At 34.8% G+C, this 120,745-nt stretch overlaps 12 protein-coding genes, 2 long non-coding RNA genes, 1 other non-coding gene and 2 pseudogenes across 17 annotated transcripts; 13 read left to right on the top strand and 4 right to left on the bottom strand.

The window, feature by feature from the left end:
- Positions 1-14,326: 14,326 nt before the first annotated feature.
- On the bottom strand, positions 14,327-15,788 carry LOC108807272 (uncharacterized). The gene has a single exon (XM_018579539.2). The coding sequence runs from the start codon at positions 15,631-15,633 to the stop codon at positions 14,428-14,430; it is 1,206 nt and encodes a 401-aa protein (XP_018435041.1). The 5' UTR covers positions 15,634-15,788; the 3' UTR covers positions 14,327-14,427.
- Positions 15,789-24,561: 8,773 nt separating this feature from the next.
- LOC108808483 (uncharacterized) lies at positions 24,562-25,420 on the top strand. The gene is made up of 2 exons (XM_018580618.2): positions 24,562-25,019; positions 25,098-25,420. The coding sequence occupies exons 1-2, from the start codon at positions 24,590-24,592 to the stop codon at positions 25,181-25,183; spliced, it is 516 nt and encodes a 171-aa protein (XP_018436120.1). The 5' UTR covers positions 24,562-24,589; the 3' UTR covers positions 25,184-25,420.
- A 5,312-nt stretch (positions 25,421-30,732) lies between these two features.
- On the top strand, positions 30,733-31,656 carry LOC108811524 (uncharacterized). The gene is made up of 3 exons (XR_001943328.2): positions 30,733-30,996; positions 31,349-31,423; positions 31,491-31,656. It is a non-coding gene; the product is annotated as an uncharacterized LOC108811524 (long non-coding RNA).
- A 120-nt stretch (positions 31,657-31,776) lies between these two features.
- On the bottom strand, positions 31,777-39,016 carry LOC108811523 (uncharacterized). Of its 2 annotated transcripts, none has more exons than XM_018583578.2 (8): positions 38,859-39,016; positions 34,880-38,760; positions 34,607-34,797; positions 34,409-34,526; positions 33,788-33,980; positions 33,469-33,687; positions 32,731-33,380; positions 31,777-32,646 (listed from the first exon to the last, which is right to left on the bottom strand). In XM_018583578.2, exons 2-8 carry the CDS (start codon positions 38,726-38,728, stop codon positions 32,071-32,073), a joined length of 5,796 nt encoding a protein of 1,931 aa, XP_018439080.1. In that variant the 5' UTR covers positions 38,729-38,760; positions 38,859-39,016; the 3' UTR covers positions 31,777-32,070. The 2 variants fall into 2 exon arrangements, with proteins under 2 accessions (XP_018439080.1, XP_018439081.1); XM_018583579.2 differs by having other exon boundaries at positions 34,880-38,763; positions 38,859-39,015.
- A 3,297-nt stretch (positions 39,017-42,313) lies between these two features.
- Positions 42,314-43,616, top strand: LOC108808480 (putative F-box protein At1g57580). Its single transcript, XM_056988140.1, has one exon. The coding sequence runs from the start codon at positions 42,349-42,351 to the stop codon at positions 43,549-43,551; it is 1,203 nt and encodes a 400-aa protein (XP_056844120.1). The 5' UTR covers positions 42,314-42,348; the 3' UTR covers positions 43,552-43,616.
- A 2,005-nt stretch (positions 43,617-45,621) lies between these two features.
- Positions 45,622-46,942, top strand: LOC108808479 (putative F-box protein At1g57580). The gene has a single exon (XM_018580615.2). It carries the CDS (start codon positions 45,674-45,676, stop codon positions 46,862-46,864), a length of 1,191 nt encoding a protein of 396 aa, XP_018436117.1. The 5' UTR covers positions 45,622-45,673; the 3' UTR covers positions 46,865-46,942.
- Positions 46,943-47,529: 587 nt separating this feature from the next.
- LOC108808478 (protein JINGUBANG-like) lies at positions 47,530-49,097 on the top strand. The gene has a single exon (XM_018580614.2). The coding sequence runs from the start codon at positions 47,592-47,594 to the stop codon at positions 48,987-48,989; it is 1,398 nt and encodes a 465-aa protein (XP_018436116.1). The 5' UTR covers positions 47,530-47,591; the 3' UTR covers positions 48,990-49,097.
- Positions 49,098-52,576: 3,479 nt separating this feature from the next.
- Positions 52,577-57,224, top strand: LOC108808477 (GDSL esterase/lipase At3g50400-like; annotated as a pseudogene).
- Positions 53,776-53,847, top strand: TRNAD-GUC (transfer RNA aspartic acid (anticodon GUC)). Its single transcript has one exon. It is a non-coding gene; the product is annotated as a tRNA-Asp (tRNA).
- Positions 57,225-62,396: 5,172 nt separating the features above from the next.
- On the top strand, positions 62,397-63,562 carry LOC108807200 (dof zinc finger protein DOF3.4-like). Its single transcript, XM_018579454.2, has one exon. The coding sequence runs from the start codon at positions 62,571-62,573 to the stop codon at positions 63,297-63,299; it is 729 nt and encodes a 242-aa protein (XP_018434956.1). The 5' UTR covers positions 62,397-62,570; the 3' UTR covers positions 63,300-63,562.
- A 1,731-nt stretch (positions 63,563-65,293) lies between these two features.
- On the top strand, positions 65,294-66,318 carry LOC108809606 (RPW8-like protein 3). The gene is made up of 2 exons (XM_018581749.2): positions 65,294-65,694; positions 65,800-66,318. Exons 1-2 carry the CDS (start codon positions 65,399-65,401, stop codon positions 66,140-66,142), a joined length of 639 nt encoding a protein of 212 aa, XP_018437251.1. The 5' UTR covers positions 65,294-65,398; the 3' UTR covers positions 66,143-66,318.
- Positions 66,319-70,117: 3,799 nt separating this feature from the next.
- Positions 70,118-71,099, top strand: LOC108809971 (RPW8-like protein 3; annotated as a pseudogene).
- A 6,163-nt stretch (positions 71,100-77,262) lies between these two features.
- Positions 77,263-78,234, top strand: LOC108810490 (RPW8-like protein 3). Its single transcript, XM_018582600.2, is given in 3 exon segments — positions 77,263-77,578; positions 77,581-77,728; positions 77,828-78,234. Coding segments are annotated over 3 exon segments (630 nt in total). The 5' UTR covers positions 77,263-77,433; the 3' UTR covers positions 78,165-78,234.
- Positions 78,235-91,454: 13,220 nt separating this feature from the next.
- Positions 91,455-94,991, top strand: LOC108813128 (CDPK-related kinase 5). Of its 2 annotated transcripts, XM_018585590.2 has the most exons (11): positions 91,457-92,283; positions 92,376-92,506; positions 92,577-92,618; positions 92,697-92,805; positions 92,888-92,966; positions 93,042-93,338; positions 93,426-93,538; positions 93,989-94,096; positions 94,184-94,246; positions 94,325-94,492; positions 94,592-94,991. In XM_018585590.2, the coding sequence occupies exons 1-11, from the start codon at positions 91,726-91,728 to the stop codon at positions 94,727-94,729; spliced, it is 1,806 nt and encodes a 601-aa protein (XP_018441092.1). In that variant the 5' UTR covers positions 91,457-91,725; the 3' UTR covers positions 94,730-94,991. The 2 variants fall into 2 exon arrangements, with proteins under 2 accessions (XP_018441091.1, XP_018441092.1); XM_018585589.2 differs by having other exon boundaries at positions 91,455-92,283; positions 92,888-93,338.
- A 1,497-nt stretch (positions 94,992-96,488) lies between these two features.
- On the bottom strand, positions 96,489-100,332 carry LOC108806809 (uncharacterized). The gene is made up of 5 exons (XM_018579002.2): positions 99,984-100,332; positions 98,919-99,190; positions 98,019-98,112; positions 97,816-97,927; positions 96,489-96,878 (listed from the first exon to the last, which is right to left on the bottom strand). Exons 1-5 carry the CDS (start codon positions 100,123-100,125, stop codon positions 96,674-96,676), a joined length of 825 nt encoding a protein of 274 aa, XP_018434504.1. The 5' UTR covers positions 100,126-100,332; the 3' UTR covers positions 96,489-96,673.
- An 8,395-nt stretch (positions 100,333-108,727) lies between these two features.
- On the bottom strand, positions 108,728-109,638 carry LOC108809560 (uncharacterized). The gene has a single exon (XM_018581698.2). It carries the CDS (start codon positions 109,556-109,558, stop codon positions 108,863-108,865), a length of 696 nt encoding a protein of 231 aa, XP_018437200.1. The 5' UTR covers positions 109,559-109,638; the 3' UTR covers positions 108,728-108,862.
- A 5,752-nt stretch (positions 109,639-115,390) lies between these two features.
- LOC130496273 (uncharacterized) lies at positions 115,391-116,425 on the top strand. The gene is made up of 3 exons (XR_008935385.1): positions 115,391-115,909; positions 115,999-116,063; positions 116,150-116,425. It is a non-coding gene; the product is annotated as an uncharacterized LOC130496273 (long non-coding RNA).
- Positions 116,426-120,745: the final 4,320 nt, after the last annotated feature.

Here is a 120,745-nt window from a genome sequence, read left to right as displayed (position 1 = left end):
ATTTTTCACAATTATAATTTGTTTTTGTTTTTGAAAATAATGCATTTTTCGATCTCTCAAAATTATACTACTTACTTTGAAAGTTTGAACTATAATGAGAAAGAGAGTAGTCTTTTCCCACTTTTTTTTATCTAAACTTCTTGCTATTTATTATGTTTTGTTTATAATCCACTTGAAATATGTCAGAAACGATTGATCAAATGCATTTGTTTCGCCAGAATCTGCTCATGCGACTTTTAATACATTGAATTCAATATTTCTGACCTTGTCGTATAATTTGCATCCAATAATCTGAGTGAAATTTTTGAGATGCATTGTCTTGTTACTTCGTATTGATGCTATCACTTACAAACAGCTGAACAAGACGTGAAAATGATCAAATCATCACAATGCATATAGTATACGCCTTGTTATATAGGAGTATATATAATGCAAGAATGTTGTCTATAATGGACTTGATGTTATAATCGAATCTCAGTTGGCATATGGCACGCTTATCAAGACTGATCGCACAGGACTTATTGCGAACGTTAAATTCTTTTTCCTTTTTTAAATCTAAAAGAAAAATATGTACGTGATCACTTTTGTTGACAAAAGAAAAAGATAAGAAAGGTATATTAGTAAATCCTGTTGGAAGCACTTCAATACGAAATCTAATAGATGACTTTCTTTATAAAGGTACAAGTCCAAAAGATATCCAAACCTCACGATCTTCACTCAAGATTATTGCATCGCTATATTTTAGTCAAAATCACAAAGCAATTCATGTCCAAATTAGTTACAAAAAAAAAAAATTCATGTACAAATATAAAATAGCTTCTTTTTTTTTTGTTTCAAAACTATAAAATAGTTTCTTTGATGTCACATTTGATACATCATATAGAATATGTGAAGGTTGAATATTATTGATAATGATGATTACAATATATACTAGAGTGCAATGAGTAAGTATGGAAAGTCATAAACAGAGGATCCTAAAATGTATATGTACGATATCTTCTCTATATGCCCCCGCAAGATGGAGGGAGATGTGTCACTCCAATCTTGTTACAAGCTGTGATGAACGCAGGTCTCGACAATGGTTTGGTTAAGGCATCAGCTAGCTGATCTTTGGAGGAAACATGAGCAACCCGCAATGATCCTGACTGAACTTGTCCTCTTATGAAGTGATAGTCCAAAGCTAAATGCTTCATGCGAGAGTGAAAGACTGGATTGGAACTTAAGTACGTTGCACCCACATTATCACAATAGATGACTGGTGCTGTAGGCAAAGTAATCTTCAGGTCAGTCAATATGTTGCAGATCCAACGAACCTCTGATGCAGCATTCGCCACCGCTCTGTATTCAGCTTCCGTAGAGGAACGAGCAACACTATTCTGCTTCTTTGTTGACCATGAGATGGGTTGTTTACCAAGATAGATTACATAAGCATTCGTGGAAACATAGTCGTCAACATCTCCTGTCCAGTCTGCATCGGAGAATGCATGAAGAACCAGAGGATTATGAGGCTGCAGTAGAACTCCATGGGTAGTAGTACCAACAAGATAGCGAAGTACTCGCTTGGCAGCATTCCAATGATCCTCCGACGGTCTATGCATAAACTGTGATAGTCTGTTGACCGCAAAGGCAATGTCCGGACGCGTGAAAGAGAGATATTGAAGACTGCCCACCACCATCCTGTACTCTGTTGGATTCTGAAGAGGTGTACCCGATTTTAACGAAAGCTTGGGCACAGTTTGCATAGGAGTAGCGACAGACTTGGCTTCAAGCATGTTAGTCTTGGCTAGGAGATCAAGAATATACTTGCGTTGCATAAGATGAAGACCATGCTTAGTGCGAGTTACTTCAATGCCAAGAAAGTAGCTAACCTCACCCTGATCCTTTAGAGAAAATTGAGAGCCCAACGCTTCTATCACTCCAGAAATTGCAGCAGGATTATTACCCGTGACAAGAATGTCATCAACATACACTAAGACATAGATGAGAGTAGTGCCACTGAAGAATACAAACAAAGAAGCATCTGCAAAGCTATTTTCAAAACCAGTGTGAATAAGAAAATTCTTCAGTGCCATATACCATGCTCTTGGAGCCTGTTTAAGGCCATAGATAGCCTTCTTCAATCGACACACATGATGAGGATGATCACGATCTACAAAACCAGGAGGCTGTTCCATGAAAACCTCCTCTTCCAAGGGACCATGAAGGAACGCTTGATTGACATCAAGTTGCCTAACTGGCCATGAGTTTGTAACCGCTTGACCGAGCACCAACCGGATTGTAACTGCCTTGATCATAGGACTAAAAGTTTCCTTATAATCAAGTCCATACTGCTGATGATTTCCTTTAGCAACTAACCTTGATTTTCTTTTATCCAGTTTCCCAGTTGGAAGTAGCTTGTTCTTGTAAATCCAGCGACAGCCTATAACATTTTGAGTCGGCGACGGAGGTACAAGATCCCAAGTGTCCTTCTCCATCTGACCTGTGATTTCTTCAGACATAGAATTACGCCAATATTCATCACGCATAGCTTCTCTGAAAGACATTGGTTCAGGCGTAATAAGAGCCTTATGAATAGCACTGAGGTTGAACTTTTTAGTGGGTTTTGAGATCTGATTTTTAGCTCTAGTTCTCATTTGATGGGTGTTTTGCGGTAGTTGTGCTACAGGAGCAATATCAGGGACTGGTGGACTTGGAACATGCCCAGTAGGGCTTTGGGTGGTAGTAGTTTGGACATTGGTTGAGCCAGTGGGGCTTTGTGGTGACTGTGTTGCAGGATATGGGTTTGTTGGTTGGCCAGTGGGGCTGAGAGAAGGAGAAGAAGGAGTAGAAGCAGTAGAGATAGAAGGAGAGTGTAAAGGAGAAGACAATACCTGAGATGGGGCTGGAGATGGAGCAGACGTGTGTGAGGACGAAGCCAAGTGAGGACCTGAGCTTGAGGGCGCAGTAGGCGAAACCAGAGGAACTGTAACAAATGGAGGCTCCATTGTTTGATGAACCTCTGCAGTTGTAGAAGAACCAGACTTGACAGCAGAAGCTACCAATGTTGGGAACGGGTAAGTATACTCATCAAACTGAACATGTCTCGACGTATACACTCTGCCGGTTGTAGGATCCAAACATAAGTATGCGCTCTGAGTAAGAGAGTAGCCCATGAACACACAAGGTTTAGACCTGTCTTCTAGTTTGTGAGCAGTATACGGCCTAAGCCACGGAAAACAGAGACAGCCAAAACTCCTAAGCTTCTGATAATTCGGAATCCCTCCAAGTAACTTCTGATAAGGTGATTGATTGGCCAGCACCGGAGTAGGGAGACGATTGATCAGGTATACTGCAGTAGCAAACGCAAACGTCCAGTACTCTTTTGGAATCGATGCAGCGGAGAGAAGTGAAAGACCAGTTTCAACGACGTGACGATGCTTACGTTCAGAAAGGCCGTTGTGCTCTGGAGTGTGCGGAGGCGAGGTAAGATGTGAGATACCGTGCTCCTGAAGGTAACTCCGTAGCGCGATGTACTCTCCTCCGTTATCGGAGTACAACGAGCCGATCTTCTGTTGAAAATGATTCTCCACAAGTGGTTTAAACGCCATGAAAATTTCTTTAACTTGTGATTTCTTTTGCATAGGATACAGCCAGGTATATCTACTGAAGTGATCCACAAATATGACATAGTATTTGCTGTTATCTTTGGCAAGAATCGGGGACGACCAGACATCCGAGAAAACATAGTGAAGGGGACGATAAGAGGTGATATAGGTTTGATGAAAAGGCATTTTGTGACTCTTATTGATGTGACAATCAGAACAAAACAAAGGATTCTGAGGTGTCGAAGACATAGAGGTAACATGTAAAGAGTTTTTAGAAATAATAGATTGCAACAGAGGAGTAGATGGATGGCCTAGACGAGAGTGCCACAAAGCCAGAGTCGTCCTTGTTCTGGTTGAAGCGGAGAAGACTTGAGCTTTCTCTGCATTGATAGGCCATTCATACAGTTCACCCCTGGTTCTGCCTTGAAGAAGAGGCGCCCCCGTGCTCAGGTCCTTCACCTGAAATGATGCCGGGAAGAATTCAACAGAAACTTGATTAGTGTTGCATAATCTATAAACTGATATCAAGTTCTTTTGAATATCCGGGACACATAAGATCTTATCAAGCGCTATGTTACGAGTTTTAGAGGGCAAAAGAGTGAAACCAGTATGCGATATGGTCAGGGGAGATCCATCACCGATGAGGACATCATCACCTCCTTGGTAAGGTTGATGCAGAGCAAGGTTACGAAGATCATTGGTCATATGGTGTGTCGCACCACTGTCGAGCAACCAGTTGTTAGCTGTGTATGGCGAGACCGCTGCTGCATTGGCTCGAGGTTGCCATGGAGCTGTTGGAGTCGCCGGAAAGGGAGACACTTGCTGCTGCATCGCTTGGAGTTGTGGACAGCGTCGAGCGCTATGACCTTGAGTGTTGCAGATTTGGCAACGACCAAGATATGGACGTGGCTGACGGTTACCAGAGCGATTGTATTGCTTCTGGTTACTATCATTCCAGTTGCTGTGTTGCTTCTGGTTATTGTCATTCCAGTTGCTGTGTTGTTTGGAACCATAACGCTGGTTCTGGTGCTGTTGACGCGATGAGTTGTTGTTGTTGTTATACGCAACATTGGCAGATACAGGTAGATGAGGTGCAGGAGCAGCAGCAAGAAGCTTGAGTTCATGATTGAGTAATCGCTCATGAAGCTCAGTCAAGGAAGGTGGCGTATCCCGACCTTCAACTTGATCGACAATGGACTTGTACTCCTCAGGAAGCCCTTCTAGAATGAACTCAATCTGATCTTCAATCTCCAGAGGCTTACCAAGGATAGCCAACTGATCAAAGCGGGTAGTGAACCCTTGAAAATACTCATCAACAGTGCTAGTACCTTTCGTCAGAACCTTAATCTGATTACGCAGTTGTTTGAAGTGAGCTCTGCTCGGCTTGGCGTACGTAGAGGCTAGGATCTCCCAGATCTGAGCAGAAGATGTGGCTCGCGACACCATAGGCTGAACAGGAGGAGAGATAGCTCCAAGCAAAGCACTAAATATGAGCTTATCTTGTCTCTTCCAAATGGCGAACTCGGGATTAACTGCAAACTCTTCATTAACAGACACAGTTGCAGATGGGATGACAGAGGATCCATCAAGAAAGCCTCCTAAATCATAGCCATCAATGAGAGCATGAATCTGAAGACTCCACATAAGATAGTTTGTGGAAGTGAGCTTAGGGACATTGGATGTGTTGATATTGAACAACGGTTTTGTGGGTGTTTGGATGACTTCAGTAGCATTTGTGTTTGAGATATTACCAGTGGCCATTGCAGGCGGCGGTAGAGAGCAAAAGAAAAGAGAAAACTTGATAGAAAAAAAAAAGAAAAATTAGGGTATCGTGTGCTCTGATATCATATAGAATGTGAAGGTTGAATATTATTGATAATGATGATTACAATATATACTAGAGTGCAATGAGCAAGTATGGAAAGTCATAAACAGAGGATCCTAAAATGTATATGTACGATATCTTCTCTATACATCAAACAATTACTTTTGTGTTCTTTGTTAATTGAATTAACGTTTAGTATTTTTCCTATCATTAGACCAAAATAGACCGACACATTGAGTTGCTTCGGACTTGGTTTTAACCTCTTATGTTGACACTGAAACATGTAAAGAAACGTAGAAAACCAATTAACGATGACGTTTCGCTGCAGTCACTTTTCAATCAAGAAACCAGCTTTGAAAGTAACAAATATAGATGCTATTCTCCCCTTTCTCACCTTTTTACTTCCACAAAGTTATTGTAAGAATTAAACACACCGGATCTTAAATTCTTAACTAAGATTCGAAGTCTTGTTCGTACTTTTTTTCTGTCTTTTGAGGACTTTAATTATACACAAGGTGGATACAGATGCCATACCACCAGGTCCACTACTGAATTTTTTCTACTACAGATTTTCTATAATACCCCCCCCCTTTTTTGCCCACACACTCTTAGACAATCTCTAATAGTTTATTTAATTTTTAGAATTGGATTTTTCTCCGATGGTTCTATATTTTGGAGTGAAAGATAAAATGATGAACAAAACTTAAATGAGTTGATTTATTTATAGAATAAATATATTTTTACTTTATTATAGAGTGAAAGAGTATCATTAAAACATTTTTATTCTAAATTATATTTCTACATCAAGGTGATGTTCTTTTTTTTTTTTTTGTCAAACCATCAAGGTGATGTTCATAAGCAAACAATTAGACGTGTAAAAGAAGAAACTAAATTACCGTGTTAAGATAAAGACTATATAGTTCTCGCTTTTATAGTCGGATCGATGTAATTTTCAAAGATATTGTCGTCGTATTATTTTGTTGAGTATGGGCACTGTCTGAATATAACAAATATTGAGATCTTCCAATCAAATAGCATATAACTCTAAATTTTCTAATAATTAAATAACATTAATATTGGGGTAGGTTGCCTCCTAAGGCAAGGTAGTGATACAGCTGTGTTCATGTCCTAAGCATCATATATTCCCGTTGCTCCTTATTAACACCACAACGTAGTATAACACCTAGTACTATTCTAATTAAATCACATTTTCGAAACTAAATTAAGATAGTCTGTAGTTAAAATGTTTATAGTTAAAATGAATAGTAGTACTAGTTGTAGACTAGATATTTTATTATTGCCAATAGACAAATTATAAGTAATATACACAAGCAATCGCGCAAAGGTTCCAGCTTCAAACATTACCACTGATAATTTCTGATCTTTATAATCTACAGTATATCTATTTATATTCGATCATTACAATAATTTTGACAATAGCTTTTACAGTATTATTATAGCACATCTTATATATTAGCACATCTTAAATTTCTTGAACAAATGCTCTGTATTCTCCTGACAATATTTTTTATATTCTTCATTTACTTATTATTATATTGTTCATATGGAAAAATATATGTGAATTAACTTACTTTCCTCGCATTATCTTTTCATCAGTGCGCTAAAATTATGTCCCTTCAATCTCTTTTTAGGATCCTTTTTGTAGATCTAACTCTCAGGACAATGTAACTTAATTTTTATAGTAGGAGAATCAAACTTGAAATATGTTTGCATCCAGAACCCATTTACTACCACTAGACCACAAGATCATGTTCTCTCTTTTTAAGATAAATCATCATGTTCTGTATGACATGATTAATTCGTTCATGCAGCCTACTTTAGTTATTGCAACTAGTACTATATCAATGTTAATGTATCGATTTCACTACTTAAGATCTGACTGGTTGAAAAGTAGTGATTGTGGTTACGAGAATTTGCAGGATATCAAATCTTATATTAGTTAATGTGATCAGTTGAATATAGACACATTTTAATATGTCAACGGGTTTACCGATTTAGTTGTATCACTAGAGTTATTACTGGTTTGATTGTATCACTAGAGTTATGAAATAGTGAGAATTGAATGTTTGTTATGTATATATAATTTTAATTGTTATTATAGAGAGGTCAAAAGACATAATTACAATTAATAAAAATCTTAATCGATATTTAATTTGATCCACAATTTCTGTAATATTCCACATAGAATAAAAGGTATTTCTATAGCGTATTTATCTTTTAATAGAAACTAGAGCTTGACATGTACGCTCGTATGAGTTTGGTTTTGACATTTTTATAAATTGTTTAGTTACATTGTAAATATATAAGTTATTTAGATATTTTTAGGTTCATACAAATTTAAATCGAACATTGTCCCAAATTTTTTAATGCACGAACATAGTTTAATTTTAAAATCTAAAAACATGATACTCGTAAAAATCAATCTGTAACGTATATATGAATGCCTATGTGTAACTGATTATGTAAACAAATAAAATAATTTTGTTAACCGGTTTGAATTCTTGTCACTAATAGAGTAATTTTATTTAAAGATGTAAAATTATTATGGTTAATACGTAAAATAAATATTGAATTATTATGGTAAATATAATTAATGAAGTAGTTTGTAAGAGTGAAAATGAATGTACTCGTTAGAATTAGTTGAAAAAGAATGTAAATCTGTAAAAAATTATCTAAAGTTAGGTAAGTATTATTCTGTACTTCAGTTTTAATAGAATAGATTGATAAACGTGTTTCAGTTCGAATTCAGTTTTTTTTTTTTGGCAGAACAGATCAAGATCAAGCCGGATAGATTCGACCTGCTTCGTAGCACTAGTGGCTAGAAATAGAAGAAAGTTATAGTATTTGATTACTCAACTAAATCAAACAAAGAAATGTTAAACCAAAAAAAAACAAAGAAATGAACAAAGAAAAATCTCACATAAAGCAGACGAAGTCAAAACCTATAAGACGTGAGCCTCCGGAATCAAGAGACATACGAACTAAAACAATTTTAGTTCACGAAAGAATTCAGCCAAACAAACAAAGTAAAGCTAAGGCAATAGACATGCTGAATAAGGAAATACTGCAATTAGTTCTCAAAAAAAAGAAAAAAAAAAATTCAGCCAAACAAATAGATGATGTTATATATTTTCCGACAGAAAAATTAACCAATTTGTGCCGAGTGAAAACATTATGGGATGGAGACGAGAGATCACACACTCTTATTTTATTTATTTTCTTGTCTTTTGTAGGTTTTTGGGTATCTGGTACATTCTTTGACTCTTGTTTTTTTATCACCCATCCATGTCCCTTGTGCTATATTAAATGCAGATTTACATTTGGGTGCACCTCACAAGACATGATAAAGATATAATTTATAGGATAATATATTGATTTTATTATTGAATATATATATATATATATACCAAACATCATAAATTAATAAATTTTGCCAATCTCAAATTAGACTAGTATAAAAATAACATAATTTAATAAAATAATAAGATAATAATTATTTTTAAACCTTTATATAAACATATAGTTCCAATATAAACATAAATAATTAATTACCATATATACAATTTATATAAATATAAACAAGATATTGTATAGTTTATTTTTCACAATGATTTATTTTTAATTTTTTCTTATTCCAAATGCATTAATATTATTTTGTCATTTTACATTTAAAATATATTTACATATACATTACATATTTTTATACACCAATAATTGAATAAAAAATAGTTTTTTATATATTTCTATACTATAAAATCTAATAGTCTTATTTTATATGAAACCATACTTTAAGTATATAAATCTAAAAAGAAAAATTTCTGTAAATTAATAATTATATAAATCAATATCATAGTCTTGAAATTATTAATTTATAGATTTTCTGATATATATCTCGATGATTTGAAATGTTCATGCAATATAGATTTTATACATGAAAGTCATGTATGAAATTTCAAATGTGACGTAAAATTTGTTGTAAAAAGTTCTTTGTTTTTTTTGATTAATCTAGCGGTATCTCGGACCTATGAAAATGTCCAGACTAATCTCCAAAAAAAAGTGTAACCTACAGATAAACCTTCTTTCCAGATATGTAAATGGTTTTAAAGCATGTATTCATATCCGTGTGATGTCTATAAATCATGAATTAATTCCTTCTAACATGGTTCAAACTCCCAATTTAGATGTAGGAAGGAACCCATCCTTACATTTGGGTCATGATGTTCAAAACAAGTTCTTTCATTTTTTGCCAGTAACTGATTTGTAATGTTGCTAATTCTTAAGTAATTGTAAGCAACGTAAATTAAACAAAAAAAAAAACCATCAATACCATTGATCTTATAGATGTGGAAAATCGATTTGATCCATAAAATATGTCAAACGATTGCTTTACATATAAATATTCAAAACTAGTGAAGCCCGGTTAGAAGATGGACGGACGTGCACATTACATACCAAGTTAAAAGGGTCAAGGATGAAATGGGCTTTAAAGTTTATGTGACCCATTCAGAATACAATCATAATAGGATAATACATGCTTATTGCGATAGGGTGAAGGGTTAATTTATATGAAAATTATTTTAAAATATTGTAAATGAAAATAAGATTTATATTTTTAATCAAATTAACTTTTTTGGCACTTAAACAATTTTTTTAACTTTTTTGTTAAACATAATTTGTTTACTGATGAGCTGATCTCATTTTTAAAAATATTTTAGGTCAAAATTACTTATCACATAAGAACCTAACGTTTAGATCGAAGAATCTCAGACCTACTATTTGGTTACAATAAAACTATATCAGTTTGGTTTTATATCATGATTTAGAAATTTAAAATTTAATTATGATTATAAGAAGTTTACGTTCACGTGTCAATCCTATCTATCTTCAATATTTTTTTCTTTTTATATCATTTTTTTTCATTTTAGTTATTGCTCAATATAAATATTGATTCTAAAATTTATTTTCATTTGTTATTTTTTTTGGCCTGAGATTTAAAGATGTTTAGATTTAAAATTATTAAGAGATACATACTTAAGTTAAGATATGCGTCTTGTGTAGAATAAATACTTTATATTTATTATTTATTTTATGTTTTTCTGCTTATTTTGAAATAATAAAATAATAACTATATATTAAATAACTAAGAAATCAATTACTATTATATAATAAATTGGCATGCACATATAAATCAAGTATCATTCTTGTTTGTTCGCAATAATTTTAGGGTAAATATATCAAAACAATCAATCTTATCTATGTATATGATGTATAATTAAATTTAAATGATATTAACATATATATATATATATATATATATATAAAATATACTTCATATGGATAATTATTAAATGAGGTTTCTACTTATTTTTTTTATGATTATTTGCATATTTGTGTAACAAAATTTTATACCTACGAATTGTTTTTAATGTGGAATGTTTAGTGATTTCAATAATTTATAATCATTTAAAAAAACAGTGAAGATTTCAAAATTAAAATATTAAATTTTCAATATATGTTCAATGCAAATATAAAAATACAAGTACGTATTTTCATATGATATATAGTTTAATTTAAATGATATGAAATATATATATATATATATATATATATATTCCGAGGAACACAAACCCTATAATCAAATCTTTAAATCCTATTCCGAGGAATATGATTTCCTCGGTATTTCATCAGAAAACAAATTTGTGTTTTTCAGAATTTCTTCGGAAATTTTTCGGAATATTCCGAGGAACTCATTTTCCGTCAGAACGTCCGTCAGAATTACGCTTTTTCTTGTAGTGTTTATTATATGATTAATGTAATTGTGTAATTTATTTTTAATAATAAAGAATTAACAAAATATTATAAAGTATACAAATTTTTAGCAAAACTCCCTCTTTTTCTTTTTGTAAGATGTACAAATTAAAAAAATATTTTTAATGAAACTACTTGTTCATAACAAAAAAGTAAGTAAAAGTACTTACTATTTGCTATTCTGAACAAATAAGACAAAAAATACATCTTGACTTTAAAATTTTAATCAATTATTTTAATAATTTTGCATAGAAAGTTTCAAAACATCAAAAAATTGAAACAAAATTATTTTCTAAAACATCATAAAAAAATGAATAGGTATTTATTATTTAAATCATTAATTATCATATATATATATATATATATATATATATATAATAGACATGGAATAAGGAAAAGCCATCCACGTCACATGTTTATTGATCATATTTGGAATGAGCAGTCTATTACATATGTCCGAAATAGTACATGATTCTGACCACACCCACAACTCCTAATACTAACATTACACCAATTTCAATCCTTAAATACTAAACCCTAAAATCTAATCATTAAATTTAAACCCAAATATAAACTATAATATATATATTTATAATATGTTTTTGTTTAAAATCTGATAATAATATATAATACTATGTAATATTATACTATACTATATAAAATGGAAAGTAGAATAGGTTTGTAAATTAAATTTATTGTGTAGATATGGTTAACAAAATGATAAAATTGAGTTTGTGAATCATTTGTCTCGGTGTTTTTTTTTTTAAAGGCTTTCATATTAAAGACAAAGGAAACATAGAGTTTACAGAGGGAGATCACATCAGCATACTAAAACCGAAATAAAGCAAGGGAATTTAAAGAGAAAGAAGGGAGAAGGTCACAATGGTGTTGTAGACCATGGAAGTGATTTGAACAAAGCACAGCAGTAGAGATGCTGCACTTTCTATATCGCCGACCAGAATGCCACCAAACAAGAGCCAAGATCAGATCCACAGTTACACATAGCTGAAGATTTATCCTTTGCCTGCTTAATGACATCGCGAGATAACATCCAATAAGATTTTGTAAGACCATTATGGTATCGAGCATTGCGCTCTTGCCATAATGCCTATATAGACCCATGCCACAGCTGAAGCACAACAGCAAGTTGGACTTTGTTCAAGGTAGCAGAATCAAGCCATCGAAGAATAGTTTCCCACTGAAACGGAGGGTTACTGAAACCAAGCACCCCAATCGCAGCTTTCCAAACTAGAGAGGAGTAAGGGCAGACAAAGAACAAATGATCCCTCGACTCCGGGTTAGTTCCACATAGCAAACAGCAATTCTCCAAATCGAGACCCCAAGAGGTCAAACGGTCCTTAGTTGGATTACGGTTGAGAGTGAACAACCAAGAAGTAATCCTATATTTAGGAATAATTGCTTTATTCCATATGAATCTTGCCCAAGAAACCGAAGGCTTAGTCAGACGAATAGAATTCCAGACATCCTTAGTAGAGAATTTAGAGCAAACTCGGTCTCCAACTTTCCAGATAGCAGCGTCTGATCCAGGAGCAGGAGAGAATGAAGTGAGATAAACATGTAGATTAAGTTGTCTCTCAGACCTGGCCGGTCTTAAGTTCCAAACATAACCCTGAGTAATAGAAGAAACCAGAGAATCCAGCGGAATTCCCAAATCTATAGGTCCCGAAGGGCCTAAATAGTCAATCAAGACGCCAAATCAAGACGCCATAAGGGGTCCAAGGATCGAACCAGAAATAAGTCTCACCTCCTTCTCGCACTAGGATGCTAAGAAACGATAAAGCTTTATGACGAAGCTTTAATAGCCTGTCTCGGTGTGGTTAACGAATAAACCAATATCGGCAAAACTTCCTGTCATTAACCAAGAGAGTTGTTGCAGACAGGCTTCTGCTAGGGAAAACTACTCCAAAAATAATACTGATGGTCATGCGAAGGATCAAATATGAGAAATTAACAATTCACTTTTTACATAGTTACTAAAATAGGTTATTTTCAAAAACTATGTGTATTTTCTAAGCGCTACAATTTATTTGTGAGGAGTTAATATTATTAATATTTTTTGAATAAAAGATTATTATATAAAAGACAGACGACGCATAATATAGAAGGGCAATAAGCTATAGAGTGAATTATTAAACTTTTGAGCATCATACGTTGCAATTTCCAAAAGAACAATAATGAAACCAGAAATGTTAGAAATATACAAAGATTATTATTTGGAAAAATAATGATTGCAGCAACAGTCCTTTACTGGTAAAAGTTAGTTAGGATCACTGATCACAACGTACGCAAGCAAAGCATTTTAATTCCTCAGTGTACCTAGCTGTAAACTGTCTGATACATCTCATCCAACCTTAATTATTTTCTGGATTATTAAGTGTTTGGTATAGTACACATCTTTATATTTTGGCTCGAGTTCCTTAATAATATCTCAAATAATGGTCCAAACTAATTCAATTACATTATTTTGTTCTCTATTATTGTTTTCTTTAACACGATCGATTGTTTTCTAATCCTTTTCATATTCACATAAAACCAGATATAATTCAGAATCAAGTGCATAAACTTGAAACCAAATCCTCGAACTTAAAGATGAAACAACAATAATAATAAAATTCTATTTTTTTAGTGAAAAATAACAAAAATAATACTAGTAATAATGGTACGTTGTATTTATCGTTCAAGGTTAAGTAATCATTTCATAGTTTTTGGCTACGTCGTTCGATATCGTACAAAGGTAGGGTTAGAAAAGACAGCGTTGCGTTAAGAAAAACGACGTCGGCGTTGCCTTTGTTCGCGGGAAAGTCGTCACACGTGCGCGTTGGTGCTTCTTTTTAAAGATTTTGGAGATATTCCACAAATGAACCTCACCTCAAAAGAATTGATCTAAAAGCTCCACGTAAAATAAGTTATCTCTTTTTAGCCCCTACTTCCAAAGCAAAATGACAATTAATTTTAAGAATCCCTGTATTGTAATGTACACATTCAAGATATATTTATTACACTATTCGGCGTATTTTAAGAACCATGATTTTCTCTTTTTGCTTACTAACAAAATATAGGGTAAATGTATGACTGCAAATACTATTTAAAACCTTTTGAAAACTTTTAAAAACTACAGTATTACGGTATTTTTGATCTAAGAAAAATAAATTTCGTCGGGGAGTATTATCATGACCGAGAAACCGACTCGGCAAGTTTCCCTATTCTTTTAACGACCTCAGGAGACAGTTTCTTCACCGGTTTCCTCTCTTTCTCCGGTCGAAAATCAAAACCCAATGCGTCCGACACTTCCTCGGAGCTCCAACCAGCTTTACGGAGCGACTCCGAGAACCGACCCGCTTTCAGAAGCAAAGCATCTAAAACCGCTTGATTATCCAAAATCACCATTTCATCCTCAAAGAACCCAGATGCCGACACGTGGACGATATCATCTACGTCGGATTCGCTCCACCCGCCTCCTCTTAAAACCGACCCGATCCGGTTAACGTATTCGTCCACCCATTTCGGCGGCTCGGATCTCGGTAAGTCTAGGTATCTCTCCGGCGACGAAGAGTGTGACGACGACATCGAAGAAGCCGAGTTTCTCCTGCGACGATCCACCGCCGCGTCACTCCAAAACTCAACCCATCTCGGTGCACCCGACCCGCGAACCCGACCCGAGTCCAAACTCATTCTAGAGAAATTCGACGAGGAGGAAGACCCGGCGGTTATCTCGCTAACAGAACGCTGCTTAGTGAGAACAACCGGAGACAAACCGGATCCTCTGAAGACAGACTCACGCTCGAAGAAATCGGATAGATCCGACCCGCAACAAAAAATCCGGGTCTCGTCGATGTAGAAAACCGGGTTACCCGCTAAAGACGGTTTACAAGGAATAAAGCAGTGATCGAAGATGGGAATCATCAAAGGAGCTCTCTTGAGAGCGTTTCTCGCGACCCGCAAGGCCTTTTCCGGGTCAGACGGTCTCGGGCCCCAAGACTTGCTCCAGAGACTGTTCCTCGCGATCTGAAACGACACGGCGGCGACGGGAAGATCGATCATGGCTCGGAGATGGAGACGGGCTCCGGGAGAACGCCAGTCCGGGAAACCGGCTCCGACGGGTAAGCCGGCGGCGAGAACGGCGCGGAGATCCGGCGGGAAAGAGAACGAGAACTCGGCTTCGGCTCTGGCGAACTCTGCGTCGGTTAGACCCGGTTGGACGTGGATCCTCGAAGTGTGTAAGTGTGAGATGACTTGGTGGGCGAGAGACGAGAAAGATACGAGGCTGTTCCTCACCGTTGGAGTCGTTGGTGCGGAGGCGCGAGCTGAGAGACGACGGAGACCCGCCGCGTGAGCTGGCCGGAGACCGGTCATTCTCCGATCGACGTCGACCATTTTGGAAAAGAACAAAATTTTGTGGAGTGGGGAGTTTTATGGAAAGAAGTGAGCTTTATGAGTTATGGGGTTTCAGATGTGTCTGTCTGAAGGCAAACTGAAAAAGCTGAGAGACGAGAGAGAAAGAGAGAGAGGCTTTGTTTGCCAAAGTAAGGAGCTTCGTGTTATGTATTTATAGCAAGTTTTATTGGTGGGTCTTACGAGTTGTCCTTTCTATGAGTATTTATTTTTGGTTTGATTTAGTATTTTATAAAAATATTAAAATAATTCGAATCTCTAATGACTTCATCGACTAGTTAATTTGATGGTTTTTTTTTTTCTCTCTGGATAATATTAATAAAAGGCACAGGGCTCATAAACAATACAAAACCCAACAGGGCAACCCACTAAAAATCCTTTGGGCTAAAATGTACCAAAAAAGAACCCAACCAAAAGCCCATTACAGCAAACCGGGCTACTCCAGAAACACATGACGAGGCCCAATTAACCCTGCGGCCCAGCGGCCCACACCAAACAAACTGGATAGTTCGCATCGCCGCCGACACTACCCTCTGTCAATCTCTTTTCGCCGGATCTCCGATACATCGGATCCTCCACGACTACATAGCTCGTCTATGGCGCTCTGTCTTCACGCCGGCGAGGTCACCGTTACCAACGCGACCATCACCAACTCTGTACCACCGGACACCCGAGACAGAGCAACCTAGATCCTCCGCTATCCAACTCTTGAACTCGTCGTCGCCAGAGAACGACATCTTCAGCCGAAAGCTCTTCCTCAACGGCCCACAAACTCAACCCAAGAAACACACCGCACCTAATAACCTTCGATTTAAAACAAAAAAAACCCGAAAATTTAGGGTTCCATAACAGAAACAAGGAGCCAAGGAGCTTTGAGCGCCTCCTCCCTCCGTACACCAGAGGCCGGCGAAGAAGGATCTTCAGCCAAGGAGCTTTGAGTTAATTTGATGGTTAAAGTCAAGAATTTTTATCTTCGTTGAGATTCTTTAATTGTCTAAATCAGCATCAGATACCTTCCTGATTGGTTTACAGTTTTGTTGAGCTCTCTTTCATGGCTCTGATTTTCTTGGAAACACGTGGGACCCATGCGTAAATTATGGAAATAAAAACCAGATTATAACATTGATCACAGTATTTAAAATTTGCTAATAAATATTTCCTTGTTTTCGAGTAATCAACTGTTTTAAAACTTGATTGAGAATAAATGCCTAATTGAAATATGCTTAAAACGTCTTGATGGTTTCCTTGATAATATCTCAGGTAGACAAATGACTATCGGTCCGGTTTATAGTAGACCTCGATGGGTTTGATTAGAGGTGTGTTTGGGATTTAGAAGCATTGATTGTAGTTGTAGATAACAGAGATTGAAAACTGATTAGACGTACGCCAATATCATACCCACTCCGCCACGCTGCATCAAATCATGCTCCTCGCTTCATTAGGGACACCATCGATATTGATCACTGTATTTTTTTTATTTGGATTTATCCACTTAATCATAATTTTTGCAGTGGATATAACAGTAAACAGTTTGGGAAAAAGTAGCATATTAATCCCACAAACACTACCAATATATGTAGAATATTTCTAACGTATTGTGCTATTTTTACTTCTAAAATAAAAAAACTTATAATATAAGTAAAAGAAATTCTAAGTATTATTTTATAACAGTTATTTTTAAATACAGAGTAAAATATAAAGAAATACTATTTCTTTCTCTATACATAGTAATTTCTATTTTAGAGAAAGAAAATAGAGATCAATTAGAGTGATTTTAATTCTAAGTACTATTATAAATCCAAGTATAAATATGAATTAAAAATTCTCTTATAGTAAAATGGATTAGAGCGTTTTGTTTCTTTCTACATTTTTCTCCATTTAAAGTCCAAAGAAAGAAACCAGTACACATGCCTATGCATGAAAGTCCACCGCTTGTATTTTTATAATTTTTTTTTTTGTAACTGAGGCTTTCGTATTTTTATAATTTTTGCTAAAACTTTTTACTTATCTACCTATATAGTTGTGGTTCAATTTAATGCGATGCTGAATCTATGACCGCTGAAGCATAATCTTTGGGTGGTAAGCAATAAAAACGGTCACGCGATTCTAGGCCACGCTACTCGGGAGTCTCACATGCCGATACCAATATGGCATGGATTCTTTAAAAATGGTTCGTGGGGTGTATCGCAAAAGCATAAATTTAAAATAATAGTCTTAAAGTAGTACAATTTTCAACAGGTTTATTTAAATGCGTGGACATAATTTAAAATTACACCATGTATAAACACACTAGTTTGTGTTTTCATTTTCTAACGTCGTCGAAGCTGCCTAGTAGTAATGTAGTGTAGTAATTAAAGCATTAATATTTCAAATAAACGGTCACTTTGTCAGCTTAACCACATGTTAGGTATCGGGGAAAACAAATTCACATGTTAGGTATTGTTTTCTTTTCTTTTACCTTTTAAACCGTAGTTATGTTTGAGTCTTAGATTTTATGCGTTAGTTGTTCAAAAAAAAAACGTCCTTCCGAAATATAGTAAAATTTGCCATGGTTTATTTGTTATATTCAATATGTTAACGGGCCACTGGCATAGACTTCTACACACCGTACGTAACTCGTGCCTGATTAATGGAAAATTAAAGGAGTTTACTGCTATTTAAAGATATTAACTTGTAAATCACATTTGTATTGATGTTCACACTCGCAAATAATCAGATGATACAAAATCTTAATAACATAATTAAACTACTTAATCGGTAGTGGTGGCCTAGTAACGCTTGAAAAAATTAAAAACCCAATACGGCGAATCCGAATTCAAACTTCACCGGCCACACGGATATAAGCTATTGCTTTCGGCTCATTTGAATGTCCAGAAGAAGGTCTATCCGTGGGTTGTATCTCCACTCAGAATTAGGTATGTGTTTTTAATAGACCCGGATTTGACCATTTTAAGTTTCAAAAAAATAATTAAGCACTTCAGACCGGTCAAGAAAGAAACTTTAACTATACTCACCTTGTATGTAGTCCCATTTGAACTATAAAATAGCATACATACCAGCACCACTTGTTTGATTAGTTACCAGTGAATCAACACAAAAAATATTCTACATACTAATTAACATATACAGTATCATAACGTTGGTGAAAATACGTAATGATTCTTCAAGTTTGCACGTTTTTACCAACGGTACAATATTTCAAAGTCACAATTTTGCACCTTTTTTTTCTCCTTCACTCAGCAAATTTGCTCCTTCACTCAGCAAATTCAGTAATAAATTTTTAAATTGTAAAATATCAGTATATATATTTTCCTCAAGATGTTTTTACATTCGATTATTTCTACCATTTCCGTGTAGTGTTGTCTAAAAAGTTAAAAGATAAGAGCTCGAGCTAACTAGCTAAGTAACTTGTACACCACTCCACTGGCTCTGTCCAGTTATAATTGTGTCCGACCCGTTTCAAAAGTTGTAGCTATTTATCTTATTTTATATATCTCAACGTTTGGTGGCGTCATACCATTCACATGTATGATCCATCTACAGTACTAATTCTACAAAGTCGCTGAAACATTTCTAGTATAAATGCTATTTACTGCTTAAAAGCCAAGTTTTTTGTTCTTTGTTCTCATGTTCCATTGGTTATTGATTATTATCTTTGACGGAATCCATAACCTTATTGATTCTTATCTTTATAGTAGTCGCATGATTTATAAAATAACATTCTTCAAAATATAGAGTAAAAATATAAATTATTATATGTTTTCCGAAATATAAAAATAGTAATACTTATTTCAGAAGAAACAGAAATCCATTTAGTTTTACGTTTATTTGTTCAACAGATTAGCTAGAATCGTTTAACGATAAATACTATTCTATATGCAAAAATAGTAACGAACTGGATATGATTTAAATAAAATATACACAACAATATGGATTTGAACCTTATTAGATCTCGTAATCGATAAAAAAAATTGGAGCAGAGAAGAAGATGGATCAGATCTGTAATACAACTTATTAGAGATTTAGTGTTATCATCGATGACAAAGGCAACATAGTATTTTATTTATTAAATTGACCATCTCTCGTTGATACATGAACTATGAACTATATTACATAACGATGTGAAAGGTTGGACTTAGGTATGGGTAATAGTTAATGAAATGAAATGTTCTCATAAGGTGAAGAGTGTTCGTTGTCTGGGTGTGAAGCTTTTGGAACATTGACAAGTTAGATGTTTAATTGTAGCTGAAGCTGTGCGACATTTTGTAGGGTCGGTTTGTCCCAACCACATAATCTAACATCTTCTATTGATTTTGTAAGAGATATAAGGGAGGTGCCATTTTTTGCAACTAATTTACTGATTGTTTTATGAATATGTATGTGGTTGTGGATGATTGACTGAATTCATAACTCATAGGAGCCAGTTAGAAATATAGTATAATTTTTAACATTCCAGATCCAGTTTCATCCATTTTTTGTTTTCTTTTGCAGTTGAATATATGTTAAATATTTTATATCAAAAGAATATATATCAATATACGTTTGATTGGCTCTTATTCTTTCATATATAGCATATCTCTTCAAAGAGTTTTAGTTGTTTGTTTTCTTCTATCTATATAATTGATTTACTATGCAGAAGAGAAGCCTAGGCATACTTTATTGTTAATGACATAATTGAAATGAGGCATAGTATATCTGTTATTTTGCATGACAAATGATTAAAAATAATAAGGCTTGACTATTACAAATCCAAGTTTATATCAAACCGCTTATTTTGCATGACAAATTATAAGGTCAAACATATTCTACTATACGTGATGTTCCTTATATCGTCGACATATGTCGAAGAAATTTATGGCAATATCCTTGAATTTCAAGTGTTGTTGCAAACAGTCATTGTCGTTAGACAAAATTGGTCTGTTTCGTGTGGCTTCAACTCTATCAACCGTTGGTATGTCCCCACTCGATCACAACTTTCGATCAGTTAATTCGGTCCAACAGCTTTGGGTTGGTTCAATGTCTTCATGAGAACTACGAAAATGTCAAATCTCTTGTTGTGATGGGTTGGTTTTCATAATTGAACTTTCTTGTTGGTTAAAGTTAAGAAGCAGGGGCGGAACAAGAATTGTTTTAACCATGTGGCATAGAAACATTTTTTAACACCAACTATTAATAAAAAATGATAATTTAGGATGAGACACATGCGACACCTGAGGTGTGGCGTATAAGAATATCATTATAGTTATATTTTAAGCAATTTAAATACTCATATATCATTATAGTTAATAAGAACACATTTTGAGAATTTCTCCAAAAAAAAAAAAATATACAAATCATGATATGTCTTATAAAATTGGTAAAACCATTTGTACGATGATTAAGTGATTCTCCTGTGTTCATGCACGAATATGAATATTTATAAATTAAAATATATCATAATAATTAATTGATATTTATTTTTACTTTTAAATCAGTTTATAATTTATATGTATAATTTATATTAATAATATTATATTATTTTAATTCGATGTATGATTTTGGATATGTTATATTTAGTCCGTTTTTTTTTGTCATCAATTTATATAGATTCATATAGACTATGTAAACCAAACTGATAATTCTGCATCCATGTGAACGACGAAAGACGGTTGTTGTCTGACACTACGTGTTAGACTATCCGTTCTTGAATTCTCTGTCCGAGTTACATGAATGATCTTTGAATTCAGGAAGCTTCTTTTCAAGATCTTGATATATTCCAGATAACTTGTAAACGCTGGTCATTCTTCTGGTTACGACATCATTTTCACCAACTGATTAATAATCCGTTGCAAATGTAACATGAAACTGTCGTAAATTTCTCATACACTCCATTTCCCATATCAGTGATTCCACCTCCGAATGGAGAGGTGATAAGCTTGCCCTAATAATCTCCCCCCCCCCATTAGTCCATCAAAACCCTCTAGAGTGCTAAACTAACCTTATCCCGAAAAGAGATTCTTATCTTTCCACGAACCATCTGTGAAACACCATCTCTCTGGAATCCTTGGAAGGTTTCTAGCTTCTATTGGTTGTGTTAACTGTTGTAAATTCATATCTTGTGCCCTCTCCCACAATATTAATTCTGTTTTTGCTCGATTAAGTGTATCTCTGGGATCCACATCCAAATTACTAAACACTTTGTTATTCTTTGCTTTCCAGATATATATTATAAAATCCAAGCAAAAAGATGATCGTCCATCTAGTCCGTTTGGTTATTTTTGAATCAACAGCTGATTTGGTTACCACTTAGATATACTGGATTGAATCTATTTCTCGGAATTCAACTATTAGTTTTATTCTTTGTTCTAAATATATTAAAATTTTGATTAAGTTTCTTATATGAATTTAGGTTGATTGTTATCTTAGATATGTAAATATATATTTAATAATATTATGTATAATTTAATATATATATATTGTGCGTAGAATTACATAAAAGGAAATAGAAGTGTTTGACTCAAAGTTACACAAATAAAAATAATGATAATATTTTGAAGTTTCATGCATATATATAAATTTTACAAAAGAACTGAACTGTAACAATGGATTAATAGTTTATTTTTCTATATTAATTTGTTTTGAGTCATCCTATAATTTATATTATAAAAATAAATAAATTCTTGTTATAAAATTTTATGTTTTATTGTAGTTATTAGATCTTTGATTTTGGATAAGTTGGATTAGTCTAGTTACTCATTTTGTGATTATATTGAGTTAGATACATTCTTTCAAATTCAAAAGAAAGTATAATTATTTTTTATTCTAATTAAGTCAAATCAAATAAGTTTTATGTATGCTTAAATGTGTAAGTATATTCATAATAATTTTAATAATTTGATATATGTTTATTTTAAAAAATATTAGAAATAAATAGATGATCTCTTATTAAGCTATATTCTGTTTAATGGAACTGTACCAGAATCTCTTATTAAGTTATATTCGGTTTTTGAACGCCACAAAAAAAGTTTAAAAATAATCTCTAAGAAACTTACAATTAAATTAAAAGCAAACAAAAAAAAGTGAGCACTGAAGATAATAATAAAACTAGAACAAATGACAACATATTATACTTCCCAAAAAATCACTTCTCAATCACCAGGAGGAGCCGAGAAAATAGAAAAGGAGGGTAGTTTGGACGAACACTCATCCGAAGGTGGCTCTAGATCGATTTAACGGAGGTGGTTAGTAATGACCCCAAAATACCAAATATGGAAGACGCCGAATAAACATACCCATAACTAACGCGGTCATAAACTTTCTCATCTGACATGACGTCGCTGAAGATGAAGTGCAGACCCTGATTAAGTGCAAAAGGTACAAAAGCTCACTAACCGGCCACACGACCTTAAAGTATACAGCTGTGACATCAAGAACGAGAACTAAAGCTAGAACCGGAAATTAGTAAACATGAAAAAGAAACACAGAGAGAGTTGAAAACTCTCCATCAACAGGCTGAACAAACGGAGAGCCATGACTCTATCTCCACGCAAGAGTACCATAGCGGCAGATCGTCCTCAAAACCCTAGGCGGCGGTATTAACAAAGAAAAAGGAAATCACTAACTTTCGTCGCAACACACCAATGCAGTTGTCAAATATACCAAAGGACAGAGGTCCTCAGTGGTGAACATCGACACCACCTTTCACTCAAAAAGAGAAGAGAAATACTAAAAAAAACAAAGAAGAAAGTGACTGGAACAAGATCAATGAGCAGAAACAACGACAGTAACGACACATCACATAAATCTGGTAGATCTCGAATCTCAAATCTACTAGATCAAAGCGCAATCGACGCAACCATAATCGTTTGAGGTTTTCGAGAGACCTTCGAATCATCGCACCTCGTAATTTAAATTAGCGAAAATTTCATAGTTTAAGAAGAAAATAATATTGCTCAGTAAAACTAATTTGTTCCAAAATAAGATATTATACTTTTCACTTTTCAGAGCACGCCACCTATCCAATTTGGCTCATGGAACTCGTAATGGGTAAAGAAAGGGCTCCCACACCACCCCCACAATGAGTTCCACTTAACTATAACTATAAGTGGCTATGAACATAATGAGTCTGTTAAGTTTCGTTCACTGTCTAAATTGGACATTTTTGGTTCAACAACTTGTTCTGCTCCCGTTCCTGTATTTAGTTCAAGGGCTAAAGTTTTAAACTTTTATTTAAGCACCGTTAGTTGAACCGACTATTAACCGACTTTTACGGCAGATTTGATTATAGACATCAATGAACTACACGTTGTGAGATTCCTACTGTATTTACAGTTTTCAACATTTTTAAGCTGGATCTTGCGAATTCTAGATTGGATTCACTTATCAAAACGATTGAAGCCAAGAGGCCCGAGACAGCTCGAATAAAATCAACCCATGGAGCCTATATAGCTTCAGGTATCGTTTAGTTACTGGGCCATACGAATCTGATTTGGAATCCTAAACTAAATAAATTCTCCTCAGTTGGTATTAAGCCCGTTGGTATTATAACGACTCATATTATTTTCCTTCGAAAGGACGTTATATAATGATGATGTTATAATCTATAGGTCGTTTATTGAAAGGGAACCAAGTAGTATTTCAAATACATTAAAGTAATCCACAACAAAGATTTTCTGTAAGACTTTTCAATCGTGGAATGTCTTCATTATATAATAAAAAAGTAGAATATCAAAATTTTGTAAAGTATATACTATCAATCCAAATGACAACTTGTTTTACGCTTTATTAATTTTAGGTAAATCACACACACACATATATATATATATATATATAAATTAATAAAAATACAGTAAGAGCCAGGCCATCATGACTTGGGCCGGCCCAACTACTCAGAGTCGGCAACACTCTCACTCCTTTATAACTAATCCTCAACTAACTTTTCTGTTCTGTCTCACCCCCCATGACTTTCCACTTATTTACCAAAAAACCAACCATTGAGCCCGAACCTCGCCGTCCTCCGCCGCACACCCCCTCCTCGGGGGTAGTGCGCCGCCTCCACGTCCCACCGTCTACTTCCCTCTCTAAACAACACTCCTGGTCTCCGGATCTCATCCGCGAGGAAGCTTGGTCAAAGCGGCGAGACACCTCCCGCAACCGCCGCCGCGGAAAGAGCTTGACCGACGACGATCTCGACGAGCTCAAAGCAAGTATCGAGCTCGGATTCGGGTTCGGATCCCCCGAAGTCGCCGATCCGAGACTGTCCAACACGCTTCCCGCTCTTGAGCTCTACTACGCCGTTCAGAAGAGCTACAACGACGCCGTTTCTAACAAGTCGTCGTCGTCTTCGCTCTCCGACGGCGATACCAGCCCCCACACGTTATACAGAACCAGTATGTATATAAACCTTTATTGTATATTTATATATTATTAATTTGGCGTTAACTAATTAATTTATATTATTTGAATAGGCGATGATCCGCAGACGGTGAAGACGAAGCTAAAGCAGTGGGCGAGAGTGGTGGCTTGCACCGTTAACCAATCACCTCCGAGATGATAACTAACGGCGTTAATAATTAACGGCTGTTTGAAACGGCCAAAACAAACGTGGAGCCCATCCATCATTTGTAATATTACACACACCTGTAGTAAATTACCAATTTATTTTGGACCCAACCTGTCTGTATATTTACATTATTGCTCATTATACAATGACTTGATTGATTGCTTTAGTATGTCATATATGATTTTATATAGACACCATTATACAATTTGCGAAAGTATATTCCTTTGATTTTGTTGTGTTGACTTTTTGCAGTATAACTCTTAGTGTTCAACAGAGGAAAAGAAGAAGACGATGTAACAAACTCATACTTTTCTTATTGATTGTTGAATAAGAAATGATTACATAATATAGTATCCCGGTTATCGTAACAAACAAATAAACCGGTAAACCAACGAAATCAATTATAACTAAACCGGTTACTCTAATATTCCCCCTCAAGATGGCAAGTATAGAGACTTGAGAGCCATCTTGCCAACAAGCGAGTAGAACCTAGGAGAGAACAACGGTTTAGTAAAGACATCAGCTATCTGATCATGAGTACGAACATGAAGCATCTTGATGTAGCCAGCCTCAATGCGGTCTCGTATCTGATGACAATCACGTTCGATGTGTTTTGTGCGTTCGTGAAACACGGAGTTATGAGCAATATGTATAGCTGCAGTTGAGTCACAGTAATAAGGAACCGGTCCATCTTGAGGTGCCTGCAACTCAATCAGCAGATTATACAGCCAGATAACTTCACGCGAACCGAACTCCATAGCTCTATACTCTGATTCTGCAGAGGAATGAGAAGCGACCTGCTGTTTCTTAGATTTCCAGGAGATCAGAGTGTTGCCAAGGAACATGCAATAACCAGACGTAGAACGTCGTGTGTCAGCGCAAGAACCCCAGTCAGCATCTGTGTAACCTTTGAGGACAAGATCAGAGGTAGAGGAGTAGAAGAGACCCAATCCAATAGTGCCCTTTAAGTAGTGAAGCACTTTGTAGGCAGCTTGAAGATGAGAAGGCTTCGGAGCTGAAGTGAACTGACATAATTTGTTCACCGCAAAGGTAATGTCAGGGCGAGTAATCGTCAAATACATCATCTTGCCCACAAGTCTTCGATAAGCACAAGGATCATCAAGTAATGATACCGGGGAGTCTTGAATGAGCTTGACACCAGGATCCATGGGAATAAGAGAAGATTTGCAGGCCAGTAAGCCAGCTTCTTCCAAAAGACCCAATGTATACTTACGTTGACACATGGAAATGCCTTGAACAGATCGAGCAATTTCCAAACCCAAGAAGTATTTCAAAGGACCCAAGTCTCTGATTTTGAAAGCCTTTTGAAGATCTTCTTTTAACTGATCAACATCCTCTGTAACATTGCTCGCAATAATAATGTCATCTACATATACCAAAACAGCAATGCAGTGACCTTTGATATTGCGTATAAACAGAGTGTGATCAGAGTTTGACTTTTGAAAGCCTAACCCCAACAGAGTAGTACTGAACTTCAAGAACCATTGTCTAGAGGCCTGTTTCAAGCCGTATAACGATTTCTGAAGTTTGCAAACAGCATTCTCAGGTAGAGATTCCCCCTTTCTTGGTGTGTAGCCTGGAGGTAACTTCATGTATATCTCTTCATGAAGATCTCCATTTAAGAAAGCATTTGAGACGTCGAGTTGAGTGAGATGCCAATTCTTAGCAGCTGAAACAGCAACAAGTGTCTTAACGGTAGTCATCTTAGCTACTGGAGAGAATGTCTCAGCAAAGTCAATGCCTTCCTGTTGCGTGTAGCCTTTGGCAACCAAACGTGCCTTATAACGTTCAAGAGTACCATCAGCGTTGATCTTGATCTTGTAAACCCACTTACACCCGATAGCATGTTTTCCTGGTGGTAAGGAGCAAACAGTCCAAGTATCATTCTTTTCCAGAGCTATTAATTCCTCATTCATGGCATGTAACCATTCTTCAAAACGTTTAGCCTGAGTGAAAGAAGTAGGTTCTGGATAAAGAGCAACAGAGCAGATATAGGTTTTATACTCTGCCGAAAGATTATCATATGTCAAGTAAGCAGACAAAGGGTAAGGTATATCCTTGTTAAGCTCATTGACATTACAATAATAATCTTCAAGATGAGCAGGTAACTTGGAGATTCTTTTAGTCGACTCTGGCCTAGGATTGGAACCAGAAGACTCAGCTGCAGAAGCATCAGGGACGACTGCAGGAGGAGGAGTTTTAGTATCAGAAATTCCATTAATCCCTTCAGAAGTAAGAGTAGAATTGTCTGAGACTGGAGCAGAAGAAAATATGTCATGAAAACAGCTTGTTTTGCCTTTCGTATAAGGAAAGATATCCTCATGAAAAATGACATTTCTGGAGATAAAAATCTGATTTGTGTCCAAATCCATCAGTTTATATCCTTTGTAGCCTGCTGGATATCCAAGAAAAATACAAGAACGAGCTCTAGGCTGAAACTTTGTCCTCTGTTTCGGAGAAGTGGAGCAATATGTCAAACATCCAAAGACACGAAGGCCAGTATAATCAACTGGTTTAGATGTAAGAAGCTCTAGAGGACTCTTATCTTTTAGCAATGGAGAAGGGAGTCTGTTGATGAGAAAGACAGCAGTCAAGACACACTCTCCCCATAACTCCAATGGCACCTGAGACTGAAACATAAGAGCACGAGCCACATTTAAAATGTGTTGGTGCTTACGTTCCACTACAGAGTTCTGCTCTGGTGTCTCTGGACAAGAATGGAAAGAAACAATTCCTTTTTGTTTATATAACTCCTCAAACCGTAGCTCCGGAGCATTATCTGATCGAACCGCTTTGACTACAGCCTGATATTGTGTTTCTACCATTTTGATGAAGGCAGGAAATACAGATAAGACATCACTCTTGGCTTTAAGGAGATAAATCCAAGTGAGCCTAGTGTGGTCATCAACGATAGTGAGAAAATATCTGTAGCCTTCAATAGTAGGAGTAGAGAAGGGACCCCAGACATCAATGTGTAAGAGATCAAAGGGATGATCAGTCATGTTGTTATTTGATTTAAAAGGAAGTCTTTTCTGTTTGGCAAGAGGACAAATATCGCAATGATAAGCACCTTTATTCTTATGTTGTAAACCGAGTACATCAATGATAGAATCAGTTTTTAACATAGAGGGATGACCCAGTCTGTGATGCCATAAAGCAGAATCGAAAACAACATTTGAAACAGAAGCAAGCTGATCTTGAAGAGGTCTTGAAACCGCAATATCAGCAACGTCAAGCACATAGAGATTAGCTATCTGATCACCATTCCCAATCATCAGACCCTTGGTAAGATCCTGTATCATGCAACAGTCATGATCAAAAGCTATACGATAGCCTAAATCCTTGGTTGTCTGGCTTACACTGAGAAGATTAAGGCGAAAATCAGGAATAAACAGAACATTAGTCAAGACCATTGAATCACTCAGTCTGACTTTGCCTATTCCAGAGATTTTAACCCCAAAACCAGTAGGAAGAGTAACAGATGTGTTCACTGAATCAGATAACTCCTCAAATAAGTGTCGATCATGGGCAACATGGTGAGTAGCACCACTATCGACAACCCAAGATTCAGTACACAGAACATTTCCTGTCATTCTCAACATTCCAATAAAACCGAGAGTGGAAGAAGAGAAAACCATACCAGGTAAGGCTGTTATAGTACCACCAGATGTAGAAACACAGTTCACTTGAGCTGGAGGTGGCGAGAGCTGAGAGTTAAAGTAAGCAATGACGCCTTCTATCTGGTCCTTAGTAAGAGTACCAAAACCAGTAGCAGAGGAATTATCGTCTAAAGCAACTTGAGCAACAACTGGTTTAGCAGTCGGCTTCTTGTACTGAGTTTTATCAGACTGCTGCTTCCCTTTGTGTTTAAAATCCACCGGATAACCGTGTATTTTATAGCAAGTGTCCACGGTGTGGCCATTATAGCCACAGTGAGAACAGACTGGTCTGCCTTGTTTGGGAGCAGGTGAAGCAGAGGGAGCAGAGACCTGAAACGTTGTGGCATTGTGAACTGGAATGATGTTCCGTTGATTGTGATCTTGGTCAAGGAGATTATAAATCTCAGAGAGCTCAGGAATGTTCTTCTTCATGATGATCTGACTGCGTATAACTGCATAAGATTCGTTTAAACCAGCCAAGAACTTGATTACTTTAGCATGATCTGCTTTAGTATTCATGGCTTTGCAACAATCACAATTACGGCAAGTAGTAATACAGTTAGCACCATCCAATTCATCCCACAGAGTTTTTAAAGTAGTATAATATGTAGCAAGATCCATAGATCCTTGTTGAAGGGACCAGATCTGCTGAGAGAGCTGATACGAACGAGGAAGGTTCGTGATGTGGAAGCGAGTTTGCAAGTCCTTCCAGATCTCTGAAGCGTCATTGAAACGGAGGATGCTTTTGTAGATCTGCTTGGAAACGGTGTTGAGAAGCCAGGATTTAACCATGGAGTTGCAGCGAGACCAAATCCTGAAATGAACATGAGATTCCAGAGGTCTAGCTACAGATCCATCGATAAACGCTAGCTTGTTTTTCGCATCCAAAGCAATATTCATCGCAATACTCCAGTTATCATAATTTGTGCCATCAAGTACTTCAGAAATTATCGAAAGACCTGGATTATCGCCACTCGTGAGGTGATACGGCGAATGGATACTGTTCGGAGAGAGTTCATCAGTATCGGAGTCCACCGGTGACGAATCTTCAGGAATGGAAGATCGTCGAGCTGAAGCGGTAGTCGATCTACCAAGACGACGAGTAGAACGGCGAGTTACCACCATTTTAGGAGCTCGAATCGAAGATAAGAAGATATGTGGTGGAATAGCCACAAAATCAACGAGACGAGAAAGAGGATTCGATCGGGAGAGTCACCGATGAATCTAGGTCAAAGAAAAGAAGAAAAGAAACGGATCGATTGAGGATTTGAGCCTCAATGCTCTGATACCATCTTAGTGTTCAACAGAGGAAAAGAAGAAGACGATGTAACAAACTCATAGTTTTCTTATTGATTGTTGAATAAGAAATGATTACATATATAGTATCCCGGTTATCGTAACAAACAAATAAACCGGTAAACCAACGAAATCAATTATAACTAAACCGGTTACTCTAATAATAACTTTTTCTAGCAATGCATTATGCATGCTCGAATCCTAATAATAAATGATTGAACATTAGTCAAAAAGGCGTGATGTGATGCAAATTTACTAGTATGGAAATTATAGAAAAGTGTGTATGTGAAACGATTTTTTCTGATTTTTTATTTACTTTATATTCCTTCTGTTTTTAGTGTATTATGTTTTGAAAAGCTTTTGATGTTTTGATGCGTAAGATATTTTCATTTTTAGATTACTTTTAGTTTTATCAAAGACTGTTTAGCTAATAGTATTTTAATTTTAATTTTGTAATTAATTAGATAGTTTTAAATTTATATTTTTAATAATATAAATAAAATAATTCTTTTTAATAATTGTGCATATGTCTAATACATCTAGAAACAATGGAACATTAAAAAAGAGATACAAAATTACAAACTCTCTCACAGGTTTACAGACCTAGGTTTACAGACCTGGTTTCAAAACAAATACAAATGATCTACAATCATCAAAAAAAAAACAATGGGATGAAAACTAAAAAGAAATACATCAGCCAAGTAAATAAAAGAGTGAACGTTGAAGGAAGATTACGTTGCACATGAGAGATAGAGAGTATCAAGCTTAGCTATAAGCGTGACAGAAATATCAGAGATATAGGCAGAAAGGTGATCTGCTGGCCGCGAGGTACAATTCGGAGTTTTGCTTTTCCCAAAGAATGTATATGCAAGCTTGGATTATAATAAGAGTTTCATGATGAGCAGCAAGTTCTTGTTTTGTTTGTGGTCTTTACTTCATCTAATGCAATTCATCTCATGTTAGTGAAAAAAGACCACACTTATGTATATATACAAGTATTTTTTTTTCTTTTGTCAGAACTTAAAAACATACTCAGACAGACTTCGTAAACCGACTTCGTAGTTCTGCTTTCTGTGATTCAATTTGATAGCTTTACATTCATATGGATAACGATGACTGTTTCCATTTCAGATGATTAGTAATTTTCTATATAGTATCTGATAATTATTTTTCTTTTCAGGGGAAGATATCTGTTGATGATATCTTCTGAAAACTTCACAGATGCGAGTGATCATTGAAGAAGCCGACCGTGACCGTAAGTTCCCTAAACTTTCTCTTTGTGCAATGCTTGGGTATGATATATGATTATCACCAAACTGCAGGTGATGGTGAAGTTAATATAGAAAAGATCATGAAGATGATGAAGAGAACAACTTGTTAAAGACACTCTGATGAGGTCTCTGTTTTAGTTCCTTTTTAACACAATATCTTCTATAATATTTTGGTTTTTAATATATGTTTAATGAGAAGTTTGCTCTTTGTATGAAAGTCTCTTCTGATAAAAGTTTTTTGAAGTGTCAAAGAGTCAAAGTTAACATATAGTCTGATCACTCGGTAAATAGTTTTCACTTGACTACATTCACGCAAACTAGCAAAAGACATTACAACAATAATAAGAGTTTGCTGCTTTATAAAAAGAATATAAGACAATGTTGACAAGAGATATATAATGGGGAAAACACTGGAACCGTGAATTAGGTATTTCACCCAAAACATAAATTCAAAACTAATCGTACCAAAGTTCCATATAGTGAAACCCCAAACGAGCAAATAAGACAAATCTATTTTATCCAATGAGAAATACAAAAAAAAGGACATCTCCTTATGAAGCCAAAGCTGCTTATGTTATTTGACTTGTGTTCATATAATCTTAAACGGACATGGATAATGGTAATGACAGAATCATATTGAAGGCGAAGTGGTTGTGGTGGAAGAGGCAGAGGCAGATGCGTTGTTGCTGTTACTACTACTCTGCTTAGCCACATAAATCTGCTTCACCTTTGTGTTGTTATGGTATCCTCTCTCTCTAGTTATGGCCTGATTTCTCCCATGGAAGCCTGACCTCCTGTTATGCTGGTGTTGATTGTGGTGGCTGGATCCACCAACATGCTGAGACTGCGTGTTCTTCTCTTGGGAGGATTGTTGTTGTTGCTGTGGTGGTGGTGGCGGCTGCTTGAAGGCAGGACCAGCTGGATTCTGAGTGGTGTTGCTGTTGGGATCGGACAAGGTGGTGATGGGTTTTGGTTGTGAAGCAGAACCGTAAGAGTTTGAGGAGTCCACTGCATCTGCCACCGTGGGTGTTTGGATGTTTGGATATCTGTTGGATGGAGGAGGAAGCATGTTGTTGTTGTTGTTACTAAACTGAGATGGTGAGCCATCTACTGTTTCCTGTTGATTCTGGATTTGCATTGTTGGAGGACCCGGAAATGGCATATAAGGCCACCGTGCTCTAACAGGCATCTCCTGAGAAGAAGAAGACTGACAACACCGATATAAATAAGATATGGTTTCAACTACTTAAGCATTGCTGAGATGACTAAGAGAGAGTGTGGATCAAAATACCTGGAAAGGGGATGGTTCAAACATGGCAAGAGGAGAAGGCATAGCCAGGTGTTGAAGAGATGCAGGCACAACGTTACATTGCATGGGAGACACATTTGGATTGTTTACATCACCATCTCCTCCAACTGTGGAAGAAGACACCATAGGGTTGTGCTTCCAATCCGGTTGTTTCCCAGATGGGATGTAAGTTGTCCCCATGAAACTCAACCCTCCAAACTGTCCAACAGGTGCGAAGTGGTTATAAACAAACATGTGAGGAGGCCCCTGAACACCAGGCATAGCACCAGGTGGGGTTAGGAAAGGACCAGTGAAACCGGCAGGAGCGTAGAAGGAATCTACTCCGGAATGACCCTGCTGCTGCTGCCACGTCGCAGGTGGACCGGAAGGTCCTTTCTGAGACTGTGGTTGGTTTGCTCCGGAGTCATGGTGTGGGCCAAAAGCATAGATAGGTCCTCTTAACATAGGGTTCATATCATAGAAAGGGAAATGAGGAGGGGCTTGAGGAAAGTGAGTGATCATTTGGTTTGAGTTGTGTGGACTTGGCACCGGTGGCCACAGAGAGATTGGGGTGTCCACTGAAAGATCTGCTGGGAGAGAAACAACGAGAGACTCTTCAGCTTTTGATAGACTAGGATGCGCCACAACAGTGCCTGCCAAAAGCGTTAAGCAATTATGTCAGACAACAAATAACCATTTGGGAAAAATGCACAAAGACAACAGAAAGTAAGTAACTATCACCACTTGTTCCTCCATAAATTTTGGTTTCAGCAGGTGTTACGGAACCAGTATTCCCACTGGTTTCATCACTAGTTATGGCTGCAACGGCAATCGCTGACGCAGCAGCTTCTGCTTCACAAAGCTCCATGCCAGAGGATGATGGGGTTCTATCCTTTTCAAAATATAAAGAACTATTGTTCTCACCACATGGAGGAATAACAGAGGAAGATGTAACTGCCCCTGATACACAGAAGCATAAGAGAGGAGGCATCATTATTTATATGCAAAGAAGAGCCACTCAGAAGTGACAACCAGGTGTGTTTCTAAACCATCAGCTCACCAAATTGGATTTTGCCTTCTGCAAGCAATGAATTTACTGGGCTTGGAAAAGTATTGTTCTTCGGCGGCGCGACAGAGTTTGATTTAGGATTTGGCTCGCTGATTCGGTTGACACCATTCTCAACAGAAACACATGAAAGAAGAGATGCAGGTTTCATGGCTTCATCAAGCTGACTCTGGGTTAGGGCCATTACCTACATACCAAAACAAAAAAAAACAAAAGTTATTTGCATATGCATAAAATGTGACTACTAGAGCAACATTCAAAAAAATCTAATAGCTTCAAGTTTTCAGTAAACCATACTATCAACTGATACAAAGGAAGTGTGAGATGTGGCATGCAACACATTCATTTGAGAAGTGCAGAAAGATCTGTTTTATGCTTCCGTTAAGTACCTTAGTTAAGCTTATGCAAGGTAAGATGCGTGCATGCTAAATCAGAAACCTTTAAGACAGTGAAGAAGCTCACACAACTAACTACAGGACTAGCCTCGATTCACAAAACAGATTCATCAATACAAATTACTACATTATTTTAAAACATGGCGATCAAAAGAAGTCGTCATCATCAAACCATATCAAAAATTCAGATACCATTATCTCAATCAACGATTTAGCTTACCGGCTGATCGGTGAGTTGGTTGGTCCAAGTCCCCACAGACGTTTGAATATTTTCCACCACAGCATTATTTTTGTTGCTGAATACAAAACTTGACGCTGGATTCTGATCAGGGATATCTCTGTGAACACAGAACACGAACTTACATTTGATCAGTGAAACACAAACGCATTTCAATTTGATCAAAATAGAAGAAAGTACCTGCTGCTCCCGGATTTTTCATCACCATGAGAATCTGGTTTAGGAGAAGGTGTGCCAATTGGGGCTAACAGCTGTCTGTTGGAGACAGAACTAATCTGCTTAGTGTTGGCAACTCGGCCAGCTGGTGGACTTCTGTTGGACCTGGCTGCAGCACTACTGTTCTGTAAAGTTGACCGAGGTCTCCTGGATGCCTGCAATAAAATAATTTCCCTTTTAGTGAAATAACAGTTTACAAGTAGAGAGTAGTAGAGTACTTTAGATTGCAACCAGAACCTTTGACGCCTGGGACTTTTCCTTGATTTCTTTCTCTCTCTGTTCACGACGATCATTAAGCATTTGTCTTTTCGATCTTACTTCAATAAAATCATCATCATTATCACTAGGACCTTCAGCTTTCTGAACAGAATTCGAACCAGACACTGAGCTATCTGAGGAATATTTCTGGGACTTGGACACAACATACTTTCTGCTCCCACTTCTTGTGGAGTTTTGTGACTTTCCATTGCCATTTCGATTCTCCTCAGAAGGCCAGTTTGGTTCCCGAACCCTAAACTCAACCCTTTGACGTTGATATCTTCTATAACCACCAGCATCTCCCCGAGAGACCTCAGAATTTCTAACTACTTGGCCTCCTCCTGATTGTCTATCACCAAAATTTGATCTTCCGTGACTCATTTTTCGAGAGACTGGTTCGGACTTACCAGAGAACTCTCCTTGCTTATGAGGTGGTGGCACAGCAACCTCTACGCTCCCTGGGGAGATATTGGCATTTTTTGGTTTGTTGTCCCCATCAGAAACATCCACTGGTCTTCTAAGAACACTTATCTGAGGGTTTAAGGCAGGGGCTGCTGCATTTCTAGCTACCTGATTACCTTGACCAAGCAGGCCAGTCGCAATGGATCCAGGGTTTTGAAGTGGTGGTGGTGGTGGTGGCAGTACCCCTTGGGTTATTAGGGATGTATATCCTACTTGACCGAACTGAATGAATGGTGACTGGGGCTGTTGGATATGAGTAAGCGAGGAGCCAAATTGAGGATCAATAGGAAGAGGCATTTGGATGGAACCAATCTGTATGGCAGGGTAAGGAGAAGGTATCAGGGATGGACCAGAAAACAATCCAAACTGGAACTGAACACGCTCCTCCATCTGCGCTGAAGTAGAAGAAGTTACATGTGTCTGGTGCAGACCAATGCTGTAAGGTGGTGCGACAAGATGAGTAGAAACGGTTGGGTAACTCGTTGAGTTGTTCTGCATTGTGGTTTCAGTACCCTGAAAGCTCGTAGATGCGTTATCAGAAATTTCAACAGGTTTGGCGACTTGTTGTTCATCACAGCTTGTCTCAACGGAAGGCCTTTCACCATCTGCGTAGCCGACAGGGTTTTGAGTAAGTGGAAATGCTTCTTTCTGTTGACATTTCTCCAAGTCATCGCTGGGTATCTCAACCTCGACTCCTTCGTTAAAGCCTAAGACTAGGTTAGAGTCTTTCTCTTGGAGATGCAATTCTTCCAACTCTTGGGTAAGATCAAGGTTCTCATCAACCCCGTGTACTTTATCCTCCTCCTGGTACCCATCTTCATCTTCGTCGTATTCTTCTTGTTCCTGCAACCGTTCATTGTTGTCAAGAGTCCACTCTTCATTATCCCAACAAGACACAGGGCACGTAGCAGCCATCAAGCTATCCTTTCCAGCCTCTAGTAAACCACCACCGTCTCCCTTTCTGGAAGATACCAACACAGATGAATTCCCCGATTCATCCAAATCATCATGGGAGATATGAACAAGGGAATCAGGTGTGCTGGTGATGGAAAGCGAAGACTGAGAGTCGCATCTTCCAGTCACCTTGCTATCGAAACGATGATCATCCATACCACTTCCTGACATCACATGATGATCTTGAAGATCACCGATATAGCTAGCTAGAACAGAAGTTGAGGGGCCAGGATGATGCTGCTCAACCTCGCTTCTGAAGGGCAACTTCTGCCTAGACTCCTGCGGAGGAGGAAGAACACGTGGCTGCCTAACTGAATACTTTGGTCTCCCAAAAGGGTAATAATCATCCTCCTCATGATTCGGATACAACTTTTCAGGATAAGGGTAAGCACCGCGGCGTTGTCCACGGCTCTGGTTCTGTCCCCACCCGGGATTATTACCATATTGCTGCTGCTCTCCAAAACTGTCACGAGGTTCTGCTTGTTCCATCCCATAGTTTCTACCATATGACCTCCCATCTCCAGGAGTTCTCCAGCTCTGATCAACTGAATGCTCGGGGAATCCAGGTTTGAAGTAGGAATTGGCACTACTGATGTATCCAGTTGTCCCAAAGAACTCCTTGGGAAAACCTTCACCTACATCTCTCTGAGGGCTATGTGGAACATTCTCCATGTTCTGTGGAATAAACCTCGAGTTGCCTCCTCCACTCTCAACAACGTCTTCCTTTCTCCAAAAGGGCTTATGCCTATCCTGGAACCCAAAAGAAGAACCGTCTCTAGAAGCTGATGATGTAGTGATTCTATCCACCATCCTCTCGCTGTCTTCCCAATCAACATCTGAAGACTCTTTTTCTTTAATGACATCCTCCGAAACAGTCGAAGAGTTGCTGCAGCCTTTGGCAGCTTCAGCCTGTCTCCTGGAGATCTTCTCTTCCAGCTCGAGAAGCTTTTGCTTGGCGGCTTGCTTCCTCCTCTCTTCCTCCAAGATCAACTTATGCTTCTCCTCTTCTTTCGACTTCCTCAACTCTTCCGCCCTCCTTGCAGCCTCTAACCTCTCCTGCTCGTTTCTAACAGCAGCTTCTCTGGCCTCTTCTTCTAACCTGCTCTGCTGCTCGTCTTGCTCCCGAGCCAGCCGCAGCCTCTCTTCCTCTTCTGTTCGAACTAGCTCAATCACCCTCTCCTGCTCCTCGATGATCCTCCGGCGTTCCTCTTCCTGCATCTTCTGAACTCGCTCGAGTTCAGCCTCGAATGACTCCCGGACAGGATCGTGGAACTCCTGCGTCTGCTTCAAAGCCTCTTTCTTCTTCTTAGCAACACCAAGCACTGGGAATGGATCATGGACATCAAAACCAGAGTCGCCAAAATGATCTTCCACATGAGGTTTGTCATTCTTGAATAAGGGCCGTTTATCCCTATTCTGATGATCGATATTATTATTATTCCATGGTTGCCTTCCTCCGTGCTGATATGGACCCTCTCTAGCTCCAGAGTTATTCCAAACATTATCTCTTGATCCTGACAAGACGTAGTTACTTTTCTTAAGACCTTCCCTGCCTCTACTATTCGGCCTTGCTCCATAAATACCTCTGCTGTTGTTATTATTATTATTATTGTTTGCAACTTCGTTTTGGAGAGGTGAGGAGGCTCTCCAAGCATTGGCCTCCCTTACTACAACTGGTTCATTCTTCGAATAGCCATAATCTCTATCTCTGAAGGAATGACTAGTGTCACGCTCATCATCAGCCCAATCAGACCGTGGGGTCATACGAACAATAGGCAACGGACCTGGAAGAAGGTAATCTTTTTTCTTCACCTGTTGTTCTGAAAAACTAGGTCTCTCGCTGCTCAACTCTTCGTTACCAAACCGGTGGTTCTGAGGTCTCACATCTACAAGTGAAGAAGTCGTCACAGCTCTGGTCTCTTTGGAAAAATCATCTCGCTTCTGTTTCTGATTCTGATTCAGATTCGGACCATCTTTATGGTGTTTCTGATCAGACACACCAGAAGTAGAAGAAGAAGCCTTAAGAGACGGAAAGTCTTCACCCCTCAATGTGGAAACTTTCTCAACAGCCTGTATCAACGGTTCATTAAGCTTCCCTTGGACGACACGAACATCAACACCAGAAGCAGGCTTACTCCATCCCATCCCTGAGGAAGCAGGTCTAGCTCCACTCCCGGAGACTCCACCGCCTGAGAGAAAGCTGGAGCCAGACGAATCAACACGCTCATGCTCCTTGCGGAGTGAAGGGAGGTTCAACGGAGGTGGAACGGAGAGCTTCTGGCCAGCGTTTTGAGAGCTTCTTGGCCGTGAAATAACCACCATACTTCCTCTCCCATAAGAAGAAGACTTGTTGTTGTTGTTCAGGTATCCACCATGATTGGCCATATCCCGCTTCCGCCGATCACTGAACATCGCTCATAAAATCTGATTCTATCGCCTCAGATCTACTACAACAACAAACACAAATCGAATAAGAATAATAATAAAAAAGACACAGACAAATCAGATTCGATTTGAAGGAAGGAAGGAGGGAAGATCAAACCAGATGGATCATGCGATTGGATTAGTATCTGTGGGGCTTCGTTGCGAATAGATCAGAAATTGAGAGGCGAAGTTGTGATTCGCAGGCGACGGGGGGTAGGTTTTTGGGGCAAAACGAAGAAGACCCCTCACGTTTATGTTTTATTTTGACACACTGCTTGTTGTTTTTCTACTTCCCAACCGGAACACGTTCTGTTTTCTCTTTTAACTCTTTTGTCCGAATCTGTGTGTGCCACTTAAAGTCAAAAGCAGCCACGTTTCTACTAAATTTTTTATTACAAGACTGAAGAAAAAAAGCCACACCATCTTACACTCCAAATCTAAATTAGAATGAAATCATCATATTATTTATTTACACGGTTGCATTACATTTTCCTATTTTTTTCCCAACACTAGTTAACGGTTGATTCCGATTCAAAAAATTCCAGATACATAAAAGTAATGTCACATTTTCTAAGTGCGGTTCAAAATATAGTTATCATCTTAAAATAATGGCGATGTCAAAAAAAAAAAAGTTAAAATAATGGTGCAACACCTTCCAATAGACGGCAGAAAGTCAAGTTTTGCCACGCCTTAAGTAAATAAAATAAATTTTTCCTTACAATTTTCTTTTGAAGTACGAAATACAATTAAAACTATTAAATATTATTGTTGTTGAAGTTAAAAGTAGAAGTTACGAGTCTTTTTTTTTGCCACAACATGTAACTTTGGCAACTGTGAGACATAGGATAAATTATCCACCTGATTGGCGAATCCATGAACTGAAACAACGAGAGTTCTCGCTACAAAATTATCGCTAGAATATACGTTTCAGTTATCGCCAAAACACATTAATGCTGCACTGTATCCTAGAGTTTTTCTTAGAGTAAGCAAAAACATAAAATAGAGGTACACGTAAGGAGCTACGAACATACGCCAGCTATTCTGTTGGACAAGGTGGTTCCCAGTGACAGAGACGGCTGTAATCCATGCCATTTGTTTCCTCGAGGATAAAGAGCGTTCCTGCATCGGCTTTACGCCTTTTGATACAAGGTTTATCAGGGATTTCGTATGTTTCAACCAGCAAACGGTATTCCCCTTCATCTATTAGCAATCCTGGCCATTCATGGCTTTCTAGTTTATTGATGTCCTGAGTCGGAATCAAGAAGAAAATATCCAAACGTCCGGACGCCAAATAGTGCAGCAGCTCGACGTAGTAGGGGTCACGTCTGAATTGATCAGAGACTAGGAACAAACTTTCTGTAAATGGTTTACAAGGACATTCTTTTGCCCAAAAAAGAATGTCATTTGCCATTCTAATACGTCTCGAGGCTTTATCCCCTGCGGGAAGAAAGTAGATTCTGGAGGCCCAAGTCTTGTCACCCAGTAAGGGATCCCTCCAAGAACCTTTCCTGTCATCATCAAGATAAGCCCAGATAGTAATCTTATCTCTAAACTCCCTTTCCAGAAGAGCTGATGAGATGGAGTGAAAGATCTCATCAGGAGTGAAACATGGCGGGAATGGGCAATCCTCCGCATCCCAGAAGACGGGTGTCATAGCCCCTTTGAGGGGTATGGGTCTGATAGGCTCGAGGAAATCTAAGATCTTGTAGGGATTACAGCAATATTCATTGGATCTGTGATTAACGCACTCTGAAGCAAAAAAGCAGTCATATCCATAGTAGTCACTTTGTTAACAGCAGCCGAATTTATGTAAGTCCGGGTAAGTAACAGATTCCGGCCTTGCGTAACTCCTGGTATACGTCGTACTCGAGTCGCTTACAATGCACATTGGTTTCCTTTTCTCCATGAAAGCCAAATCGATCAAGAGCTTTTACGATATTAATACTGATAGAACCAAGATCATCGATACCAACAGGATATTGGATAGTCATCCATCCATGTCCCAGTAGACCTCTGTATCATACAACTCGCCGCCTTCCCCATGGTTCCATGATGAGGATGATGATCGGAGACTTTCTCCAGAGCCTTTGAATATGTGTTCCGGATCAGAGACGGTTTCCTCTTTTTTTTCTTCTTCTTCTTCTTATGATTGCTGCTACCCTCGCTCGCTGGCTGATAAATCTATCTATCTATAAGCTCTCTTCCTCCCATGTTTTCTAACCCTTGGATTAGAGATGTCAAACAGGTTGATCTGTCCCGTCCCGTCCCGTACCACAGCGGGCTCATCTCTTTGCGGGTCACGGCGGGTCAGGCCCGCGCGGGCTGCGGTCTCCAAAAGGTCGTCCCAAGCCCGTACCGCAAATTGCACACTCCTTTACAGGATGTACCGCGGGACATACGTTAATGTAATGTATCCGATCATGCTTGACACTGCAGGCCGCTCCAGAACACTTCCTGATGCTGCATGCTGCTCTAAGATGCCTCAGGCTGCTCCCCTACATAACCAAGTTCACATAATTAATATACATGAAATGTCTACAATGCAAATTCTTCAAAATTTGTAATATATTATGCATATTTTCTCTATTAAAAGTGCATATAGAACAAGAGATGATTATATATATATATATATATGAAGTCATAACCAAACAAAAAGTGCATGTAAAAATGAGATGTTAATGTATATTCTATTCTATTGATGTAACAAGATAACAATGATAAGTAACGAGAGAACATGAAGAATAAAATACATATCGAAGAAGGCTCTAATCACTAACTCTTTCAGCTGAACGACATCATTGTTATAGAATTAAATAGATTAGTCGATCAAGGCTCTAACCATAGCTTATTCTCGTTACCGCTTTGATCAGAGCTTAGTCTTGTTCATGTTATCTTAACCAAATAAAATAGTTATAGTTAATTTTGTCACACTCAAACATATTTACATACCAATTAAAGATAATTTCAGAATATGTTTTTCATTAGCTTATAACTCCTAAGTTCATTACCAATTTTTTAGTTTTAATGAATAAAAACTAAATATAATCAAACACCAAAACTAAGCTACTAATCCCAAAATTAATTAAAAAACACCAAATCAAAACACTAATGGTGCTCAAAACATCATCGTCGGAGCTCGAATCATCATTGCTGAAGCTTTTTTATTTTTTCAGAGGAAAGTCATATAAATTATCTTTTTTTACTCTTTTTATTTTTTTTGAGGTAAAACAAGAATTGAAGAGGGAAAAAATGCGGGTCTTTGTAATCCCGCAGACCCGCATCGTCCCGTCCCGCAAAAGACCCAGTCCCGCAAAGACCCGTCCCGCAAAGCCCGCTAATTTGCGGGTCTGTAAAATCTCGGCCCAATCCCGTCCCGCGACAGTTCTTTACGGGTCAGACCCGCGGTCCAGGTCCATGATTGACATCTCTACCTTGGATCTTAAATAAGCGTGTTTCCTATTTTCCAATTCACCATCAATATTTCCTTTTACTAAAAAGGATACATCGTCAAATATGTTTCCTATATAAATGCAAACACACTTAACAATTAACATCACAAACCTAAAAGAAAATTCCGAGTTATTCACATCAAAGAACCCTCTTCAATAATGGACGGCTTACCTAGGGATCTCTTGGACAAGATTCTCTTCAGGGTAGATCTGAGATCTCTCTCGATGATGCGTTGCACACATAGAACCCTCGAAACCCATATAAACGACCCGTATTTTGAATCTGAATACTCTTCTAGGGTCGGATCCGATTTGCTTCATATCTCTGCGTATGGCTCATGTTATCTCTCCTACAACCCTAACGGCGATTCTAGGTCACTCAAAATCAAAGATACCTTAAGGGATAGCCATATCTTGGCATCTTGCTCTGGCCTTCTTCTACTCGTCATTGATAATCTTCTGTGCGTCTTGAATCCACTTACCAAGAAGTTTCAGTTCTTTACTCAGTCTAGGTTCATGCGTTTCACTCCTGGGGTACTTTGCAGTGAAAATAAAAGGCACATCGGGTTCGCTGTTGATCAAGTTGATCGAACCACCCAGAGTTTCAAAGTCGTCCACATGATCGATATGGGAAGAACGTATAAGTTTGAGATCAACGGTGGACACTCATGGAGACGTTTGGAAACTACGCTTACTTGCGACTCAAGTCTGATGAAACCCCCTGTTTACGTAGACGGGTCTCTTCACTGGCTGAGAAACGACGGTAGCATTGTGACTTTCAGTCTCGAAACGGAAGAAGCACGACTTATCCCGGTTAAATTCCCCCCGGGACTGACTTTAAAAACACTCTTTGCTGCTGGCGATAATGGCATAACTTTGATATCGGCAACTGAGGAAGTCATTTACTTTTATGCCCTTAAGAATATCCTCAGTGATCAACGACCCAAGTGGGTCCTCGTGAAGCAGATCCACAACGGAGTGATGGACAAAAAGAAAATTTATTATTGGAACGTTGTGGCTTACAACGGCAAGTGTTTAGTGTTGAGTGAGTGTAGTAGAGATCTCAACCGAGTGGTTCATGTGTACCACTTGAGTGCTAACAAGTGGGTAAACATGGGTTCGGTTCCGGGATGGTGCGACGCGAATCAGGATTTTTTTCAGTTTACACGGTCTGTGTTTTCTGTAGTGGGACAAGAAAAAATATCGGCTTGGGGTAATAGATGGATATCCTCTCTAAGCTCGATTATAGAACTGATCGATGGAAGCTCATCAGAAAAAGTTGGAAATCACCTTAGGAAAAGATCGGCCGAACACAACTTTTTGTATGAGCAAAGTACCAACAGGAAAAGAAGAGTGGTTTAAACAAATTCGAACCAAAGTGAGGAACATGTTGTGTCTTTTTAGGTAATTTGATTAATGAACATGGTACTGTTTTAATGTTCTACTCTCTCTTTTTAGCTAATGTAATAATGTTTGGTAATAGAATTTAAAAGTTATCAGTACTCAGTTTGCTTAAAATCACTCAACCAACCAAAAACTTCAGCATAAAGGATGGGCAAGATAAAATCGATCTAGAAGATTTTTTTTTTCTTTTTTTTCCAATTATCTTGTTAGAACAGAATGGAACATATACCACTGAAATAGTGATTGTAAATTTCTCCTAGCCAAAATATCAGCACAATATTGGTTACCAGACCGATTGATATCTACAAGAACCTAATGAACTAGACCATATTTCCAAGTATGAGCAAAGTGCCAACAAGAAAATAAAGAGTGGCGTAAACAAATCCGTAGTATTTGAGGAACATGTTGCGTCTTAATTTGGTTAATGAACACTGCTTTATGTTTTCTTCTCTCTTACTGTTATGACTGTGTGCTTCTTTCAAAATTGAAAGTTCTTATTTATCAGTTTGCTTAGAAGCACTCAACCAACCAAAAACTTCAACACTACAATACTTAACGGTTGTTCAATTTTCCCATCATATAAAATGGTTCAAATCGTGTTTTGTAAATATAATTATGCTAGTACCTTGTTTTTTAATAGAATGCCTTTTTTTATTATTAAAAGGCTTACTCTCTTCAACTTAGGAGACGCTAAGATCTTGGTGGAAATAGAGCTTGACATGATTTTTTCTAAAGAAATTGCATTGGATGAAAAGCTTGTCAACAAATTTTTAGTTGATGTGGTCTATTCTTGGATTCCATCAACTTGTGAAAGATGTGGGAGTTTAGGTCAAAGCAAAAAAAAATGTCTACTTAAAGAAGACAAGATGGTTCCCGCAAATGAAAGAAGGTGAGATCAAGATGATGTGAATATCCCAGTAGTTGCAATCGATTCTTTATTGGAAAACAATGTTTCTCCTAAGGAGATACCATGGAGTCTGGTCCTCGCAAAAATGTGCTTATCCCTCAAGATTCTCCCTTCCAATTCGAAAGGATTGACGCTTCCCCAACAACTACAGGTTTTCAGTCCCATCAGGTAGCTACTTCTTATAAGGATAGTTCTATTGTTTTTGTTCGATCATCTCCGGATGCCAAGTCTTTTTCAGTCTCTACACTAGCATGTTCATCATCTTCTCACACTTCTACCTAAGTTATGAACGATGTTCCATCAGATATTATCATGAATGAGAGTGTTATACTCTCAGAAAATGATCCTAACATGACCCCTCCTTCAACCAAGTTCATCCAAGAACATAGTAATGTGGAGAGTAATTTCCATATTACTGAGCAAATGGACGAATTTGAAAGTGTGACAAGAGGGGTTAGGTTGTTCAAGCCTACCCAAAAGTACCAAAGCATGGAATGGATGACAGTGCATGGAAGAGGGAAGCGAGGTTGCAGGGCTCGAGGTTCCTAATCAATCGCTTAAATTTCCTTCGTAGTTTGGTAAAACTAAAGAGCTGTACTAAGTATTTCTTGGGTTTTATAGCTCTTTTAATGCTTACTCTATGTGTCCACTTTTTAAAATTTTGTGATCTAAAAGATCACATCTTGTACCTTTAGTAGAATGGAATAAATGATCATCTCCTACATTTTCTGAACATTCAAGAAAATTAATAGAAAGCATGGAGTTTTAAAACACTACACAACCAGAAGCAATTTATCGTGATGGTATACGTATGAGAAAAAGCAATTACAATCTTAAACAGATAACTACATGCATCATTCGGGTTCTAAGGAACATAAATGCAATGTCAACACTGGTCTAGTTTATCAGACAAAGGCACAATGCCAAGTTTTGCAGAGATTCCCAACACCTTAAAATATATATATAATAAACAAATTTCATTACAATTTCCTTTTCAAGTTACATTTACAATTAACAAACTATTAATTATTTCCTTTTTCTAAAAAGGATACATTGTCAAATCTGTTTCCTATATAAATGCAAACACACATAGCAATAGGGAAAATAATCACATCAAAAAAGAAACCTAATTAATTTCTCCGAGATAATGGACGGCTCTTACCTAGGGATCTCATGCACAAAATTCTCTTCATGATAGATCACAGATCCGTGGCGATGATGCGTTGCACAAATAGATCCCTCCAAACGCATACAAACGACCCGGATTTTGAATCTGAATACTCATCTCGGGTCGGGTCCGGTTTGGTACATATCTCTCCTTATAGCTCATATTATCTCTCCTACAACCCTAGCGGCGATTTTAGGTCACTCAAGATGACCGTATGGAAGACCCATATCTTGGGATCTTGCTCTGGCTTTCTTCTACTCTTGTTTGATGATGATCTTCTATGCGTTGTGAATCCACTTACCAAGAAGTTTCGGTTCGTTAATCAGTCTAGGTTAATGCGTTTATCCCGGGTGCTTAACTATGCTCATCATCGACAAAAGAGAAAGCACCTCGGTTTTGCAGTTGATCGAACCACCAAGAGATTCAAAATCGTCCACATGATCGATCTGGGAGAAACCTATAAGTTCGAGATCAACGCTGGAAACTCATGGAGACGTCCGAAAACGAAGCTTACTTGTTACTCAAGCGATCTAATGAAAACCCCTGTTTACTTGGACGGATCTCTTCATTGGCTAAGAAACGACGGTAGCATTGTGGCTTTCAATCTCGAAACAGAGCAAGCACGACTTATCCCGATCAAGTTCCCTCAGGTGAATAGTTTGAAAACGCTCTTCGCCGTAGGTAATAGACGACTAACTTTGATATCGGCAACGGAGAAAGACATTTATGTTTATGCCCTTGAGAGTATTCTCAATGATCCCAAGTGGGTCCTTGTGAACCAGATCATGAATGTAGTGGCGGACATAAAAAGGCCTAGCTATTGGAACTTAGAGGCTTACGAAGGCAAGTGTTTAGTGTTGAGGGAGAATTCGAAAAGGGAAGAAATAGGACTTTATTACAACCGAGTTGTTCATGTGTACGACTTGACAACTAACAAGCGGGTATTCATGGATTCGATTCCAGGGTGGTTTAATGTAAATCAAGTTTTTTTTCAGTTTACACCGTCGACGTCTTATGTAGTGGGGCTTGATGAGATTTTGCCTTGTGATGACACATGCATCTCCTCTCTAAGCACGATCATGGCAATGGTTGATGAGAGGTCATCAGAAAAGGTGGAAAATCAACTTAGGAAAAGATCAGCCGAACACAATCTTTTGCAACATCAAAGTGCTTACAAGAAAACAAGACTCGTTTAAGCAAATTCGTCAAAGTCAGAAACATGTTGTGTCCTTTCGCTAATTTGGTCAATGAATCTGGTACTGTTTTATGTTTCTCTCTTTCTTTAGCTAGTGTTATTATGTTTGGTATTAAAATTTGAAAGTTTATTTAACTATAGTCTGCTTAGATTTTCAGATTTTCATCCAATTTGAAAGTTGTTCAGATTTTCAACATATAAAGGTAGTCCAAATTGTGTGTTTCATGATGTGTGGCTCTTTTGCTAGTTATAACAGTGCCTTGGTTAAAATGATGACGTAAAGGAAAAAAATCAACAAGATTTTTCTTTCTTTTAAATTATCTTGTTAAGGTAAGAATGGAACATACACCACTGAAATAGCGATCCTAAAGTTCTCCTAGACAAAGTATCCGCACATTGGTTACCAGACTGATTGATATACAAAAACCTAGTGAACTTGAACATCCTTTTCTGACAATCATACTGTATGTGGTGTAAATTGAATAGAAAATGGATTTATATAAGCTATATACTTCGTATACTTCTTCTCTTCCGCCAGCTATTATTTCTATTCATCTCTTAAGAAAATAAATGGAGGGTACTTCTTCCTAAATAAACGGTTGTAAAATTGAACAAACTATATATAGAATCATACAACCATCCTTAAATTCCCGATAGGCACCCTCCTCTCCAATCTTTTGTTTCCTCTTCTTTCTTGAATCCAAATTTCCTCTTCTTGATTTCTTGAAATGCCTTCAAGCAAAGACACCAACAGCCAGAAATTTACAAAACTAAAGAAAGTAGAAACTCATGATCCAGACCCTGACCTTTACGACATAACATACGTCGATGTATCTCCCTCCGACGCCTGCTCTTCTCCTTTGTCCAAATCACCATGGTCCGTACAAGTCGACCACAACGTCATAGAACCACCGCTGCCGCCGCATTCTTCCGCATCGAAATCCACAGCGTCGCCGCACGCCAAAGAACCTAAAAACTACTCTCCCAACATCCTCATGGGATCTCTGGTCCGCGAAGAAGGACACATCTATTCTCTAGCCACCTCCGGCGATCTACTCTACACGGGATCCGACTCCAAGAACATTAGGGTTTGGAAAAACCACATCGAGTTCTCCACGTTCAAATCCAACAGCGGGCTGGTCAAAGCCATCGTTCTTGCATCGGACAAGATATTCACCGGGCACCAAGACGGGAAGATCCGCGTCTGGAAAGTCTCCTCTAGAGACTCGAGCGTGTTCCGTCGCGTCGGGACCATGCCGCTTCTCCGAGACTACATCAGAAACTCCATCGCCTCTTCTTCCTACTTCGGTTTCGCGAGACGGAACCGAACCGGAACCGGCGGCGCGCAGGGGTTCCGACATCTCGACGCGATCTCGTGTCTGTCGCTGAGCGAAGACAGGAGGCTGCTGTACTCCGGGTCGTGGGATAGAACGTTCAAAGTGTGGAGAGTCTCTGACCTGAGATGTTTGGAGTCGGTGAACGCTCACGACGACGCGGTGAACGCGGTCGTCGCGGGTTTCCACGGTTTGGTTTTCTCCGGTTCAGCGGACGGTTCGGTTAAAGTGTGGAGGAGAGAGGACCAAGCCAAGGAGACGAGACATTTCTTCTCCGAGACGTTGTTGAAACAAGACTACGCCGTGACGGCGATAGCGGTCGATCAGAGCGGGATGTTAATTTACTGCGGTTCATCTGACGGAACCGTTAACTTTTGGGAGCGGGATAATAATATGAAAAATGGCGGCGTTTTGAAAGGGCACAAGCTCGCTGTGCTCTGCCTCTTCGCGGCGGGGAATCTGGTGTTCAGTGGTTCGGCTGATCTTGGGATACGTGTTTGGAGGAGACCTGAACGCCGTGGTGGAGGAGAGCACGTGTGTGTTTCGGTTTTGACAGGACATGCAGGTCCGGTTAAGTGTTTGGCGGTGGAGAGAGATCAAGAATCAGTTTCGGGTGAGAGACGGTGGATTGTGTACAGTGGGAGTTTAGATAGGTCGGTGAAGATGTGGCGTGTTTCCGAGAATTCTCCGCCGTTGGAATGTATGACAGATTCGTCTGGTGGTTCTTCTAGGTTAACGGTGGCTCCTAGCTTCTCGGCTCAAGGGAAAATTATTAGCCACAACAAGAAATAGTTTTTACTTTTTTTTGTATTTATGCAAAAAAAAACACCAAATTGTTTAGATGTTTACTATGTAAACGGATTTTGATCTAACAGGTTATAAGAACACTGATTAGAAAGACTCAAATACAAACTTAAGAAACTCATTTATCTGTTGTTAGTATTTCACTGATTCAAATTTTCTTTTTTCTTATTTTAGTTTTTATGAAATTTTTTATGAGAAACTTCATGATTATTCGACCAAAAAAGTTTCTAATGAGTAATGAGATGCTCTAAGCATTTTGATATAGTCCCGGTTCGAGTTCAACCGGAATATTGTGAAATGTATACTTGTCTGCATGATTTGACTTAACCATATACTTTTTCTTAATATCATACGGTAAAATTATGTTTGTAAATTATTCATTTTTATTTTAACATAATTTATTAGTTGGTCAATTATTGGGTATAAATCATAATAGTATCTGCAGTGTTGAGATACTCTATTAATTTTCAAAAGTTTTATGAATTAAATTTTTTATTATAAAATAGTTTGTACCACTCATTAGTTGACAACTATCCATGATTTTCTATAGCTTTTACCAAAGTCTCTTCCTCCCCCCCCCCCCCCCCCAAAAGATGACCTCTTCCCTCTTTTCTCCTTTTCTATTTTTTGTATATTTGCTTATTGATAAAGAACTCTTGTACAAGATGTAAAATCTGATAAAACTTAAAAAACTAAAGTAAAATGGGTTAAAATTAGATATTAGTATTATCTTTTTTTTTTTCAATAGATATTAGATATTAGTATTACCAAGTTTTATAATTTTACCAATTTATATTCCAATTTCGTACAATTTGATATAACTATGTTTTTGGATTGTAGTTATGTTTTCTATGTTTTTATAATTTCTAGAGACTCCAAAACAAAGAAAAAAATGAGAAAAGGAATTTGAAGGCTGAAAGAAAGAAGAAATGTTTACTTTGAGAGACACAATACCACTTACCAATTACACTAAAGAACATTTCTTCTTTTGACACACTTTTTGCCTAGCGATATTACACTTATAACCTCCAACTACTCCTTATAGACTTCTCTCTCAATCGCTAACTAGATTCTTTGACTCCAACTTTACACTAACCAACCAACTTGCAAATTGAATTTTAAAATGAGATCTAATTAGATCTCGGTCTCCGGAAAGTGTAATATTGGAGTTATCCTTTTTTTTTTCTTTTTTTATTATCTTAGTGGTAAGACGAAGTGTTTCTTCTTCTTTCAAACATCCAAACCGTATTTCTCTTTCAAAACGGAACCCTAGTCTTAGAAAGCGACTTCTGGGCATCTGCTCTTGTAATTGACTCGAACCAAGTAGGCTTTTCTTCCCGTCGCCGCTAAGGTCTTTGTTCCTAAGACGCCGAAGACTCCGCCGTACACCCCGCTGACTCCGCCGTAGACCCTGCTGACTCCGCCGTCATGGAAGGTTAGTTTCCGTTATTCCGCCCACTCCGATTGACCTTAGTCTTTGTTTATGTTCTTGAGAGTAACCTTGATAATATTGTCTAACCCCTTTTAAACCGACAGAAGACGGAGCAGACCACCGCCTCCCGTCCACAGATCTCCCAACCACAACCCTTATGTCCATAACTGTCCTATCCACCAACCATCCGTCCACATTTTGCCTGTCCATAACCCCTTTGCACCAACTCAACCTACTCCCCCTTTCCTAGTCGTCCCTCAGTCATTTACGATGCTAGTGACCACCCCAATAGCCCTGAGATCCACCACATCCTATTTCATGGTAAAGAAATCTTTGAACCCATTAGCCCGGACCCTCCTGTTCTGAGCCAACCTAATTACGACTCTTCAGCAGGTCGAGCGGCAAAGAGACTTGTCTTCCCTTTGTCACCCCTCCCTTTCACACCTGAGACATCTCCCAATAAGAGTGGTGACAGTCGTCCAGGTTTCATAGCTCATTCGTCTGCAATAAACGCATTTCCTGCCAACGCTACATCTAACCCTCCTTCGGTTGCGAACAATATCATCCAAAATCCAGGTGTGAGAGTCACTGCCCTTATTTCTTGTTTTGTTTTTCACCATTGCAGTGTATTTATTGCATGCTTTCTGCTACAGATGAGACAAACGGAAGAAAGTCACAGTGATGTAGGTGAGCTCAGTGATGTAGTAAAGCTTTGCGACGGTTCACCTTGACGTGAGGAAAGGCACATGCCTTCACGTGAGAGAAACCACCTTGCAAAAAGAACTCTCACGCTGCAAATCAATCCCTGCCCAGGCTCCTATCAGCCCACTACCTCAAATACATTGGGATCTTTTCGAGAAGACTATAGACAAGTTTAAATCAGCGTATGGTATCTCTAACTTGCAATTCCCTTTTATCCCAAAATAGGACAAACCTATATTTTAAATATTTTCCTTATTGCCGATAGCTTCAACTTCTCCAACAACTTATTACTCCAAGTAGCCAAGCCCAAACAGTGGACAACAACTGTGGTAAGTTGTCATCACCTACATTTAAAGATGTCAGTTATTACATGTCTCTCTTATCTGATAGTTTGTTCACACTCAGTATGTTCCTTATTTTTTTTCCCAGCAAATGGATTTGCTAATGCACATGCTATCTGAAAGGCGTAGGCTCCTTCTTCAGGAACAGAAACTTGCTTTCACCACACCTCTGGTTCATGTCTCCAGTTGTCAAGGCATTACCGTTCCTTGTTAAGCAAGTTGCAAACTACCAGCAAACCCAGTTCCGCGTTGTTCAACCTTTCAGTTGGCATCGTATTCCAGAGCTCTACATCAATGATCAGGTGATAGTGGACCGGTTTCTGTAAAGTTCTTGGAGATGCATGCACACGGGGACCATGAACCTTACATGACAAGCATCAATGACACCATGATTGATGACCTCCGCAGACAGTACGCACTCGACATCTACAAGACCATCATCATGCCTGCTTATTACGCTCCACCAAAAGAATGATTCGGTTGCATTTGGGTCTCCTTCGAACTCTCTACTATCCACCTACTATGATCTAGTAATTTCCTATATTAGACGATTATTTTGGGGGGTTGCGTACGCCCATGTAATATGTAAAATCTCTATGTTAAACCTAACTAAAGGTTTGTAATATGGCACGATCAGACCCATGGTTTGTAATATGGAACTTACTCTACGGTTTGTAATATGTTAACGATCAGACCCATGAACATCTGACTAAAGCAACCACTTTGGGTGCATGCCAATAGATAGCATCATCCACATATGGATACATCCACTGTTTGGGAGACACTTCATTACATTTGTTTTCAACCTAACCACCACGTTTCAATCCATACCATGTAATCCATCAACCTCACCTTCTTCCATCAGCTTTCTATAACTTTTTCATACCGCATGTCCACTGCTGTTTTATCCACAGGAGATCGTCTATAAGCGCCAAACAACTGCTACTCAATAGAGAACACCTACTACTACCTCCTATACACACATTTATTGTCCTACTTGCTATTCACCTTATGAACATTACTACTCACCTTATGGACACGGGCCTGTAACCTCCTAACATCCCTCATCTCAACGCACCCCACACATATCTTCCAATATAATGACCACTAAGGTGCATCAACCAACGGCGTTTCATCCACCAGCGTAATCTTGTTTCATCCACGAAACCCCATCCACTATCTTAAAAAAGTTCGGTAGGAGATATGGTGGTGGAATAGGTGCCAGGAGTTGTGGGAAGGAGATTTATGGTTACCAAATTGGTGGTCAGGTGATTGGTGGGTGGATGAGAGGTGGTCAGGTGTTTGGTGGGTGTATGACTGGTGGTCAGGTGAGCAGTGGTCAGGCTATATGTGTTGTGTTAAACACCAATAACTAAGGTCAGTTCTAAGTGCTCTGCAAAAATATTTTTGATCAACTAAGACAAAACACTTCATCATTGCAAAATACAAGTACTAGTTGCCTCAAACGTCATGGCAATACACATTAAAACAAGATTAGTCTTCTTCCACACATACACTAATTTAAAATGATTTTAAAAGTATTTATTGCCTTCCTCTAGCTATTTTGTTAACTACTATTTTTAAGTTATATAAATGAGCATCATTTATGGTAAGCAGAAAGAAGGAAAAGAAACCTAGTTACAAAAGTAAATTGGTTTGGTTGGTTTCTTTAAAGCAGACAGCAAACTACATATCTCTTTGTTGGAGACATTTTCGTCACTCTATGATGCACAGTAAGAAGGAAAGTGTGCTCAAGAAACAAAGTGTCATTTTGTGAGCAAAAAAAAGACGAAGTGTCTCTGAACGTAACGTTCTCGGACTGGGAAAATCACAGAAAAAGAGATAAAAAAATTGAAAAGATGAACAGGAAGAAGAACAAGGAAAACTAGAGTTTTTTTCTTTGAGTTGAAGAATATCTCAACACTTGATTAGATCCCGTGCAACTGATCCTTTCCCATTCCTTAAAATATCGATTTAGAAACTATTTAGTTTTCTATAGCACAAACTATAGGATAAAACTTCGTCAAAAAAAAATTATAGGATAAAGCATTTGTACGGAATGTATAAAAATATTCAGTTAAATAAAGCAAAAAGTATAAAATAGGTTGCATGATGACTGAGACTTTTAGTCGAAGAAAATTATATATATACGTGGACAGTATTTTTCTTATATGTATAAAATTTCCGCATAAGTTTTACCAATTTGGCGAACCAATCCAACTTGTAAATTAACTTTATAAGTTTGAATATTGAGAGGATAATACTAGATAATATACAATAACAACAATCTTAACATCAAGTCGTTGTAGTATAGTGGTAAGTATTCCCGCCTGTCACGCGGGTGACCCGGGTTCGATCCCCGGCAACGGCGAACAAATTTTTTGACATATAATAAGGTATAGATGGAATCGTTTTAGAAAACTGGTCCACGTAATTTGTGAGCCCAATGATATAAGCCCAACTTGTGGTATTTTCTCTCTTATTTTTCCGTTTAGGAATAAGATTATTAAAAAAAAAATCAATTCGTGATAATTAATTTTGATGCACATGATGTAATAATGGAGCTAAGAGTTAGTTATCAAAAAAACGGTATACAATTTTCAAACAATAAAGAACCACAAAACTTGGTGTTTTCTCTGTTTTTGTAATGCTAAACATGTTGACCGTAAAACGAGTTTTTTTTTTGGGGCATAGAACTTTTTGTTTGCTAGACAACGTAACCCAGTTTTAAATCGAACACATGAGGTTGTTTTCATAAATCATAGCTTCTTAACCAGTCAAAAGAGTTTATATGAGTTATTTATATAAACACTTTTTTTGTGAAAGAACAACAGCAACACAATCAATATAGTACTAGAAACCAGCTCATGACAATGAACAAAGCTATTGCATGTATTAGTCCTTTTTCATATTATTCTACCTTGGATCAAGATCTTCGAAAATAGCTAATGGGGAAGCAATATTATATGGTGTCAATTAACGGATCTGGTAGTGGTGGACTTCTCAATGCTACTGGAAGTGTTTTTGTTTTCATGCACATATTATGTGATGTATATTTCGTACTACATTCGTTTGGTCGGCGGAAAAAGTTCACGTTGAAATCATCTTAAATATTTTTATAAATTTGTTAAAACAAGTTGGTTGCTTGATCATGTACCCAAATGTGCACTAGATTGTTTTATATAATTAACGTTTCAAAATTACGATTGTATAAGTGAGTCGGCTAGGAATGGATACAAGTTGATTACTACCATTACAAGAAAGGAGTTCAATAAACTTTTTACATCAGAAATAAATCAATACTCCACAGTTATTGGCTCAAATGGTGTTCTCAATAATTATCTAGTCCCATTTGTTGCGGCACAAGCAAGATTAACACAAACCTTCGGAACTTCTGTTGAGGATATAATTAGCCATCTCCGTGACCAACTCAAGGTAAGACAATTATGAAAATTATTCTACTGATCACTGTTAAATAAAATAGTTTAGTAGGATGGTAAGCACTCCATCCCGTGCTCTAAGTCTGCTGAGATTTCCAAGGTTCGACCATGATCTAAGCAGGCCGACCGGTTCAATTTTATGATCTTATTTTTTAAACATTCAGTTTGATTATTTTGAGATTCCTATGGTAGATTCTAAACACTTTTAAGTTAGAGTCAATAGGATAAACTGATTTCTTTATTTAAAAAAAAAAAAAAAAAATCAATATAAATTGAGAATTTGCTAATAAACTATTACAACTGTTCGATCCTAAATCAGTCAATCAACCACCCATTCATCTTTGACTTCAAGTTTTCACGGTTAAGCCATATCCTTTCCACAATCACTATTTTGTCCTCAAACCAACAAAACATAAGTATTTTATCGATAAATTAGTGAGCATTGTGCAACTTATGTTCGGATTCTTTCTAAGTTTATTCAAACTTTAGGTATATTTATACCCGTCCCGAGTATTCTCTTATAATTCTGGACTTTCAAAGTCATCTAGACGAGTTGGTAAGTATGGTCCGCGAATCTAGATCAATCTGACTAATTATTAAACTAACCCAAAACGCCCATACTGCGATCGGAACTATCGTCCATGATTCTTGTTCTATCACATCTGACCTTAAGCTAAGGACTGCATGAACAGACCAGCTTTCAGCCTTGGTCCAATACTCCTTGGTCCAATACTCGGCTCTAAGGTCATGTTCCCTTGATCGTCATGCAGAAGTAAGGAAAAAAAGCGATCAAGATAATGAGAGAATGATGTAACCGCTTTGGCCAATAAATCATAGACCCGATCAGATTCACTCGGAGGCCATGGATATGGCTTAACCGGTCCATCCACTCACCTTAGATGTGCGTTCCGGAGTTCCAGTTACAACACACTTCTATTTCTCCTTTAGAGCCATGTTCTGATCCATTTTCAAGCAACCTTGAATTTCCGATCAACTCTTCCTTATAATCGAATAAGTTTCTCTCTATGATTGCCTTCTTCTCTGTACGATTTGGGTAATTTTTTCTAAGGAAAAAATGTATGTCCAAAATAGATCATAAGACTCATCATTTATAGAAAACTCGGCCAAAAACTATCTTGGCGAAAAGGTATCTTTTTACCAACAATGGACACACATGTCCAGCATTTGTTCGGTATAAACCGTCCAACCACTTAGTACGCTCTCCCCATGTACCAAGGCTTTGTCGCCTAAGTCTGGAACGGTTCATGATTGCACGAAGTCCGACCATCGGACAATAACCACCCCAAACCCGACCAACCGGCCTAACCGTCGAGCACTACACCTAGCTGAGTTGGGCTTCCTGAAAGTTGATCCAGCTAGCTGAGCTAGGGCCATTAGCTGATCCAGATGACCTTGCTTGATTGAGCTCGGACTTAAGCTTGTCCAGCTCATCCTTCCTTCTTCTTGTATCCTTGGGTAAGTCTCAGTCATCACTCGAACTTAACCCTTGTTCATTCAGACTATGTAATGCTTGCCTTTATATCTTTTGACCAGATTGCATGTTTCCTCGTTCCATAGTCCATCCTGACAATTTTATCTAGAATAGAAGGTGCTACAGATGGAATGTTAGAGCTTATAAGCATTGGATGCTCGTAAATTTTGTGGTAGGTAATGTGGCTCGGATTGGGTTTAGACCGTACCAAAAATAAATCAATCAGGTTAAGAATAAGCTGTGTGTTGATTTGGCAAACAAGCTGGCTCTTGCTGGTGGAACTGAAAGATTGTCTAAGACGCACACTTCGTTTACGCCAACGTCTATGCTCTAGTCATGGACCTCATTGTCAACTATAAAGAGTGGTAAGAATATATAGTAACGGCCCATGGGGTTTTGAGAACATCTAATGAGCACGTACATGTTTGGCTTTATATGAGGGGCATGAATTTTAGCCTTGTGAGTAGATTGAGTTTTGACTAGGGAATTTTAGTTTTAAAGTTTTCCGACCAAAAAAAAAGGAAAATCTTTTCGAAAAAAACTGAGATTTTGTGCGAGTTTTATTGATCACTGTGAAACTGCTGTATAGGGTTTTTAGGACGGCGAGAGAGGCGTGCTGTGGGACGGAAGGGAGATTGGCGGGGATATTGCCATGTGGTCCAATGTCGAGTCTTTGCAAGGACCGGTCAAAGCATGTGTTTTGGGACCCGTATCATCCTAGTGAAGCTGCTAATCTTACCAATGCTGACAAACTACTGTACGGTGACTCCAAATTCGTTACTCCCTTTTAATCTCCTCCACCTTCGTAACCATTGAGATTTTTTTAATGTAATTTTTTTCCAACATTGTGATATTCATCTTCTTTTGTTTCTTTTTGGTTATATATGGTTATATTGTTCATGTTTTGCTGTTTTAAAAATAAATAGATATTGTAGATGGAGTATATATAACTCATGTGGTTTAATTTATTTTTATGTACCAATATCTGCTACGATGGACACTATTACACTCGTCTAAATGATATATTTGAACTTTAGGCCTTGCGTATAGCGGGTGTAATCATGTTCCAATTTTTAATATTAGAATGAATCTATATTGAGAAATTCAGATTTATTAAAGAAAGAAAGAACAAATGGAATAGTTAGTTGTATACTTGTTTATATTTGGCAACTGAGGTAAAAGAGCTTTGGGTGGCTCTCTCAAGCGATCGCAGAAAAAAATTGATGCACATACGAAAAGATAAAAATCATACTCAGATCAAAAGTTGCTGAGAATTGGAATCAGAAAGCAGAGAGGATCAAGGAACAAAATGACAAGAAGAAGAGAAATGGAATAAGGGAGAGTGTCAGACGTATGATCTGAATTCTGAAAGGACCGGCCGGACCAGAATACCGACAATGAAGGGACGGCTGCAATACAAATAAGACACATCGTCCCATATGGCACACCACAAGCACACAAACCACACACCTCCGCTCTCTCTTTCCATTGTTTCGGGTGTGAAAGCGACTAGAGAGAGAGAGAAATAAGTCGTTGATTTTGATGGTGGTTCATGTGTGGGTCATATCATCTTCCTCCGGCTGCGCGTGCTTATCCACCTCTTTCGACCCGACGCGACAGCTTCACTCTGTCTCTTCTCTTTGACCGTTTTCGTTCAGACTGTCTCCCTCATGACGTTTTTATACGTATTTTTGTCAGGTCGTTTTGTAACTCATGTCCCTTTTATATACACATATACGGACCATACCAGTATGAAAACTTTACTTTAAAGAAAACGTCGAACTTTTCAGTTGTCTTTATCACATTTTATATTTTGTTGGGTAATTACGTTAACCTGCTGAAGTTCGTTATTGTCATGAAAAATAATACTAATAGTTAACGAGTATTATGTTGATAGTAATTTAATAGAGAAGGAAAAAAGAAGATAAGAAGTGAACGAGAAATGTTGTGGTTAAAAAAAAAAAGTGAACGAGGAATGCGGAGAGAGACAGAATGATGGGAATTGGGAAGGGTTGGGACAAGGCGTGACGATTTATCATCACACATTTTCCTCTGATTGCGGTCTCCCGAATCCGATTCCTTCCATTATATTTTTTATTAAAAAATCAATTTATGGTTGAAATATAAATGGTGAAAGTCTTATTTACTTATTTCAATATGAGTGATATATAGTCTTTTCTTAATTTAGGAAAAATGCATACTATAATTTGTCACACTTACAAGATGATATTGGCATAGTCTTGTTTTCTTTAGAAAATGTTATGTTTGTTTACGCACCACGTAGTATTTGTATTATTTTACTAAAATATTATTTTTTGTCCCATATATTAACTTTAGATCTCAGACCATCATTATTGGCAGCCCTTAGGGTCAGCTTTTAAAGGAGAGGGAGAGTGGACCGAGGCAAAGAATGAGGAAAAAGCTCCTAAATAAAAACTGGTCTTTGAGTGCCCTTAAGTTTTCATGACCAAAAAAAAAAAAAAGTTAAGGGCTTTTGTCTCTGTCCACCAATAATGATGCTCTCATACTCTTTTTTTTTTTTTTTAATATTAAATATATAAACCCGCTGAACCGGGAAATCAGTTTTGGTTACAAACCCGCTTTGAACAAAATAGCCTAATTAATCCTAAACAAAACTAGCTTCGCCCGCCCACTAAACCCGGCACAATCCGCTAGATAGTCTTCGGGGTCATCAGGAATCGGAAGTCGTTCTCAACCTTCGACAAAGCCACGGAAAAGTGAGGTTCTCCAAGTTTCTTTGGATGCCGGGATTTTCCGTATAGTCTCTGGAGTAGCTGTCTTCCGATGAACTCCACAAAGCTTATAACCTACACCGTCTGTGAAGCGCTCGACGAACAATAGAGGAGTGTTCCGGGAACTTACCACGAATGAACCTGGCTTGAACACAACGTCACGCAACGCTTGAAACGCCTCCTAAACCGAGCAAGCGCTCGCCATTGCCGCCACCATAACACAAAGGCGGGATGGATTCACCACCACTCCTGATCTAGAGTCTCAAAACCTGCAAGGAAGTCAAGCTCGCCACCACATTATTTCAAACGAAAATGGTGTGGTCCTGGGACGGCAAGCTAAGACCACAAGGAGACACCGAGCCAGTTAATGACCCTCCCGAGAACCGACTCGCCAAGTGCGCCCTTTGAGAACCAAAGGAACGAAACCACGCTGCTAGGTCCCAACTCCGGTGTCAATGGAGCGGGCATAAAAACATAAGACCAAAGGAGACAATCAAGAGCAAAAGCCGCAGCCTTTGCAAAAGAAACCAGAGCAGGAGCACGGACGAAGAACTCCGGACGTGAGGGATTTGCGTCAACAAGTCCACAAGAGCCATAGACGACTACTTGATTACAACCCTCCGACGAAATCACGCAAGTCTGAACTGAGAGGTCTGCCAACTCCGCCTGCACACGACCGCTCAAGACATGCTTCCGGCGAGATGAACAACCGGAACACACGTGACTAAGAGGCAGAGGAGAGAGCCCACGACGACACCGCAATGGACCGCAAAACCGCTCCCCTTAGTCTATTGACCACCAAGCCTACATCAGCACAAAGCCACAGTAGACAGAGAAGAAGACAAGCCGCATTCCTCATCACGGAGACAAATCCGAAGCAGATCTAGGAATTGAAAAAGACCTGCTTCAAAACCCAAAAGCCGACCCTTCCACAGAACCGACCGTAGTCGAAGCCACCAACTAGAACCTCGCCTCGAATCCACAAAGCAGCGACCACGCCGGAGTCGGAGCACCTCGCGAGCAGCGCACTTCACCAGAGAGAGCCTCTGTTGCAGATCGGAGAGCATATCGGTAAAAGACGATGGATCCGGAAGAAGAGCAAAAAGCAAACGAGGAAAAAGGGGAGAGGGCACCTCCGGCGTCGGCACGCGCGCGGACGCACCGCCGGACGCCGGAGTTAAAACAGAGGCGCTTGAAGTCGAGAGAGAAGAGAGAGAGAGAGGGAAGAGAGAGAGAGTGCTCTCATAATCTTATTGTCTTGTGCATAGATGTAGTCACGATATAGTCCTCTTGAACGATCAAACTCCAATACAAACGGTTAGTCGACTAACTTAGATTCTGATTCGCTGTCGAATCAAGAAACATCATAAGTTTACAATGTGAATTACACTACGTACGACGTTGCTGACGAAACACGAAAGCAGGGTCCACCGCCACTACCTATGTTGTTAATTAGAAATCCCGCAAACATTTGTAATAAACTTCGAATAAATAAGCGACTTTCAACTGTCTAAATAATTTGAATAACAATTTTGGGAAGAAAAATACGTCCAATAAAAAAAATCTCAAAATAAACAGACAAAATGTAGCACTTTTTCAAAAGGAAAAAACAAACAAAATGTTTTGGCTACTACAGTACTATTGTTTTTTCTTAGACAGCGAACAGTGAAACATGATCAGAATTTTGGATTTTAATTTCGAAAGCTGCGTGATCCCAACAAAGAATAATAATGTAAATCGTCTCATATAAACTATACAATAAATCAAGTTATCTGTTTTTCAAGTTCAAATCCAACGAAAGTTATAGAAAACGTTTCACTTGATTCCAACTTTCTGGAACATCCAAATCTAAGCAAAAAAATGTTCTGGAACACGAATTCAACTCCTTTCATATTGTCGAAGAATCGCGCTTATGATATTGTTTAGTTACATTAAATCAGCCACTCAAATAAAAAAAATTACATTCGCGTATATCTTTACACGTTTACAGATATTATTATTAACTGTAACATGGAAAAAATCAAATATCGAAATTGTGTATTATAACTTTTAAATATTCGAGCACAATATTTAACTACTAATTAAAAATTTATTCATTTAAATAATAATAAAACTTAAGAGATAATAATTGTTGAATTACCGGGAACTGGCTGTACATTGATACACTCAATAGTCTTCCTACCTATGTGTTGCCTACTGCGACCTAACACCACCTCTCTCTATGCATTATCTCCGTATCATTGTGTTCTCTTGTTTTATTCCACATGCATTTGTTTTTCACAAGAGGTAAGTTGTGTCATTATAAAAAAAAGAAGTGTCATTATTATTGGTCTTGTCTGTTGTTTACTAATTTTAAGGCTGTAAACATAAAGGCAGCGCCATGAATCCGTGGCTAAACATTCGCATTATTAGACAAACAAGTACAATAATTGTTTCTTTCTGTGTGTCAAAAATGATTTATAAGATTGGTAAAGAATAAAATACTATACCAATAAAAGATCAGTACTAAAAATATAATGACATTTTCCCGATAATATAAGTAGCAAAGATTGTTGTTCAAAAAAAAAAAGGTAGCAAAGATTCCAGTAAATTCCTGGAATCAGAGCTGCGAATGATCACCTCGCTGAATAAAACACTAATCTCATTTCATTATACCCCAACCTCAAATATGTCAATGAAAACGTTTAGTGTGCTACACTATTCCCTTAATCAATACTACTGTTCGCCATAGTCAAATATTGCGACGATATTTTCATGGCGGCAGTTAAGGTGCAATGTTTTTGTGTGTATTTTCCACTTTTACCCCACAAAGTTTCTAATATCAAACTGTAACTCTTTGTATTAAAAAAAAAGAAAATCAAACTGTAATTCGAGTATTAAATTAGGCTTAACTAAATTTAAAATTCAAAGCTTCTAGTAGACTGATACTATCACTCCATTTCCATCACACTATAAACATTTTAGGTTGTAGAAATTATAAATTTATAATGTAAAGATGTGAGATATTTTTTTTGTTTTATCTCATTATTTCAAACAAACTGATATCTTTGAAAGAAGAGCCACCTATGTAATGAAGTGAGCCGACTCCTAGTGAGGAAACAGAGCCATCAGTGTTCATAACTATCAATAGCCGACTCAACTATTCCGAGAAAAAACCCATAAAAAGACAAAATTTTAAAGACGAGAGAGAGAGAGAGAGAGAGAGAGGGCGTGGCCTCAAATCAACCCAACACCCTCTGTAAAAAAAGCCTGACTTGCTTCTCCCATACCCCCCATTTACTCTATCTGCGCATGTTTTCTCCATATAAACTCCACAAACCTCACTAAAGTTCCAACCTTTCAGACCAAAACAACAAAACAAAGAAAAGCTTTCCTTCTCCCGCGTATTCTTCTTCTTCCACACACCACCATGATGATGTCTGACTCCGGCGAATCACGACAGATAGCGACGAGATCACCTCACGGTGTAATAACGGGGCTTCCTCCTCCGACCACCACCACCGAGCAGCAAGAGCAACTCCCTTGTCCTCGCTGCGAGTCAACCAACACTAAGTTCTGTTACTACAACAACTACAACTTCTCTCAGCCTCGCCACTTCTGCAAATCCTGTCGCCGTTACTGGACTCACGGCGGAACTCTCCGCGACATTCCCGTCGGCGGCGGTACTCGCAAATCCGCCAAACGCTCCCGCACTTGCCCCTCCTCCACCTCCTCCTCCTCCTCCCGTGATGTTCCGTTACAAGCGACGCCTGTTCTCTTCCCTCACTCCTCGAACCCTAACGGCGTTAGCCGCGCCGTAACGGCTCAACTCGAAAACGACGGAAAGGGAAGCGCTCTGTCTCTCTCCGGCGGTTTCACCTCTCTCCTGAACCAGAACACGGCTCACGGGACCGGGTCGGACCTCGGAATCGGCGGGTTCGGAATCGGGCACGGGTCGGGTTTCGACGACGTCAGCTTCGGACTCGGGAGAGCGGTGTGGCCGTTTTCGGGTGATTCCGCGGCGGCGAATGTGGGGAGCAACGGGGTTGCTGCGGTACCGTCCACGTGGCAGTTCGAGGGTTTAGAGAGCAGCAACGCCGGCGAGTACTTTGCGTGGCCGGATCTCTCCATCACTACACCCGGGAACCCGCTCAAATGAATGAGACCTTTTTTTTCATAAAGCAGCTTCTGTCTTTACGAGAGGGTTTCGATATCTTTTAGTGATCTTTTTTTTACTCTTTTAGTGTTGTGTCCGGCCTTTTTTAGAGCTTGTGTAATGAAACTAGAAAAGAGTGGAAGTTTGTGTTTTTTCTTTTCTGTTTGGGTCTAAGGATCTTTTTTACCTTGTTACTTTCTACTCTGTTATTACAGTTCTTGCACAAGTGGTTTAGAGTGGAAATGAGGATGCCTTTTAGAACGACTCTTATTAGGAACAGTTGTCTTGTTCAATGAATGATATGATCTGAACAACATATTAGACATGTGTGTTGTTGTTGTTCATTTTAATCCTTCCCAGAAGCTAATCCTCTTTATCTTCCATTTCCATATCTGCAACATCCTCTCTCCTTTCCCTTTCACCACATAAAGAGTGAATAAAAGAATGTGTTAATACTCTACAAGATTTTCATATCCTTTAGTTTCCTTAGAGGACAAGTTTCGAACTGTTTTTGCAGTGGATCGCAACAGCAATGGATCTGTCTCTAATAGACTTCTACCAATCTAGTTACTGTGGAGGCTACAGAAAATAGAAAATGACTTTTTTTTTCAGAGGAAACAGATCAGTGAGGAAAAATAATTCAGACAAGCATCAGAAGTCGTTCATGAATGGCTTGATCATTTAATTTGTACTGGCGATCAAGCTCAACGTGTCACAGCAACTAGTAATCATTACACCAACGTGAGATGGCAAAGACCACAAACCGGATGTGTTAATTATTGAGATTAATCACTTCGTCTTATGTTACTAGCATATATCAAATTTTCCATCCCAAGTATCAGGAGTGTATATTATTTGTTATTGCATAATTCAGCTGTTAAGCTACATCTGGAGAAACTCTTTCCATACAACTCAACAGCTCTTCTACGACGGTTATACTAACTATGCTACTATAAAACCAGCACTTAATATAATCACCTCACTGAACTTCTCTTATATTGAATAATAAACATTTTGGATCATGCACCTCAACCGAACAACCAGAAAATTCTCATGAAAATGTGGCTGGGAGAACTTGGCAATTCATAGTCGCCTGATCAAAAGGAATTTAGTGATCTTCCGACGTTGAAGCTTGAAGACACTGTAACACTTCAAACTTAGGATTGGTGCATTTCAAGTATTTTCCCTCAATCTATATGGGCCTTAAAGTCCATATAGTAACTTAAAACGCCAACCAGAATGTTCAAACAATTTAAATACGTGCTTACTAACGCCGATCACACGCTTACACTATATAAATTATGTAGATACGTGCGTTTAGTTGCAAACAAGAGAAGAATCAAAGAGTTAAATCATGATGCGGATATTCAAATCAATTAATCAATGGGATATCAAAGAACTCATGGCCAATATGTCCGAAATGAACTCTAACTTCATTGCTTCAACCAACGTATTGTCCATGTTTCAAGAAAAACCATAGCATATCAAATAGTACTGATCGAAATATAGTCGAAGCGTTTTGTTTTGGAAGTGATGATTCTCGATTACCAGCTGTGACAAGCAAATAAAATGAATGATCAAATGTAATTCGGTGAAAAATATTTGATTTAAAAAAGTAGATTCGAAATGGATCATTTACACAAATAACTTGCAGAATTCCCTTTTATTTCGTCAAATCCAATGTCATCTAATTTGTATAATATGTGGCAATAGGGATTAAACAAAGAGAAGTTGGAAGTTAGAAGTTAGAACTAGTGTTGTTTTGAATAAATTTTCTAAACTATAAGCTTTTTGTATGTTTATTTTTTGCAAGTCAAGAATATATTCTAAACATACAAAGTCAATCATTGAGATTGATTCTCTTCCCTTCTGCAGAATTAAATGATCACAACTTGCACATAGATCCAATTAACTCCTTTCACATAGAAAAGAAAGAGTCTCGACCAATACTAAGTCAAAGTCAATGTTGTCTCTTATCCTCATATACTTCCTACTTCCAACACAACTCATTTTATCAATAAAAGAGAAGTCTTCCTCTGTTCTATGTACATACATTCAACTCAAGAGCTAGTTCCTCTCTCCTCCTCATTATTCTCAAGAAAATGCCGATTGGTGAGGTTATGATAGGAGCTGCTCTTGGAATTACTCTCCAAGTGCTTTATGAAGCCATCATAAAAGCAAAAGATAAATCTTTAGCCACAAAATGTATCTTGGGCCGCCTCGGGGCTACAATCTCCAGGATCACTCCCTTGGTGGTTCATGTCGATAAGATCAGCGAAAAAGTAGAATATTCTCAGAGGAAAGTCATTGAAGATCTCAAGCGTCTTCTTGAAAAGGCTGTTTTTCTTGTTGAGGCTTATGCAGAACTCAGACGGAGAAACCTACACAAGAAGCATAGGTTTGTATAGTTTATATAATACATGAAATGCTTGAAAAGTCTTTTTGATTTCTTAAAATGTTTTCTTTTTGGTTTATATAATATATATGTGTTGTTGATATCTAGGTACAAGAGTAGAATCAAAGAGTTAGAAGCTTCATTAAGATGGATGGTAGATGTGGATGTTCAAGTCGACCAATGTCTAGATATCAAAGAACTCATGGCCAAGATGTCTGAAATGAACACTAAACTCGACAAGATCACGTGTCAACCAACTGATTGTAACTGTTTCAAGAGCAATGATAGCACATCACCAGTGATATCACAAACTAGTAATCAAAATATACTCGAAGCAACAGACGGATCTTCAGAGGAAAATGAAGAAGAAAGCTCAAGGATTGATATCCACCTTCGATGGAGTTCAAGAAAAAAAGCTAAAGATCGTGAGATCCGATTCGTGGTTAAGTGATGTCTTAAGCAACAAGTAAAATGAATGCTCAAATGTGAAATAGGATTATCTTTTTTTTTTTAATGTTGTTGTGAGGAATGGAAATGGAATCATGTACACAATTGTTGACTTATTCTTGGGTTCACTCCCTAGGGTGAACCTCTAGGTTCACCAACCAGTAGTGTTTGAGTATTTGATATTTGATATCTTTAAACATAATTGAATTTCTAAATTAGATTAAAATAAAAAATACATAAAAATAGTAATAATTACAATAAATAAATAAATTAATATTATCAAGTCTTCACTAAAATACTAAATCCTATACTCTAAATCCTAAAACATATACCCTAAATCCTAAACCCAAAAAATTTAGGTAAACCTAAGCCTTTTGATAAATCCTAAACCCTAAATCATAAATATTAAAAACTAAATCATAAAAAACACTAAACCCTAAATTCTAATCAGTAAACCCTAAACCCTTGGGTAAACCCCAGACCCTTGGATAATTCATGAACCTGTAGGTTCACCGACCAATATATAATGTTTGAGTTTATGATTTATCCAAGGGTTCAGGATTTACCCAAGGGTTTAGGATTTAGTGATTAGGATTTAGGGTTTAGTGTTATTATGATTTAGTTTTTAATATTTGTGATTTAGGGTTTACGATTATCAAAAGGCTCAGGTAAATTTTTGGGTTTAAGATTTACCTAAAATTTTAGGGTTTAGGATTTAGGGTATAGGGTTTAGTATTTTATTAAAAGCTTAATAATATTAATTTATTTATTTTTGTAACTACTACTATTTTTTATGTATTTATATTTGTTATTTTAAAAATATAATATAGTTTTGAAATTAAATTTTGTTTCCTTTTTTAAAAGATATCAAATACTCAAACACTATTGGTTGGTGAACCTAGAGGTTCATCCTAGGGGGTGAACCTAAGAATAACTCCACAAATAATATGTAAAATGTAGAATTCGTTTTTGTTCTCAAATCTAAGAGGGATGTATTGAATCTAAAATTTGAAGTGATTTGATTTTTAATGAGTTTTTAAATGATTGCAGGAGAATTAGAGAATTTGATGTGATTTTTGTTAAAACACTCTAGAATCTCATTTAAAACAGTGAGATTTATATTTTTATTTTTATAACTAAGGAACTCCCCTCAAACACTATAGAAACACTTAAATAATTCTAAAATCTCTAACTTAAATTTTGTTCAATAACAGTTGATTTCAGAGTGTTTTATAAAATGTCAAGTTTAATAACACTAGATTCTAAAGTGTTTTTTAAAATCCATGTTTAAATAACAGTGGATTTGTCATTTTAATACAAATCACTCTAAACCCTTAATTGAATACACCCCTCAATGTCAAGTGTATTACAAAATTTACCAATAAGGAATTTTATAAATGAAGGATGTGAGAGGAATTATATATATATATATATCACAATTTTTCGTTGCTCTGGCTTTTGCAACTGACTACTCATTCTGTTGTTATCATTATTTCCGGATTATACTAGTCTTCAGTGCGGAGGAATTAATCAAACGAGCATCAGAAGACCGTTCATGAATGGCTAAAGGATTTGTATCTGGCGATCAAGATAAACGTGTCGCAACACACAAATAGTAATCATATACACCAAGTTTGATGGCAACGACCACATGCAGGTGGTTGATCCTTGCTGTGGTTAATCATTTTCTCTTATGTTACTAGTATATATTTCATGAAGATTCCATGACGTAGTGATCCTGCTTGGAGATTGATTAGGAAGTCAAATTCAGAAACGTAGCTGCTACAGAAGTGTTTAACTTAACCTCTTAGTTGAGATTCTCTGAGACAGAAGGATCATATGCCAACACAAAGAAGTCTCCTTGGTTTCTGAGACAAGTGAAGCTAACATGAGTTTTTTTTCTCTAGAGAGATCCTACATTCTTGGCTGGTGCAGGAGCTACCAAAATCAAAGAGCATTATGTTCTTGACTCCACAATCCATATTTGAAAGGTATAAGATACTCTGGTTAAGCTAATGTGAAACTGCACCCATCCAAATACAGTATAAGCAATGTAATGTAGAATATTAAGAATCGTAATAAGTCAAAAGCATTCGTCTGATAGCTTTGATAGATTCTCCTCTTTCTGCCCTTTTTTCCTGTGACCTTGCTTCCGTCTTGTTGGAGAGAAGATTCTACATTGAAAATATGAAAGGAATATTAGTAATATATAAGAGATTTGGACCAGTAATCCACTAATTGCCAATTAGTTTTAAGTTGGAAACCCAAAAAACTTATCACGGTATTAGAGCGAACCTAACACCCTGACCCATTAATCTGGCCCGGACAATGACCCGATCAACCCATTAGTTGATGACCCACAGTTCCACCGAAATTGCTTAAAAATAAAAAATATTATCTTAGAGGGGATATGTTGGATTCTGCGAGATTAATGGTTATACACACCATTATCTCGAGTGAGGGTGTTGGAGAGACAATGCTTTTTATTTTTTAGCAATCTCGGTGGGTCTAAGGATCTTTTTACCTTGTATACTTTCTACTCTTTCTTGCACAAGTGGTTTAGAATGGAAATGAGGATGCCTGTTTAGAACAACTCTTATTAGGAACAGTTGTCTTGTTCAATGAATGATATGATCTGAGCAACATATTAGACATGTGTGTCGTTGTTCCTCTTAATCCTTCCTAGAAGCTAATCCTCTTTATCTTCCATCTCATCTCTGCAACATCCTCTCATTTCCCTTTCACCACATAAATAGTGAATAAAAGAATGTGTGAATATACTGATTTTCTGATCCTTTAGTTTCCTTGGAGGACAAGTTTCGAACTGTTTTTGCAATGCATCGCAACAGCAATGGATCAATCTCCAATATACTTCTACAATCTAGTTACTGTGGAGGCTACAGAAAATAGAAAATGACTTTTTTTCAGAGGAAACAGATCAGTGAGGAAAAATAATTCAGACAAGCATCAGAAGTCGTTCATGAATGGCTTGATCATTTAATTTGTACTGGCGATCAAGCTCAACGTGCCACAGCAACGTGCCATATACACCAAGGTGAGATGGCAAAGAAAACAAACCGGATGTGTTAATCCTTGCTGAGATTAATTACTTCGTCTTATGTTACTGGCATATATCAAATTTTCCATCCCAAGTATCAGGAGTGTATATGATTTGTTATTGCATAATTCAGCTGTTAAACTACATCTGGAGAAACTCTTTCCATACAACTCAACAGCTCTTCTACGACGGTTATACTAACTTTGCTTCTATAAAACTCAGCATTTCCTATATGATCCTAAATGTTTATTATTCAAAGAACTCATGGCCAATATGCCCGAAATGAACTCTAACTTCATGCTTCAACCGACGTATTGTCCATGTTTCAAGAAAAATCATAGCATATCAAATAGTACACTAGTACTGATCGAAATATAGTCGAAGCGTTTAGTTTTGAAGTGGTGATTCTCGATTACCAGCTGTGACAAGCAAATAAAATGAATGATCAAGTGTAATTCGATGAAAAAGATTTAATTTAAAATGTAGATTCGAAATGGATCATTTACACAAATAACTTGCAGAATTCCCTTTTATTTCGTCAAATCCAATGTCATCTAATTTGTATAATATGTGGCAATAGGGATTAAACAAAGAGAAGTTAGAAGTTAGAAGTTAGAACTAGTGTTGTTTTGAATTAATTTTCTAAATTATAAGCATTTTGTATGTTTCTTTTTTTTTGCAAGTCAAGAAAATATTCTAACATAACAAAGTCAATCATTGAGATTGATTCTCTTCCCTTCTGCAGAATTAAATGATCACAACTTGCACATATATCCAATTAACTCCTTTCACGTAGAAAAGAAAGAGTCTCGACCAATACTAAGTCAAAGTCAATGTTGTCTCTTATCCTCGTATAATTCCTACTTCCAACACAACTCATTTTATCTATAAAAGAGAAGTCTTCCATTGTTTCTATGTACATACATTCACCTCAAGAGCTAGTTCCTCTCTCCTCCTCATTATTCTCAAGAAAATGCCGATTGGTGAGGTTATTGTAGGGGCTGCTCTTGCAATTACTCTCCAAGTGCTTCATGAAGCCATCATAAAAGCAAAAGATAAATCTTTAACCACAAAATGTATCTTGGACCGTCTCTGTGCTACAATCTCCAGGATCACTCCCTTGGTGGTTCATGTCGATAAGATCAGCGAAAAAGTAGAATATTCTCAGAGGAAAGTCATTGAAGATCTCAAGCGTCTTCTTGAAAAGGCTGTTTGTCTTGTTGAAGCTTATGCAGAACTCAGACACAGAAACGTACGCAAGAAGTATAGGTTTGTATAGTTTATATAATACATGAAATGCTTGAAAAGTCATTGTGATTTCTTTTTTTTTGGTCAAAGTCTTTGTGATTTCTTAAAATGTTTTTTTTGGTTTATATAATATATGTGTTGTTGATATCTAGGTACAAGAGTAGAATCAAAGAGTTAGAAGCTTCATTAAGATGGATGGTAGATGTGGAAGTTCAAGTCGACCAATGGCTAGATATCAAAGAACTCATGGCCAAGATGTCTGAAATGAACACTAAACTCGACAAGATCACGTGTCAACCAACTGATGATTGTAACTGTTTCAAGAGCAATGATAGCACATCACCAGTGATATCACAAAGTAGTAATCAAAATATACTCGAAGCAACAGACGGATCTTCAGAGGAAAATGAAGAAGAAAGCCCAAAGAGTTCAAGAAAAGGAGCTAAAGATCCGATTCATGGTCAAGTGATGTCTTAAGCAACAAGTAAAATGAATGGTCAAATGTGAAATAGGATTATCTTTTTTTTTTAATGTTGTTGTGAGTAATGGAAATGGAATCATGTACACAAATAATGTTTAGAAATGTAGAATTCGTTTTTTCTCAAACCTAAATGTCAATTGTATTACAAAATTTACCAATAAGGAACTTTATAAATAAAGGATGCGAGAGGAAATATATATATTTCACAATATTTCGTTGCTCTGGCTTTTGAAACTGACTACTCATTCTGTTATCCGTTGGTGTAAATACGGATCTTTTACCTTGTTACTTTCTACTCTGTTATTACAGTTCTTGCACAAATGATTTTAGATTGGAAATGAGGATGCTTCTTTAGAACAACTCTTGTTCTAAACAGATAAGTGCTGTAAGGAATAGATCTTGTTCAATAAATGATGATCTTGTTATTCATCTTCTCGTTTGAATTATTTCCGGATTATACCAGTCTTCAGGAGGAGTTAATCAAACGAGCATCAGAGGACCGTTCATGAATGGCTAAAGGATTTGTATTTGGCGATCAAGCTCAACGGGTCTCAACACACAAATAGTAATCATATACACCAAGTTTTATGGCAACGACCCACATACAGGATGGTTAATCAATGCTGAGGTTAATCATTTTCCCTTATGTTACTAGTATATTTCATGAAGATTCCATGACGTAGTGATCCTGCTTGGACATTGATTAGGAAGTCAAATTCAGCAACGTAGCTGCTACAGAAGTGTTTAACTTAACCTCTTAGTTGAGATTCTCTGAGACAGAAGGATCATATGCCAACACAAAGAAGTCTCCTTGGTTTCTGAGACAAGTGAAGCTAACATGAGTTCTGTTTCTCTAGAGAGATCCTACATTCTTGTCTGGTGCAGGAGCTACCAAAATCAAAGAGCATTATGTTCTTGACACCACAATCCAAATCTGAAAGGTATAAGATAAGTCAAAAGCATTCGTCTGATAGCTCTGTTAGATTCTCCTCTTTCTGCCCTTTTTTCCTGTGACCTTGCTTCCATCTTGGTATTTAGGTCTGGGCATAAAATTCGGAACCCGAAATTCGAACCGAACCCGAACCAGAAAACCCGACCCGTTATCCAACCCGAAATATAAAAATATCCAAACGGGTCTTGTAGGATGGAACAAAAAATATCTGAACCTGAAGTACTATTAACCGAACCCGAACAGGTAACCCGAAAAATCTGAAACTAACCGAACCCGAACAGGTAACCCGAAATATCTGAAACTAATAGTTAATATAAATATTTTGAAATATATATAAGTATTTAAATTATTAAATTCAATATTTATGGTAATATGATATATAATAATAAATATTAAAAATTATTAATGCTTTAAGTACACAATTAGTTATAGATATATAGTTTATAATTTGCTCATTGAAATAACAAATCTACTCTGTATAAGGTAATATATATTGTTTATAAATGATGTTTTTTTCATACTTGATCTAATATTTTATTATTATTTTATAATTTTATGTGTAAGAGATTAATTTTTATTTAATTTAGGTGTTTGTTTTTATGTTTTGCTTTAAGTTTTTTTTTTTTTTGGTTATATCCGAACCGAACAGATATAACCCGAATCCGAATGATATATGGTTACTTTATGATTTTAGGAAGCAATATAATTCTGAACCGAACCCGAAGTGTTATTACCTGAACCCGATCCGTACTAATAAAATTTTAGTATGAGATCTAGAGACGTAAACCCGAAAATCCGAAAAACCCGATTCGAACACCAACGGATACCCCAACGCTCAAGCCTATTGGTATTGGTGTTGTTAGAATCTTGAATAATTCAAAGCAGTCAAAACTAAAAGTCTAACTTTACATACCTTGCATCTAGGATCTTAGTCACACCCTCTTCTTTTCTCCGGGTATCGACTTCTAGTTTGATAATTGTTTTATCATTTCTTCATTTATCCATTTTTGCTCATGAACAAAGCCGTTTCGTAATTCATTGCTGCAGGCTTCGACCTTCCTCTTTCTATCTTCGGATTCCAGAACCTTGTCTCTATTTCATCGTTCCTGGCTTCCTCTTCTCTGCCAATGCAAACTTTCACAAGAAAAAGATAGCGCTGGTATTGTGGTGTTTTAATATCTCTTCATGCGTTGCATATTTATATTAAAATTTAGGAGCAAGACATTCACAAATAGAATGTTTCCATTTCAAAGACGTGCATATGGTAAATGTAGATATCGCCAATTGCTGGTAATACATTATATAAAGCCTAAGTTACAAAAAAAAAAAAAATACATTATATATGTGGTAGTTGTGCTTTAACAAATGTTTCTGTAAAAATGCTATAGATCGTCTTCCACACGTAGAAAAATTGGTTATGGCCAACTTGAAATATATATTAAACAAGTTGCGTCATTCGGTCTTCGTAACGGTATACAGTCTCTAGACCATTTAACAAAAGCATGACTACCATCGGCAATCATAATATTGTCGTTGGTAGCGGTTGATAGCGTTCCAAACTAATCATATAAACTGTTATAAATTATTTTAAACTACTTCGAACTTCTTAAAATCAAAAGTTGGTTCTGGCTAGTGTTTGCGGTTGAGAACGATTACGGAAAGATAAATAAATATAAAATTACTTTTTGAAAATAATTTTACATTTTAAATAAAAAATAAAAAATGGAATTAGTATAAATATAAATATATACACATTTATGTATAAACTTAAATTCACAAATAGTACAATAATTTGTTTTATAAAAACTTTATACTAGCTATTCACTAGAATTTTTTAAAAACAAATATACATACATATATAAAGATATACACATATATAAAACAAAACAAAATATTATTTTAAAAGTTTTAATATAATTTTTCAAAAAGTTACTAAAGTTATAACTTTCAACTAATTATAAAAACTAAATAAACAAATAAAATATTATTATTTATATTTTATTAATAATTATTATATTTTATCACAATACTATATTTTTATATTTTTATAATGTTATAATATTTTATATTGATAATTTAGTATCTGCAATATCTAATAATCAACTAGTCATAAATATCCCGTAAACGCAACAATTTTTAAACGTTGTGTCATTCGTACAAAACGCTAAATAACGTTTGGAATCGCAACAATCTGCATCCGTAAACTCCTGCATCTGCAACCACAACCTAAGTATATTTTATTTAACGAGGACTTAGGAAGATTTGCAATTGTTTTAGTTTACCGTCATTTCCCTCACAAATAAACAAGTTGCAAAAGAAAATAAAAAGAACGAACGCCTGCAAGGTCTGATACTCGCTGTACAAGACAAACAAATAAAATAAGAGAAAAAAAACTATGAAGATTTGAAGAAATATAAAGAAAACAAGGAAATGTTGTCTACTGATTTGATGCTTAAACTCCATCATACATTTAGTCAAAAAAAAACTCCATTCATACATTGCTAATAAAATACAAACTAGAGTAGAAAAGAAAGAGAGGAGAAACAATTGTTTCTCTGAGATAACTTTTTCTACAGCTGTCATTTATAAAGTGGAAGCTATTATTTTTGTGTCAAAATGTTTCATAATGTCCCTCGTAATTATCCAAGCAAATTGTAAATTGATGTCGCTTTATTTTGTTATTTCATGTGTCTTAGAAATAGGAGTTAATGGGTCTTGAATTTTGATAGAAAGTTAAAATTTGAAGTCTTTAAACTTTAGAGCATATAAGAACATAAATAATCTAGTAACAGCAAACCAGTCAAAATACAAATTGCTCTCATATAAGTATATCATTTAAAGTAAAAAAAGGAAAACCTAAAACAAAATCAATTCTCCAACCTATATACATATATAGACTAAAGCTTTATGATAAACTTTCAAGGGTCAATTTGCTTAATATTCATAGCAGCACCATATATGAAGAATATAGCCATGCATGAAAAACTGTGTCAATTTGATACAAAAATAGCCAACGCTCTCCTTCCCTACGAGTAAAAGATAATTAACACAACACTCGATATCATACTATACTATATTTGTCTAATATATAGTACAGAACAATTATTTTATAATACCAACCATTATAAAGAGGATGAAGAAAATAAAAAGGTTGAAAAAATGAAAGGTTTGTAGAGAGTACACTATACCCTAAACCTAAACTATATACCTTAAACCCAAAACCGAAACTCAAACCATATACACTGAACCCTAAACCCAAACCATATACCCTAAACCTAAACCCTAAACCCAAACCATATACCCAAATACTAAACCCTAAACCCAAACCATATACCCTAGACCCAAATCCTAAACCTTAAACCCAAACCCTAAATCCAAATCATATACCCTAAACCCAAACCATAAACCATAAACCATAAATCCAAACTCTGAACCCTAAACCCAAACCATATACCCTAAACCCAAACTCTAAACCCAAACCATATACCCAAACCATATACTTTAAACCCAAACCCTAATCCTAAACCTAAATCCTAAACCCAAACCTTTATCCATTTCGTGACTATACTATACATATTATGGTATGGAATACTCGACACTCCCACAAACTTTGTATATATGAAATTCTCTAAAATTTTCTTAGAGAGAGAGATGATGAGTGGCGACAGTGTAACTAATCAAGTAGTGAGTAAGAAGAATCAAGAGGCAGAAAAAAAATTATCATACTATACTGTAATTTAAAATAGTATGGATTCAAAATTGCGATTATGAAATATTATATAAAATTTATAAAATATATGTTTGTTTTGAAATTTTTTAAACATATTATGTGTAGAAAAAAAAGATTTGTTTTTATCATATAAACAACAAAATTGTACAATTGTTTTTACAGAAATTGAAACTAATTAAGAATTGAAGGGGAAACCATATTTATAAAAAAAAAAAAAAACCCCATTCAAGGGCAATATAGCAAATATTTCACAAATATCATAGCCTATGATTTGCTATGTACATATGTTTCATTTAAATCCTACAATGTATATGTGATCAAATTTCCCATCTTTCAATTCTTGGTTTCAGAAAACCGGGGTTACGGTTTTTAGTCTTATCTTTTTACTATTTTAATTTATTCTAAGCTTTTAAAACATTTCATATTGACAAAAGTAATTAAGAAGTATATAACCAATCAAAATAAAATTTATTTTCATATAATTTTAATTAAAAATGTAAAAAGCTAATTTTAAAAACATTTTTTTCATACATGCCTATAAAGCTTCCAAAAATAATCTTTTAATCCGCGATTTCAGAAACATGATCGACAATTGTTTCAATTGATTCCATATGTTGATGTGAGCTTCAAATATATGTAATCTTGTTATTAGATAATCTTCTTTTACCTATGCAGAAATATTGTGATACTTTTTTTATAAAGATCTCACAGATACTTTAGGAAAAAATGATTTAATGAAATGAGACACAGTTAGCAGTGGTGCACACTGCACAGGGTTACACCAACAACAACCACATAAAGTAGGGAGGAGGCAACACATAGCACACTATATCGAATGAGACAATGGTGTTTTGCAGATGGGTATGGAAGAATAAGAACTTATGTTTATGAATTGGTTGGGTATTATAATATATTAAAATAATTCGAAAGATTGTTGGGAGCAAGAAATACAAGAAGATGTTTTTTTTTTCATTTTTACATGTGAAAACCGAAACTTTTATTTGGACGATGAAAATTATGAAAAATCTCAACAATTTCATGTGACTTTTACAATATTGGTCTCAAATTGCCAAAGGTGGTTTCAAAACATAAAGAATAACTAGAAAATATACAAAGACTGAAAGAGAGTTTCAAAACTTTTGAGATAAACCATGTATCCAAAACTCCAAACACAAGAACATATAATCTCGTATGTGGTGTGAGGAATCAACTACATTGCTTTGTCAATATAGGCACGGAATTAATCCCCATTTTGATTACTAGAGCTTGAATAGAGTAATGACAAAAGAAAAACTAAACTACCTTTGTCATCTTTATTATGCTAATGTTGTTACTATTTTCTTATATAAGAGAAACCAAATTTATAATAACATATATTATGTGATGCAGTGAAGAAAAATTTAAAAGCTCATTTATGACCAATAAATTGTATAAAATGTACCAATAGCGATTAAACAAAGAGAATTGGTATTTAGCAATATAGATTAAACAAAGAGAATTAGTATGTAACAATATGGATTAAACAAAGAGAATTAGTGTTGTTTTGAATATAATTTTCTAAAATATAAGCTTTTTGTATGTTTGTTAGAGCAAGTCAACAACTTATTCTAAATACAAAGTCAATCATTGAGATTGATTATCCTCTCTTCTGCAGAACTAAATAATTACAACTTGCATATATATCCAGTTCACTCCTTTCACCTAGGAGTCGACCAATACTAAGTCAATGTCAGTATTGTCTCTTATCCTCATATATATGGTTCTTCCAACACAACTCGTTTTATCAACACAAAGAAAAGTCTTCTCTCCTTATTATTCTCAAGAAAATGCCGATTGGTGAGCTTGTGGCAGGGGCTGCTCTTGGACTTACTCTCCAAGTGCTTCACGAAGCCATCAAAAAAGCAAAAGGTAGATCTATTACCACAAAATGTATCTTGGACCGTCTTGATTCTACAATCTCCATGATCACTCCGTGGTGAATCAAGTCGATAAGCTCAGCGAAAGAGTAGAAGATTCTCAAAGGAAAGTCATCGAAGAACTCAAGCATCTCCTTGAAAAGGCCGTTCTTCTTGTTGAGGCTTATGCAGAACTCAGGCGCAGAAACCTACTCAAGAAGTTTAGGTTTGTAGTTTATATATAATACATGAAATGTGTGATAGTCTTTATGATTTCTTAGAAAAAAAAATGTTGGTTTATAATATATATGTTGTTGATCTCTAGGTACAAGAGTAGAATCAAAGAGTTAGAAGCTTCATTAAGGTGGATGGTAGATGTGGACGTTCAAGTCAACCAATGGCTAGATATCAAAGAACTCACGACCAAGATGTCCGAAATGAACACTAAACTCGAACAAATCACGTGCCAACCAACGAATTGTGATTGTTTCAAGACCAATCAAAGCATATCACAAAGTAGTAATCAAACTACAACAGGCAGATCGTCAGGGGAAAATAAAGAAAGCCCGAGTGAGGGATCTGAACCAAGGATTGATATACACCTTCGATGGAGTTCAAGAAACGGAACCAAAGATCATGAGATCCGATTCATGGTCAAGTGATGTCTTAAGCAACAAGTAAAATGAATGTTCAATTAAGAAATATGATTTTTTTTGTTGTTTGGTTTTAAAATGAGATCATATACAAAAAAAATATAGAATTCATTTCTTTTCTCATAATGTTAATTGTATTATAAAAGAGAAATTCCCAAGATATCTGTATTTAGTTTATTTTCACCAAAAAGATCTCAAAGAAAAAAACTGATCAAAAGAGTTTCACTAAAGAATAAATATACACTCCTCCGGTTAACTATATACTTAATGTTTAGAGTTAAGGGGTAGAATTTTTGGACAAGATTTAAACTTTTTAAAAATAAATAAATAAATATTACAAATTTCAAAATAAAACTTTTTAAAATAGTTTCAAAAAGCATTTTCAAAATTTTAAAAAAGAATTTGGAAAAAGGTTTTGAAAATATTATAAAAAGTTTGAATTTGAAACATATGATTAAAAACTATATAAAATTATTTTTATTATTATTAAAACTATTTATTTATATTTCTATATCTATAAAGCAAGTGGTAGAATGGTTTCTTGCCTCTTTAATGAAATTTCTTTTGATCATTTTACTCTTTGAAATTCTTGGTGACAAAAACTTAAAATGAAGCTATTTGAAAGAATTTCCATTATAAAATATATCGATAATATTGATAAATGAGAAATTTATCTTCTCTACTAAAAGAGAAATACATTTTTGTCTACTATAAAAACATTTCATAAATTACATCTATTTTATTTTTTATATTAATTTATTAAATATATAATATTTTAAAAAATTATGAACAATTATATGAATATCAATACTCACTTTGTCCGAATAAACATATATAATCACTCGTTTCAAAAGAGCCACCTTTTAGATTTTTTTTTACTTTCAGTGATATACTTTTACAATTTCAATGTATTAATGATGTAAATTTAAAAATATATATATATAATTATGGTTATTTAAATTCCATTAGTTAAAAGTTATGAAGAATAGTTACTTACAAAAATAGTGTACTAGTAATCAAAATTTCATATGTTTTTTTACTTTCAGTGATATGCTTTTACAATTTCAATGTATTAATGATGTGGAAGAAGTTTCTGAAATATAGATCCTTTGCAGAAGTGATTAAGTGAATACGAAGGTGGACATTAACAATGGTGCAACCTCATTGTTTTGGTTTGATGTATGATGGTCTTCTTCTTTCTTTTTTTCTGAAACACAATTTGATGTATGGTCTCTTTTGGGGAAAATGTTGGGGTTCCTTTTAATGCGACGGTTGAAAACTTAGTTTAGTTATAAAGGAGAATATGCGATTCGTATAGACTGAGCTTCAGCTCCAAACATGCATGTCAAAATACGCGACATATGTATCCAATGGTGAATTGGCATAAAGGGATTTGGTTCCCATCGAGCCATTCCAAAATATTCAGTGCTGTCACGGATTGTTTGCAGCCCATGATCGATTATCTAGTGGAGACATAAATCTAAGATGGAACTCAAATGCAGATGAAAAGTGTATGCTATGTAACGCTCACATCGAAAAAGAGACCATCTATTCCCCTCATCTCCTTTTACATTGGGAAGGTCTAACTTCAGAGTTTCTGGGCACAAGTTATTCGAAAGAGTGGAGTAGCATCCTAGAGTTGATCGTTGGCTTCGCAAAGGGTAAAACTCCCCTCTTCTTACTCCGCTAAGGTGTTTCAAACTATCATTTATTTCATATATAAGGTGGGAGAGAAATAGAAGAACAAAACTTAGCTTCACCCCCTAAGGTGAATCTCTACATTCACCCACCAATAGGAATTAGTTAGTTGAGATTTGATATCTCTTAAAAAAGGAAATCAAGTAATAAGAATTTAATGAAATAAAATTATGTTTTTAGATAAATAAAAAAATAGTAGCAATTATAAAAAATACATTTTTTTAATATTGATAAATTCGTCAGAAAATACTAAACCCTAAACCCTAAATTCTAAATACTAAACTCTAAACCCTTAGGGAAAGCCTGAACCCTTGGGAAAATACTAAATCCTAAACCCTAAATTCTAAATACTAAACCCTAAACCTTTAGGGAAAGCCTGAACCCTTGGGCAAATCTTATACCCTAAATCGTTAATTTTAAACCCTAAACTCTTAATCATAAATCATAATTTTAAACCCTAAATTCTAAACACGAAACCCTAAACCCTAAACTCTTTGACAAATATTAAATCATAAACTCTTAATCCTAAACCATAAACCATTTTAGAATTTAGGATTTAGGTTTAGTATTAGGAGTTATGATTTCGGGTTTATGGATTAGGATTTAGTTTATGATTTAAAGTTTGGTTTAAATTTAAGGGTTTAGGGTATAAGATTTGCCCAAGGGTTCATGCTTTTCCCAAGGGTTTAGGGTTTAGTATTTAAAATTTAAGGTTCAGGGTTTAGAATTTAGGGTTTAGGGTTTAGTATTTTCTGATGGATTTATCAATATTAAAAGATATATATTTTTATAATTGCTACTATTTTTTATTTATCTAAAACCATAATTTTATTTCATTAAATTCTTATTACTTGGTTTCCTTTTTTAAAAGATATCAAATCTCAATTAACTAATTCCTATTGGTGGGTGAATGTAGAGGTTCACCTTAGGGGGTGAAGCTAAGTTTTGTTCGAAATAGAAGGCGACATGGTGAGACCAGCATGGGGTCATTGCAAACTTTTTTAAAAAACAAGGCAGTCACTGTAAAAATATAAATTGAGGTGAATAATTATTTTGCATTCATTAAAAAAAAGGTGAGAGGGCAGTAGTAGTGAGGTGTAACTCGATTTCTCTACGAAAGAGCTCGTCCAAGTGCATGAGTTGAAAAGATTCTCAATACATCGGTCCATGTGTTCCGTTTATTCGACGGAGACAAATGGACAATCCAAGTTTGGGGAGATGTGATCCATCTGGTGCAAACCGGTTTCTAGCAATCCGGTTTTAGTGGTGACAGAACCTCTTGTTAGATAGATTCAAACACTTTTTCCACTGAGATTTTCTGTAATTTAAGCTTTACTCCGCTACTTAGCTACTTTCGCAATTTGGCCCCCATAACTTTGAGGATTGGTAAAGTAAATTGCTATCAGTTTTCGTGCAGTCAAAGGTTATATGGCCTACTAATTAGTAATTAATTACATAGAATCCAACGCCTCTGCTAAACTACAAAATAAAAAGGTAAATTTCTAGTAAAGAAACCAATTTTAGTTTTCAAGAATGCTTCTGCCGATCAATTTGGACTTCTGATCACTAATTAAAAATGCTTACCAGAATAATAGTCGATTACCTCAGTGGTTGGCCGTAAACCGATCAATAAGACCGACTGATTAAGCATATTATAAATGGCTGGCTGACTTTTTTTTTTTTTTTGCAACAGAAAAATACAGTTGAAGACTATGATTTTATATAAATATTTGTACGTAAATATTGAAAATAATCAGTATTGGAAATGAGATTAGGTTATAAAGGGGGACCAAATCGTGTTGCCCCAAATATCTCACTACTATTTCTGTGATACAGTGTTGGAGTTTGAGAATAGAAACATTGAACAATGAAGTGTTTAGTAACTTGACTGAACTCTAAACTAAAACTAGCTAACCTTTTCAATAAGAACATTGGGATCATGCCACTCTTCTTGGAGATTGAGAAAGGAGTTATTGTATTTGCATTATTACCTCCCTTGAGCAACTTTAATTGTGGCGCCATCACAATCGAAAAGGAAAAGGAAGAAAGGTACGTTCAGTCCATTTGACCAGAGGCCAGAGCTCTCTCTCTCATTTTGGCGGCAATGGGTAAGGGCTAAAACGGCAAAAACATAATAAATAGGTGAACAAAGTAGAGATGTGCTATTTTCCTTAAGATCCATGATTGTCATCATTAGGACTTTAGGAGTCTTGAGTATAGGTGTTGTTGCTTTCTTTCGTCGGATTTAGTCTATAAAGACATACTCATCGAGTTCTCGAATTTGTAGTTTCTTTAAACTAAATAATAGTGGTAATGTATAAATTGTGGCTAATACAATTATTCACCGGTCTTTTTAGTGACTTAGATTTTTTTTTAAAATTATAGATTAATTTATCTATTATGCATTTATGTGAAACTCATAGTGGCGCGGCGCAGTAGAAATTGCGCCTACTGCAATTATTCACTAGTTAACAAACAAAATAATTTTGCCAGCAATTTTTTAAATATGTTAAGTTCAACTTATCATACATTCATATATATGTAGTATATTACGTGTATTAATGGTGTAAACGATGTTGGATCATGTTCGAGAGTATCGATCTTATAAATCAAATGAGAGGCAATGTTTTTGGAAAGAAAAAGACATTTACTGAATATTTTTAGTGTTGAAAAAGAAAAAATATAAAAAAGAAGAAATATAAGAGCAAACAAAATAAAGAAGAAAATGTAAGAGCTGATAGGAAACGTGGAATAAGAGAAAAATAAGATTCTGAATGTTGTTGGTGGTTCGAGGAAAACGCAGGGCGGAACTATTTCACGATTCAAATACAAATTTGCTATTGAGAGCATTTCCGGTGTTGCGACTTTATATTTTTCTCTAAAATAAAAATTTCTGTTATAGAGGTATATTTGTTCTGGTGTATGTATTTGTAATAAAAAAAATTATTTTAAAAGAAAATATAAATGAATGTTATTTATTGTCTCTATATTTAGAGATAGAAATAACATATCTTTATATTGTGTTCTATAACAGAGAAATACTATTATACATACATACATTGAAGCAAATTCATCTCTATATTTTTATATTTTCAAAAAAAAATATAGAAACAGAAATAAAAGTGGATTGAAGATGGTGTAATTAATTTGTATAGACAAAGCAATATTGTTTTTTTTTAAAGAGTAGTATGGGATTATTTTGTTCATAAACCACATCTACAAATAAAAATAGTTTAATATAGTGTGATTTATTATTTTATTGTGTTATTTTTATTGTTTTTAATTATTAAGAGTGAAGAACCATACAAATAAAACAAGAAATATTTTATATATAGTATATGCTTCAAATTTAAATTTAAATGTGTATTTATTAAGCCCTTTGTCAAAAAAAAGAGAGTACTTTTATTTGTCAAATAAGTTATACCTAATTCGTTTGTTCTAATATCATTCAATACACTGTTACCATTTTAAATTTATTTTGAATTGTTTATTTTAAGCACACTACAATTATTCTGCAATATACATTTTTTATATAAACTACAGTTAAATAGTATCACACAATATCTAATTCACTTGTTTCGGACAGTTCGATTTGCTGTTACGATTCAAAGCTTAAAGGGTGACCATATTTATCATTGCCGAGCACCATGCGATAAATCATAATTTATATGTCACTTTACATATAATTTCCCTGCACTACATATCATAAGATATTCGAAGTTGACTTTGGAAACTTTAGTGGAATAACGACTAGATTTATTGGATTATCCCGTCTTTTAAGGAGGCACAAAATTATATAAAAGTTGAAAGTCCATTCATTTGGATCTTGTCAATAGTTTTTGTTCTCCCTTTTTTATCTCTTTTTTAATCTCTTATTTTATCTTATATTACATAATAAATGATGTTTTAAAAGATTTTTTTGTTGTTACTAATGTATAATTTTTGATATTTCTATGTTAATTTTAATTTTATCAAAAACTGTTTAACCAATTAAATTATATATCTTTATTTATAGTTAGTTATTAGGAAAAAAGGTAGTTTTTAATCTCTATGCTTTTCTCCAAATCATCATGTATAATAAAAGAGAGGGTATATTATTGTATATCATATGAACGATTTTGAATTAAAATAAATGAATGAGAGTTTTCTAAGATGTTTAGCCTCGTGCCGATGATTAGTCTCCTTGTCTATGTGATTTGCTCACGTATATTACACACAACGTGTTATATATATATTTTTTTTTTGACAAAAGGCTTAACGTGTTATATTTTTTCATCCTAATCTTTGGTCAAAGATAGTTAATTAATTAATCAAGACTTTTAGATACACGTCTACACATTGTAATGCTATATTTGTATACACTAATCCCCCGTAAAAGTGAAAGTACAACATTTTGTTTTTGAGAGAAAAACTTGTAAAAATATATCTAACCGATTTTGGCCGCATTTTAATTTATTTATAATTTGGTTTTAGCAAGTAGTGTCTTTAATAGCAGGCATACACACTGTTTTGAGAACATAAACAAAATCCCAAGAGCTCAAACTGAAACTAATAACAATAAAATCCTGATTATAAATCTATAAATAGTACTATTTAACCAAAAAAATCTATAAATAGCAAATTTATCTTTTTATTCTCGGTTTGATAAGGGTTTTAACTGGATGGGAGAGAAACAAAATTATATATCTAAACAGGTTACAAAATGATGCCTGATTTCAAAAGAGGACACAATATCATCGAACATTTGACAGAGGCATTATTAACAGTTTATTTTCCTTTAGCAGTTGAATCATCTTGGGTTCCTTCAAGGGGGGAGTAGAGGAAACAGTTTTTCTGGATGTGGCCCAACTCATGGCAGTGAGCACAGGTGGGAGGGATCCAGAGGTAGTCAACGAGGACTTCAACCACTTCGCCACTTTGTCTTTCAAACTCAACAACTCTTGGAAGAGGCTTGGTAAGATCAACTTCCACTTTTACATGAGACAAAGTGAGACTGACTAGGTTCTTAGTGAAGTCATCAGTCTCTTTAGGCTCTCCTACCAACCCAGCAACAAGGCTAAGCCCTTTTTGGTGTCAAAAGAAGCGGAAAGCAGCATTTGAAAGGTACTAAGAGTGGAGTCAAAGAGATCTATGTACCTGTTTCGAAACAGTCGATGGTTTCTCCCCCCTCCCCGGTGGCTTCCTCTTCTGCTTTTTTGGAAGTGGAACCTTCCCCAGCTCTCCCCCTTCATCCTATTCAAACCCCTCCCCTCCCTCCTTACCTAAAAATCCCTCATTACCTAAAAATCCCTCCTCTTCTGCTAAACCTCCACCCCATCTCCCCTTATCAGCTTTTTCTACGCCATCAAAAACCATTAAACCCTCTCTCAAACGAGCCAGGTCCTCCCCATCCTTATCCCCTCCCTCTCACTTAACCGATTTGAATCCCCCTCCAACTCCCCAGCCTCCTTTAGCCTCAAACTCCTCTTGTTTCACCCTTGGCCCCTTCCCTCCTTCAATTTTTGACCCCCCTCCTGCTGACCCGTCCCTTTCTTCTAACCCTTTCCAAGTTTTAAACTCTCTTTTGTCTGATTGCTCCGGCTCTCTACAACCTGTAGAAGGCCAAATTTTCCACTCTTAAATGAGTGTTAAACTATTTTTTTGGAATGTCCGTGGTCTAAATGACCCGGTCAAACATCGGAGTTTTATTTTTTTGGCTCAATAGCCATAAACCCTTTTTCGGAGCCCTTTTGGAAACACATATTAAAGAACTATCTCTAGCCCCCCCTTATGTCTACTCTATGTAATGGTTGGAAGTTTACCTCAAACCACCAGTGTGATGAAGATGGTCGGATAATACTCATCTGGAAGGACCCCCTGAAACTGCGAGTGCTCTCTCAATCTAGTCAAGCAATCACATGCGAGATCATGATCCCTGGCCATCAAACATTTATCTATACTGCGATCTATGCATCTAACCTTGCTGAGGAGCAAAATTATCTGTGGGTTGAGCTCTTGCAACTCCACTCTACTCTCTCCCTAGATGTAACTCCTTGGATGATTGGAGGAGATTTAAACCAGATTCTTTTTGGCTCTGAGCACTTCGCTTCAGCTGACAACATAAACTATTCTCAGATGTATCAGTTCAGAGATTGCCTTCATCAAATGGGTATTTTTGATCTGAGATATGTTGGACCTCATCATACCTGGACAAACAAGCAAGATGACTCTCCTGTGGCAAAAAAGCTTGATCGACAGCTCATAAACAGTCCCATAATCCCAGCCTTCCCCCACGCTACAACATCATTCCTCCTCCCCCCCCCTCTTCTCAGACCATTGCCCCTGTCTTGTGGACCTTGCCTTTCAACTGCCCAAAGCCGGTACCTTCCCCTTCCGCTTCCTAAACTATCTAACCAAACATCCAAACTTCACCGAGGTGGTTTCAGATGCATGGTTTCAGGCTGGAAGTGCTGCTACGACTCTCACGAGACTTTGCTGGAAACTGAAATGCATCAAGAGTTCACTAAAAACTTTAAATAGAGAGAATTTTTCAAACATACAGGAAAGAGTAAGAGAGACTAACAATTTGCTACAACTTGCGCATGTACAAGCACTGGATAACCCTTCCCCACAATCCTTTCTTGAAGAAAAGCTACTGCATGACAAATGGAATTTTTTGAGACTTATAGAAGAGAGCTACTTCCGTCAAAAATCACGAATCAACTGGTTGCAAGAAGGAGATCTTAATACTACTTACTTTCATCAGGTGTGCCAGGCCAGAGCTTGCTTTAATGCCATCAGGTCCTTCCTATTAGACTTAGGAGTTGCAATTACTGATCCAATGGAGATGAGCATCCACGCGGTGGGACACTTCAAGTCTGTCCTTGGTCCAGAGTTTCTTCCTCCAGCCACCCTCCGCTCTTATCCAGCTTGGTTCAGTGGCCTCTGTCGGTTCTCATGTTCCCTGCAACAACAAACCGCCATGTTAGCTCTGCCAACAAGTGATGAGATTACAAAACGATTCTTCAAACTAAACCCTAACAAGGCTCCAGGGCCTGACGGATTAACATCTGGATTTTATAAGGCTTCATGGAGTTTTATTGGGGATGAAGTAATCAACTCGATACATCATTTTTTCTACTCTGCTTTCCTTCCATCGACTACTAACTCTACAATTTTAGCACTGGTGCCCAAGTTCACAGGAGCTTCTCGGATTGTTGATTACAGGCCTATAACATGTCTAAATACCATCTACAAGGTGATTTCCAGACTTCTAGTAGCGCGCCTAAAGCCTATTCTATCAGATCTTATTGTACCGAATCAGACAGCTTTTGTGAAGGGTAGGTTGCTACTTGAAAACACTGTCCTAGCGAGCGAGTTAGTACATGGGTACCATCGTGACAAGGGAAAGAAGAAGGTTACCCTAAAGGTGGACATCTCCAAAGCGTTTGATACATTGTCATGGGATTTCCTCTTCTCTTGTTTGGAAGGCTTGAATCTCCCTCCCCTCTACATCAGTTGGCTCAGAGCCTGCATCTGCACCACAAACTTCACGTTAGGATACAATGGGACTGTCAATGGCTATTTCAAGGGTCGAAGGGGATTGAGACAAGGAGACCCCTTGTCCCCCTATCTCTTTGTCATAGCAATGAACTGCCTCTCGTTAATGCTCAACAGAATGGTTTCGGAAAGGAACAGGGAGTATCACCATAATTGCAGGAAGATCAAGCTCACTCACCTATCTTTTGCTGATGATTTGTTGATCTTCATTGAAGGCTCCATTGACTCTGTCCAGTCGGTCCTCCAAGTGCTTCATGAGTTTGAGCTCCGCTCGGGATTGGCCGTGAGCTATCAAAAGACAAGTTTCTTTGCATCAGGTCTCTCGGACCCAGAAATAGCAGCAATACAAGTTTCGACAGGGATGAAGTGTGGCTCCTTACCTGTGAAGTACCTCGGGGTTCCACTCTGCACGAAGAAGCTAACTCTTGCCAACTGCGAGCCTCTACTTCAACAAGTCAAAGCAAGGTTTGCTTCCTGGTCTGCAAAAGCATTGTCGTTTGCAGGGAGATTACTATTGATCAAAACAGTTATCTCCGGAATAACGACCTTCTGGTGCTCCTCCTTCATCCTGCCAAAAGCATGTGTAAACAAGATAAATTCCCTCTGTGGGTTATTCTTATGGACAGGTAAGAGTGAGGGACATCACTCCGCTAGGGTAGCATGGGACACGGTAACGCTTACTAAGGAACAAGGAGGGTTGGGAGTAAAAGACTTACTTATTTGGAATCGTGCTTGCTCTTTGAAACTAGTGTGGCTTCTCTTCTTTCGTCCTTCATCAGTGTGGGCTGCTTACTTCAAAGAGGTCATATTAAAAGGCAACTTTAGCAACTTCTGGACAATCAAAGTAAGCACCTCACACTCATGGCTGGTAAATAAACTCATCAAAACAAGAGATCTTTGTTACCCTCTGATCAAGCGTCGGCTCGGTAATGGGAACTCCACGTCCTTCTGGTTCGATAACTGGTCTCCCTATGGTAACCTAAACTCTTTCCTCAACGGTGAAGTCTCGCGACTTGGCATCAGGAAAACAGCAACTGTGGCCTCTCTCTTTACTAATGGTAGCTGGTTACTTCCTCCTGCTAGAACAGAAAACCAATTAGCGGTTCAGATACATCTCACCACTATCTCCCTAATCGACTGCGAGGACACATTCGAGTGGGAGATAAATGGAATTATCTCTGATAACTTCTCTACTGGATCGGTCTATACTTACCTCAAAGGAGAGGTTCCGACTGTCGCTTGGTCTTCTGTAGTGTGGAGTTCCTATGGCATCCCAAGGCATAACTTTCTTGCTTGGCTGGTTGTCTTGAACAGATGCCCAACGAGGGATCGTCTGATAGGTTGGGGGCTACAAGTTGATCCGCTTTGTCCGCTCTGCAATGCTCTCCCGGAGTCGCGCAACCATCTTTTCTTCGAGTGTGTGTTTAGCTTCCAAATCTGGTCGGCCATGGCTTCTAGATGTGGTCTGCATGCGAGACCAAACTGGGATGAAACTCTGATACAACTACAAATTGCGGGCCGGAACAAAAACTTGCAAAAGCTCCTGCTTTTGGCTTGGAAAGCGGCGATATACTACACCTGGAGAGAACGAAACCAACGGATCCATCAGCAGACTTTCCAATCGGTTGATACCATCATCTCACAACTGGACAGGCAACTCAGGAATCAAATTCAAAGCTTCAGACAGATTAGACCTCGACAATCTTCTCTCCTGATGCAATTCTGGTTAACAAATGGCTGACTCTCTCTCTTCTCTGTCACGCCAATCTTGCTTTATCTTCATCGATCATCATCATCACTCTATCGGTGTTCAACTTCCAATCACACTGGGCCATGGGCCTCTTTAGTTCTTGACATATGTGATTTTTTAAGCTGCTGGGCCAGTCCCTAACAAAACTAAAGCCATTTGGGGTTGTTTGTATTTTTATTTCTTTTCCTGTTTTTAATATGAAGGCCATTTACAAAAAAAAAAAAATATCATCGAACATATCATATAAATTTGGCAAAAAAACATATCATATAGGAATACATGCATAATGAATATAATGAATATGTTTACCACTACGTGTGCATGCAACTTGAAAATTTAGTAATGCGAATATAAGTGGGTAGAAAATGATAGCAAGCTGCAAAATTTGAATTGGCTTCTCAATGTGTCGGGTGCAACAAGCAAATTAAGCAAAGTTTCATTTCATCATGACTGATCTCATACAAACATGTAAATATAACATAATCATTATTCTTTAATAAGTTTCACTCTCACGTTGTATTTTTTGGGTTTTATAGTGTTTTTTAATTACATTAAACCTTAAACTTCTGAATCATAAGTTTCCGCCTCCGCGTAGGTGAGATCGTTTAAATTGTCAAATTCTACTAGTAGTGGTTTACAAAAAAAAAAAAAAAAAAAATCTACTAGTAGCAGTTATATATTTTAATTTGCTACTGTGTTACGTGAGAAGCTAAGCATGTTTGACCCTAATTACTAACGTGTGTTATGACGAGCTAGGGACCGAGAATTAAATAATATAAGCTCTTATAATGACGAATTGACGATTATACCCTTTAGAACGTAAGTTTCTTTATATCGAAGAAGTATCGCAGATAGTCCCCACCACAATATCCAAATGCCTATAGCGTAAATTAAGGGAAGGAACAAACCTACTTCAATAGTTGTATTTACCATCCTATTCTATTAAATTCGTAGTTATTAATTACTTTCTCTCTTTTTATAATATAGATGTTTTAAACATTAAATTTTCATTACACTATTATCAGTTAAAAAATTATCAAAATAGTAGCTTAAATAAATTATGTACTAATAATTAAAATTTAATATGCTTTTTAAATTTATGAAAATTCTGCAAATATACTATTCAGAATTAAGAAATAATTAGTTATTATTGTTATTTAACGCGCTGGAATGGAACCACCACCGTCACTTTAGTGGGTCCCAGTTTACCCACCACCTCTCTTTGCCGGCCTTACGTCGATCTCCGATTATTATTACATCACATTTTCCTACACCTCTCTCTCTCCTCATTTCTAATTTATGTCATCGAATACAAAATTATTACTGTTCGGATAATAAAAATATTTAGAGTTTTATAAACTCAGTGCTTTGGGATTACTGTATTAGCTGACAAATTCGTTGTTAATTCTGACAAAACATTCATATCACACAGGCAATAAGGTTATAGAAGAGTATTATTAATTGCTCTGTACTTTATCAAGATTTTAAGCATATACATAAGTTGTACTTGCAAATGGTTTTTAATAGGGTGAATCAGAAGATATGTCGAGTTGTTTGTACTATAGTAATGCTAATGTATCATCCCACATATTCAAACCACCTGATTATATACATGTGAACTGGTGTTAAAAAAATGTTAGTTTAATGTGTTACATTTTTTGTTTGAATTGGTTGGTTAGGATACAACAATGTGTTTCAATTTTTGTCTAGGCATTTTTTTTTGTATTTCTAATCAAAAATTTATCTACTTAAAATCAAAATGTACTCATCATATTAGATGTGCTAAAACTGAAAGGAATACTTTTGAAAAAAAAAAGAACAACATAAATACAAAAGAAACTAACATTTGTTCAGCGATCCAAAAAAACCTAAGTAGCTCAGATGAAGTTTATAAAAAAATGCGGATTTGAGTTTTGTGCACATTCAAGAGTTGGCAGGATTTTAAATGCATCTATATATTATGTGTATAAATAGTAATACAATAGCCTGTCAAAGTCTATTAAATTGTCCAATTAATTATTGTATTCCCAAATAATATTTAAAAAATAGTAGTTAATGAAGTTAGTTAGACATTATTTTCTTGATTGGGATAATACCAAAATCCATTACAGAACACACACAAAAAATAACATTACACATCGCCGTAAGAATATTCACACACTAGTAGTATTTTTTTAGTTCGGTCTTTGTCTTCTTATACACCACGTATTTATTAGGTCACTGGTAGCGTAAGCTGCGAAACAAATTAAGTAAAATTAGTTAACCAATTTATTAATTAAATTGTAATTATTAGTAGAGTAGTTCAATGTAAAAGGGGAACGTAACACTCTCTCTCTCTCTTTTAACTCATTCTCTTTGGATCCAAATCTTTCGCCATCGACAAAGGAGATCCTTCCAAAGAAAGAAGTAAGCCGAAGCAACCAAACAAAAAATATAAAATCGGGAAGAGAGTTCTCTCACATTTTTTTTCTTTTTTTTTTTAAATCACAAATTCTCAGTTTCGCAAAGATTCAAAATGTTACTCTTGAGACTCTGATCTGTCTGTTGCTGAGAGACTGAGACCGAGAGAGAGGTTCTTGATTGATGGGTCTCTGCCATTCCAATCCTCGAAACAACCCCGACCGAGTTCCCGCCGGTAACAACAGCCCTCTTCCGGCGTCGGAATCCGTAAAGCCTCCTCCTCCCTCCGGCACCCCTAACCTCGACGGAGACCACCACTCCGCGACGACCAACAATGAGGGCAAAAAGTCTCCGTTTTTCCCCTTCTACAGCCCGAGCCCAGCAGGCTCCTTCTTCTCCAAGAAAACTCCGGCGAGATCTCCGGCGAACTCCGGCTCGACGCCGAAACGGTTCTTCAAACGGCCGTTTCCTCCTCCGTCTCCGGCGAAACACATCAGAGCCGTTCTCGCGAGACGCCACGGCTCCGTGAAGCCGAACTCCTCCTCCGCGGCGATCCCCGAAGAAGACGGCGAAGGAGTGGGTTTGGATAAGAGCTTTGGGTTCACGAAGGGTTTCTCGAGCAAGTACGAGCTCGGTGATGAGGTTGGTCGTGGCCATTTCGGGTACACTTGTGCTGCTAAGTTTAAGAAAGGTGATTCCAAAGGACTACAAGTCGCTGTTAAAGTCATCCCCAAACCAAAGGTGATTCTCTCCTTTTTCCTTTTTATTTTAATTTGATTTTGATGTCTTTTGGTTTCTCTAGTTAGTGAATTTGTTTTTTTTTTTGGTGTTAGATGACGACGGCTATTGCTATTGAAGATGTGAGGAGAGAAGTGAAGATACTTAGAGCTTTGTCTGGTCATCCCAACCTTCCTCATTTCTACGATGCTTATGAGGATCATGATAATGTCTATATCGTCATGGAGTAAGTTCTCTCCTTTTAGCTCCTCCACTCTTTGTTCCAATATTTAACTAAATAATGGGTTTTGTTTTAGGCTATGTGAAGGAGGAGAGCTTTTGGATAGAATCCTCTCTAGGTAAATAAAATTGATTGTTTCTTTCTTTCTATTTAGTTTCTGTTTCGGATATTATTGACTTTTATTATGTGCCAGCAGAGGTGGGAAGTACACTGAGGAAGATGCAAAGACTGTTATGATTCAGATATTGAATGTGGTTGCCTTTTGTCATCTCCAAGGTGTTGTCCACCGTGATCTCAAACCCGAGGTAATTGAAAGACTCTTTACTTCTGTACTTAACACATTTGATCTTTCATCTTCTTTGAACCTTCTAAACTTCTTTGGTACAGAACTTCCTTTTCACCTCCAAAGAAGACACCTCTCAACTCAAGGCAATAGATTTTGGTTTGTCAGATTACGTCAGACCAGGTACAGAGTCCCTCACATCCTACTCTCTCTCCCTCTCAGTGATTGATGCTTACTTCGATGATTCCATTTTTGCAGATGAGAGGCTCAATGACATCGTTGGTAGCGCATACTACGTAGCACCTGAAGTACTACACAGATCCTACAGCACAGAAGCTGATATCTGGAGCGTTGGCGTGATAGTCTACATCCTCTTATGTGGAAGCAGACCCTTTTGGGCTAGGACGGAGTCTGGAATCTTTCGTTCCGTTCTAAAAGCAGATCCTAGTTTCGACGACGCTCCTTGGCCTTTGCTGTCTTCGGAGGCGAGAGACTTTGTGAAGCGGTTGCTGAATAAAGACCCGCGTAAAAGATTAACAGCTGCACAAGCCTTGAGTAAGTAGTTGCAGTTTCGAATAAAAAACTTGTTTGCTTGTGTGGAAAGATTGTAATCTTTTTTATCTCGTTTTGTTTTTTTTTTAGGTCATCCATGGATAAAGGACTCGAATGACGCAAAGATTCCGTTGGATATTCTTGTTTTCAAACTTATGAGAGCTTATTTAAGATCATCGTCTCTCCGTAAAGCTGCATTACGGGTGAGCTTGATCTGTTTCTACTAGGCCTGCGGTTATTACCCCAACTGAAACCTACCAAACCGAACCGAAAAGTTTGGTTTCCGGTTATTTCGGTTTTCGGTTTGGTTCAGTTCGGCAACTAAAAAACAAATTTCGGTTTTCGGTTTGGATCAATTTTCTAAAAGAATAATAATAATATATATTACCAATCTTAACCGAAATTCTAAACCAAACTAAATGTACTAACCAAAAGTTTTCGACAATTTAAACCGAAAATTTAATTAAACTAACTGCAAAACCAAAAACTTAGGTAACTTTTTTTTCTGAAACCGAACCGAATTTTATTTCGGTTCACTTTGGTGAGATTTAGACCGATTTGAACTAACCAAAGAAACCGAACCCGCATGCCTAGTTTCTATTTAAACGGTTTGGTGCTTATGTTTTTGCCTACTGTTCGACGTTTTCTTGCAGGCCTTGTCTAAAACACTTACGGTTGATGAACTGTTTTATCTGAGGGAGCAGTTTGCTTTACTAGAACCTAGCAAGAACGGAACAATAAGTCTTGAAAACATCAAATCAGTAAGTTTATATCTACCTTCCCTCCCTGGTGGTTAAGCTTTGGTTTATTTATTTATGATTAAACTGGCTTGGACCTCTCTTTGTTAGGCTCTGATGAAAATGGCAACAGACGCAATGAAGGACTCGCGTATACATGAATTTTTAGCACAAGTAAGAGCCCCTTCGATTGAACAGTTTTAAATATTTGAAAATCGCACAATCTGATCTTTTGTGGACTATCATCTACAGCTGAGTGCTCTTCAATATAGAAGAATGGACTTTGAAGAGTTCTGTGCAGCTGCATTGAGTGTTCACCAGCTAGAAGCTCTTGATAGATGGGAACAACACGCTCGTTGTGCTTATGAGCTTTTCGAAAAGGAAGGGAACAGACCCATCATGATAGATGAACTCGCTTCGGTCAGTCCTTTTATTACAACATAGAAGCAGTGTCTGTGTTAAAAGTCTTTGGAAAATTTCCAACTAAGTAACTAACTCATCTGTGGAACTTGTTTTCAGGAACTTGGTCTTGGTCCTTCTGTACCGGTTCATGCAGTGCTTCACGATTGGCTTAGGCATACGGATGGAAAGCTTAGTTTTCTTGGGTTTGTGAAGTTGTTACATGGTGTGTCTAGCCGTACTGTCAAAGCTCATTAGAAGGGGTTTAGAAAGTTCTGAATATGTATTGAGAGATTTGTCTGAGATCTCTTCTCTCCCAAGAGCTTTTGGACTAGTTGGGTTTATAATATGTTTTTTTTGCCTTTTGTGATGAAAGCTGAGAAGAAGAAAAAAAAAGAGAAGTGTGTGTGTTAGTTTGTAGAGGATGAAGACATTTTCTAAATTTGGTAACTTATGACGATTGATTGATGATGTTTCTGACATTACTTCTTGATTTGGATTTTGACAGATTTCTTACTTATTGTTTCTCTCCTATTATTTTTAAACTGAAAGAATGTCTGGAAAAGCTTCAAAACTATTAAGATATTTTTAAGGGCATTTGCACCCTATAACCATAAAAAAAAAAAGTTAAAAACATAAACTCACTATCTAACCAAAAACACACTCTCTCTCCTTATTTCTCTTTCTATCTCTCTCTACTCTCTCTCTCTTAAAATCTAATTTTTCTTATTTTTTTTGGTTATATGGCAAATAAACCATTTTTAAAGCCTACAAATTTATATATTTACTAGTATTAAATATGAAAATATATTGAAACATAACTTTCTATCACGTAACTACACATAATAACTTGACGAGGTGTTTTTAAATCAAGAATTGAATGTCTATCTGAGGTTTTTTCATCTAAGTTTGATTTCACTAGATCTCGTAGTTTTCTATGGATCGGACATTGTCGGTCCAAACTAGACAATAACAAACTTGTATAAAAGAAGTAACTTTTGAGCCGTGTTTTGTCAAAAGCCCATAAAAGAGGCTTGGGATTATTCACAATAACAAACAGATGACTAGATTTTCTTCAATGTCCTCTTGCTGTGATGGTACTTTTGATATATGTGTCAATCTTCTTGGAAGCTATCCCTTGTGTAATAGATTGATGATTATGCAGAAAGATTGTTCATTGTTTCTAGTTGTGGTAAACGGTTGATTAAGCAGTGAGTTTCCTTAAAGTGGAAGGACGGAGAGTTAGGAGAGGCCCGTTTGATCCAAATCAAAAGATCAGTCCATGAGCTGAAGGTAATCAGTATTTAGCCAATAAACAGCGAAGTTAACTGGAATTTGCATTCCCGGCATAATACTAATCTGCTTCTAGTTATGCAATCCACAATTAAAAAACAAAACGAAAAACAAAAACATTTTTCACAGCTATTTGTGCACAAGTTTACATATATAGACAGTAAAACTGATAGCCTGATTCAATACTTTTAAATGTTAAATGTAGCATAAATGTCATACGGATTTAAAATGATAAACAGTGCTAAATGATACTCAAGTACTATTTTTGGTCTTGTCTTGTTTCGCTCCTTTAGGCAATACAAGAACTCAATGCTTGGTCTATTAATTGTGTAGTCAAAGTACTCTATGTGCGCTCTTGATCAAAAGCTTAGCACTACTCTTTTTCTAAGAAGGTAAAACAGTTACATGACTCCTTACTGTTATTCTCTTGATGATTATCATTCAAAGCGTCACTCTCTCTTTTGTCAAAATAAATGTGCTCCTAGAGGTTCCTCGACGTGACAACACTCAAAGGACGATTACTTCAGTTTTTAGGGGGGTCCCTTCTTATTTTTGATCGGATCTTTATCTATATTCACATGACTTGTCGGTTCATCTCATGTGTCCTGAATTTAAACACGATGTCATTTGTACCCTTTAAAACTTCAACGCCACAAGAAAAGTTCAAACCTTACCCGAAAGGCCAAACATCTCACGCAAATTAGAAACCAAAAGTTATGAAATATGAGACTGACAAATCATTCACACCAATCATAAACAAGCCCTTTAATGTACTTATTGCACATTCCAAATGGAAGATAGATATACACATACATATCAAATGAACACGCATACGTACGTACCCATAAGAATAAACAAACATTGAATAAAATCACAAATCCCAATAATCAAATCATATTTTTTTAACGACTAGAACCTTGTGTTTGATGGTCGGATATCGAGTTCTTGAGTCCAAGCTCTCCGGTCTTGAACATGAAGACTCCAATATGTTTGAGCCAATACATCAGGATCCATTCCCATCACTCCCGAGCTTTCGCCTTCTCCTTCTCCATCTTCGCCTCCAGTGTTGAATGATTGCTCTATAACCATTCCTCTTGGTGGGATGTTTGCTTCTCTGAAAGTACATTTTCGGAAAATTTTAGTATATAATCACTTAGATAGCTCAAAGAAAAACTTGCGACAAGAAAACACATAAAGAAAAAAAATCTTCAAATAGCACTAATTAAAATGTAAATGACAATAAATTATTCCAAATTCTAAATCCTTACCTTAACCACATCTCCTAAATAATAAACTCTACATTTTAATTAGCAAAATCAAATATCAAATTAAAAAATTTAATTAATGTTTTTTAAAGAAAATTTATGTGCTATTTTGAACAAATATGTGTGTTTAATGCTACTTTATGGTATTGGCTTTTTTGAAAGAATGCTAAATTTTATTCAAATAAAAAAAACTGTTTACAGATTTAACTGCTTTACTTTTTACAAGAGAAAAGGATTCAAAACTCTATAGAAAAGACTATAAAGCGCTCTTCAAATGCTTAATATTCTTTTTTATTTTATTTATAGTATCCAATGCTATTAATTTTTTTTCTTTAGATCTTCAAATGCTTAATGTGCCAAACTGTCAGTAATGTGGACTGTTGTGATGTGGGGACTCTCTTATAAAATTTCTTCCCTTTTTTATTTGCTTAAGAAAACAAACAAAACAATGAAATGTAGGGTAAAGATTCAAGAAATGGCTTATATTTCCAAAATAAAATATATGGAAGAAGAAATGGAACCAAAACAAATATATACGGGGAATCTCGAATCAATAAAATATATTTTTATGATAAAAGTAAGAGAAAAAAAGATTCTTGATAAACTTTTGACGTAGAATCTTGTCGGGTTGAATCAAAATCATGCCGTTTGTGGAAGCTATAAAAAGTTAAAACCCTCTTTTTGGACAGATATTGTGGTTCTAATTTCATCTTCTATGATTTCCCTATTTTTATATAATTAATTTAATGAAGTACATAATCGGAGGAAATGGTCATGGTTACGTACCTTGGAGGTCCAACCACACCGTCGATGATAACATGAGCCACATGTATTCCAAAAGCTTGATATTCTTTTGCCAAACACTGAGAGAGAGCTCTCAAAGCAAATTTCCCACAGCCTGTTCCAATTTCTATTTTTAGTGGATGATCCATTTTTAAAAGAGTATTTTATTTTTTTACAAATATTAAAATATTCTTAAAGAGAATTACATAGCTCCGAGAAACCAGCAACGCCATTCAATGACGCTGAGCAACCGGTAAAGAGTATTGTTCCTTTCCCTTTCTCCATCATCCCGGGAATAACCTTTTTGTACCATATTTTAAACAAATAAATTCAAATGGAATAAATACCCTACAACAATGTAAAATTATCTTTATATAAAAGTTCAAAATGTCTAAATCACTGAATATTACCCTACAAACTTAATCTCAATCACATAAAATAAAAACAATATTTTTAAGAAAAAAAACTATGCACGACTAGTACATCAAACACTTGACAAAAAACAAGTGCATCAGCAAATGATTAATTCTATCAAAATTTTCCAAATGTCCAAATCACTCACTCCAGGCTGCAGATTACTCGCAGAAACTAAAAGCAGTATTTATATACAACTAGTATGGATCAACAAATGATTAAATCTATAGAAAACATCAATAGTTATAGACAACTAGTACATCAACTTTTTGAAACTTGAAAAACTAGTGTTTTTTTTTTTTGACAACTAGTGTTTCAACAAATGATTCTGTCAATATTTTAGAATTATCTAAATCACTGACTCCAGGCTACAGATTACTCACGAAAATAAAAGCAGTATTTAATACACACCTAGTGTACATCAACAAATGATTAGTTTTATAAAAATGATTAAATCTATTTATAGAATTTCATAGTTTCCACATAAATGACCTTATTCATTTTACCTAAAATATGAAAGTTAACAGACATTTTTGACTCAAGTAATATTAACAAGTATTTTTTTATCATAAGTGGATAAAGCATGGGTGAAACACACATTATCATCAGATGCTAACTTTGCTTGCAAAAGTTATCAGAAAAGCTTCTATAAAATTCAGAAAATGTGAATAGGTATTTTGGACAGAGTATACCTGTTGGGCGCACAGGAATACAGCGAAGACAGATACAGAAAGAGAAGTTTGGAAAGATTGGAATGGAATGTGGGTGAAGGAAGTCGGATGGTGACTTGTGTAAGAAGAGGAGGATTGATAAGCATTATACACCAACACCTCCACAAACCCTAACGATAACACTCCTTCGAAGGCTTCTCTTACGCTTCTTGGATCCGCACAATCAATTCTTATAGCAAACACTTGCGCTTTCTCTTCTCTCGCTATCTCTTCTGCCACTCGAGATAACCTACCTGCACAACTTAGGGACCATAAAGAGTGGTCGAAGTGTTATACTATATATGAGTGCACTGTTTATGATTATATAAGTTAATGGTTGTGACTGGTAAAAGTTTTGGATAAAAAAGAAGAGAGAATGAATTAAGAATAAAAGTGTAACCATATTAACTATTTTGTCAAATAGAAACTGAAACTTATTTTAATTTAAATAAATAAGTTTCCACTCATCAACTTGTTCTAAAAGGCTGAATTCAGCATGTTGTCGAGCTGGTATAGCTTGAGTTATGTTTTATATATAATTTATATGTTTCAGTAAGGAAAAAATAAATGAATTCAGCGAAACAAACTATTTACACTGAAAGTTTTTTTTTTTTTTTTTTTTTTTTTACACTGAAAGTTTATCTACGATATCTTGGTTAGCAACCATTGTAATTTACTGTAGAACTTAAACTATAAACTCATCTCTCGAAAAACAAATCTGAAATCTTTCTAACAAAATTTTCATTCTTGAATGCACCTTTTTGACTTCATATCAGATATGACGGCAGCTGTATACAGTATACTATGTGTGTGTGTGAAAACGTTAGCCGTCATATATTTTGTTAAATCTAAAAAGGAAAACATTCTAAAATAACTTCTAAAATAATTTCTCATCTTCTTTGGAATATAGACAGAGAAGGAAAATTCCTGGCATATTAGAAAAAAAGAAGAAGCCCATACATATACATGGAAGTTCTGCTAGTTTATGAGGTTGGGTAAAGCAACAAAAGGGTAAACAAGAGAAAAATAGAGAGAAAGGACTCAAACCTAGATCGCGGGCGAGAATTGCCACGGTGTAGCCTTCGTGTGCGAACTTACGAGCGACGGAACGGCCAAGCTGTGGACCGACGCCGACCACCGCCGCTATGCCTTTGCTGCTGGAGCTCGAACTCCCTACGTTTCTCATCATCAGTCCTTTACGATATGTTCACTTTCCTTTCCTCACCTTCTTTCTCTTTATAATCTATATTTCTCTCCAGATTGTGGATAGATGTATGCAAAAATAAATGATAATTTCTACAGTTGTTGTCGGCGTAAGCTGCCCCCTTATCCTAGGTCAATCTCTAAGCTCTCTTTCTTTCTCTATATAATAAGATTGTGTTGACTGTAGTGAGAAAGAGAGATACATATTCTTGTGGACTAGATGCATTTTCGTTGCTATATATAAACCTCTTGTCATTTTTATCATAAAGTTTCCATATACTTTAATAAATTAATATTAAACCCAACTTTGCCATAACGTAAAAGCATAAGTGGACTGTGGATACGTATATGTACCTTTATTGATTTAATATTCGACGTACAAAACTTTGCCATGGTGTAAACTTATACGTGATATGTATAATACCTTTATTCATTTAATATCTTACATAAATATGTGTTCTTGGTGAAAGAATGGCCTCCAGTGTATATTGTGGTTCTTAGACAAAGAGACATGTCATGTGGAAGAATTTGTGACAATTGTTTCTTACTCGTTAGACTCAAAAGATGTGTCGGAAAGACTAGGGAGGTGGCCTTTTGTATACATTAAGTGGTTGAGGACTCATCTATTGGACGTACAATGTACCAAGTTGTTCTTTATGAGAATATTTTATTTTCATTTGTTTATTTGGTAGTTGTAAACAGATCTTGGACAAACTTGGAATTCGTGGCATAGTTAACTCGATTCTTAAAATTAGAAAACATCTTGTAAGGTATATGTTGTTTTATTAACCAAGGTTAAAACTTGATGCGGAATTTATCTGTGATTTTTTCTGTTAGCACTGTGATATATTAAACTATTTCAAGGTACCTTAATTCATATGCATTTTTAAAATTTTATTTTATATAGAATGAAGTTAGAAAACATACGAAGATGACAACAAAATATGGGAAAGATTGAAGCTAGTTGCTCTCCTTTATGGAGAATAGTATTATTTCCCCTTTGATTTTATTTGTCTTGCAAGTTGGAGATTTGTTGCCCCCTTTTCTTCCGTGTACAGCTCATCGGCATATCATACATATACATACAAATATCACATATGCAAATGCATGTACCTGACCTTCACCCAAGGTTCTAGATATACATATATGTTTGAATTTTGATTTTTAAGGTTAACACCACGTGATTGGGATCCAAGAACATTACTCTTATACTTTTAGAATGAATTGTCAATATCATTACTCTTGATTTTCTGGTACACTCAAATTCTTCTGCATTACTGATCATGCTTTTAAATTATCTTAGACAATGTGTTAACTAATTTTCATCCTTATCCGGGTTATCCCATAAACTTGGGCTTTGTCTTCTTTAATTTCATTGCTGGGCTTGTCTCATACTAATCATGTCTTATAAAAACTAGCCTCTATGGCTTTTAATATTAAAGATTGTCGACAAAAGAAAAATTATCTTAGACTATCGTATGGCATTTGTAAATCACGTTAGTATTGGATAGGCTTGTGATTCTTGAAAGATCAGGATTTTCTTGATAGTTCTTGCAGATGTGGGAGAGGCCAAGGTGGAAAAGGGAAAAAAAATCCAATGAAAGAATGAAAAGAAAAAAAATAATAGATATAATATTTATTGAACATTCAAAATATATATATTAATTAGGACCAGAAATGGGTAATGAGCATTCCATAGTCTGATTGGTGTAATCTTCTGAATCTTTCATCCATCCTCTTTTAAGTTTTAACACCCTTGGATCACCTTAAAATGATTTTGAAACGTATACAAGTATACATACATATATTATATATGTGCATAACAAACTTAGCGTATATATGTATACTAGTGTTACTCCTGTGCCTATGCACGGCTCAAATGATTGTGATTTAAATTATTTCATGATAAAACTGTAATTTTATAGTTATCAATCAAAATAAAATTTAATTATATATTCTATAAATATGGATAGCAATTGCCCATAAAGTGAGGCATTTTAGACAAAAAGGTAAAATAATATTTTTTTGGTAAAATAATGTTTCTTATATTTTTTTGTAACTGAAATATTTCTTATATTGTTTTAGGATCGATAGATGTTTGCAAGTAATTTAAATTTGGAGATTGAGATATATACCAACACATAAAAATATAGTTAAAGTACTATATTCATTCTGTTTTTCTTTGTATTTGTATTTGTCTTGTAAATAAATATTTTATAAGATATAAATTTCTATTTATAATAAAAAAACAAAATTATGATAGATTTTTTTTTGACTTAAAAATTATGATAGATTATGACAATATTCTTTTTGAAAACGTACTTAAAAGTTTTTGATATTTTGAGACATGATATAAAGAGAAAGTTTCAATAGAAAATAATTATGAAAAGAATATAATTTTTTTTAACTGATTTTAAAAGAATATAATTTTTAAATGCTTCAATAATCACATTTGTGATTTTTTTTCATCATTAGTTCAAACTCGATTGACTACCTTTTTTCTTCTTGTTTCATTCCGATTTTGTTTCTTATCAGCCACAAACAGAAACTCGACCTTTGAAGGGAAAAATATGTGCAACAAATGCAAATATTAATTGTAAAGTATATCTTAAATAAACTGGGATTATATTTGAAAACTGATTTCCCGTCGTTGTTTGAAAGTATTTCTGCAAACTCACAGGTGGAATTTTGATTTCTCATTTACGGCAAATATAGATACTATTTTAAAAGTTATTGCATTTTTTCATCTGTAGCAAATAGATAACAGAATTTTCCTAAAAATATGCTACAAAATAGATATGAAAATTACTTTATAAATAAAAGAAGTAGAGAAATACATTGTTATACCTTCATTGCTGATAAATTGATGGAGTTTAAGGAATCTGGGAATATAAACAAAAGTTAGAGAAGTTCTTTACTACAGTGAACATAAAAGAGTTTCATAGTCACGATTTTGAAAATCTGAAGATATTGAGAAAAAAAGGCAGGTTATAAAGAAAAGTAAAAACAGTTAGATATGAATGTGAAATACTTTTTCGAGAAAAAATAGGAATTGAATTAATTGGAGTTGCAGAGAAAATAGGAGACACAAAGAGATTATCGATTGATTTTTAATATTTTTATTTTTATTTTATTAAACTTTTCCACTTGTCAGGTTTTTATTGGCAAGGCGACTTGCGCTTTAGTATATAGGGGATATACCACATGTTCTTATTGCGATTTAGGTTTTTATTTGAATTATTTGATGGTGTTCTAAAATTTTAAATATCCTATCCAAACAGTTATTTTTTTCGATTCTTTGACACAGTTAAGTTTATATCTATAGTCACGTTGATATCAGCAGTCCACAGATTATGCATCCTACCAAAAAATACAGTAAAACTTAGTCTAAAAACCTTAGATCATCTCCAATGTATTTTGCTATTTTCAACTCTAAAATAGAGGAATCCTATAATAGAGATGAAATGTACTACAGTGTATTTCTCTAAAATAGTAATCTCTATTTTATAGAGTAAAAAATAGAGGAATGATATTTCTTCTTCTATAAATGAAAAAAATAAATAGAAATCTCTATTATAGAGGAAGAAAAAGAGGTGAGTTGGAGTAATTTCACCTCTAAATGCTATTATAGAGGTGAAAATAGCAATGAGTTGGAGATGCTCTATAATATATAGTGTTATACCTCCGTCTTCAAAAGTTAAAAGAGTATATAAACATAACCATCTATATATATATTATTTGAGAAGTTAGTTTATACATGTCGCTTTCACATTAGTTCTTACGATGCTTAATCATAGATATACATTTAATAATTAAAAATATTACATTTAAGTAAAAACTATTTCCTTTTTACTTAGTAGTTTCTTTTAGTTAAATTTTAATTTTATTTCCAATAAAATATATAATAAAATGAACAATTTCACAATTTTTTGTTGACTGAAAATATCACAATTTTAAACTGAAAATTTAAATAATATTTTTATAGTATGATTTCATAAAATAAAGTTAACAAAAATAATTAAACATTAAGAAGAAATGAAGGGAAAATTTAACTTTTACCACATTATTAATACTATTAATCATGTTTATCTTCATTAAATGGACATTTTCAAAAATAATTTCTTCAAAAAAACTCTTATACCTTTGTTCAATAGATGTATAAATATAAATAATTATTTTAAAATAAAAATAAAATAAAATTATTTTATAGTTTTTAGTTATAACTTTTCAAACTTGAACTTTTCTATAATTTTTATTTTTATTTTTAGAGTATATGTTGTTAAGATAAATATGAAAATGGTGTTAGGAATGTAGTAGTCTTGACAATTTCTCAAAAATAAAATACAAACGTATTATTTTATAATAATATTTTATTTATTTCATACATATAAATTATGGGATACCGCAAAAAAATATTAAAATAAAATATAAAAAATAAAATATCATCTAAAGTTAAAAAATATTTATTTTGTAAAATATATATGTATCAATTTTTAAATATTAGTTTTATAATATTTTATGTAATTTTTAATTAGTCCACATTTTGGTTTGTTTTTCTATATATATATATATATATATATATATATATATATATATATGATCTTACTAAAATATATTTACTATATTTAAGAGAGCAACCAATCTACATGCAAAACATCAAAATTAATCAAAATATTAATATATATATATATAGAACAAAAAAATATTATGAATTCATAGAAGTAAATGCAATCTAATCTAATATATTCAAGTGATAACTAAAATGATTAGATATAGTATGTACAAAATCACATGTCCATTTTAAAAATAATATTATTAATATAAATTATGCATATAAACCAATCTACATGCAAAATAACAAAATCACATGTCTGGCAACGTCACCAAAATAAATAAAAACATCCCCTATATATTAATTATGTAGTATTGGAACATTTTTTTGTAGGCACGTGTCATCACTAAGATAATTCTTAAGCTGTAATTGGTAACTTGTTTTAGGAATGTATAGAATAAAAGGAATTGGAATAAATGGGATACAACGGAATGGAACGGTTCTAATTTGAGGGATAAAAGGAATGAAATATTTAATTTATCTCATTCTACTCATTCCTTGCATTCCTCTTCTGTTTTCATTATGAAAGAAATTTATCGCGCCTTACAGTTATTTCTATTCATCCCACAAGAATGGGTGGAATTAAAATTTTTCTTTTTTCCTTCTAACTGGTAATTTTTTTTAGGAATTCTTATGAGTGACTAATTCTACATTATTCCATTCATAAAAAGTACATTCCAGTTACAGCCTTAGAATCCTTAGAAAAATATGTTGGTCTATCCTAATATATATTATACTTTTTATTAAACTAATTGTTAAATTGATTATTAGTGTATAAAAGAATATTCTCAATTCTTTCATTCAATAAAAGTTACGAAATTATCTAATATGATTAACATATATATAACATTTAATATTTATGAATAATAAATATTTGATAACAATTTTTGTATCCTCTCTATTTTGTTTAATTTTATATTATTAAAAGAAATTAAACAATCACATCAACTATATAATAAAAGAATAAAATAATTAGATTTTTTCTTATATGTTATATTTTGAATTTTTTATATGACTATAAATTACTAAAAATGTTAAGAAAATCTCATTTTTAAAATTTTGTGATCAATGGATGAATTTTGTTTTTGTTGTTAGATACAAAATGATAATAAAATCGTATGAATATGAATTCTCATTTAATATATATTCATATATTAATATTGTTTAAACTAAAATATGTAAAATATAAAAATAAATAAATAAATATGTTAATTTTGAAATTTACATTGAAAACTATCACAAAAACATATTTTGGGATTAATGGTTTTAACATTTTTGATACAAAAGATATACAAATGTTAATAAAACCATATGATAATAAAAATTTATATTAAAATATATTATATATCTATCTTAATTTCATTCAAATTAAATTATATACTATATACAATAAATAAAATGATTATTTTGATATACTTACCATAAAAACATTATAAACAAACAAGAGGTATTTTTTAGATTTATATGATTATTCTAATCACATATATGTTAATAAAGAAACAATTTATTAATTTAGCAAGTGAAAGATCTTATTAATTAATATTTTTCAAAACTATTACAAGATGGATATATCGCATATTTGTTTAGAAGCTATTTAAATCACTTAACGAGAACATGAATTGCACAATAAAATTGATTTCTTAACCTTAACCCATTTTTTCTTCGCCACAACACTAAGAAAGAATAATTTGGAATTTGACAATCTAAAATAGTAACGTTTTTTTAGTTCAGTCCATCGTTTTTCTAAAATGAGCCTACAATAATTTTTAATGATTAACTAAATAGATCACATGTATAATAGAATGTGGTTTTGGTTTAAAAGTTGCATGCTCAAAATAAATATGAATCATCATCAGTTTCATTTAAATTTTTGTTACAATAAAAAATATAGGGGTTGGCAAAATCTAAATCCAAAATCGAACCAAATCCAATCTGAAAAGTAGTACTAAACTTTAACCACAAATTGGTTAGATATCCGAACAGGTGTAAATTTTTTGTATTTGGAGAACCTAAACCAAATCTGATCTTAACCGAAATATTTCGGGTGTCCAAGTATATTAGAACCACATTTTTATACTTAAATATATGAATTATTGTAAATTTAATATCCAAAAGAATATACAAATATATAAGATGTTTTAAGTTGTCCAAAATACTTGAAAATATATACAAATAAAGTATATGTTTAAAATCGCTATGATACTCAAAATACTCAAAATACTTAAAATTTCTATTGATTGTCTATCCAAATATTTAAGGTAAACCAATTTTATGTTAAATTTAAGTATTTTGGCATACATTATTTAAATTTATATGTTATATATTATTTTATTTTTGGATTTTTAGAAGTTAAAAATATATATGAATTTTAATTTCTAAAAAAAAGTTGAATGGGTTATCAGAACACAAACCGAATCCGGAGAGATCCAAAACGAATCAAACCGAATCCGCAAAGATCCGAACTGAACATAACCAAACCGAACTAAATGATAACCGAATGCATATTTTTAATCAAATGTAAAAATGTTATTGATAACCAAATGAATATTGTTTATAATATTTAAATACATCATAGTTAAAAAAAACTCAATCCACACAAGACACGCAAGTTATCATCTAGTAGTTTATATATACTGTTTACTTCAGTTTTATTCTCAGTTATGTCTTCACTTGATGTGTGGGGGACGATGTCAATTACAGGCATTAATTCAAGAGGTCCCAAAGGAGTTGGTTCGTAGCTGTATTTGGAATTCACAAATTCATTTTCGGTATGTTTCTATTGTTGTATATAGTTACTATATCAGTTCTCCAAAATTCGTTCTGAAAACATAGATGTATTTTTTCGATTAATTTTGGCGTGTTCCATATCTATTGAAAAGTTCAGATTAATCTCCTATGGAAAGTACATTTCATAGTGTAGTTTATGTGGATGTTTTTTCTCCCCGTATATTTAAATGAGGCATAAAGCGTCTCTTTATATCTATGTAACGATAAAATAAAATGTACTGGAGTGTTTTCAATCTGAATTGCTTAATATTTGAAGTCTGGCTCCACTTAAACACCAACTTATGGTTTAGAGTCTTTATACGTTTTTTTCGATGCACATGTTTGTAAAAAAAACAAACAGAGTTTGGATATATACATGTTTGATTCTTGCCGGAAAGATAGTCTATCTTCTAAAGAATAATCAAATGGTTTGACTCTGGCCACGAAGATTTATGGACCAACAAGTTCAAATCTCTTATTCATATAAACAAACTTTGTTTTTTGTAACTTTAATATATTAACAAACTTTTAAAAAACATATTTATTCGAATTAATTTTGGTATTTTATCTATCAGTCGTCCTTTTCATGCTCATCATCAACAATCTGCGCATTTTCTCAACTACAAATAACTTAGATAGGAAATGATTGGTTGGGATTTATTTCCCTAATTTACCTTTATTAATCATGAGTTGTTTTATTTTTAAAAGTTAAAATCTAGATCAAATTTCTACATCTCCTTTTTATAGGCAGTAGAATCTGTAAAATGGAAAATTATCTATAATATCAAATAAATAAATCATAATAAAAATCATCTATAGATAATTTTAGTTTAATCTGGATGTTTTTAAATTATTGAAACATATTAAATAACATAAATATTATTTTCTCATGATACCTATCACAATCCACAGTTACCATATCTTCACGTTATCTTTTTTTTTTTTTTTTGAACATTTCTTCATATCTTCACGTTATCTTACATAATAATTTTTAGTTCATACGTCGCAAGACTTTTGTAACTGAAAATGTATAAATGTATAAAATAAACAGAAATTATATTGTAACTGAAACGTAAATGTATGTTGAATCCGAGTTGAATAAAAATGGCAAACTAGTTTTCGGATTGTATAGGCATATAGATGAAAATCCACAAGCATATAGAATTAAAAAAAAATGTAAATAAATATGTAATTAGCAGATAAGACTTAATAGTTAAAAACTACTATTTTATTAATTAAACAAAGAACTAATCAAGTTATGTCCATTAGAAATGGACAAAACAAAACAAACCCTAACAGAAAACTAAATGAAAATGAAAGAAAATCCAAAACGGAGGAGACGAGCTTAGTTCTTCTTGGCATGCTTGATGTGACAAGAGTACTGAAGGAGAGGAGTAAAGAAATGGCTCTTGAACATCATGTGGAGATGGCCATAGCACTTCTTGTCCATATTCAAAACGATCTCACAACACTCCTTGTCCAAAGCCAAGTCGTTCTCTGCCCAACTGGAAAACACCTGCGAGAAACATTTCTCTGACACCTTCGACTTATCCCCAGTCAAACACTTCTTTAACTCACCGGACTGCGACACGAGAACAGACTGGAACGGGCTAAATGATCCTCCAAGACCAGGAAGGTTAGGGATGTTCGGTATACTTGGGATCTGTGGGATAGGAATGTTTGGTATCTCTGGAATCTGTGGGATAGGGATGTTCGGTATTCCTGGGATCTGTGGGATAGGGATGTTTGGTATCCCTGGAATCTGTGGGATTTGAGGGATGTTTGGTATCGCTGGAATCTGTGGGATGTTTGGTATCCCTGGAATGTTTGGGATAGTGGGGAATGAGCCAGGAGGTGAAGGAGGAGCATTTGGATCGGAGACCTCGGAGCAAGCCCAAGAAATCTTAGAGTCACCAAACTTTCCATTGTGGTTGGCTAGGTCAGACGGCATAGGCCACGGTTTCTTTTGTGATCCCACGGTTGGATTTGGTAGAGAGATGAGGCATAGGATAGCTACGATGACAATGATGCTCTTCACCATGGTTAATTAATTAAGGCGATTTGGAGCAGAGAGTATTTCTAGCAAATAGTATTTCAAAGTTGAAAAACTTGAAAATGAGCGAGTATCAATCCGTTTATATAGAAGATTTAACTATTTGTTTATTTAGGAAAAAGAAAAGAAAAGAAATCATGCAAAGGTGATGCCGACGGAATATCTGCAGATACGTTATAGAATATCTTGTAGCAATTATCTCTATTTTTCTTCAACAACTTTTCTTTATGAACCACTTAGCAATTAATCTCTATAAAACTAGTTTGTTACACTGCACCTATTATAAAAGATAGATATATATATGTATATATATATAATACATTATCTATACTATTAAAACAAAATAACTAATAGATATTTGCCCTTGTTTTTGAAGTTAATTACAATGGTATGTCATTACTATATTTATATCATTGCAAATGTTTCCATATATATTAACCAATATATTCGGAAAATTTAATATATTTTAAACATGAATCTTTTAATACTTTGTTAAGATTACATCCCATAAAAATAGCAACTAAGAATTAATAAAATCTATACAGTTTTTATATTAAGTAAAAAGCAAGAATAGATGTCAAAAAAAGTAAAAAGCAAGAATTATAGTACATTAATACCAACTAGATTAGGACCCGCCCTAAAGGGCGGAAATTGATTTGTCAAATTTCAATTAATAATATATGGTATATATAATATGTGTATATAATATTATATATATTTTGTGTAACATTATATATATATATACATATTAGACATATATATAATATTTTATTAGATATATATAGAATTTAATAGTGTTATAATTTGTGTTGTACTTGTTATTAGTTTGTATTTAATCTTCTTTCATTTTTAGTATAATAATTTGCCTTGTCACACCTTTTACCTTTTAACTTATACACATAGTTATGCCTTTTTTCAAAAAAAACTTATACACATAGTCTCGTAAAATGTAATATATAAAAAAACATATTTAAAAAATCTACTGACCATATGCCACCATTATTTGGTTGTTTGAACAAAAAAAATTATGTTCTTGCATAACTGTGTATATGTTGTGATATGATGTAGGTGAAGAGTAAATATATAGAAGTAAAGTTAGTGATACGAACATGAGCCTATGTTGGTCTATGCCACAATTATTTGGTTTTTGGAAGATCAATGAGCATAAGCATACACGGTCTTTGTATGTTTACGTTGTAAATGAGTCGGATATTTTTTCTCTTATGTCTGGAATGATATGGAACTCGTTGATTTAAGAGCGGTTCAGTTTTATATGATCTAATTATATTAAGAGATTAACCAAAAATATTATAAAAGTGTTATTGGTTAGGTTTAACTAATTTATGTTGGTTAAGATTTGGTTTAATTTAAGTTGGTAGGTTGCATTGTATAGGAGACATGATATATTCTAGCAACAACTATGAAAGAGTCCAAAATTTAAATGAGAACTTCAAATAGTAGATAATCCCTAAATTAATAGATTAGATTATCTAGATTTGCACTCGAGATACGTTATCTTTAAGTTGTGTTTATAACAATATATTTTATGGATTATAATATATTTCAACCTAATTAAATTTCATATGTTGTCAAAAAAAAATTAAATTTCATATAACTAAAATTCGGAATTAACATTTAACACAATATTACACCTTGACCCGCCCGACCGGGTGGGTATTTATTTTATGTTTTTAGTTTTTATATTAAATGATGTATTTGTAATATTTAAACATAAATCTAAATTGAAAATTAATCTTTGCATTTGAAATAAAAATAAAAATTCTAATAAAATATCCTGATATGAATATTTAAATTTTTTAATTAAAACAATATAAAAGTGGATCATGTTTTTTTTCTAAATACATAAAATATATAAATATATTTGGAACTATAATTTCTACTAAAATATATTAAATTTGTTTAAAAAAAATCTTGCGTTGTTGTTGTTTATTTCTAGAGTTCGATCCGTGACCGTATAAATATTTATTTCACTTTATTTTTTTTATTTGCACTAACAATATAATATATATATTTGTAAATTAAAATGTATTACATAATTGTTAATATAACATTTTTTAAAAATATAACAATTTAAAATTAAAATTAAAATGTATTCCATAAATCTTGTTGTTAGCGTTGAATCTTGATATATGCAATTGCTTGGCTGCTAATGTTTCTGAAAAGCTACGAAATTATCAAGAATATAAATTGTTTCCATAAAATCTTGTTGTTAGCGTCAATATAGGCAGTTGCTTAGCTGTTAATTTTTCTGAAAATATTTAATTTGTTGTTAATTATTCCCCAAATCAAGTGATGAAGAATATATTAGGAAACAAACTATAGATATTATATCGTTTTCTTAAATATAATAGATAGCGAAAATCATGGCTACAGTTTAAAATGTAAATATTCTACAATATCACTCGTTTATTATAAACAGTTCTCGAATTGAAGGAGGAAATTTTTATTTGGAAATGTAAGAAATCGATTTAGTAATATATACTAATATTTTATTGTTTGTGCACGTTTCCTTTCTATATTTTAAATGTATTATTAATATTGAACATTGTCATTTTGTTTTGATTCTAAGTTAATTACCAAGGAATTGTTTAGAAGGATTAGCTAATCGATTTCTATAGATTGGTTTTAATATAATACATAAAGAAATACATATACACACTTTCAAGGTATTAGTTTACATTAGTTTCAGAAAAAATGTATTAGTTTACTTAATATACAATTGTCGATATACTTTATATGCTACTTGTATATTTTACCTTTTTTGTTTTTATACATGTATATCTTGATGGGGTTTATTTAGAGAAATACTTGGGTTCACCCCTAGAGTGAACATTTAGGTTCATCCAACCAATAGGATTTCGTTATTTCATATCCAGTATATTTTAGAAAAGAAAACAAAATATTGTCAAGTTTTATTATGTTTTTAAAATAAAAAATAATAGTAGTCGCAAAAAAAAATATATTTAAAATACCGTTAGCAAAACATTAAACCCTAAACTCTAAATCATAAACCTTAAATCTATGGTAAACCCTTGGATAAATCCTAAATCTTTGGATTTTTTTTTAAAACATTTTTAACACAATCAGCAAAACACTAAACCCTAAACCCTAAATATTAAACCCTAAATCCTTGGATAAATCATAAACCCTTGGATAAATCCTAAACCGTAGGATTTAGAATTTATCCAAACATTTTGGATTTACCAAGGGTTTAGGGTTTACGCAAGGGTTTAGAGTTTAGGATTTAGGGTTTAGGGTTTAGTGTTTGGCTGTCGGTATTAAAAATATATTTTTCTAAAACCTATTTTGTTTGCAATTAGTATTAATTTTATTTTTAGTTTAAAATATTAATATAATTTGACAATATTTTGTTTCCTTTTTTAAAAAATACTGAATATGAAATAACGAAATCCTATTGGTTGGATGAACCTAAAGGTTCACTCTAGGGGTGAACCCAAGAATTTCTCGTTTATTAAAGAAAGATGTATAATTGGAGACTGTACTTTGAGGTAAACGATTCATGAATTGTTTGTACAAATATAAAGGAAAAAAATTGTTTTATTTTAGGAAAACAATGTCGTGTAAATAATATTGAAAACTAAGGGGCAATTCCTAAGTGTACTTCTATTTTAATAATATAGATAACATTCGTGTAATCTCAGCCATATAAATAGCTATGCATTTCTAACTTTCTCATCTTCACCCTTCAGAAAAAAACACTTATACTATGATTAGTCTCACATGTATTAGTATACATTTAGTTTTTTTACCACGTTTTCCAACTGAAATCTACGGTATTTGATATATACTTAATTAAAATAATTATATAGTGAAAATTAGACATTTTATACATATGTGTTTTTATAAAAATATTTTAAAAGTATAGATAATTAAAATAATATTTCTATAAATATAATTTTATTAAAATAATACAATTCATTTATATACCCGTCCAGTATAATTTTACTTATACTTTAAAATTTTAAATCATATTGTGAATTTATTTTTAATTTTTATATTAGTCAAAATTTATTTATTATATAATTATGTTTCATTCAAACCGTCTCATACTTGATAAATGTTTACATTTTTATGAAATAATCACAAAATATTATAATTGTAAAACAAAACCTATTGTTCGATGTACCATATAAACAAACAATATTAATACCAAATAAATTTAGTATTTTATTTTTATCAAATTAAATATATGTAATTACTTTTTGTTTATATATTGTGCTTTAATATTTTATTTTAATAAGTTGAATTAGTTTTTAAAATTCATGAATATATGTTATCCTATATATGTAATTATTTTGAATTTTATAATATATAAAATATTTAATAAATGGATTAAGTAACTTTATATTTATTAATTGGTATACCAATTTAATTCTTAATATGAATTTTGTATATATATATAAATATTTATAGTAATTTGTTTTATTTTTCTTTAAATCAAAAAGGTATTAGACTCATTTATAATAATATTTAGTATTAATTACGAAAATTATTATTCAAAATTAATTATATATATAATTTCCATTTAAAATAATAAAATATTGAAAAAGATACTTCAGAATATATTTTCGATATCTTATTTTGAAAATATTGAAATAACATATTAGATTAGAATATATATTTAATAGTAGACAATTTAATTATATGAGAAATAATATGAAGTTAAATAATGTAATGATCCAACATTGACTTTTGTAAGTAGATTTTTAAGTGATTCAAAGGTACAAAATATATATCTCATGTAAAAAACTAATTTTATAAATGTAAAGACCATATTTTTATTGAAAAAGTTTAGATAAAAATATATGGGTCCGGCTCTGTTTCTTAAACTATCGTCTCAAAATTTGTAAACAAATTTTTGCAACAAAAAAGTTTATCCACATAAAAACTTACATAGTGCTCTTATTAATTTGTATAATTATAAATATTGTATATGTTGGTAATAATAATATATATATTATATATATATATATACATATTGGAAAATAAAAATATATAAAGGATATACAAATTTTGATTTTACCGAATATATATTTAATTAAGAATATAACCCCGCACTTTTAAATCGCGGATCAAAATCTAGTCTATACTATTAAAACAAAATCTCTCGTAGGATTATGCCCCTAACTTTTCAAGTTAATTACGAGGATATGCCATTGTCATTCTTTTTAATTTTTTTAATGACTTACAGAAATAAAAGCCCAACCCATCAGAAACAAAATCGATCTTGCCAAATCAAATCTCAGCAGTTTTTCGGCCCAATAAATTTTGCCATTGTCTGTCGAAATATTAAACCCATACCGTGTATGTTTACAAACCCATCTAAATTATGTGTATTCAAACCCTAAAATTTAGACTTGCATGATAAAAACTCTTACCAAACCCTATTTAACACCATAAAAACATGTTGTTCACAAAACTATAATGTATGATTCATTTAAAATGTTGACAAATGTACAAAATATATCGGAGTTTTTTTTAATTCATCCAATATATTGGATTTCATTATAATGCCTATGTCTATGAAGTTACTAAAATAAATTTGGAATTGAATTATATTTTAATATCGCATCTCACAGCTTACCAATATATACAATATATTTTAATATATATCTTATGGTAATATTTATTATATTGCCTAATATTATCTACTTGATATTTTAAAAATCATTTTCATCATTATTATGCTACATATCAAATATTTTAAAAAACTTATTCACCAAGAAAAAACATTAAATACTCAAATCTTAAACAATTTATATAACAGATTTTAGAAAATAGATACATACTCAAATCTTAAACAACTTATATAACAGATTTTAGAAAATAGAAGTTATACGAATCTCCTAAAATATAGTAACCAAATCTAACATCATCATCAAATGCAACCATAATATTAGGCATATGACATATTCACGAAGAAAAATCTTCCAATAATAAAATATAAAACACTAATTATATATATGATTCTCCTTAGATAACGTAACCGAATTAAACCTCATCACTAAAAGGAACAATAAAAGCATGCATATGCCATATTTTGAATTTGTGTAGATACGATTTGCATAATTCTTCCCGGCGTAAATCGAAAACCCTCACCCTACCTCAATTATTATAAATATAGAGGATACTTCTATCGAAAAATTCACAAAAATACCTATGGCTTCTAATATGATATTTTCTGCTATCAAAGATTTGATTCCTTGGAAAATAACTTGGGCAGTGCGTGTGAAGGTGCTATACACATAGAAACAACAAACAAGCGACTCGATGGAGATCATATTAGCTGATGAGAATGTAATTAAGCTTCATATTTTGACTTTTTGTGTATAGTATCTAATGCTATATTCTGTTTTCACTAATGTTCTGTTTTTTTAATTAAAAAGTTAATGTATAGTGGAATTTTTCTTCAAAAGGTACACTAAGGACACATCACTTACAATGTTTCAAGGTAATGAATAAAAAAATCAAGTTGACATGAGTTAGTTTTACCTCCATTGACTAAAGAAGAAGAGGTTATCTTCTTTGTTTTATGAGTTGCTTCAAAGAACCTTTCGAACAATGCTCTTCCTTGGATCTCAGTCACCGTCAGAAGGTAAACGGCGGCTTTTCCGGACTCGATCATGCTCTTTCCGCTGCCAAAACACTAGACAGAAAACTACTGTTAACGATCATATTAAAGAGGGAATTTCACTGTCAATTCATACCTTCAGTCTTTTTTTTTTTAAATACTCATAAATCCTCCGGTCTTTTTGTTATATAATTGGTAACTCTATGCTTGGTTCTCCGACATAAATCCTGAGACCATTTGTATATTAAAAAAAGTAATATTAAGAACAGGTACAAGAGTAAGCCACATAATTAATTAAAACAGATTAGAAGCATCAGTAAATCAAAGCCTTGCATGGTTTTCTCGGAGCTTTTACTTATTGTTTGATCTCATTTCTCAAAAAGATGTTAATGGATCTGAGATGTCAGATATTTTTCTTCTTTCATTTAACATCATTCGTTTAACCTACAATGTCAAATAAAGAATAAGAAACACACTTAAACTAAAAGAAAAGGGCAGGGATAACATTTGTAGATAAAACTTTTCTTTGTTTTCTCAGATCTTTGACTTAGTGTTCGATCCAATTTCTAAACAAGATCCGAACAGTCTGAGATGTCAGTTCTTGGTTCCTATCACTTAATAAAGATCCTTTACTCTTGCATGGAATGTGGTATCAAACGATTACAACCAAGAAGGAATTGGGATACATACTTTCTTTTTATGATTCACTGAGATGAACATGTCATGCGATTACTCCTTTCGATTTTGTTGTTCTATCTTCAAATCGGAAACAACGATTGTCGATTATTTTCTTATCTGAACAAAGTTTAAAAAAGAAACGATGGTGTCGGAAGAGAATTTTTGTCTAATTTTGGATGTCCATTTAGACTAATAAGATTCATAAATAATTTCACGACGATTAATTAACAATAAAAATTTACAATCAACCTTTAAACTAACTATTCCCATCTTTAAGAAGTATATATAATCCATTGCTTTCACAGAAAACATTTTCAAAATCTTATTGAATACATTATACTAATTGAAGTATTTCTATTATCAAATAATTATTTAAACATCTTTTGTTTTAGATTATAAAAAATGCAATTAAAAGTACTATTAATAATTTTTTTAATTTAAAATATACACAATTATAAAATTTTATATTATTAAATTATTATAAAATAATTATACATTATTAATATTATATCATCTACTATTACCTTTACATATATATAATTATCACCCAAAACATATGAAAACAACAACTACAAATCTATTAAAAAAACACATCATATATTTCACACAAATTTGAAAAGGATATAACAAAAAGAGCTAAATCCCGCGCTTTTAAAGCACGGGTCAGATCTAGTACATATATTATAATTCCCGTCGTTTTTTTGTCAGCAATTCACAATGTTATTACTAATTAAATATTTTTGACAAAGAAAACATCTGAACGATAAGATAACATATGAAAATATACCTTGAATATTTTTCTGAATCATTTGATACGTGATATTGACAAAAATAATGTCATCATCTTTCTTTATATATTCCAAAAAGAAAATCATCAAACAGAACCTCGTGTATATGATGTGTTTGTTACAAAAGATCTTTAAGCTAAAAGTTGTTAAACACTAAACATAGTAAATCCCTTCATTCCTTTGACAAAGGGTATATACATTTTGGAATATACCGAATCAAACTTAAACTTAGATTTTCGATTAAGTATACTTAACAAATTAAAAAATTTAGCAGTAAAAACAAGTAAAAGCCGTTAGCAAAAAAACAAGTAAAATCAGTTACTTTGCGTACTACAATAAATGTTTTTGAATAAACAAATTTTACGTGGATAAATTGGATATGAAAAGCATATATAAATTTAAATGTTTATTTTTAATTTGGAAATTAGCAAAATCTTAATAAATCAAAGAATTGGATATGAAAATCGTGAAGTGAAAATTTGATATCCACTTTATCTATGTTTTGCATACATAAGATTTAAAAGCAACAAACTATAGTGATATTCTTTTGTTGGTTTTTAGATTTTGGTTTTTGGTTTTTAGTTTCAGTTTTTTGAAAAACATTTAAACTTAAATGATGATTTTAGATTTAGATTTTTAGTTTTTGGTTTTGATTTTTAAAAAAGTAAAATGTTTATTTTGGAAAGATAAGAAAAGATACTATTATCAAAACACTCAAAACTTATTAAAAAGTTATTTTGAAAGGAAATATCAAATATAAAATAAAACTACCTCAAATCTCATAAAAATGAAGAAATTCGATTTTGAATGCCTTCCATATAGTGCACATGAGTGTTATTGTGTTCTTTGTTTTCATCTGAATCACAGTCTTCAGTTGGTCCATCACCACTAGTTGTATAGTTCACATCAAAATCAACGTCTCATAAATTTGATAGCATAATAAAATTATGTACGCAATTGTAACTGCAACCACTCTTTTTGAACTTATATGTTGTATCTTGGCTTCTCTCTTAAAATCCACTACTAGTTTTTGACCCGCGCTTTAAAAAGCGCGGGATTATTTTTTTAAATAAAATTATTAACTCTTTGTTAGTTAATATATGTCTGTTTATTTTATTTAATCCTATTTTGATGGTGAGAAATTCGGTGAGATTTGTTTGGAAATATATAGTACATATTTTCTACTTTCCAATACTTTCCAATGTAAAAGCTTCATCATTCAACTCAAAAATTTCTGTAAGAGAAATTTTGTCAAAATAGAAACAGAGAATTATAATTTAAGAACTGAACAAAATTGGAAATGAAAAAAAGACAATAAAATGATGACAGAATAACACAAGTATATATATATATATATATATATATATAAGAATAAAGAACACAACTATATGAAACAAAAAAAAAAGAAAAAATGTATGAATTTTTTTGGATATATGGTTTAATTGAAACTAAAGGCATAAAAGAGGAGACGATTCGGTAAAAACCAAAATATACAATCAATTCACGTAATAATGATCTCTGTGAATTGCTTTTGAAATTTTAAATGCTGATATAGTAATGTGTAAGAAATTAGGTTGAAAATAAAATGTTGTTAACATAAATATAGGAATGGCATAGATCATAATTATCAAACTAAATCAAGGGTAAAATCCTATGAAGAATTTTGATTTAATAGCATAGATATGTAATTTTGTGAATTTTAAAATGAATGCTATTTATTGAATTTCTATTATATCTATATATATTTGTAAATAAGTTCAATTTATTATTAGTGTAAACGAATAAAGTGATTTTATTTATAAATTTCAGATTTAACATTGTATGATGTCGACATTGTTTAAACAATATGAACTTTTGATAGATCCAACATAAATACAAAATTCTGAGCTGAAGTGAAAAAGAGTTAAAATTATCCATTTGCATTGTATTACTGTGCCCAACAAAAAGACAAAATTCGGTCACCTAAATTCAGTTACAATATCAGAGGAACGTACATTATCAGTTTTTATAAGCTGATATATTAGCATTGAAATTGTTTGGTGAATAAGTTTTTAAATTGCGGAATTTATACTATTAGTGATGATATCTATCTTAAAATTTCAAATTAAATAATATAGGCAATTTGTTCTGCATTATTTTATAAATTTAAATCAACGTACTATAATTTATAAAATAATTCATATTCATATAAAACTAAATTTAAATAAAATCAGAGTAGAAATATATTCTTTTGATTATTTGTATTATTTATAGTTGTATTGTTTGTATAAGCCTTCGTTTAAATCTTTAGGCATTGCAATATATATTTCACTATGCATGGATTTTTAAATAATTAGAATTTTAAATATTTATAAAAAAATTGATGGGATCTAAATTTTTAATCATTTTTAAATAATTAGGATTTGAAATATTATACTATGCTTATAAAATTGATGGGATCTAAATTCGCATTTTTAATCATTTTTCTAATAATTAGGATTTTCAGTATATACTTTTTATGCATGGATTTCTAAATAATTAGGATTTGAAATATTTATTTTTGATCTAATAAAGATATTCGTATCCGATAAAATAGTAAAAGTTATTAAAATTCCTATATTTGGTGGATAGCAATATTTTGAAAGTTAAAGACAAATATCAAGCAATTAATGATTAATTTAGTGCTACACAAGTTATTTGTAGGAATATGTTACTATAAGTTAAGGAATGTCCTATATTTTCGGAATGCAAATTTAATATATTCAAGCACTACATCGTGACTGTTAACCAAACCTTCCTAATATTAAGTTTGTTAAAAAGATAATACAGTTATCTATCTTATAATTTAATTCGATGGGCCTTCCATAAATGATTGAATTGGATATCATAATTGGTTGATTAATAGGTGGCAAAAATAATTGAAAAAATCTAAATTAAATAATGGCATTCACTTGTAAATAATTTCAAAACCAATGGCAGAATCCTAATAGGGAATCTGCTTTAATAGTATAGATTTTTCTTTCTACACACCAAAAGTCATTTCAATAACAAATCGTAATAAAGAATGTCATTTGTTAAACATTTCTTTAGAATTACTGGGCGGGCTAGCTCCATCGT

This window comes from Raphanus sativus, chromosome 6, assembly GCF_000801105.2.
Source record: "Raphanus sativus cultivar WK10039 chromosome 6, ASM80110v3, whole genome shotgun sequence".
Taxonomy (NCBI): Eukaryota; Viridiplantae; Streptophyta; class Magnoliopsida; order Brassicales; family Brassicaceae; genus Raphanus; species Raphanus sativus.
Note: the sequence above shows the minus strand (reverse complement) of the source record. Positions and strands in the feature narration are given on the sequence as shown.

Coding starts and splice junctions, on each gene's coding strand:
- LOC108809560 (XM_018581698.2), bottom strand. CDS start 109,558: ATGGTGAAGAGCATCATTGTCATCGTAGCTATCCTATGCCTCATCTCT.
- LOC108808478 (XM_018580614.2), top strand. CDS start 47,592: ATGCCTTCAAGCAAAGACACCAACAGCCAGAAATTTACAAAACTAAAG.
- LOC108808479 (XM_018580615.2), top strand. CDS start 45,674: ATGCACAAAATTCTCTTCATGATAGATCACAGATCCGTGGCGATGATG.
- LOC108808480 (XM_056988140.1), top strand. CDS start 42,349: ATGGACGGCTTACCTAGGGATCTCTTGGACAAGATTCTCTTCAGGGTA.
- LOC108806809 (XM_018579002.2), bottom strand. CDS start 100,125: ATGATGAGAAACGTAGGGAGTTCGAGCTCCAGCAGCAAAGGCATAGCG. Junction 99,191..99,983: donor AATTCTCGCCCGCGATCTAG/GTTTGAGTCCTT, acceptor TAAGTTGTGCAG/GTAGGTTATCTCGAGTGGCA. Junction 98,113..98,918: donor TATTCCTGTGCGCCCAACAG/GTATACTCTGTC, acceptor TGGTACAAAAAG/GTTATTCCCGGGATGATGGA.
- LOC108809606 (XM_018581749.2), top strand. CDS start 65,399: ATGCCGATTGGTGAGGTTATGATAGGAGCTGCTCTTGGAATTACTCTC. Junction 65,695..65,799: donor AACCTACACAAGAAGCATAG/GTTTGTATAGTT, acceptor GTTGATATCTAG/GTACAAGAGTAGAATCAAAG.
- LOC108813128 (XM_018585589.2), top strand. CDS start 91,726: ATGGGTCTCTGCCATTCCAATCCTCGAAACAACCCCGACCGAGTTCCC. Junction 92,619..92,696: donor TTGGATAGAATCCTCTCTAG/GTAAATAAAATT, acceptor ATGTGCCAGCAG/AGGTGGGAAGTACACTGAGG. Junction 93,339..93,425: donor AACAGCTGCACAAGCCTTGA/GTAAGTAGTTGC, acceptor TTTTTTTTTTAG/GTCATCCATGGATAAAGGAC.
- LOC108808483 (XM_018580618.2), top strand. CDS start 24,590: ATGACTTTCCACTTATTTACCAAAAAACCAACCATTGAGCCCGAACCT. Junction 25,020..25,097: donor CCACACGTTATACAGAACCA/GTATGTATATAA, acceptor TTATTTGAATAG/GCGATGATCCGCAGACGGTG.
- LOC108811523 (XM_018583578.2), bottom strand. CDS start 38,728: ATGTTCAGTGATCGGCGGAAGCGGGATATGGCCAATCATGGTGGATAC. Junction 34,798..34,879: donor AAAAGTCCCAGGCGTCAAAG/GTTCTGGTTGCA, acceptor ATTTTATTGCAG/GCATCCAGGAGACCTCGGTC. Junction 33,688..33,787: donor AGAAGGCAAAATCCAATTTG/GTGAGCTGATGG, acceptor TCTGTGTATCAG/GGGCAGTTACATCTTCCTCT.
- LOC108807200 (XM_018579454.2), top strand. CDS start 62,571: ATGATGATGTCTGACTCCGGCGAATCACGACAGATAGCGACGAGATCA.
- LOC108807272 (XM_018579539.2), bottom strand. CDS start 15,633: ATGGTCGACGTCGATCGGAGAATGACCGGTCTCCGGCCAGCTCACGCG.